This window comes from Panicum virgatum, chromosome 7N (genome assembly GCF_016808335.1).
Source record: "Panicum virgatum strain AP13 chromosome 7N, P.virgatum_v5, whole genome shotgun sequence".
NCBI lineage: Eukaryota > Viridiplantae > Streptophyta > Magnoliopsida > Poales > Poaceae > Panicum > Panicum virgatum.
Window position 1 is genome coordinate 28,054,825 of NC_053151.1, and position 141,622 is coordinate 28,196,446.

Genomic DNA, 141,622 nt, shown 5'->3' on the forward strand with positions numbered 1-141,622 from the left:
TTGATCTGACCGATTATGATTTGATCAGTTGCACTAAGGATGGTTTTGTTTCTGCTGTACTAAAGCCGATAGATAATCGGCTAAATCATTTAATATAAATCAGATGAGTACAATAGAAGCTCCAGAAGCGACCGATCAGAACGCTTGTGCCGACCGGTCAGACCGAACCAGTCCCGTTCGGCGCACAGGGCTGACCAGTCAGACCGGAACCCCTGATCGGTCAGACCGGTCCAATGCAGAGTGGCTGCAGCAAAGGCTATATCAGTATCGGACGCGTACGAACGATATGTGTGAAGCCATTGAAGATTCTGGTGATCTAGACAAGTTGGGTCAGGGGTTTACATTGGCCGATCCAATAGAAAAAGTAGACATTGGTGAGGGAACTATTGCTAGGCCAACTTTTGTAAACAAAAATTTATCGGTTGAATATAAAGCCGATTTGATTAATTTATTGAAAGAATATGTTGATTGCTTTGCTTGGAACTATCATGAAATGCCTGGTTTGAGTCGTGATCTTGTTGAGCATCGTTTACCGATTAAAGCCGGTTTTAAACCTTATAAGCAACCGGTTAGGCATTTCAATCTCATTATTTATAATCGAATTAAAGCTGAAATTAATTGTTTACTTGATGTTGTATTTATTCGGTCTTGTCGTTATGCTGATTGGATCTCTAATATTATGCCCGTTGAGAAGAAGGATTCGGGGAAAATTAGAGTATGCATTGATTTTAGAGATCTCAATAAAGCTACTCCCAATGATAAATATCCTAAACCTATAGCCGATATGTTAATCAATGAGGCTTTCGGACATCGAGTCATTAGTTTTCTTGATGATAACGCCGATTACAATCAAATATTTATGACCGAAGAAGATATATCTAAAATGGCCTTTAGATGTCCGGGATTTGTCGGATTGTTTGAGTGGGTTGTTATGACTTTTGGTTTGAAAAATGCGGGTGCTACTTAGTAAAGAGTTATGAATTTAATCTTCCATGATTTGCTTGGTGTCATCTTGAAAGTGTACATTGATGATATTGTCATTAAATCAGCCGGTTTGGATCATCATTTAGCCGATTTGAGACTTGCTCTTGAGGGGATGCGCCGGTATGGTTTGAAGATGAATCCACTCAAATGTGCTTTTGGTGTATCGGCTGGAAAGTTTTTTAGCTTCGTTATTCATGAGAAGGGAATAGAGATTGATCCTAAGCGAATTGAAGCCATGAAGAAGGTTGAAGCTCCTACATGCAAGAAGGATTTGCAGAAATTCTTGGGCAAAGTAAATTTCTTAAGAAGATTTATATCTAATTTGTCTGGGAAGATCGATGTTTTTACTCCTATTCTTCGGTTAAAAGATGAATCCGAATTTACTTGGGGGCAAGACAGCTGGAAGCATTTGAGAAGATCAAGATTTATTTGTCTTCACCACCCGTGCTCAACGCGCCTAAGAGAGGAGTACCTTTCAGACTTTATGTGGCTGCTGAAGACAAGATTATTGGAGCTGTTTTGACTCAAGAAACTGAAGGGAAGGAGTACATCATTACATAATTAAGCCGACGACTTATTGATGTAGAGACAAGGTATACATTTATTGAGAAGTTATGTTTGTTTCTTTATTATGTTTGTACCAAATTGAGACATTACCTACTATTTAGTAATTGCATAGTAGTATGTCAAACCGATGTGATCAAACATATGTTACAGAAGCCGATTTTGAGTGGTCGAATCGACAAGTGGGCTTTTGCTTTGGTTGAATATGATTTGGCTTGCGAACTTTTAAAATCTATGAGAAGCTAAATTGTAGCAGATTTTATTATTGAGCATCGGATTAATGACAAGGGTAATCTAGAAGTCGAATATATTATTTGCACACCATGGAAGTTGTATTTTGATGGATCGGTTTGTGATGACGGTCAAGGTATTGGTGCTGTTCTTATTTCTCCGAGTTGTGCCATATTTGAATTTTCAAACCGATTGGAAGAAGAGTGCACAAATAACCAAATTGAGTATGAAGCGCTTCTATTTGGCTTGAAATTCTTGCAATCCATGGGCGTGAAACATGTTGAAGCCTTTGGAGATTCTCTTCTAGTGGTGCAGCAAGTATCCAAGATATGCCAATGCTATAATGGTTCTCTAAATACATATTTTGATAAATACCTTGATATTATTTATTTCTTTGATGAATTTATTATTAAACATATTCCGATCGAGGAGAATGGAAAGGCAAATACTCTGGCTCAGCAAGCATGTGACTATAATGTTACGAAAAAATATTTCAGCATTCGCAAGCCGATGCAAACGAAAGCCGAGTTTCTGGTTTTGGACGCACCGGTCCGACCGGTCAGCGAGGCCGGTCTGACCGGTCCAGAGACCGGTGTGACCGGTGATGCTGCTGTTGATATTGATTCGACCAAAAAAGATGATTCAATTATCTCGGCCGAAGCCCAGGATTGGAGGGTCCCTCTTATATCATATTTGAGAGATTCTGGTCGAGGTGCGGAGAGAAATATTCGGCGTTTGGCTTTCAAGTATGTTTTAATTGAGGATTAATTATATCGTCGAACTGCCGAAGATTTGCTTCTCAAGTGTTTAGATTCGGATCAGACCCGAGTTGCTATGGGTGAGATTCATGAAGGTATTTGTGGTACTCATCAATCGGCTCCTAAGATGAAGTGGTTACTTAGAAGAGTTGGTTTCTATTAGCCCACCATATTGTCCGATTGTTTCAAGTACTATGAAGGGTGTGAAGAATGTCAGCAATTTGGTGATTTGCAATTGGTGTCTGCTGCATTGATGCATTTTATTATTAAATCATAGCCGTTCCGAGATTGGGGGTTGGATTTCATTGGATAAATTAATCCTCTATCTTCAAAGGGGCATCGCTTCGTGTTGGTTGCGACGGATTATTTCACTAAATGGACCGAAACGGTTCCTTTGATGAACATGACACATAAGGAGGTAATTGAGTTTATTATCGGGTATATTATTCATAGATTCGGCATTCCACAAACTTTGACAACGGATCAAAGTTCTTCATTTATATCAAAAGAGGTGCGTGCCTTTGCCGAATCTTACAAGATTAAGTTGCCCAATTCATCTTCATACTATACTCAGGCCAATGTACAGGCCGAGTCTAGTAATAAGATTTTGATCAAATTTGTCAAGAAGAAGATAGAAGAAAATCCTAGGAGGTGGCATGAAGTGTTATCCGAAGCATTGTGGGTTCATCGTATATCTAGACATGGTGCTACTAAGGTTACTCCTTTTGATCTTGTATATGGTTAAGAGGCTGTTTTACCCGTTGAGGTAAATCTGGACGCTTATAGACTAGCAAAATAAAATGACATTTCCGCCGTTGATTACCATGATTTGATGATGGATAATATTGATGAGGTGACCGACAAGCGTTTGAAGGTCTTGAAGGAAATTAAGAAAGATAAGCTTCGGGTAGCCAGAGCTTACAACAAAAAGATAAAACTTAAATCTTTTCAGGTTGGAGATATGGTTTAGAAGACAATTTTGCCTCTTAGGATGAAAAGCAACAAATTTGGTAAATGGTCGCCAAGTTGGGAGGGTCCATACAAGATTATCAAGGTTATCTCCGGTAATTCATATATGGTGGAGACGGTGCAAGGTGAGCGTCTATCTAGAGTTATCAATGGGAGATACTTGAAGAAATTTTACCCCAGCGTGTGGCAAAGTGCGTGAAGACGAAGATGGCCGGTATTAGATATCGCCCTTAGTTTTATTTTAGACTTGTATGCTATGTGTAAAACATGTACATCATATTAGTTCTTGTTTTTTTGGCTTGTGAAACTCACCAAAAAGCAGGGGTCATATGTTGACAGCCATTTCTGGCATATCAGAGGCCGACCAGTTTGACTGGTCGGGCCGACCGGTCAGACCGGTCTGTCCAGTTGTAATCCGAGTGGGCTTCGTTTTATTTGGTAAATTCTTATACAAACCGACTTGGAGAGGGGTACGACTTTCCCGGCCTATAAATATAAAGGCTAAGGCCGTTTGAGATATTCCCAATCGAATCAATACAAAATACATCTATTTTTTTTGTTCCTCTCAAACCCTAACTTTTCCAAACTCTAACTTTGTTCTTCCTGCGTCTCGACGGCGTTTGAAGGTGCTCTGAGTGGCCTGCCGACCTCAGAGCAACTCTAGCTGCACAAGCTCCGACGGAGTCCCTCCCGAACTCGTATTTCTAGGCTCGACGTGGTTCTCTGCACTCGACCGGTCAAACCGGTCGGCGCAACCGGTCAAACCGGTTCGCCCAGAGTACTGCTGGTGTTGATTGTTTTGACGATCGTTCGCTGTTCTAGCGCATTTGAGTGTGTTGGCGCGATTCTATATCAACACAAAGTTGTTTAGGAAGTACAACGCATAAGCGATCCCATTGACATGTAGTGTTTTTTTTTTCTTTTTTGCAAAAACACCGCTGCGGCGAGCAATTACAGAGCGCGGCCGTCATCTCGTTCATCGTTGGCTTCCGCGAGTGTCTAAGGCGAAGCAACCAGCAGCGCGAGCGTTGTACCAAGCCCTGCGCCTCAGCCAGAGGATTAAAAACTCTCTTACGCAAGGAGTAAATACCTGTTAGGACAAGAAGTAAAAACCATGATTTGTGTGTCAAGACAGCCAAACCAACGATCCATTCTACCAGCTGTATGTTTGTGATAAACAAACAGGAGCTATATGTACACTATTGTACTTGCCTTTATGTTCTTACTTAACCAGACAAGATCTTATTTGCAGCTCACGGTGGCATGCATCAAGATGAACAGACCGGAGATCGCAGAAAGAGCCGTGGAGGTATCCGAGAGGCGTATTCAGACAAGTGTCCTGAATACTAAGACACCAAGCGAGCGCGGCTCATCGGGAAACAGCCTTGCTCTTCCAGACGTGGTCCATCACCGGGTTCCTCGTGGCAAAGCTGCTGCTAGAAACACCTGATAAATCCAGAATACTCTCCAACAACGAGGACGAGGAGATTCTTAACGCACTGGGTCCGGCATAGGAAGCAAGCACCGAATACCCTGTGTTCGTTTGGCTTATCAGCCAAGCAGCCAGCAGTACTGTTCTCTCATACTAAATCAGCACCAATCACCAGCTACCAGCTAGTCAGCAGTACTGTTTTTTCATAACAAATCAGCACCGGCCATTAGCCACAGTCACGCGAACACAGTTAAGGTTCAGCAGCAATCTTCAGCCTGGGGTCATAACATGGGGTGGACGTCCCACAAGTTAAATTTTTTGTAGATAAAGGCGTGTTACTGTTATCTCATTAAACAATCTAGAGGTTTACTGCAGTAATAAAAAGATCACAGTGCATTTTTTTTATCGGAACGCACCTGTATTATACTGAAAGATACGGCACAAAGACCAGTACACAGACTAGTACGGGTACGAGTACACTGTACAAGAATACGAAGTACAGCTGTTCCACCAAGTCTACACAAAGGGCCACAAGAAAAAAGCAAGTTCGAACCAAGCCCCTGGACCCCTTGTTGGCCAGCTCAGTCAGGAATCCCCACCGGCCGCCGGCGAGGAACACGAGAAGCAGCCACCGCCGCACCGTAGGCCAAAGGGAGCACCGTCGCTGAGAAGCTTTGGAAAAAGCCGCAAAAGACCCTCTGACCCGGAGATCGAGGAGAAGCCGTCGCTGAACGCCCGTTGGCTAGGGACACACCCCAAGCACTCTTGACCCTGGATCTGCCCTCGCCGATGACAACGACTGCCGCCGTGGGAGAGTCGAGGGAGATCCAACCACCTCGCATCCGCGAATCCCACAGCTTCCTCCGCATCCTTGAAGCAAAAGACCGGCGACCGCGCTCCACCAAGACGACGAGCCACCGCGAGCGAACTCCTGTATAGGGGCTCCACAGCCGAAACCCCACCTCCATGGACTCGCCGCCGGTGCCGGAGTAGAGCGCCGACGGGCGATGAAGAGTTTAGAAAGACTTATTTCGCCACGACACCGGCGCCGCCGCCTCACCGTCGCCGCCAGGAAACCAAACATAGATTCACTAAAACCTAAACTACGAACCGCACCCCCCAGCCGGCAGGAGGCCAACGGTCTCCACCACCTCGCGACGCTCCAGGGGCGTCGAAGGCGGAAGAGACCGTCGGCTCCTCGCCCTCCCTTTCGCCTCTTGCAACTGTAGCAGACGAGAGGGTTCGAGAAGAGAGAAGTTGCCTTAAGATCACAGTGCATTGAGTAGTCAACAACGGGTGAATGGTCATCAATAAAGGTACATTGCCACCATCGAGAGGCATTAGATGCACACAAAGGTACATTGCCACCATGGCCGGCCCACGTCTGTTCATCAATAAAGAAAGCCCGTACTTGTACAAACGGCGACAGAAAATGCACATAACTGCCCAATCCGTGCTTCTAAGTTTGTACACCCTTTGATCCAAATTATAGACCGTTTTAATTTTTTCCAAGTACATAGATTTTATTATGAATCTAGATATTCATAGATATAGAGTACATCTAAATACATAGTAAATATACTGATAAGGTCAAAATGACTTATAATTTAGAAAAGCTAAAACAACATATAATTTGGAACACGAGTGCTACGTCATCAACATAAACATGGAACGAAGTTACAAGCCTGACTGTTACATCCCCAGCATTAGCCAGGAACAGCTCAATCCAGAATACGGGCACAGACTGTTACATCCACAACGCATTCTACATTTCTGCCAGTTGGATCTTGCACATGCCCAGTAATTTCCAAATCATGTCTTCTAATATTTGATGGTATTAACAAGGAATAAAGTTACAGGTTTACATCAATCTCACCGTACTTCCCAACGTCCCAAATGGCGATGGATGACTCATTTTCAACAGAAAACTGCAGGGAAGAGAGACTACAGACTACTTCTAGCTAGCTTATCTTGATACTTTTTTTATAAGTACTCATCTGCATTAAACAGTAAGGAAAGCCTACAACGACGAGTACATATACTAGAACATACGTGAAGGACACATTTAGGGCAACTTCCCATGCCAACTGTCACAGAGAACCCTAGAGAAAACATGAATTACGAGCAAGTCTGTTTCTCTCTGTGAACACCAGGCACACCAGCCATCTAACACCTCCATCGTCGCCAAATCTAAAAGAGCTCAAACTCGATGTCATCGCCGTTCAACCGAAACTCCAGACACTTGCCTTCCTTTTTCTTGCGTGTTGTTGCGAGGGTTGCTGCAGCAGCATCAAAGCCTTTCAGAGTCTCTGGCGGTGCAGTCCAACGGATCAAGGCCCAGTTCAGGCCTTCAAAGAACGGGTGCCGCTTGATCTCAGCAGCTCCTCTCGATGAGCCAAGCCGATGCTCTGGCTCCTTTATAAGCAGGCCTCTTATAAGATCTCGGGCGTGGAAACTGACAGCTGGGTTATCAGGGAACTTCAGGCCCTGCGATATCACATTGGAGAGTGTCTCCTCGTTGCCAGTTCCCCTAAATGGTGTTTTGCCGTAGAATAATTCATAAAGGAAGATGCCAAGAGTCCACCAATCAACCGAGCTGCCATGGCCATCTCCTCGAATGATCTCTGGGGCCAGGTATTCATGGGTCCCCACAAACGAATTTGATCTTGCATCGGTGGGCTCAACAACAAGCTGTGGAAGTGATGGTTTCTTCAGGGGTTCAGCTCTGGGCTTCCATGTCCTTGATGGGGTAGATGAAACCAGTCGGGGCGTGAAGCAAGATGAATTGTTCCAGGATGGCTGGATACATAATGGATCGATGCAGCTTTGTGCACAGGGACCAGAAGGCCTACTAGGCTCATCTCTGCCTACTGATGATGTTCTCACGAGCATTGGACTCACTGAGCACCTTAGAGACAGATCAAAGTCTGAAAGCATGATGTGCCCATCTTCACGAACAAGTATGTTCTCTGGCTTCAGATCACGATATATGACCCCCAACATATGGAGATACTCCAAGGCTAAGAGGACTTCAGCGACATAGAACCTACAAAATGTAGAACTCTTTGAGTTACAGTAGTTCAGTACCAAAATGAAAATGTAAGAAGTGTAAACTCTCTTGAGTTACAATAGTACATACAGTAGTATAAAGTAACCTATAGAAAAAATAATAAACTCTTGGCTCATGATAGCGCAATATCTCACTAGACAAAACAACATCTATCAGGTAGCAAGTGCAGCAAGATTATATAAGCGCCATTTTCAGTTCTGGGTTAAGCAGCTCAAACATGGCAATAATGCATAAATACAGCACAGATAACATACTAGCATTAATAAAGATGTCCATACCTTGCAGCTGCTTCTGAAAAGGTTCTGGTAGGTTGTTTCTGCCTAAGAACATGCAGGTCACCACCTGGGCAAAACTCCATTACCAGGCAAGATAGGTTGTCTGTCGTGAAATGAGAATACAGAGTTGGAAGGAATGGGTGGTCGAGCATTTGCAGTATCTCCCTCTCAGTTTGTGCTCTGAGCATCTTCTTTCTGCTTATCAGGTACTCAATGTCCATAACCTTCAATGCAAACATGCAGTCAGAGCCCACCAACTCAGCCAAATAAACAGTGCCAATATCCCCACAACCAAGTTGTTTGAGAAGCTTGAAGTTCTCCAATCCCAAGCTCCCTTGTTGAATAGCCATACGCCTGATGGCTCCCCATCTCACATCCTTTGACATGTGTGGCCTGCTTCCAATGGCACTGAAACTGCCATAGCTATCCTCACTGATGCTCGTGCTGGTGCTATAATCACCAATGCTACTCTTTGAGCTTTGGGAGCATTCACCCTTTTCCTTCGATCTTGACAACTCACCGACCTTTGAGCCATGGATTGCACCAACACCACAACCTTTGGTGCCAAAACCAGCTCCTTCAACGCATGTAGAGCTGACAGCAGCCTTCTTGTTAGTTGGTGCAGGGGTTCTAGGTTCATCCTGAAGAGCCTCCTGTTTACCAGTGTGAGAATTAGAACCTTTGGCCTCATAATGCTTGTGTGCTGCGGCCACAGCAGCTGGCTCGGGTTTAACTTTCTTTTTCGTTGAGGTTTTATTCCGAAACAATGGCTTCACCAGCCGTGAACCACCTACCGGAACAGCACGGGGGCTAGATGCTTTTGCAGATTTTCCCTTTCTCTGCTTTGCCAGTGTTGTTGTTGCAGGAGGATCATCAACTGCCTCTGATGATTTATTACTGATCACATCTTGGATCCTAGTTTTATGGATCTTGGCTGTGGTTGGCGATGCTGGTCGCGAACTCTTCTTGGTCGAGCTCTTGCTCTGTCCCTTACTGGTTTCAACTGGCTTACCCGACAGACTCCCCGCAGCCTTCTCAGGCAGCACAGAAACTTTCACAACATTACTCTTTTCATCTTTCTCCTCTTTGGACTGAACCGCAACCGATCCATATAGCTTCTTGATCGCCCCAGAATCTGGGGGCGTCGACACCCCCGACGGCTTGGATAGCCTCTTCATGGCAGCCATCTCCGACGCCTGGGAGATGCACATCTTCCGCAGGGCCTGCTTGAGGCTGACGGACTCCACAATCTCCGAGCTCGACACCGGCGACTTCCCGAGCGCGATGAGCCTCCTATCCGTGCTCGTCTGCCCAGAAGCCCTCGCCGAGGTGCGCACGTTGATCGATCTGATGAGCCGGTCGAGATCATCCTCCACCGCGCACGACCGCGCCCCATGCTCCTGCCCCACCGGCTTGACCCTGACCCTCAGGTGGGTGACCCCGCCCGGGCACGCACCTTTGGGCTCGTCCACCAGCTCGACTATCTCCGAGCATCCCGTAGAAGCCATCCCCTCGGCGCTCTCCTGCTCCGAGAGCCGCACCTTCATCTGGGCAGGAGGCCGTACACCGGCTGCTGCATTTCAAGTCAGGGCCGGTGGGTGCCTGGCGTCCGGTGACCGGAGACGCGGCTTTCCCGGGTGAAGAACCGGCATCACGGAGTCCTGCACGAGAACAAGCACGAACTGAATCAGGCAATGGGGGGAAACAGGCCAAGATTACGACTAACATGGTGGAGAAAAAAAAAACTTCGAGAAAATCCTAAGAAATTGTAGATTCCGCAGATCTTGGTGCCCTACACCCGGCCGAAAAAACTAAAAGCAAGCAGATCCCGGTTTTCCGCAGATCCTGGTGAACAGGACGCAAGCAGCTGAAGCAGGCACCCCCAAAAACCTGGGGGGATAAGCTGACGACTTGCGGAGACTTGGCCAAAGACAGCAACCGAAAGAAAAAAAAACAGCAGAAAACCAGGATGACGGTCTGCAGCGGACGGCGGAGGAACTTACCGGACGGCGGCGGCCGGAGCCGCGAGGACGCTGCTGCTACGGCACGCGACCCGGCGGTGCTCCCGCCTTGACGAGCGCGGCGGGGCGAGGGCGAGGATTCGCTAGGGTTTTGGCTGAAGCGGCGGCGAGGAGCGGAGGGAGTGCCGAGTGGGGAGCGGCCGAGTGGGGAGCAGGAGGCGCAAGAGTTCGAGCCCGTGTTTAGATGCAAAATTCAAAATTCCAAATCAATCGTATTAAAAAAATATTATATATAATATTAAATTTGGATAAAATAAAAAATAAATTACATATTTTATTTGTAAAATTACGAGACAAATTTAATTAGTCTAATTAAAATATAATTAGATACTAAATTATTACAGTATACATATTTTATTGATAAATTAATTATTTTTATTAGATTCGTCTTATAATTTATAAACGAGTTTTGTAATTAGTTTTATAATTAATTTATATTTAATATTTTAAATGTGAAAAATTTCTATTTCAAAAACTTTACGTACTCAACTAAACGCTCAAGTGGGAGAAAGCGGCAGGGATACGCGGCGCGCGTCCCGAGGAGCAGATGATGGCTGCCCCTCCCCCTCTGGTCCCACCCCCGCCTCGCACCGGTGCCCTACCCCCTCTCCTCCCTCCTCAAGTTTGCCATTGCCACGCACCCTCTCTCTCTCCCACGGTCCCCGTGCGCCCTCGCAAACCGATAAACCCACACCACCACCCTCGGATTTACGCCTCTTTCTTTATTGCGGGGCATTTATTAATCCCTGTAGAGGCGCCGAGCGTGCCAGGCTGCCGCCTCCCGCCCTTTTCCTCGTGTCTTCTCACTCTCGGTGTCCGGTCAGGCCGTGTTAGATTTGTGTAACGCAACTACTGTAGTAAACTTTGTCTAATAATTAGAGGTACTAAATAAAAATATTTTATAAAATTAATTTTATAATCTCTGCGCTATTTCGCGAGACGGATCTAATAAGACCTTTAACCGCACAATTAAAAAATAGTTATTGTAGCCTCTCTGTGGTCAATCATCGATTAATTACCATTATTAGATTCATCGCGAGAAATTACACCCATCTGTGGAAAAAATTTATAAATAAACTTCATTTAGTGCTTCATGCGGATAAGATTTTCTCGTAGCGCAATTTGCAACCAAACAGGGCCTCAACCTCGCCCTGAAGCAAAGAGAAAGGGCGAGAGCGGGCGGCGGAATACTACCCGGACCGGACGTGACACTGTCAATCGTGAAAAAAACTGGAGGCGGCATCATCTGCACCTAGGGGTGGTAAAGGGTCCAACATTTTGAACTAAAAAATCTAAGGATCGGGCCCTAAAAGGGCCGGGCTCTAAACATATGTATTTTTAAACTAAAAATTTTAAGGGCTTTATTGGACTGTGAAGAGGCCATTAGGGCCATGGCCCATTACCACCCCTATCTGCAACCGCTTTCTCTTTTCCTTTTCCTAAGAAATTGCTGGGTGAGGAGCTGCTTTTTCCTTTTGGTTTCGTTGTCGTGCTCCTGTTGGGAATTCAAACCTACAGCGCCGTAGATGCTGCTACTGGCCTACTTCCCACTGCTAGTCAGCTACTGGGAGTGGTAGCGCTTGTCTACCCAGTAGTGGCTGTACTAGAATTTTCTCGGTAAAAAAAAAGATGGGCAACCAATTCCCAGACCGCAACGGCGCGGGATTAGAAATGGGCGGCCCGTCGCGTCAGCTCCGGGATTATTCATATAGTATCAAACGGAGCTGTTTCGGGAAAAAAAATGGAGCTATTTCTTTTTTAACGTGGAAAAAATATGCACCCGCTTTGATGCGCGCGGTGACGCTTTGCTAGTGAGTGAGCTCGTGAAGCCCCGTGACGGCAGCGGTGGCCGCTGGCCAGGGTGGGGGTCCTGTGCCGTGCCGGCGGGGCCGCGCGCCGCGCCTGACCTGGCACGGCGCGGGGCGGCCACCTCGTGCACGCGCACAGGCGCCTCGTGCGCGGCTGGCTCCCGCGCCGCGGGCATTCATTTGGGAGCTGATTGGTTAGCTGTACGCCGCCGAACCTGGCTCGTCGAATGCAGCGTGAACATGATTGGTTAGCTGACCTATAGCATTTGAGCCTGGTCCGGGCGATGCAAAAAGGTTCTCTGGGCCTGGCTCACGCCATGCAGCCAAATCGAGCGTTTCTGGGCGGCCAGGCTCGCGCGATGCAAGCTAGGCATACGGGGAAACATGCACTGAGATGAAAAAGGAGCCGGACCGGTGCTAGACAGTGAACCAAACAAAATCTCTAGCCGGCCTGGCTGATTGCAAACGTGAGCCAAACAAAAGGCTGCCGCACCTAACGAGCCAGGCTAGCGGGAGGTAGGATCTGTTGTGCGAGCCAGGCTGCACACATACGCAAACCAATCACAGCCCTTGTTCCCTGCGCGGGTCGCGTCTCCTGGCCTGGACGCATTGCTCGCTCCCGTTCGCAGCAGGTTGACACCACGCGGCGGCGGCGGGGGGGGGGGGGGGGGGGGGGGGGGGGGGGTGACACCGCCGCTGCCGCGACGGCCGACGGCGGCCGCACACCGGTGGCAACGGCCTTGCCTCGCCTCCGCTGGGGCGCTGGGTCTGGGCACGCGCACCCACAGGTGACAGGCCATTGGCATCGCACGGCGCACATGGCGGCTGTTCGCCGCCGGGGCAGCAGGCACGCTGACCCTCCTCGGTCCACGCACCTCCCTCAGTCCCTTTCCCTCCACGAGATTTTTGAAACCCAGAGCCCCGCCTGGCGGCTCGCGCTCGCTGGCTTCCAGCGGCAGGCCAGGGGCTGCTGCTTCGCTTGCCTGGCACTCGGCCTGCAAGGGGATCGGGTCGATCCACTTGCGAAATCAGGCCACAAATCGGAGCGGGGCGATCCTGAACTAAAAAGGATTTTTTGTTCCTCCGCATTACAATTTTGCAATATTTGAAAAACGTCTTTACAATTCACTTTATTGAAAATTTGCCATTACAATTTTGTTTCTCCTGACGCTCACCATGGCAGTCGTATTTCCGTATTCCGACGCGCCGCTGCGAGGCCTGTCTGGAGCTCACCATGGCAGTCGGAGATGAGGGAGGTAGCCGAGGAAGAAGAAGGGTGGGGAGGGAAGCCGCTGGCGCCCGTCGCTAGTCCCCCGCAGCAGGTGCTCCTCTGCTGCTCGCCCGCGCAGTCCTGCCGCACCACGAGTCGCCGCTGCTACTGGACCTGCGAGCCGCCTCTGCTCCTTCTCTGCTCCCGCGCGCACGTTGCTGCAGCACGCCGCTGGCCGCTCCCGCACGCGTCCTGCGCACCGCCGGGAAAGGCCCGCCCGCCACCGGATCCCCGCCACCGGCCTGCTCCGCCTCCTGCAGAGCCGCTGTGCCGCTCCTGCACGGGCTTCTGCTCCGTTCGCCCGCATCCCCGCGCACGCCGCTGGCCCCGGATCCGCGGCGCTCTGCTCCGCCTCCGCGCGTAACCGCCCGCCCGCGCCTAGCCGGCGTCCTGCCGGGCCCGCTGGTGGGCCGCCTGGCGCCTGCGGAGGACCTGCGCGCGCACCGCGGGCTGCTCTGCCCGCGCCATCCGCCCGCTCGCCGCTCGTCCGCGCACCTGGTCCCGACGCCGACTCCCGCGCGCCGCACCGCCTCCGCCTGCCCCCCGCGGCCCCTAGTCTGCGCGCGCAGCCCTGCTGCGCCGCTCCCGCGCGTCCGCGAGCAGCTCTGCCCGCGCCATCCGCCCGCGTGCCGCTGGCCCGCCGGCGGCTCCCTGCGCGCCGCGCCGCCTCCGCCCCTTCCCGTGCAGCCCCTGGTCCACGCGCGCCGTTCTGCTTCTGCCTCCGACCGCGCGCGCCGCGTCGCATCTGGTGCTCCTGCGCGCGCAGAGCACCGTGTGGGGGGAGAGGCACTGCCGGAGGGAGGGGCTGGAGGGGAGGAGGCGGCCAGAATCAGGAGCAGGGGAGAGTCACCGCCGGAGGGAGGGGCTGGAGGGGAGGAGGCGGCCAGAATCAAGAGCAGGGGAGAGTCACCGCCGGAGGGAGGGGTCGCTGCTTCTCAAATACGGTGATATACGGGATACAACGCCTGCAAGTGGGTCCAAGTACGCGCCAGATGTAGAATATGGTATGGATGCGAGGGAAACAGAATTATAATGGCAAATTTCCAATAAAGTGAATTGTTATGGTGTTTTTTAAAAATTACGAAATTGTAATGGCGAGAAAAAAAAAACCCAAGATCAAGAGGGTCGCGATCCTATCTACTTCTGGTGATCCTAGGGTCGGACCTAGTATGCTTCAATTGCAGCATAGCACCTCCCCATCGCCTCGCTTTGTGTCTAGACAGCAAGAGCAGTGCAGCACTGCAACAGCTAGCTGGCATGGGAGGTTCGACCCCTGGCTACCCGCGGGTCATGCACTCATGCGGGGCAAGTGTGCAAACGGGACGGTCTGACCGTTTGGCAATGACGGAGCAGCGGGTACGCATTAGGAGCGCACCGCTCCGCACCATTTGCAGGCTGACCTGGCACCGTGGCACGACCGCAACCCACCCCGTCTCCACGTCTGGTCCATGCTGATGCGATGCGATCGCAAATGCGAGAACGAACTGCCGCGTTTAGATGCATGGGGGTGCTTTGTCCGGCACGCCACTGTTCCGCGCAGGTACATAATCCACTCGGCATCCCCCTTTTGATCATACGCACTGAATGATGAATACGTCGCGCTTATCATGACGTTGTGTGCCCGATCAGAGATTTTTTTTCATTGGACGGTCAGTCGCAATATTAATAAATAATAAGAAACCACTCCTTGCAACATTAGAAAAATATGTATACAAATAATTTTAACATATAATTTGATGATGGAAAATTCCACCGCAATATTGACACCGTGTTTCCGGCAACATCCAATATGAGGAAACAATAATTACAACGTCACAAGGGAAAGAACAAAAGAAAATCATTTTGTCGATGGGGGTAGTTGTAAATGCAAGCGCAGCGCAGAGGACATCATGGCTTAGAACCAAGATCCATTTTGATATGATGATTTGAATCTTTGCATCAGCAGATTACCCGATAGAATATAGTTATTCCATACCCGAGTCAACCCAGCCACACCATTCCCAACCCGCGCTCCGTCCGTCGGCGCCCGCAGCAGCGCGCCAGCGCCCTCCTGTGTCTGATTTTTTTGCGCGTGGGACGCCCACGATGGTGGACGAAGCGGCGAGCGCCTGGTTTTCTTTTTCCACGCCTGCACGTGTCCATCTCATCGTTGCTTCTTGTTCGTAAATGCTGGAAGATGCGTTTTTATGGAGACGTGACAGAGGTTGTCTCTAAGTGGGGAACTCAATACCAGTTTTACATTATTTTTCTAAATGAAAAAGCTAATGGTGTGGGTCGTTTTCTCACACGTGTCCCCATCAATATGTTAGTGTTACTCCATGTTATTTTCCATAATCTCCCTGACAACAAGCTATGGTTAAATATGTTAACCGTTGCCTATCTAGATAGAAATTTTGGTTCACATCTGGTTGCTCGACCCAAGGAGCTAGCATTAATGCTTCAACATCATGGATTTTATGTAAAATTCAGGTGATCAATTCCTATGGTGTTCTTAATAAGTGAAAAAATACATACTAAATTATTAACTATAGCACTGTAGTACTGTACTACATACAGTCATACTATAATCAGAAAAAAATCAATTCACTTGAATCACAAAATCCATGGAATGATTTTGCAACTTGAGTAAAATTCTCAGCATTAGAGACTTTTATTTGCAAATGTCGTTATCTCATTGTAGATACATATCTTAAATCTAGAATCAAGCCAATGATTGCCATACAAATGAAGGAACGGAATAGCATGTGTTCACCAGCCTTCACCTGCATCAGGCACAAGCATATGATGCTAGAAGGCTTAGAAAGGATTACATCACAGGCATGCAAATGGATGTCTACCACACTTCTGTCGAGATCTTTCAGCCTTCAACATCATCTGATAGCTTGTTTGGAAGTCATCCATAATGCAAAAAAAAAAAAGTCAAGCTTTTTGGTTCTGACCAATCTGCTGTAATGCGATCTTGGAGGCTTGGAGCTGCAGGCAGATGTCAATAGTTCATGACAACACATAATTGCTAGCTACCAATTCATCTCAGAGCCTGCAGAGACAACTCATTGTTTGCCATCTGCGTAGCCTCCAGGTTATCAAGCATCAGAGGCAGGATCGATCCTATCATCCCTGCAGAGACAACATCTCACAATCTGAAGACATTACAGGTTCAAGCATCCACATTTTTATGCAACAACATAGCTATTATTAGTACTAGTTGATTAGTTGAGAACAACCATAGTAAAATGGGGCATGCCAACAAAAGAATTATGAATCAAATATTCTTCCCACCTTCAGGCATGCATATCTAATGAAAACAACTATAGTCACTAACAAATAGTTATACATGGTGATATCATATAATGAGAACAGTGAAATGCTTCTATTTGGAGTAAATTTAATCACAAACTACCAAGAACATATCTCTTTTGTTATAAATTCTAGATAACAACTTCCATTATATTGGTTTAAAAAATGGTGTAGCAAAAATTTCTGACAATGAGCTATTCTGCCAAATAAAGCAAATTCAGAAACTGTCAAAGGTTTACCCAAAAATGTAAAAACATTTAATCAACACAGTACATGGTAAAAAATTATACTCATGCAGAAAGGTACACATTTCATGCCTATCAATCACCATCATCTGACATCTGTTGGGATGTCTACCACAAGGCAAACAAAACTGAAGCTAGTTTGTTCTGACCAGTCTGCTCTAGTGTGATCATGGAGCTGCAGGAAGATGGAAATAGTTCAGAACAGTCCATATTTATTTTATAGCTAATGATTCACCAGAATGGTCACGCACTGCATACTACAGGAGGCTCAATCCTGTGGATGCAAAATCTAATAAGCCTTCATCAGTTTATCAGGCTTCTTAACTGATTGGATCAGAAATTAGTACCTTCTTAAGTTGCAGAATGGCAGAGCTAGACTGCAGACTATTGGAACTAGGGAGCACAAAGAAGGCTCATGTACCACTGATGGAGTCTTGCAGCATAGCAGGTAACACAGAATTTGCTAGGCAGTTCTGGCACCCCAATTCCCATAACTCTTGCTTCAATGCTTCTGCAAGCTAAGGATGTTAGATCTAATGCAGGAGCAAAAGTTACAATTGGAAAAAAAGGATTATTATATTGCACCAAAACTACCGACAAGGTCAATAGCATTAGAAGAATTTCTTTTTTTTTTTTGAAAAGTAGAAGAATTTCTTTAGTAATATAGCTCCAACATCAGCGAAAGCGAAGAACTTCCACCTTGCTGCTGTAATCTCAATCAAAATAAATCAACACATGAATGGAAGCTGACATGAGCGTCACACTGACATCATGAGAGCTCACGCCGGCTGCTGGAAGCTGACATGAACTTGAGGCAACAGCTCCTTGTGTCCTCACACTACACAACAAGTAAGGGTAATTACTGAGAACAGACGATCAAAGTATTGAACCAAACAACAATCAAACTCTAGATTGTGAAAAATATATGAAACCTGGATATGGCTCACATAGCAAATGATCTGTTCAAATAGTATAGTTATTAATGCACTCAAATCTGAAAGACATGTGGATATGCCTAATATAATGAAGCGGTTATCATGACACATATTCAATAAAAAATTGTTAAATAGTATAAGGTCATTACCGGTACCCAGTAGCAGGGATACCCACTTCTGCTGCAGCAAGGCAGGACCCGCGTAGTCATCCGTAACTACGCGGTAAATGGCGGAGCAACCGGGGCCCACAGGACAGGCTCTTACCTCACCGGGCCAACGGCCCCGGATCCGCTCCCCGCTCTGGGACGGGTCCGGAGACGCCACATGTCCCCGAGAAAGGGAAGCTCCGAGCTAGCCACCGAGATCCCGGACCTCTCATAGGGGTCCGGGACCTCCTCACGCCCGTCCGGACCTCCCACGCGCGTAGAGCCAACATACCACCGGGGGGGTCCGGAGCCACCACGTGTTCCGTGGGCGCAGGTGCGAGTCTTCCGCTGGAAGGCTCGCCCTCCCACCGCATTCAATGCGGGGGGTTGAGGCGTGCTCTGCCGCCGCGGCTCGCGGGGCAGACCTTGTCAGACCTCACTATAGACCGCGTATTACCGAGGTACACAGTGCAGCCGCCTGCGCCGCACCCACGCAGAGCCGTCTGCCGCATTAATTGGATACGACGGCACGACACTTTTCCATCATACCTCCTACGCCGCAAGCTACACAGCCCGTTCAGCTACGTGGCAGGCGACGCCGCATGTTACACCTGGCGCCGTTTCGACAAGACAGTGCCTGGACACGCTGAACAAGAGATTCCAGGAGCAGGCAAGGAAATCCAGGAGAGAGATCTCCATCGCCTGCGACGCCATAATTTATGAGCAGTACGTTATTTTGTATTACACCGATGGGCCCATCTATCGGAGACCCAATGGCCATGTATGCGCCTCCCTTGAGATATAAAAGGGAGGCGCTCGCTGTACGTTAGAACACACTCACACGAGGACACACACTGGACTCAGCTCCAAGCTCTTCCAGACACAAGCAATACAACTCACAGTGGATGTAGGGTATTACGCTCCGGCGGCCCGAACCACTCTAAACCGGCTGTGTTCATCGTGTTCTTGAGCGAGATCGAACTAAGCGATAGCTAACCCCCGAGTACTCACCCTCTGGGCTTAGGCGGGTGCATTCCGCCACCCGGCTGTGGTTTGCCACACCACGACATTTGGCGCGCCAGGTAGGGGCTGATAGCTGGTTTTCAGTTCATCTCTTGCTCGTCTCCATGGTTCGGATGGACGTCGTGGAGATGATAGAGGGTGTGGTGTCCTCCACGCCACACGCCTCTCGCGTCTCTGCTCCAGGGGCAACTGTGCCCGTGGGGCAGCCACCGTCGGCGGTGGCGCACGCTGCTCGCTGGCAAGAGTTAGGGCGTCCGTCAAGGGCCCCCTCACAAGCTGCGAGTGGCGGAGCGCTGGCGGCGGCTAGGGAGTTGCTTCGCTACCCCCCGGCTGCTGCAGCCTCGCCAGACGCCCTGAGGCAGTGGCGGGATGACGTCGACCGTCTCCTCCATCTGGCTCAGGCCTCCCCCAGTTCAGTAAAGACTGGACAACGACCTCCGCCTGGCAATGCGGTGGTACCCTACCACCGGCGCCAGGGCGGTGCGTCGGCATCCGTGCGCTCCCCCACAGTGAGGGGTGCACGAACAGAGGACCTGCGGGCGGAGCTCAACCGCAGGCGTGCGGGTGAGGATGCCCGCATCTCCGTGGAGAGGGCGCGAGAGCGCCGTCTCAACATTGAGGGCCGCAACCTCAACACCGACTTGGACGTGGTGGCACCCAAGCCTCCGGTGAACGCCCGGATACAGTCGGGCGCCCCGGTGGCCGGTTTGGGCTGTGCTGCGCTGGCGGAGCACCTCCGCGCGGCGGCATGGCCGTCCAAGTTCCGCCCGCACCTGCCGGAAAAGTACGACGGTACCACTAACCCGTCGGAATTCCTGCAGGTGTACGTTACCGCCATCACAGCAGCTGGTGGTAACGACGCCGTCATGGCGAGCTACTTTCATGTAGCCTTGTCTGGACCAGCCCGGACTTGACCATGAACCTCACTCTTGGGATGATCCAGTCTTGGGAGGAGCTCTGTGCGAGGTTCACTGCGAACTTCGCCAGTGCGTACCAGCAGCATGGTGTGGAGGCCCACCTCCACGCTGTGAGGCAGAAACCCGGAGAGACGCTCCGGGCATTCATCTCGTGCTTCACCAAGGTACGGGGTACCATTCCTCGTATCTCCGATGCATCTATTATCACTGCTTTCCGTTAGGGGGTATGTGACGAGAAGATGCTCGAGAAACTGGCGACGCACGAGGTGGAAAGCGTTACCACGCTTTTCTCCCTGGGAGACAAATGTGCCAGGGCCGCTAAGGGCTGCGCATGGCACTCAGCCCCCCAAGACGGAGACGCCAAAGCTGGTGGCTCCGGTGCTACCACTCAGGGCGATGGCAAGAAGAAGAACAACAAGAACCGGAGTCGCGGAGAGCTGCAACCTGGCGGTCCAGCCGTAGCTGCAGCGGCACAGCTGCTGCTGCAGCGGCTGGGGGCCAGAATGCTCATGGCAAATGCCCTCGCCTGCAAGGTGGCGGTGGAGGTTCATGCCTAGTGCATCCCACCGCTCGCCACAACGCCACTGACTGCCGCGAGATCCAGAAGCTCGCCAAGCGGGTCAGTGGGCGGCGTGAGCAGTCCTCCAAGGACAATTCACCCCCTCCTCGCCAGCGGCCTGGTAAGGAGAAAGCCTCCGACAGCGGGGCCGCGGCCGGGGAGAAGGAGCTGGGGTACCAATCCCCCACTTGGGAACTGAAGGGTGTGTACCACGACGACAACTCCGACTCCGACAACGACGACCACCGCAAGAAGCTATACGTAATGTACGGTGGAAACGGGTAGCTTGTCTCCCAGCGGGACGTGAAGACCCTTCGCCGAGAGGTCCTTTCGGTGAAGCCGGGGGTCCCGAAGGCGGTGCCGCACCAAAGGTGGATGAACACTGCCATCTCTTTCGGGCCATCCGACTGCCCGGAGAATATGGCTGGGGCCGGTGTACTACCTCTAGTCACTACCCCTGTCATATCCAACGTGAGGCTCTATCACGTGCTGATCGACGGTGGGGCTGGCCTCAACGTCATCAGCTATGCAGCGTTCAAGCAGCTGCAGATCCCGGAGTCCAAGCTGACTGCCTCTCGCCCATTCTCTGGAGTGGGCCCACATCCGGTGTTCCCTCTGGGGAGCATCACACTGCCGGTTACGTTCGGGACTGAGGAGAACTTCCGCACAGAGAGCGTTCAGTTCGATGTTGCGGAGGTGAACCTCCCGTTCAACGCCATCATTGGCCGGCCGGCTCTCTACCGCTTCATGGCCATTGCCCATTATGGGTATTTGGTCTTGAAGATGCCTTCCCCTGCCGGTGTCCTCACCTTGCGGGGTGACCGCACCGCTGCCGTCGCAGCATTTGAGAGACTGCATGCTCTGGCGGCAGAGGCTGCTCGATCCGAGGAGGACCTGTCCACCTCACAACCCAGGGCGCCTGCAAAGGCACCTAAGGTTCAGCCGTCTGATCCGGGCAATGTTCCCGTGAAGACGGTGCAAATCGGAGCGGACTCCTCCAGGACCACCCGCATCGCGGGGAACCTGGAGGAGAAATAGGAAGACGCGCTCATCGCTTTCCTCCGGGCAAATGTGGACGTGTTCGCCTGGGAACCGTCACAGATGCCCGGGATCCCCTGGGAAGTGATCGAGCACAATCTGAGGATCTACCCTGACGCCACGCCGGTGCGCCAGAAGCCTCGAAAGCAGTCTGTCGAGCGGCAGAACTTCATCCGCGAAGAAGTCCGCAAGCTCCTACACGCTGGCTTCATCGAGGAGGTCCACCACCCCGAGTGGTTGGCCAATCCGGTCGTCGTCCCTAAGGCCAACGGGAAGCTTCGAATGTGCATCGACTACACCAGCCTCAACAAGGCATGTCCTTGAGATCCCTATCCTCTTCCACGTATCAATCAGATCGTGGACTCCACCTCCGGGTGCGACCTTTTGTCTTTCCTAGATGCATACTCTGGTTTCCACCAGATTCAGATGTCTAGAGAGGATAGTAAGCACACTGCTTTTGTAACAGTAGATGGGCTTTATTGCTATATTGTCATGCCATATGGTCTGAGGAATGCCTTACCCATGTTTTACGAGCTATGAACAAAACCTTCTGTAATCTAATTAGAGATATCGTTGAGGTGTATGTTGATGACATTGTGGTCAAGACTAAGGTAGGGTCAACGCTAGTTGAGGACCTGTCCCTCGTCTTCGACCGGCTGCGCGCCACGCGCACGAAGCTGAATCCCGAGAAGTGCATCTTCGGCGTCTCGGCAGGAAAGCTGCTGGGTTTCCTGGTCTCACATCGAGGCATTGAGGCAAACCCAGCCAAGATCAAGGCGATCGAGGCGATGAGGCCTCCTGGCCGCATCAAGGACGTCCAGAAGCTTACTGGATCTCTCGCCGCTCTCAGCCGCTTCATATCGAGGCTGGCTGAGAGGGCCCTCCCCTTCTTCAAGCTATTGAGGAGGTCCGGTCCATTCTCTTGGACCGAAGAGGCTGAACAAGCCTTCCAGGAACTGAAGCAGCATCTCACATCACTGCCAGTATTGGTGGCTCTAGAGCCAGGTGAGACATTGTTTCTGTATCTTGCTGCGTCTTCGGAGGCGGTCAGTATGGTGCTGGTCGCCGAGAGGACGGAGCAAGCTCGCTAGGGGGACGCCAGGGTCTCCCCGGCCAAGGATGATGAGCCGGACCCCGGACACGGGGGCCCGTCAGCCTCACCTCTACCTGAAGGTCCGGACCCCGGACAAGGGGGTCCGGAGGAGCCTCGTTCCAGTGGGAACCCATAACCGCTGGGGGCCCAAGGACCTGACATGGTGGATAAGGGCGAGCCGGACCCGATCACCAGGGCCCGGACCACCCAGAAGCCAGTCTACTACGTCAGCGAAGTCCTCCACGAGGCAAAGGCCAGGTATCTTGAGACGCATAAGCTTATCTATACAATAATTATTGCGTCCAGGAAACTGCGCCACTACTTTCAGGCTCACCGAGTTGTCGTAGTGACCTCTTACCCGCTAAGAGCGATCCTGCACAACTCCAACACCACGGGTAATATCGCCAAGTGGGCAGCAGAATTGGCTGAGTTCCAACTGGACTTCCAGCCTCGCCATACAGTCAAGAGCCAGATCCTAGCTGATTTTATAGCGGAGTGGACTCCTTCCCCAAGCAATTCCGGGGGTCCGGACTTCAACGCCGGACCCCCGGAGGCGGAAATCAGGACACCAGTCTTCACCGAGCCCTACTGGACACTCTTCTTTGACGGGTCCGTCCGCAAGAAGTGGGCTGGAGCTGGTGTGGTCCTCATCGACTCAAACAGAGATCGGCTGAAGTACATGGTGCACCTTGAGTGCAAGGCCACCAACAACATGGCAGAGTACGAAGCTCTGATCTTTGGCCTGACACAAGCCTTGTCCCTGGGGGTCCGGCAGCTTCTGGTGAAGAAGGACTCTCAGCTAATCATCAAGCAGGTCCGAGGAGATTGCAGCTGCAACAATCCCCAGCTTGCGGCATACCTCATCCACATGAGGAAGCTCGAGAAGGATTTCGACGCCTTGGAACTGCAACATGTTCCCCGCGAACTCAACTCAGCAGCAGATGATCTCTCCGCGAGAGCATCTACCTGGGCATCTGTGCCCGAGGGCGTCTTCGAAAGACGATTGCTGAGACCTAACGCCCAGCCTGCCGAACTGGGTGAAGGGGATCAAGTTAGCACCTCGAAGCTAGCGGTCCCGGCGGCATACCACCTGTGGTGCCCGCTCTGGGTTGTGAGCTCTGTCGAGGATCCTGGAGACCTCGTGGAGTCACTCCCACCTGCTCAGGGAAGCCCCGATGCATGGATCTCCGAGATTCGGGGCTACCTGAAAGACAACATCCTCCTTGATGACGATGTGTCCGCTGAGCGCATAGTCCGATTGGCTAAACGCTACGCGGTGGTAGAAGGGGATCTCTACCGCCGTGGCGCCAATGGTATCCTCATGCGGTGCATTTCCCAGAGAGAGGGCCGCGAGTTGCTCGCGGAGATCCATGGAGGCGAGTGCGGAAGTCATTCCTCATCTCGCACGCTTATTGGCAAAGCCTTTCGGCATGGCTTCTACTGGCCGACAACACTCCAGGATGCGGCTGAGCTGGTAAAGTCCTGCAAAGCATGCCAGTTCCATGCAAAGCAAATACACACACCGGCTCAAGCTTTGCAAATGATCCCGCCCTCATGGCCGTTTGCCGTATGGGGCGTGGATATCCTGGGGCCATTCCCCCGGGCCGTCGGCGGGTACCGGTTCCGCTACGTCGCCATCGACAAGTTCACAAAGTGGCCGAAGGTTACCCCTATGGTGAATATCATTAAAAAGTCAGCAGTCGCATTCCTCAAGTCCATTGTGTGCAGATTTGACGTCCCAAACCGCATCATTGCGGACAACGGGATCCAATTCAAAAGCAGACTCTTCCAAGAGTACTGCGAGGACATCGGCATCCTGCTATGCTTTGCGTCCATGGCACATCCCCACAGCAATGGACAGGTTGAGAGAGCGAATGCAGAGATCCTCAGGGGACTCAAGACCCGCACCTACAACTGCTTGAAGAAGCATTGTGCCAAATGGGTTGATGAGCTTCCGTGCGTACTATGGGGCAACCGGACCACACCCAACCGAGCCACCGGGGAGACTCTATTCTTCCTGGTCTACGGGGCTGAAGCATGCCTTCCCCCAGAAATTCACCTGGGCTCACCACGGGTCCAAGCTTTTGATGAGTCCATGCAGGAACAGCTACGGCGCGACGATGTGGACTTCGTTGACGAACGAAAGTGGCGAGCTGCAATCTGAAATGCACGCTACAACCAGGCACTCAGGCGCTATCATCAATGTTTCGTGCACAGTAGGGAGCTCCGGGCAGGCGACCTCGTCCTAAGGCGGATTCTAAACCGAGCAGGGCTCCACAAACTCTCCCCCAGCTGGGAGGGGCCCTTCAAGGTTACAGAAGTATGCCGGCCCGGATGCATTCGCCTTGCCACAGAAGATGGAGTGCCGCTGCCCAACCCATGGAACATAGAGCATCTGCGTAAGTTTTACACTTAGGCAGAGTGGGAAATGAAATTTTCTTTTGTAATAAGATAGAATCAGCGTGCGGCCCAGAGCGGTTGGGGTCCGCCCTCGTTAACCCGGCCTCTGGCATCCATCGCACCATCGGCAAGCATTAACGCGCGCCCAGAGTGGTAGAGGTCTACCCACGTAAACCCGGCCTCTGGCATCCATCGCGCAAGCCATGTACATCAAGTTGCAAAGGAAAACTTTACCCCAGTTCTGTCTCTGTGTCAAAATTTAATTTCGCATTCCAATTCTCGAGATTTTACCTTCCTAACCTCCGCGCGGACTTCCGCTCTGATCGCTACAAATAAGATCTATGTTGAGTTGCTGGACTCCCGTACAGGTACGGACCCTCTTGCTGCTGGAAGAGGGGTCCGGACCCCTAGGTACCTGCTCTGGAGAGGGGGTACTTGTTCCTGGGGTGGTCCGGAGTCCTGTGTAGCCGCTTAGCCGGTTCCGTACCCAAAGCCTACACACTCCACCACCCTGTAACGAGTGCCCTAGTACTTGGAGCTGGGCAATTAGGGGCCCGGACCATGTTCTAAGCTCAAGGGTTGGCTTCCTAAGTCCTACACGGCAGGTCCAGCTCCATATCTCAAAGAATCGAGTGTGACAGAGTGACCTCACCCACTGCTAGGAAGGGTCTGGAGCGTTGGAGCCAGGTCCGAAAAAGTCGTGTTGTTTCCTGGAGTGGTCCGGAGCCCTGTGTAGCGCCTTAGCCTGGTTCCGCACCCTAAGCCTACACACTCCACCACTCTGTAAAAAACACTGAATTGCATGGACGTGTGCATCTAGAGCTCCAGACCTCGTACTAGCTTGGGGGCCGGTCCAGAATAGGTCCCGCGGGCCTGCTACTAAGCTGTAACTTTTGTAGTGGTACACAGGTTAAACCTTGACTGGTGATACCTAGTCTCAAATCATTGAGTCTATCTACCAGGGGGTCCCGGCATCCGCTTTAAAGGCTTCATGCAGAAAGAGATTCAGTCTCTATGGTAGACAGACTCAAAGCAACTGAGCCTGTCTCCCAGGGGGCCGGGGCGTTCGCTTTCAGACCGACATCATGGATCGATTCTGCATGCGTCAAGCAGGTAAGTTGCAGTATCATTACTACCATACGAACGAGTTGATTCTCCTCCCTGTAGTTCTCTCTGCTACACAGGGAATAAGACGCTCATTCGAATTGCAATCTATGCTACACCTATGCCTAAGGACGCTTGTTCCACCGCATCCGGGGGTCCGGAGTGTCTTCTGCGGCTCGGATGGCAGATAGGTCCTAGCAACTGAACCTATCTGCCAGGGGGCCAGGGCGCCGGGGTGCTGCATACCGCAACCAGTGCAATTGACATGCAGCTAAGTTGAAATTTTCCTCTATTTAAAATTTCAACCATTACGGTACAATATTTTGTTACATAACTCAAAAAACAAAGCAAAGGTACAATGTGTAGCTTAGGAGTCTGCAGGCTCCCGCTTGAAGTAGGCGGCTATGAAGTCGACGACCTCCCGTACGCTGTACCGAGTGGCGGCCTCCGTCTCTGCCACAGGACCATCGAGCACGGGGGCTAGCGAGATGGCCGGGTCGTGGCTCCGGAGGCACGTCAGAATGTGCTCCGCCACCATCCGGATCAGCTCGCGTCCCTCGACTTCAAGCTGGCCAGCAAGGACCGGCTCCAGACGCCTGAGCCTATCCGAAGCAGAGTTCAGCACTAACGAAGCTAGCGCCTCTGCCACTTGGATTGGGCTCATTCCAAGTGGCACCAGTGCTAAGCTCGCTTCGTTCGCCCAGTCGGCGATTCACTGGGCCCCCAGGCGCTGATCCTCCTGCAGCTTCCGGACTGCCTCCTGGACCGCCTCCTGCACCCGGGTGTCCAGAGCTGCCTTGGCCGCTTCCACCTCGCGGGACCTCTCCTCGAGCTCAGCCTTCCTCTTCTCTGCCGACTCCTTCAGCTTCTTGAGGGAGTCGCGCTGGCACCCAAGCTGCTTCTCCATGTTGGCGGCATGGGACTCTCGCTTATCGAGGGACTTCCGGTCCTCCTCCAGCTCCGCCTCGGCAACAGGCAGCTTGCTGGCCCTCTCCTGCAGCTGCTCGCGCCATCCCTGCAGAGTTGCAGAGAGATTGTCGAGCTCCTGCTTCCGGACCTCGAGACCCTGGCTGCGAGTCTCAAGCTCGGACTGTTGGGCCGCGAGGCCAGTCTCAAGTTCGGACCGCTGAGCCGCGAAGCTGACAACCTCTAGGGCAAAAGCCTCCTCCCGCTGCGCAAGGGATTTTTCCCAGCTCGATACTATGAACTCCCGGTCAAACACCTTCCGAAGGTTGACTCGGTAGGCCTCTTGGTCGGCCTTGAGTTTGGACCAAGCTTCCGCAGCATGGGAGGCTTCAGCCTTCGTGTGCGCCTCCAGGCGGGTGTGCCAGTCGGAGAGGCGCTGGCGTCCGCTCTCCAGAGCAGCCCACAACCGCCGGAAGGCCGCCTCGGCAGAAGAGGTTGCCTCCTCTATCGACCGCCGGACCTGGACCAGCCCCCGGGGGAGGGGAGTCGCTTCCTCTTCCAAGGGACCCTGCAGGAGCTGCCTGCCTAAGACCACCTCCAACTCCTCCTCCGCTACAGGATCGGAGCTGGAGCTGGGAGCTTCCAGAGCAAGCATCAGGGCCTCGGTAGCCATTGAGTTCATCGCTGCAGCACTTGTCGCCGTCGCGCTCGCCGCCGCCGCTGCGTTGAGTGCGGCTGCGCCCAGCGCTGGCGCCTCCCCCGCCGCTGCATCGGGGGCGGCTACGCCCAGCCCTGGCGCCTCCGCCGCCGCTGCGTCAGGAGCGGATGCGCCCAGCTCTGGTGCCTCCGCCGTCGCTGCGTCGGGTGCGGCTGCGCCCAGCACTGGCGCCTCCGCCGCTACTGCATTGGGCGTTGCTGAGCCTAATGATGGCGCGCCTGCCACCGCCGCATCGAGCACCACCGGGATAGCAGAGGTCGCTGCACCCGAGGTTCCCGCACCCGCCGTCGCTCCCACTGTCGCCGCCGAGGCCCCGGTCACCTGGGCACCAGCCGATGAGCCGGCATTGGTGGAAGAACTGCTTAGGCGAGAGGCCCTGGCAACAAAGAGAAGAAGCCTTCAGCAAAAAACAGAGCACCTAGAACAAGGGGAGTGAGCAGAATAACACTAACCCAGAAGCGCTGGGTATCCAGCGACCACGGAGGCCCGACGACTGCTTCTGCTGCTGCCGCAGCTCCCGTGGCGGCGACGGAGGCGCAACCCGGGACTGTTCCTGCTGCTGCTGTTGCTCCCGTGGCTGCCGTTGCTGCTGCTTCTGCCGGAGGGAACTATCTCTCGGCGGTGATGGTGGCGGCGCGGTCACCCCGGAGGACCCGCGAGGGCCGGAGGCCCGGAAGCTACCCTGGCCAGCGCCCTCAGCGGTCCTCTGGCGCTTCGCGGCAGGCTCCGTGACTGGGGTCCCGTCGCCCCTGTGTAACCTGCGCCGGCCTGCATCTCCCGACGATGCACTGGAGCTGCTCCGGACCTGGCTGGGACCGCTTGAGGCGGCGCTGCCGGCCACGGCCTGCTTGCCCTTCGAAGTGGGGCCGGACCCCGCGGCGCTCGGCATAGCTTGATCCCCAGATGCACCAGGGATCCGGAGCCCACGGTTCGGGTCGCCACCGGTCTGGCGTGCGGCCAGCCCACCGTCATCGAGAGTCGGCAGGGTAGCCAGCACCGCCGTCCTCAGGCGCGAGTCCTCACAGAGGGGGACGACGTCCTGGGGAAGGATCAGGTGCTCTGGCACGAAGACTTCCCCCATCACCGCTCGCACCAGGACCTCCAAGGCTTCCTGAGTCAGGTCGCTCCCCTCTCCGCGGTGGGTCCTGCTGCAGTTGTTGAGGCCGGTGAAGGTCCAAGCAGGACGCGGCTGCTACTTCAGGGGGGCGATCCGGCGCTTCAGGAAATCTCCAAGCACATGCAGAGAGGTGAGGCCGCTCTCCGCCAGCGAGATGATCTTGCCCAGCACGGAGTCGAAATCTGGCGGTAGGGACGGCTTGGCCCTCCAGGATCCCCGGTCGGGGGCGGGTCCCTCGGTCGGCATGACCAGGCGCTCGTTGGCTGCAATGGTGGCGATGACCCACTCCTTGCGCCACTCCTCCCACTTTCTGCCATTGAGCCCGGGGATGTACGGCGACCGCGGGTCGCTCCTCGTCTGGAAATAGTATGCCCCCACTTCGTCTTTGCTCTTCCCGGACTTTACCAACTGGAAGAAGTGGCGGAAGAGGATGACGCAGGGCCGCACCCCCACAAACATCACGCACAGGTGCACGAAGATGGCCGCCAGGAGGATGGAGTGCGGCGTGAGGTGTTGAAGCTGGAGGCCGAAATCTTCCAGCAGCAGCAGGAAGAAGGAGGAGATCGGCAGCCCCAAGCCGGTGGAGATGTGCGAGATGAACAGCACAAACTCCCCGGCGCGCAGGTTGCCGAGGGGAACCGAGCCTGCTCGAATCCCCCAAGCAGTCTCCTGTGCACTCCACCCAAGCAGGCGGCGCACTGTGCTCAGCTCTTCTTCAGTCTGGAAACGGCGGGGATGAACAAGGGATACCATTTCTCCAAGGAGGTGAAATCTACGCGGGGGAGCAAGGGGCGAGGAAGCTCGAAGGCAAAGGGGCGCAAAGGTTGGAAGGAAGAAGGCAAATGCGGGAAAGAAACTGCGGTATGCGGTTCACCCCTTTATGAAGTCTGACCCAACCAGCGCACCCCGGAACCATCGCTGGAACCCAAGCGACGCCCGCACCTGATGTTAACCGCTCAGTCTATGACAAGGGGGCCCAGACCCGCCTGTCAGGGAGAACGGGTAACAAACAAAGGTGTGAAAAGGCGGGATCTGAACCGTCGCCCGCGCGTGAAGCGAGGCGGAAGCTGAGCTGACATGCGCGTATTAAGCGCTGGCATGACCAAGCTTTTCGGGAACTGCGCCGGTAATAAATATCCCGTTTACTCCGGCCACAACAATGCCGAGCATCACGCGCGTGACTAGGTGAACCACTGTGCGTGGGGGCCACAAGTCAGTAAGCCATTGCGATGTGACAAGGTAGCAACCAACCCGATGGATACTCAAGGCCGGTCAAGACCTTTGCAGAGAGAGGCTTTAAGCTATGCAGGGCCAAATCGCAGTAGTGGCCCCACCTGCGGGTTCGAACCTCCCCCGAGGTGGGCCCGGAGGCCACTGTCGATACCCTGTAGCAGGGATACCCACTTCTGCTGCAGCAAGGCAGGACCCACGTAGTCATCCGTAACTACGCGGTAAAGGGCGGAGCAACCGGGGCCCACAGGACAGGCTCTTACCTCACCGGGCCAACGGCCCCGGATCCGCTCCCCGCTCTGGGATGGGTCCGGAGACGCCACGTGTCCCCGAGGAAGGGAAGCTCCGTGCCAGCCACCGAGATCCCGGACCTCTCATAGGGGTCCGGGACCTCCTCACGCCCGTCCGGACCTCCCACGCGTGTAGAGCCAACATACCACCGGGGGGGTCCGGAGCCACCACGTGTTCCGTGGGTGCAGGCGCGAGTCTTCCGCTGGAAGGCTCGCCCACCCACCGCATTCAATGCGGGGAGTTGAGGCGTGCTCTGCCGTCGCGGGGCAGACCTTGTCAGACCTCACTGTAGACCGCGTATTTCCGAGGTACACAGTGCAGCCGCTTGCGCCGCACCCACGCAGAGCCGTCTGCCGCATTAATTGGATACGACGGCATGGCACTTTTCCATTATGCCTCCTATGCCGTAAGCTACACATCCCGTTCAGCTACGTGGCAGGCGACGTCGCATGCTACGCCTGGCGCCGTTTCGACAAGACAGCGCCTGGACACGCTGAACAAGAGATTCCAGGAGTAGGAAAGGAAATCCAGGAGAGAGATCTCCATCGCCTACGACGCCATAATTTATGAGCAGTACGTTATTTTGTATTACACCGATGGGCCCATCTGTCGGGGACCCAATGGCCATGTATGCGCCTCCCTTGAGATATAAAAGGGAGGCGCTCGCTGTACGTTAGAACACACTCACACGGGGACACACACTGGACTCAGATCCAAGCTCTTCCAGACACAAGCAATACAACTCACAGTGGATGTAGGGTATTACGCTCCGGCGGCCCGAACCACTCTAAACCAGCTGTGTTCATCGTGTTCTTGAGCGAGATCGAACTAGGTGCTAGCTAACCCCCGAGTACTCACCCTCTGGGCTTAGGCGGGTGCATTCCGCCACCCGGCTGTGATTTGCCACACCACGACAGTCATTCACCTTAAATTACTTCCAGCTAACAGCATTTTTACTGTCAGAGTCTAATCCACCTTATCTTTCAAAGATCAAACAAGAGGCCACATCAGAAGGATTTGATACACTCCACAGAAATAATGCAGGCCAAATTCTTGTGGGGATTGCCTATATTAACAACTTGTGGGGACAAAAATGCAAACTGTTGAAGTGCAAAAAGTAAAAGGGAAGGCGTGAATCACGAACTCGAGACCCAATCTATCAAACAAAACTCATAGATCAAAACAGCGAAGGCATGCGTGAATCAGGCTGGGGAAGATTGAGGCGGTCGAAGGGGAGAGAACTCACGTCGTGTCCGGCGCCGGCGGAACGTTGGCGAGCCACGACGGGGGCGCGGGGATGGTTAAGAACAACAAATCCGTCTCGGCATGAATCCAGAATAGCCGCCGCCTGCAAGAACAAAACAAACTAAAAAGAAATAGGGGTGAAGGAGTTGGATTCCAATCGGGCAACAAAAAGAAAAGAACCAATTGAAAACAAGCAGCGCAGGAGAGGAGCACCAATCGTGTGCCACGAGCGCACGGCTGGACCTTCACAACTTCTCACTGGTTCTTGGAGACTGCAAGTAGCGGGTGGGGGTACCTCAGGAGAGCGGGCGACGCGCTGACGTCCAGAGGCTGCAGGTAGCCGGCGGCGTAGGACCTCGCTGGAGGGCGAGAGGGGGGGGGGGGCACAGGACCGCGCCTCACCAGAGGGTCGCCGGGGAGGGCCCGAATCGTGAGATTGGGGACCAAGAGAGGGTGCCTCGCCGGGTCGGGAGGGGGGCCGGCCGCGCAGCCCTTCGCGGGGGTAGCCCGAAGGTCACCGACGGAAAGCCCACCGATGGCGGCCGGCGGCGCGAGGTGTCGCAGGGTCCGGCAGAGCAGGGTGTTGCAGGTGCGGGACAAGAGCCGGCGAGGCAGGAAGGCACGGGGGAGGGCGGCGCCCGGCGCATCACTGGAGGAACGCCGGCAGGAGGACGGATGGAGCGAGGATCTGTTTCGCCGGCGGGAGGAACGGAACGGAGGATCGTGGGTGGGGCACGATCTATTGCGAGCTGGGGATGGGAGGTGGGGAAAAACCGGCGGGGAGTAAAAAACCAAATGAAAAAAACAGACTCAGTGTCGAGTCCGGTCGGGTCGGACGGGGGCTCGGGTATGCAATACCTTATTCCATACCAGGGTACCCAATAGACCTACTATATATATATAGGGCAGCACTATTTAGTCCCCGGGTTCCAAATAGGCATTTGGTCCCCAGCGTCCAATCTCCACCGAGGAGAACGAGCCCCGGAGCAGTCCGAGTCATGTCGCACCCCCGGTTTTCTTCCCCTCGTGGTTTTCCTGTCGCTGCAGTTTCCGTTTTCTTTTTCTTTTTCCCGACCTGGGGTCGTGGGAGTCGCTACTGTTTCCGTTTTTTTTCTTTTTTCCGACCTGGGTCGTGGCTGGTTGCCTTTTACAACCGGATCCAAAGGCTTGCAAACTTGTTTGATTTGGTACCTTTATCTGCTCGTTGAAAGGAATTTTTAATACCGTACTACATAATCACTGATTTATTTGAATTGAGTTGTGACAAGTCTTTTTTACTATCATTCATTGCAGTTGAGCTCGGAAAAGCTAGCAATTTACATTCTCACCTTGTTGTCGTAACAACCAGTATCTGTTTCATTCATCAATGGCTGGTTTGTCTCTACCATGTATAAAAAGCTAAAATTTCCAACTTGAGTACAATTAGGGCGAAACCAGATCATTTCAGTGGTCATCAAAGCTAGCATTTTGCAGTTTGAACACACAGATTTTGTCAACACAATTCACATGTTAGGATCACAAAGATCGAATCTTCACACACTAGAGCGACGCGGCACAAGGCTAGCTCCACATGCAACATGACGGTCGCTCGGCAGCTTGAACTTGCCATCCCAGAGCTCCAAAATCTCATGCAGCCAGCATGGTCACAGGTGATGCCAGTGTCGTTGCAGAGGAACACCATGGTCAGCATCACCAAGTTCAGCAGTCAAAAATTCATACACAAAAATTGAAGACGTGATATAGAAAGCCATGAACTTGGTGGAGAGAAGTATCATTGAAAACGAGTATGCAACCATTTATTATGATTTCATCATATGTATACTGAGATGACTTTGGAATTGACTATATAATTATTCTTCCCCCTGCAGTTAGCAGATTAAAATCAAGCACACCTAGAATTCTGATTGTAATCTGACCATGAACATGCTACAATTTCGTTCCATATAAACCAAAAAAAACTAACCAGTGAACTCAGCTAGAACTGATACTGCATATTCTGAAAAATTAATGCACATAAAGGCTGGTAAATACATATTGTGCTTAGCAGGCTTTTGTTGTTTAGAAAGTACATAGCATAAAGAGTTGCGAAAAGGTGCTGGGGTGCTTTGTAGAAATCAGTAATTGTAGAAGAAACTACCTATGTGAGCAATCATGAAGAGCAGATGGATGAGGATGCTTTGATGGCAAGCGCTTGTGATCTGCAAAAAAAAAAATACAAAAAAAGTGAGAAGAGGATAAATAACATTGATGAAACTATTAGCTCGAACCAGGAAGCATAACTAATAAATATTCAGATCAGAGTAAAGTGGAAATTTTGAGAATAGGATGGAAATCTCTGGGATTTGTCAAAGATCACAGGCAAATAGAATTTATAGATGTGACTACACAAAAAAGAAATTGATTTTATACTACAATCTCTAACGGAACTAAAATAGGAATCAACGCCATGTCCAGACAGGTGAAGCAAAGATAACAAACGGGAAGACAACCTGGGGAACTGGATGCCATCTTTGGTTGTGGGAGAAAGCATCGATACAGCCAGACAGTGGGGATCAGCTGCTCCCTAGGCCTACTACGCCTGATCCATCATTAGGCCTACTACGCCTGATCCAGGAGGAGTCAGTGCCGGTGAGGCGGTGAGAATAGGTGCAAAATCAGCCAGCAACTGCAAGATCCACGTCCAAGGAAAGCAAGAATGGTTATCAACATAAATTAAGCAGTCACAACGTCTGCACACAAGGAGTTCACCGAGAAGGTAATAAAAAAAGAACGAAAAAGGAGATGGAAAAACCTCCAGCCTCCGTGGATCCCAGCTCGACAGCCAGGGGCACTCCACCATGGCCCGCCGCTTCCATGGACTAAGGAGGGAGCAGGACGCTGGTAGCATGGATGACGACGAGGTGCCAACGAATCGGTCCCGTGGTGCGCCGATGGACGGGATCCGCAACCGGAACGACACCATCCGTGTGGACCGTGCTGCGCTACTTCCGCAGTTACGGCCCTTGGCTGCGTGGGATCCTGCTCCGGCGAGGCTGGTGAGGCCGCTGGCGCCTGGTTGAGGAGCGGCGCCGACGAAGGTGGTGGGTCGAGGAGTAGCGCCGGCGGCGGGTGGTACGGAGCAGGCGAGCGGACGAGTTTGGGGTAACCGAAAAGAACGTGCTATCGTGGGTGGAGTGGGGGAGCTGACGAGATGTGATTGTGCTCGGGCCTCGGCACTGGAAACTGGGCCGGGCATCGGCGTGGAAAAAACTGGGCCTGGCCTGGGAGCCTGAGCGTGAGCGGACAGGGGCCTGGAGCCTGCGGACGCGGACGCGGTGCTGCTGGGTACTGAATTAGTATTCGGTACCCGGGTACCATATAGCAATACTATATATATATATATATATATATATATATATATATATATATATATATATATATATATATATATATATATATATATAATAGTAGGGCATGAATAGTATGGTGTATCAGTTGAGCGGTGCACGACCTTGATCGCCACAATTCCGTGGATCTTCTTTAATCCGGTGCAACCAACAAATCACCTAAGTTTGCATATCTCATCAAGCTAGGAACTAAAAAAACCGCCTGATGAATTGTTACAACCACGGGTCCCTCGCGCGTCATATATAGTTCGAACGGCACACTCGTGTTAAAAAAAACTACGATTGAAAATTGAAATGATGGTTCATCGAGAGGTGCAAGCTGATGTGGCCGGGGTTGAAAACTTGAAATCCATCTTTTCAAAAAAAAACTTGAAATCCTAGTTAGCCATCGAGATGCCACGCCCCGGCACTCCAGCATTATCGGGAACTCGTCGAGAACCACCGACCGGTGCCCACCGCTAGACAAAACTGCAACTGGGTCACATCTCACACGGTCACACGGGATGCCCCCTGAACCCGGAAGCCGCGCCATTCTAGCGCGCGCGCGGCACGAACCCGGCAAGTGGCGTCCAGGGCCAGTGATTGGTCTACTCTGCGCCTTTTGGTTTTGTCCCGTGTTACTTTGACCGCTAATTACGGTATCAAACAAACCTAGTTTACAAAACTAACTTCAGAACCCCAACACTAGTGACTCTGAATAATCTAATGAGCCCTTTGACCGCTATTACTCACCCAGCGGCAGAGCTGCTGATAAAATGTTGAAACATGGCCTATTCACGAATCGCCTGATCCGTTTTCCCTGTTCCCAATCCCAGAAGGAGGCGTCGAGAGATCGTAGATTGGATCTCGTCTTCTATCCCAAACCACAACAGAAACAACACAAGAGACAGACATGTAGGTGGAGGGTGTTCTCATTAGTCATCAATAGAGTACAATAGGGTATTATTTATAGACTTGGACCTTCCAGGGGCACCTTCGGTATTAAGCCCATTAACCCTAATCAGGATTTTTTAACACTCCCCCTTGGGCGTATACCGCGACCAACACATGCCTCATCAAAAACTCCTTCCAAAAACCCAGTGGGAAAAAAAGGAATGGAGAAAAGAGTACATTGTTGCCGCAAGTCGTATTGCACTTGTTGCCTCGTTAAAACCTTGCATGAGAAACTCCAGGAAAACTCACCAAGGGAAAAAAGAGTACAACACTGTCCTCAAGACATTTGCAATCTTTCATATTGTCTCATGTGATTCTTCAAGAACCTGAGCAATGACTCACTATTAAGGACATGCTCCCTCTGAATATTGCAAAACTGTCCCATTAAAACAACACTTTCTGCTAGAAGTGCATAGAGACTTAGTGAATGAACTTCACATTATTGCGAAGAACGTACCAAAGTTCTTTACCTCAATCTACTTCTGGAATTGGTATGGTAAGAATATAGGGGTACCAAAACGAGTAAGTCCAATCTTTTAGTGGTGTCAATCTACTGGATCTATATGTTTAGTGGTAGAACATGTAGTATACACTCCCCCTGATGACGACATCTGTAGTTTTGTTCAGAGACAAACATCCTTCTGAGATGCATACAGATAGTATAACAGTACTAAATCCTGAACAACCAGTCTTCGAGACATTTATCTCATCATTCTTCTGGAATAATGAGAGTAAATAATATGGGAGCTAGATATTTTACCACTATCACACACCACAATATATATAATTATGCAATACAAACTATTTATCCTTATAGGATTTCGAGGGGTAATATAGTTGCAATATCACGCATCTTCTGGGTGTGATTCATCAAGCACCAAACTTTTATGCCATTGCAACAATTTGACGATTTAACAGCAACCAAGTGTCCTTCAAGGACCAATCAAGAATCCTTCAAGGATCTCTAATAATTAGTTGTGTGCTACTTAGTAGCATAATTTAGTCCGACATTCTAGCAAATTGGGATATAACTGCCAGTAACAACGAATATACCTTCAAGGTATTAGAGAATACCGTCATTCCAAATCTTCTGGTGGAAGATGGACTATAGAAATAACATGAGTGTCTATATATACTTCCAGTATAACTCGTGAAATACATAAGTGCTCATATGGCACACTTCTGGTTTTTAGGTTCCTCATTTCATTCTATCGGGTTCTAGATGGGTCATATATCTCTTCACAGAAATTATTCAACTATTGGTATATTTGGACTATAATAAATATTCAATTCTTTCGGAAACATTCCTTCTAGGAAATTCTCTCTTCGGGGAGATAGTCTTTCTTCAAGAAAAACAACTTTCTTCAAGTCAAGAAAGTAATATTGGTATGAGATTTACATATTGTATTTTTCTTATTTATAATTTCAGATCTTTCTGTGATCTCTTTATGGATTTTCTGAATCCTATATCTGCATATTTCAATACATGCCATTTGCCAGATACACTATACAATGGAACATCATATATTCAGCACACGTGGGATTGGTCTCATTCCAGACCTTTTTGAACCATCGCATTTCACCACCTTGTTAGTAATGACCCATAAGTATCCGGACTCCAGGTTCATGACTTTCATTTAGCGATTTTGGTTCAACCTCAATTGCATATTCCAATTTTGACCCGATATGAGAGCTTCAAGCACTCTGCCAAGGACTTTGTTCTGGATCCGGGTTCTCTCTCAGAGAATCACTAGCAATTATAGAGGCATAGTGTGTCGACATATTTATTTCCCACTTGAATATTTAGATCTTCATCATTTCCCAAAATGATAGATCCGCCATTGTTCCATAGTCTTGGCACCATAATTTGTGCGCACTTAGTGCCAGGACGAACCTCTTCGTGAGGTACCTTCAGGGTGAAGTCTCTTCAGGAGTACAAGAGGAGGATTTTTCATAAACATATGCTTAGACCATGGCTGATGGATCTTTTATTCGCAGGCGTCCCCGCAGAATTAGATCAAACCAAGTCATATATGGATATGATATTAAATTCCGGGTATATCCACATCTACTTCAGGTAGAAGCATTTACTTATACAAATAAACCAATATAATTTCTCCTCAAGAATAACAAATTCCTGGCAAGACTCCACTTATACCAAGTAGGAGTATTAATGAAACTACAGGTTCAGTTTGGCTTTGTGCATTTCAATTCTTATTTAGGAATATCAAGGCATTCCACAAGAGATAGGCATTTCTCTCCCCCTAATGCCGAGATAATTTCTTTATAGCATACTAAAAGTAATCCCCTTATTACGAGCACAAGATTGAACGAACTTCAGGTCCATCACATACCCCCAGCTTCGAGTGGTGGCCCACAAATGTATGCTATGATGGTGATATATTTTTGAGAAATTTATGCACTTTAATACGAGGGAGGTTTCAAATATATGCAGTGAGCTTAGACTTTAACAATGCAGTGGCATGAATACCGCATGTCTTCCTTCTACCGAAGGGTATCCTCAACATCTGGTTGGGATCCACAACTGCTGTGGGTTATTCATTGCAAGTCTGCAATTTAATATACTACCAAATATGCATATTTCTAGAAAACTGCATATATGTATAAAATGTACTACAACACACGCTTTTAGTCAAGACATTCGTGAGGGGCTAATATCACAAATTGTCATTGAAGCCAGTAGTCAATTTCAGATTGACATGCATGTAGATCTTCAAGTCATATGCTTATGAAGGCAATCAATAGTGGCATTACGCATTCTGGCATGTTAACTAGTGTGTGCACAAGTATGGTAGCAAGATACACAGCATCAAGCCATGGCTGCCAAGCAGAAATATTAAATGCAGAGTTAGTTTATAGTCTAGCTCATTTCTATTATTGCCCAATATGGACCCAATTGCTCATACCATATTGAAAATTGGGTCATGAATCTTTATGATTATCGCAACATATTTGTGTATAATTTTTATGACAAGAGAGTATTAAAACCACACATACTACTAGTGTCCATTAGGCATAGCCAAAGAGAGATACATAGTACATCAATAGGTAATCTTCAGGAGTAAACCATAATGTATGGACATATGTGTGTGGCAATAGTACAGCTAGGCTTGAAGCCAACTGTCAACATGGCAATACCGGGCAAGCATCTCCAAGTGCAAGTCTCAATGTATCAGTTGCATGGGGCCAACATGTATAAATCCCTTGATAACATTAGTGGCGATGCACCAATCAACAGGGTAGGGTTCCCCTTAGATCATACACTAATTATTCTATACAAAACACTATGTTAATCAATTCATTGTTCTGCATGAAGAGAAGCTTGGGAATAGAGCAGGAAAGACCAATTTTTATTATTATCTGGGAAATATAGTCTAATGCAAAGTTTCAGAGTAAGCAAAAGAAGACAATTGCTTGGCAAGAGTGTAAATGACCAATATCCTTCTGGGATAAACTCTAAAGAGGTAGTGCAACTCTCATATGGTATTTGACATCTAAGACTGGGAGTAATCGAGGAGATTTCAATAGCTCTCCAGAGGATCCTCAGGTCCCTTTCTTAACTACAAACCCAATCATTAATTGGTTTCATCACTAGCAACATTTTGGTCGAGATCCATAAATGGCCATTCAGAGGCTAGATCAACTACTATGACCAAGAATTGGGTCAACCATTGAAAAAGCTTCTAGCTCTGCTGTGATGTGGGATTCATATTCATCTTCCTGCTTTCAACTTCTGGTATAGGCAGGTAGTTCTCAGTTAGGAGATAAGGGTGTAAAAAAATGCAGGTCTACTGGCCAGGATATCCACACCTTAACCCCTACACCCATGTCCTTCATGGACTTAACCTTTACCACATGACTTATTCTTATATTCGACAACACATTCAGTAAATTTCCCTCTATTATGCCTTGTCGTTTCAGCGACCACAGGAGCAATAATGGTCAAAAAAGGACAGGCAGCGTGATGCTTCATGAGGAAGGCGCGCTGCCGTTTGCACCAACAGGGTAACAAATATCTCAGAAAAATATTTTATTAAGCTTGTTGCATGCAACTTCATGTTGCCAAGAGGGATGCATTGTCTCTTAGAAAAAGAGGAAACCTCGGTTAGTGTTATACCCATGCTTGTTCAGCAGAAAAAAGGGGAATATGCTGACTTCGGGTCGTGCAGTAATGCCCTAGGTAAGGCAGTATAGTATTTGCCACTCAGGGCGGTTGCAAAGAATCCCGATATGTGATGTCTGATGGGCCAAGGAAATTTCATGCATTAGTCTTACTTCTGGTTACTTCGGGTAAATAAGCCTAAAAGCATGCATGAAGGAGAGCGCAAAAAGCAAATAAGAGACGGTCTATTTATGGGTATTTATTAATTTCTGAGAGTTTTCCGAGCATTTGTATGATTTTCAAATGTTTCTATGGTCATTGAGAAATACTTCGGGATTATTAAACCCTTAGAAAATCATACCACACACAAGCATGCAAGGAAAATAAATAACCCTATAAAAAGAAGCTTCCAAGGGAACCTAAGACTAGGTTTTAACAATTTATGGAAGCACATACATCTAGAAATTCTGTTCCTAGATTATATCATGAAAGTTGCATTAATTATGCTAAAAGCATAAAACCATTAAAAAAAAGGAGGTGTTATGTGGTGCTACAGGATCCATTCACAAAAACCTTCAGGGTAACATGTGAAAGACATAACAGAATAATAAAAGGATGCATAAAACCTTGGTCTTTTGGGGTTAGAATGGATAAATAGCTAATGGGCTGCACAATTTGAAGCCTGCCTCGGCGCGACGACATCGTGTAGGCCCTAACAACGCATGTAGTTGTTTGAGTACTTGCGGTAGCGCGCAAGGTAGCCGACGGGACCGTGGCGGGCGTCTTTTTTATTTTTATATTTTTCAAAAATATTTTTTACAGAAATATATTTTCGATTTCACAATTTATAGTTTTATACCCCTACCGTCCGGGGGGGCGGCAGGAACTTATATGTAAATAAAATTAATTTTTATTTGTGCAGAGGCCCTTGGCGGGAGTCTGCCGCCCCCTGCCGGGCGGCAGGGGGCGGCAGGCTCCCCACACTGTATAAAAGGCTTCTCTCCCCCTCCCCCTCATTTGCTTCCCACGACATCCAGAGAGGGTGAGGGAGAGAGGAGGGGTGAGGGAGGGAGTTGTAACGGCGAAGCCCTGCCAGATTTTGGATCCGAACCGCAGGTAATAAATATTTGTCAACTTTCTCAATCTAAATTTTTTGTATGTGTAATTCTATAATCAGTGTATGCAGCAGTAATGATATTTTAGCGATTTAGGTAATGTTTTTAATATTATTTAGGTAGAATTAAGATTAGTTTTTAGAAAAACTAATTAGGTTTACCAACCAATTTTGTGGTATTGATTACCAACATTCAGATAAATTGTAGAAAATGCAGAAAAATTTAGAAAATGTTAGAAAAATATATTAATAAAAATATATTGTACAAAAATTGTAGGAAATGCTAGAAAATGTTAGAAAAGTTTATGAAAATTTAAGATAAATTGTAGAAAATGCATAAAAATTGTAGAAAATGTTAGAAAAATATATTTATAAAAATGTATTGTACAAAAATTGTAGGAAATGCTAGAAAAGTTTATGAAAATTTCAGATAAATTGTAGAAAATGCAGAAAATTTGTAGAAAATGTTAAAAAAATATTTATAAAAATTAATTATACAAAAATTGTAGGAAATGCATGAAAATGCTAGAAAAATTATATGAAAATTTCAGATAAATTGTAGAAAATACAGAAAACTTGTATTTTTTGTGTTAGGTATGGCCGAAGATACGCCAGCTCTACTTGACGGAGTCATAGACTCATCGCACCGGTCCTTCCTTTCAGTGGTTCAGCGTGTGAAACTTAACGTGCTGCGTCCACGTCCACCAGCGGAGTTTATTCCTGTTGACCCACGATGGGTGCCTAGGTGATATGTCGTCGGATTATGTTTCTAAGAATATGTTTGTTTCGTATACGACATAATGTACTTACCTTTGATCGTTCTATTTTTCAGGTTGAGTGAGGCTGATCTTCTTACTATAGGTCGTCTTGCTGAAAGTGGTTCAGTAAAGCTGGACAGGTCCCTACTGACGGCTCTGGTTAATAGATGGAGGCCTGAGACACACACCTTCCACCTCCCTTGTGGGGAGATGACACCGACCCTACAGGACGTTGCGATGCTGCTGGGTCTTCCTATCAGTGGGGATGCCGTAGGGCCTCGCGTTGTCCCGCCTACGTGGTTGGACGATCTAGAAGAGTGTTTTGCAAATATTGACATCGCGATTGATGTAGAGGAGCACCCAAAAGCAACAGGGCCTGCCAAGTCATGGATCCTGCAGTTCCAGGTACATACCTTGTTTTGTTACGATTAATGTAAGAGTTATGCTTTTGACTAGTGCAGTTATGGTTTTATTTTATAATTGATCTCGTACTCATAAATGTTCATCTTTTCTATACAGCCCGACAATTTGGCACATGATGCTGATGAGGATAGCGTCACTCGATCCCTTGAGGCATACCTGTTGTGGTTGTTTGGATACATAATGTTCAACAACTCACACGGGGCCCATGTGGATAGGGTTCTTGTGCCTTACGCACAGGAGATCGCAGAGGCAGCGGCTTGGAGACGACCCGATAGTTCAGCGGCTTGGAGACGATCAATTAGTTTGCGCATGACATACCACAATAGTTCAGCGGCTTGGAGACGACCCGACGATGACGCCAAGGTCGGCGGCAGCAAGATGATCGTCGATGAGATTTGTGATCTGCGTGGGCCGATCTACATGCAGGAGGCCGGCGGCGACACGCGCCAGGAGCTACCATGCCCTCGCGTTGAGGCGTGCGTGTTCGTACCGATGGCGGCACCGACACATCCACAAAGAAAAAAAATCTGCATTAGTATCAAAAAACTAACACCTAAAAAATCAGTGCATTCTACGCAGACGACTACGTCGTCCTCCTCAGTGCGGCTCGGGCAGACCAAACGCCCACCCCTGCTCCCACCCCTCGCGCCGCTCCCCACCCCTCGCTGTCGCCTAAGCGGACGCTGGAAGTCCACGCGGCTGCAAGGAAGGCGGCGGCGGGGCTCCGCCCCCTCACATCTTCTCCTTCCTCCCCTCGCGCACTCCTTGCTGATGGTCTTGTCCATGGCGGCGGCGGCACCTTCCGGTGGTCTGCGGCTGGATCCACCCCGTGTGGACCTAGATCCGCCCACGCGGCAGCCTGATCTGCTCCCCCGAGGCCTCCGCGTGGCGGGGCTCTACACCTTCGGAGGGGCCCGGCTGCGGCGGCTCGGCGGGGTCCGGCACGGTGTGGGCCCCCGCGCGTCGGGGCGCTGCGGTGGTGCGGCCTGGCGGTGGCCGCTCCGGCGGCCTGCCCTCGGTGGCGCTCGTCTTCGCCGTGCCCTCGGCTGGCGCGGTGGGGCTCCGCTCGGCGGCGTTCGCGGCCTACGGCTGCACTAGCCGCGGTCAAGTCTGCTGCTGCTCCATGGGGATTGGCTGGGGTGCTGGCGAAAGCTTGGAAGGCGACGTCTGCGGACACCGCTCCCTCCTTGTAGGCGTCCTTTTGCACCCCTCGGCCTCCCCATGCCGGATGTTGCGGGTGAAAACCTAAACCATCTTGGGCTGCCGTCGGCGGCGTTTTTCAGCGACGCAACCTTCTTGAAGGCGACGCTACGCTATTCCGGATGGCGACGATGGCCATCGGCAGAGTGTGCTACCTCTTCTCTTTTTTTTCTTCTATAAATAAATTTGTTGCGTGTGCTGGTGCGGCTCGCGTCAAGGACCCAATCCGACCGGGCAGGGTGTGCAGAGGCTCTGGTCGACGGCCCAATCCGACTAGACGTTGCGAGTTGAGGCCTGGGTTGATGTCCCAATCTGACCTGGGTAGAGGGGATGAGCCGTGTCTCTGGAGGCTTCCTGTCTGCGCAAGCGATGCAACGGAGATTCCAGCGGCGGCACGATGAAGGTGAGGTTTTGGAGTGGCTCGGTGGTACTATGTCACCCTCGACGGCGAAGCAAACCCGGATCCTTGGAGAGTCCAGCGGCGGTGGTGGCGAGACCCCGTGCGCTTTAAGGTGGTGTCCGAGGAGTGTTGTGCGGCGGTGGATGCGGCGAGGCCCCCACGCATTGAGTTGAGCCCTGGGTCGATGTCCCAATCCGACCAAGGTGAGGAGTTGTCTCGGAGTTCCAGGATCCGGCACTTTTCAATGTTTGGGGTGCATAGTTGTAGGATCAAGAACACCGACTAGAGGGGGGTGAATATGCGGTTTAAAATCTAAAGCCAACAACACTAGAGAAATTTATTTAGTAACAAAGGAAAGCTCTATGTCATGCTATTACTATCTTTAGATGGGTTTGCAACCTAGGGTGACAAGATACAAATCAAGCTCTAGTAAAGTAAAATGCTCAAAGTAAAACGAGAATTAAAGTGAGCAAGAGAAGTAACCAAGCTTGACACAAAAATTTATCCCGTGGTGTCGATGACATGCCGGTCACCCCTAATCCACGTTGAGGTGGATTCCAAGAATCAACCGCTCCTCTATCAAGAACCTTTTGATCTTGAGCCGGCTTGAATCAAAGAACCGCTCCACACCTCGATTCCACCAGAGTTGCTCTTCATCACTCTGGTGAGGTGAGCACAAGACCTCTCACAACCGAAATCGGGGCTCCTCAACATTCTCCTTGGAGGAGCTACACGAAATCCTCTTCTCCAAGCCGTCTAGTGAGCGGCTACTCCCAAGAGTAACAAGTCGATGACGCTTGCTTGAAGTTTCCCTAGTGCCACAAAGCTCAAACTCTTGATGCAATGCACTAGGATGCCCTCACACTCTCAAGAATGCAATCTCTAAGCAAGTGTGTGTGTGAGAGGGATGCCTTAGCTCTATAGTGTCAAGTATGCAGTCCAAATGGCCAAGAGAGACACCCAATGGCCGGCCATTGGGTATATATAGACATCCCTTCAAAAACTAGCCGTTACACTCTTTTTTGCGAAGTCGTGGACCGTCCGCGTTTCAAAAACCGGACCGTCCGCCGTTATAAACCAGTGAGTCATAGTACATTTAATGCGTGTCAGAACTAGCCGTTAAGCCCTGGCGGACCGTCTGTGCCCCAGGAGAGGACCGTCCGCAGAGAGTGTTCCACACCACCAGAGACGAACATCGTCTCTGGTACAACTTTGAAATTAGACTGCGGACCGTCCGCGCCTTAGGAGCGGACCGTCCGCAGTTCATCCCTGAAACTCACTAGAGACAACAATGTCTCTGGTACAAACTGTCAAATAGTAGGCGGACTGTCCGCGCCCCGTGTGCGGACCGTCCGCAGCACAGACCATAAGCCCAACCAGAGAAAACACCCTCTCTGGTACAATTTGAGTTAGAGCTGCGGACCGTCCGCCCACCTGGGCCGGACTGTCCGCCAGTCACTTCTAAAAACCACCAGAGCCAAACATGCTCTCTGGAACGATTGCGGACCGTCCGCGCACCAGGGGGCGGACTGTCCGCGTTTGTGCAGTCAGCTCTCAAACTTGTTCTTTTTCAAATCTAGTCAAAGCGTCGTTAGCCCTCATGCATACAATTAGACATTTTGAGCAAAATGGCACTAACGACCCGTCAAGCACGAGTACTCGACCCCTCTTGATAGTACGGCTATCTATCCAACAAATCCGGTCACTTTTCATCCACTAAAAATCTTGTGACCGGTAAAATATAAAATCCCTATTTTATACCTTTGCCTTGAGCCCAAGCTTTGCTCATCATCTCCAAAACTCCACATGTTCACAACCAAATCTCTTTCATCCGTGGATCAACCTATACTCATTATCTCAAATGAAATCGTTAATCCACAAACCGTTGTCATTAATTACCAAAACTCGAATTAGGGGCCTAGATGCTTTCAATAGTGCCGCAACGGTACTTCGGCGAGGGGTCCTGCATGGCGGTGGCTCTTTCGGTGTGGTGCGGTGGGCACCTCTGCTGACTTCTGCTAACGTACGGCCGGAGTTGGGAGACCTGCGATCGTGTCTGCGTGATATGAAGATTACAGCGGCATGGTGGAGGAGTGGTGGTGGCCACTTGGCTTGCAGCAGACTGCGGCGGCTAGCTCTGCACGGCAGCGGCTGGTCGGTGCAGGACATCGTCGAGGACGACGGCGCTTGCGAGGTGGGCTGCGTATCGGCTTCTTCTTGGGTAGTAGTGGCGTGGCGTGGGGTTTTTTTTATGGAGTAGAGTTTGAGTTGCACAACCGTGTTGACGTCCCAATCCAATCGGTTGTTTGAGTCGAGTTCAAGAGTTGTGTGGTCGTGTTGACCAGTGTTGTTTGTTATAGTGCCCAATATGGGCATTCTTCTTTTTAATATAATCGGCAGCTCTCCTGCCTGATTTGTTTCAAAAAAAAACTAACACCAGATTGATCTACGAGCAAATCGAAACTACTCACCCAGCGGTAGAGCTGCTGATAACATGTTGAAACATGGTCTATTCACGGATCGTCTGATCTGTTTTCCCTGTTCCCAATCCCACAAGGAGGTGTCGAGATATTATAGATTGGATCTCGTCTCCCATCCCAAACCACAACAGAAACAACACAAGAGACAGACATGTAGGTGGAGGGTGTTCTCATTAGCCATCAATAGAATACAATAGGATATTATTTATAGACTTGGGCCTTCCAGGAGCACTTTCGTTATTAAGCCCATTAGCCTTAATCATGGTTTCTTAACAAGAACCATCTACCGGTGCCCACCGCTAGACAAAACTGCAACTGGGTCACATCTCACACGGTCACACGGTCACACGGGATGCCCCCTGAACCCGGAAGCCGCGCCCTTCTAGCGCGCGCGGCACGAGCCCGGCAAGTGGCGTCCAGGGCCAGTGATTGGCCTACTCTTGCGTGGCGTTTGCCGCTGGTGGCCTGGCGCGACCGCCGCGATCTCATTCTACTCTGCATGCAGCAAAGTCCAGGGCCTGCAGCTTCTCGTGCACGTTCTGCTTCGACGGCACACGGCACGGCGGCCGCCGCCGGGGATACGAGCCAGCGGCGGCCGCGTGCGGACAAGACGCGCGCACCCCCGGTGTCCCCCCTCCCCCGATGCGGACGGCGCGTGTGCGTCCACCTCGTCTCCACACCGTCACGTGCCGGCGCAGGGGTATCCTAGGCTCGGCCGAGCTGACGGACGAGGAGGTGAGCTCGCGTCGCCACCCACGAGCCCTCGCCACGCCACGCCACGGGCCAGTAGGGTCCTCGACACGGGAGCAGGAATCCATGATCGGCTCCGCGAGCGATTGGTGATTAGCAGCTGACACAGAGATGGGGATAAGAAGCGTGTGCGAGTCTGCGGGACGTGGAGCCCATGGCGTCCGATTCGATCTCTCTCCCTCGCCCTATCAGTTCGCGGCTTGGCCTGGACGCGTTCGTCCGCTCCGGCGCACTGCTCCGGCGGGGACGACAGCCCACGAACGCGAACAGGCCGGAGGGCGTGCTGCGTACGTCTGTCTGCCCAGTAACCCGCCTTTCCTGCCGGAGGTGTTGATGGAACATAAGAGCGCGCGTTCGGCGCCGCCGCCGTGCGTTTCCGTCACAATTCACGACCGGCCAGGCCATTCACCGCGACGTCGACGGCACTGGCACCGGCGGGGATTGGATCCTCCACGATTACGGGTGCGTACGGAGAAGACACCGCACCGATCGAGCTGGAGAGCTCGTGCTCGTCCTGGGCACGCGTCGCCATCAACAGCAGTTGCGACCGGGCCGCCGATCGATTCGATTGGGGGAAGCGCCCATGTTCCTTTTGCTCGTCACGGCATGGAAGGACCAAAGGGGCCGTCTGTCCTTGCGCCGCTTCCAATCCATGACCAGCTAGTCCTAGCTAGACCCGAGTTCTTCGGCGACGCCTACGTCAGCATGCACGGAGAGGGCAGAGCAGCGGTTGGCGCGGCCACCGGCTCCTCGCCGTGCACAGTGCCGGGCCACGCAGGTCAACACTGGCACGGCACGTCGTTACCTACCTTACCTTACCTTCCCTGCAGGGAGGAGGTGTCCAGTGCAGTTGTTGTTGTACGGCTGCGTGTCATCGTCAAATCTACCGCTCTCGTCAAACGGCCGGGGTTTTACGCAGAGGGCTACGGGCGCACGACCGGGCCGCATTGATCTCGCCGAACCGGGACGCTGGGAAGACGAAGACGAGTCTATGGCTCATCAAGGTGGAGCGCCGCAGCCGCGACCGCGACCGCGACCTGCCGCTGCCGGTGTCGATTGGCAGCGGCCGTAGCCCGTAGGTCGTGCGACTTCGCCAGCAACCGCTGTGAAGGACTACGCGTGTTCTGAACAGTGGGATCCCAGGAGATGAGACGTGTAACTAGCTAGGGCTCAAGGCTCATCAGTCGCTCCGAGTCAAGATAAGAGGTTGGGTCATCAAGATGGGGAAAAAGGATGTAGCAGAGGAAAAATCAGCCGAGCAGGTACTGGGCGTGGGCGGAGTTGGATCTTCGTATCCCAGAATCCGAGGAGGGCATAGGATGACACCTGGCCTACATATCGACTCTTATGATGGACAATGAACTCTCATTTCAGCGAGCCTCCGTAGAGCCAGACTAATTATTTAGTTTACCGCTGGCTGCAACAATATTTATAGCTCATCTTTCAGTTTACTCGTATTATAGTTTAGCTCTCCAATATTACCACATGGTCTACTTGTCTATCTCACAAAAATTCTTGGTTCTTGTGTTCAAGTTGACTGTAAGCTAACAATCTGCTTCTTCTCTCTTTTCTCTTTTTTCTTCTTCATCTCAGCATTCAGCCTATTTATAGCCCACCATAATACTTGCTCGTAGGATGCAGTAGCTGAAAGCAGATAAACGCCACGTCAGACCTGACTCACCACCTTCCAGAACCACTGTAAGCTTGTTCTACTCCCTCCGTTCCAAATTATAAGTCATTCAAAGAATCTTGAAGAGTCAAACCATTTTAAAGTTTGACCAAAATTATAGAGAGAAACATAAAAATTTATTACATCAAATAGGTATACTATGAAAATATAGCTAACAAAAAATCTAATGATACTTAATTGGTATCATAAATGTTATTACCTTGTTATATTAATTTGGTCAAACTCGAAAAATATTGACTCTCCAAGATTCTTGGAATGACTTATAATTTGGAACAGAGGGAATACATTGTATTATATTGGGCTGTTCAATTTAGCCCAACTATTTGGACTTCTGGGCTTACTGATCTGATTGTTAGAAATTGGACACCATTCGGAAGGCCCCATAAACCCTCGCTGTCGGCTTCATCTCGCCCTTACCGTCAGCCATCCCCAATCCCTTCCAGGGCTGGCGGCGGTGAGCTCGCCAAGCTGGTAGGTGCAGTGTAGCCAGGAGCGGGCTCCATTAAATTCAAGGATATTCAATTGAACTTTTATTATTTTTAGCAATTTTTATATAGCATACCTTATGTATATAATAAAGATGAAAATGGTACAATAAAATAAGTTTTTAAGAGTATCTCGAGCGGATCCCCATTCCAAATTAAACTACTATATTGGAAAGAATTTTGAAAAAACTAGTGGATGTGCACGTGCAACATGCACGTATTTAAAGAACAATTATATTTAAAAATATCACATATTTAATAAATAATTATATTTAAAAATACTATTATGCAGTAGCTATTATATTATAGAGTACAAAATAAAAGGTAGAAATAACAATACAGAGTAATTGTAAACTGAGGCACAAATATTATTTTAGAATAATGAAACTTAATCAAAATATATATAATCTTATTCACACTCAAAAAATTCTAACAATAATATATATAAGAAATAAAAGATTAAGAAATAAACGATATATGATGTAATATATATAAACATAAATGATTAAGAAATAAACCATATATGTTGTAATACAAAAAATGATTCTTCAAGAAATGTGCAAACTTTTCTGGCTATAATATCAGAATAATTGATAGTCCTAGTTGATTGCTTGTTGGCATTTTTTCTTAGCCTTCTGATCATCTGTCATATTAAGGTACCTTTTGCTCCACCTTTCTCTGTCTTTCGCCCTCCGCCACTCGACCAGAGACAATTCCGGAAGAACTATCACATGGTTCAAAAAATGTAAGAACGTTAGTGAATTGATACTATGCATATGATCCAACTATAATACGAATAATTAACAATACCATGTGCTTTGTATAGAGTGCTCGTACATTCCATTGGAATTGTTTGGAAAGTATCATTGTGATGCAACCATGAATCATCAAAATCATTTGTAGTTCTCTTGTTTAACCTAGAAGTTAGATGCTCACAACGCCATTGGACGTATTTGTTTCATTAATCACATGGGCAACACCTACATAAGGTGAATGCATTTGAGTTAGCAGACTCACACACTGATGGGTGCAATTTTTTTTAAATATACCTGTTGTGGTTCTCCCGTCTGACTCAGAATTCGGTTGCTCAACAACGCCATTGGACGTATTTGCTTCATTAATCAAAGGAGCAACACCTACATATGGTCAATACATTTTGAGTTAGAAGACTCACATACTGATGTGTCGGGTTGTAAAAATTATACCGATATTCTGTATATCATTCTGAGCAGCTTCTGTTTCGGCCTTTTTTCAATGATAACTTTCTCGTCTCTTAGCATTCAACTCGGCTTTTTTTTATCAGCTTGCATACTTGCATATTTCTCCCTAGCCTTTTGCCGCTTAACTTCCCTTTGCTTGGTGCAATCAACTGGAATTTCAAATGTTATGGTTTATGAATTATGTGCAAAACTAAAATTAAACACTTATAACAAGATCATACAAACATACCATTTTGCACAGCTTGGTTATCATGTTGATCATGTGAATGTCGCTTATGACGATTCAAGGTATTTGTGATATCTCCAAATGGTCGACTACCATCCATTTGCTTCAACCCATCAAAATATGTCACAACAAAAAATAAATAACGAGTCATCTCGGTGCTGATTAATCAAACGAAGAATCACCTCTGTGAGCAAACATGCAGGGGGGAGACGTTTAGAGAACAATTATGAATCAAACCTCGAACCTCTATCCTCCCTTCTCGGCGAACAGGGCTGTCGGATGGGGATGACCAGAGCCGCCTATGGCGCCAACCAGTGGAGTCTCGCACCTCAATGGCACCCTTCTCGACTGACAGGGGCACCGGTGGCGACGATCAACCAAATGTGCAGGAGGGCGCCGGTGCCTGCAGCTGAATCTGAACCCCATGCGCCGAGCAGGCGGGCAGTCAGGAACGCGGCAGAGCGCGGCAACGTGGAGCGGATGGAGCACTCCGAGTAGGCGAGGCCACGGCTGCAACGAAGCAGCTGAACAATCAGGCGTGCAATCAAGAATACGGGAGCGTGCAGCAACGTGGGGCGAAGGGAGAGCGCTGAGGAGGCGAGGCCGCGGCCGGGCAGGTAGCACGCGGTGACGTGTGAGCACGCCAAGCAGACGGGCAGGCAGCGCACGGTGACGTGCGACAAGAGCGGCGGAGGAACAGGAGGGCACCCAGCGTGTGGTGCTGTGCGATGAAAGCGGCGGCCAGAACGAGAAGAACGGGACAATCAGCAGAGAAACGTGACCGTGATCTCCCTTGCTTCCATAAATTCAGTGATCCTCTCTTTTTTACTACAAAAAATCAGTGATCCTCTCTTTACTTCCAAAAAAAACTTCCCAAAAAATCAACAATCCTCTCTTTTTTACTTCCAAAAAATCAGCGATCCTCTCAATTTTTATACTTAAAAAAAACAGCATCCTCCAAAAATCAGCGATCCTCTCTTTTTTTACTTCCAAAAATACAACATCCTCTCTTTTTATTTCTAATAAAAAAACAGCATCCCAAAAATCAGCGATCCTTTCTCTTTTTACTTCAAAAAAAAGCATCCTCTCTCTTTTTACTTCCAAAAAACAGTGGTGGGTACGATAATCAGCGATCCTCTCTCTTTTACTTCCAAAAAATCAGAATCCCCCAAAATCAGCGATCCTCTCTATTTTTACTTCCAAAAAATAGCATCATCTCTCTTTTCACTTCGAAAAAAATAACGGTGGGTATGGTAAAACTTTTGGTGAACAAAAACAAGACTTTTGGGTGAAAACATTTTCTATCTATCAAAAAATGAGACTCCACCCCTTTTCGTCAAAACTTTTGGCATGACAAGTGGGACCTCCGTGAGGGGTACGGTGGGTCTAACTTTGATGAGAAAATGTTTCAAATGTTTCAACTTTTATAGTATAGATAGATTATGCTCTACACCTCTATCAGATCCTCTTTATCTTTCTTTTTTTCTTAATAATTATTGAGACAAACTAATAATTCACCCCAACTCTCCCAAAATAGAGGGAAGTTGTTGGGATGAAATTATTGGGAAATTGCAAAAGTAACTCTCCCAATATCATGAAAGAATATCAAAAGATTCCTATTAGATGGTTATTGGAAAAAAAATTAAAACTGCTGGAGATACGACTAGCCAAATTTACCAATTTAGCTACGCTCTAAAATAGATTTTACAAAAAAAATATTAGAGTACTTCAACAAATTCTGTAAAACTAAAAACTAAGAGGCTGAAAGGCTAATATGGTAGGCTATCCAAAAGTAGAGAGCCAACGAGACGGGATGAGTCATTTACAATTCTGCTGGAGACTTTTTCTTTAATAACAGCTAAATTTATTTATTTTTAAAATACTTTAGCTAATTTTTTGAAAATGCTATAAAGCTCCGATCTACCTAAAAGCCCCCAGCGGCCCACCTCCCATCCCCACTGCTGGCCCACCCACGGCCCAAACTCATTCGCTCGGCCATCGTGGATCCTATATATCTTCCGGAAGATTTTTTCTTCCTCATATTCCACTGTTTGAGATTCGTGCAACCAATCACATCCATCCATATCTTCCCTCAACCCTAACCAAGCACCCGCACGCCCTTCTCCTGCCCCTGTGCGCCGCCGCCGCCGTCACCCGAGGCCCTCGCCGCTGGCCCGGCGCTGCTTGCCCCACCCCACGCCACCGCCGCCGCCCGTGCCCACACGCACCGCCGCCACCCGCACGCGTCCACCCGGCCCTTGTGCGCCGCCGCCGCCGTCACCCACGGGCCGCCGCCGGTGGCCAAGCGCTGCTCGCCCCGCCCCATGCCGCCGCCGCCTGTGCCCAGACGCTCCGCCGCCACCCGCGCGTCCTGCTGCTCTTCGTGGCGCTGCCTGCGTTGCCCTGCTGCTGTGCCGCCGCCGACCGCCGTCGGCCGCCGGCGCCGGTGAAGACGAGGAGAAAATGTTGATTCAACATTTCCAAAATATTGATTCAACATTTTAAAAATGCCGGTTCAACATTTTCTAAATGTTGGTTCAGCATTTTAGAAATATTTGGTTTAATATTTCTTTTATTAAATGTGTTTTAGTGGGCTTTATAGATGACTTCCTTAATCATCTTCCACCAGATGTATAGGAGCCCCCTCGGCCATCCCGACGGCCGACGCCCCCAGCCAGGCAGCAGCCACCCGCCCTCCCGCCAGCCTCCCTACTGCCCCAAACCCCCAACCCTAGGCCGCGCAAGCAGCGCTGCAGCGGCCGAGCGCTAGCGCCCCGAGGCCGAGGCCCGGACCGCCCGCGCCCGGCGCCAGACCTCCGCGCGGCCGCACCCCCGCCGCCCTGCGCCGGTCAGGGCCAGGCTCCGGAGTCCGGACGCGCGCCCACGCCGCGCAGGACGAAGTGGCACCGCCGCCGCGCCGCCCCGCGCTGAGCAGCCAGCCAGCCAAAGGCGACGCCGCGACGGCCGACGGCCCGAGCGCAGGTAGAATCCTCTAACCAAGGCGAACAAGCCACTGAAGTGAACCAAGGTGAGGATTGACGAATTTGTCCGAATTTTGTGAGAATGTGTCAATGCAATTTGTGGTTATTTATGAATTTGCGAAAAATTAGCATCAATGCAGTGAGGAATTTTTTAGCTATGAATCTATACGTTAGGAAATTAGGCTATAAAAAAAATAGCCTTTGAAAATTGTGAATACCCGTACCCCAAATTCTAGGCCCGCCCCCGGGTAGCGAGCCTAATTTTTCTATATTACCATTTCAACTGATTGGCTGCAGGGTTGGTCGGCGTTAACTGAGTCAGGTTGTTTGTTCGCTGGGCAGTGCAAGCTTAATCGGCCACCATGGATGGTAAGCGCGCTTCGTCTCTTTCATATCCCCAACCCCCCCCCCCCCCCTGGTTACCTACATGCGCTGTCATGTGTCAGTCATAGTCACAGGATTCGGGGTCGATGCCTCGTCCCTCGACCCGGGAACGCCGTTCCGATTCGAGGGTCGGGGTCGAAGAGGGTCAGTGTCCCATTCAAGGTTGGATCGTGTCCCAGTTTGAAAGGGGTCACAGCCCCATTGCTAGCAGATTTAATTGGGCTAAGGAGGTTAAGGACTGTGGATTGGTATGGTTTTTGTTAGACAATGGGCTAAGTACGTGTAGCATGGTCTAAATGTACTTTTTTATACGTTTCTTATATGCTTGTGCAGATTAGTTTCTTCATTAGTAGCACATATATAATTTTTGTCTTTATAAAGACACATCGATCCGAAGATATCGACCCCGATGAATCAGAGTCGCGTTCCACATAATAATTTATCGTTCCATAGATATATACCCTCTTCGTACCACAATTTTATAAAGTGACGACCCTCGACCCTCGACCCCGTTCCTCGACCCGGTCGACCCAAGGACTTTGTGACTATGGTCAGTATTTGGGAGTAGGCTGTGTTTCAGATAAAATGGGTTTTTGGTGATTTTGAGTAAGATTATCATAAATGCTCGGCGAGCTAGGGTGTCAAACTCTTGTGCTAACTTAGCATCGGCCACGTTAGATTTGGGACAGAAATTACAGCTCTAGCACTAGCATATAATCTGGAATTATGGTTGCACTTGCACAGTGGTGATGTTTCATTACAGGAGCACAGAAGGGGAACGATGTGCAACTTTGCTGCAGAAAATTGTTCAAAATAGCTTTCCTATTTACAAATGAATTTAGCAGTACATGATAAAAGGCTCCCCTTTTTACTTATTATGCAATAAGTAGATTAATGCTAGCAAGAGAAGCAGGGAAACGATTAGAATAATCATAATGCCACACAGCTTTGCTGAATGGTATCATATCACAGTTCGCACCTTTCAATTGTGCTCCTTGAGTATAGCTTCTGCTTCATGTTGTCAATTTCTCATGACTATTTCTCAAACAGTCGATAAGCAAGAAACAATGGAGGAGACCATCCTTGTTGGTGACGATCTCATGCGAGGGCCACCATCACCTGTCATACCAAAAGAGATTGCATCACATGTCCTTGAAGGCGTTGAGCTTTGTGATGGTATACTAAGGAATCTTTTCTTATGTGAGTAATTGCCTTTTTCTTACATCGATATTATGTTTCTCTTATTCCTTGTGCATTTATGTGGAAAAAAGATATGAGAAAAACATCATTTCTGTTCTCCAGGCCTACAGATAAATGATATTGAGCCATTCTGCCAAGATGAAATTGTGCTATACCGACAATGTGCTGAGAAAAGGGTTAGTTATATTAAAACCATTTGCCTGTTATCTGATTTCGTTTGGTGTTTATTCAACCGTATAGCATTACATCTTATTATAACAGGACAAGGAAATAAGAGAACGGATGCAAGATAGTGAATATAAACTGGGCTTTTCAATGCCTCTGGAGGAAGCAAAGGACAGAGCTACCCAACTCCAATCAGAAGTCACGCTGCTAGAAAGGTAGTTTAGTAACTGATGATTTTGCCTGTTATACTACCATAGCATCATCATGTCACGAGTCCTGTCTCCTAGATGAACATTCAAGTTTTTTCTTTCTCATAAGAGATTTAGGAGCTGTAGTAGCATGATCTACTTAACAACAAATGTCTTTATGCTGAATGCTTTATTCAATTATTCCACGGTTATATCCAATTAGAACTAGTAAACTAGACAGAAAGCAGGAGAAAAGTCGCAGGAGCATGGTAGTATAGTCTCTGACTTCATCCCTTGATCCGTTAATCCATTTGATGGTTACAAGCTCTTTGCTTTAATCATGCTTTGACGGTTACCATACCTATTAGACTTAACTGACATTATGAATTATGATATTATTAACAAGCTTTATGTAGGAAATGAGCCCTGCATGAGCAAAAGCTTATAGACACTACTGGGGGTGTATTGGGTAGTTTGTGGAGAGATAGAGATAGTAACCATGCTGAGAAGGCAGACAAAAAGTTATACTGAGTAACTCTCCAATTTAGTAGGAGGCTAGTGTGTTTTTCCCATCCGAAACATTCAAGCTCTTAATTAGTAATAATGGATCACAGCACACAATGCATGTTAGTTTTATTCTGCCAAATACATAGTTGCTTATTTTCTTATACTTAAAACTTTCAGACTAAATTGCTACCCTACCTCATAAAGCTTGGCGGCTGATGCCAACAGAATCATAAAAAAAGAATACTCATATAAAAGGTGCTGTTTCAGTACACTTATGTACCTTTAGATTGATGAGCTGCACAGTTCCTGCTTGGTGTACTATAGGAAGGAGCTTTTTAGACCTTCATATGCACACCAATTATTCATTCCGATGGGTAGTTTTTATTCTGGTGTTCCACAGGCTTAGACCTTCCTAATGAATCATCAGTTAAACTACCTGCTGATGATGTTTTAGCGCAGTACTTGTCGTTTCTCTTCTATAATTCATATTTTGCTAAGCACAGGAATTAGGAAGTCACAAACAAAAAGAATTTAGATTGACATGCCCAGGATATCCTTGGTTTTAAATCTCTTGGGCCTAAGAGAAAATAGTTAGTGTGGATGTTACTCATGAATGCTGAGAGGTCAAAATAAATATCTAAATGGAAGAGGGCAAAACAGAGAGAAATTTACCAAATCTGCATTTGAATCTGGTATTTTTAAAACAATATCAGGAAACTTACAGGCATTACATTTTAAAATGGAGGCCTTGTGTTGGTAAGGTACAATTTTTTTGATTTACTGTTAGGCACAATACAGTAAAACAGCAGGAATTGTGAATCGTAGTGAATATCCTATTAATTCATTCACAAGCCTTTAAATTCTGCTTGTGTCGGGTCTTATACTTCTCTGTAGGCGCATGATTCTTGCAAGTGGACTTGAGGGTATGGAAGGATTTCGTCAAAGATGGAGCTTGCACGGACAGCTTGAAGATACAAGGTAGTTATTTTGACTCTGTGTGAGTGATATAATAACTTGTGCTCATTATGGTCTTTATAATGGAAAAAGTTTGCCTTGTAAAAATGAACCATGAGAATGTAGTGGACTTCAAACTTCAGATTCATGGAATGGCAATAACTCGAAGTTGACAGCTTCTTAATTTACACACAAATAATGGATCTGAGTTACCAAATCACATATGTGAAAAAGATCTTATCAAATTATTCTGTTGGGTCTGGTTAGCCTCTTAGTTAAGTAGTATGAGCAGAATTGCTCTGTGATCATTTACTGCAAAACTTAATTAAGCGTTTTTGCCTTGCTCTTTTATCTTCTTAATAAATATTCGTTATTTCAGTTCCACTGTGTTTTTTGCCACATATTATAATCATGCCATTTTCTCTGGCGCAGCTTGCTCTAGAGTGTAGACTACTATGGTTATTTAAAGCAGGTTACTGAAGTGCTTCAGTGCTTGCTTCAATGAAATTGTCCATTGCTTGAGGTTGAGGGGACAAATCAAACTTCTTAAACATGATCAGCTTGTGTTTTCTGTCTACTTTACAATCTCGTCTTTGCAGGAAAAGACTTGAGGCACTGAACCGTGGCATTGGAAAAAGAGAGAACCAAAGCTCTAAGGGGGAAGGGACAAAATCAGCTCCAGCTGGGAAGAGGTGGTTCTTTTGGTAGGTTAGTATTGTTTTTCCCAAGGTGAGGAAACTCTAGCTTAAGATATAGGAGTATTAATTGCAACATCACTCACTTATTAATTTCTGCAATATTGTACCCCCGCACCAGCCATTGTATCTGCTAGTGAATGGATTTGCTTATGCGCAGATCTAATTTTTGAATTTGAAAATATGGAAATCAATTAAAAGTGTAGACCATGAAACCATTTGTGGTGATGTGCATGTATTCTCTGCTCATTCACCCATACATCTGTGCCAGCGCCTCTTCATGAGTTAACGACAATCTTCGATTGTTTCTTTATCAGTGGAGTAGGTTGTCTAATATATACTCTACCCTGTGCTTGCCGCGGATTTACAGTATGCGCTGCAAAGTGCAAACCCCAAAGGCAGCCCCATCCAGCTGTACAACTATTTTGATCCAGATGCTGCGGATAGCTTATTATTAGCTTCCTTTGAGCAACTTCCTGAAGCAAGATTGCAACTGGTAGAGCTATAATATGTTGACACTCTATGCACCTCTATGGTCGTGCCCTATACACCCCTCTAAAGAGTGTGCCGTACTAATGTCTTCTGCCTCTCAACTCTCAAGATGAAACCTTACTCCGAAGATTCCATTGTTTTTGTCATGAGATATGTCTGGATTGCTCACTCTGATCTCAATGTTCGTTCCATCGCCTTTTGGTGTTGAGGAATTTGAATTCAGATCATGACAGACAACCTGGGGCACTCGTATGCTGAACTAGTTTGTTGCCTGCTTTTGATTTTCTGAACTTGAGTTATTGGATCGTTTTCGTTTTTCTCTCTTTTCTTGGTCTCCTTTTATCTTGGACGTGATGTTTTTTTTCTGGCGTTGACGATCATGGTCCATGGAACACAGCTACGCAGATGCTGGCCATGTAGATTCTGTTGCAGTAACGTAGAGAAGATGGCACTCAACACTGGGACCTAGAAGGCGAGAACAAAAGAACAGGCACCCAGATTTCATCATCAGCTGTTCTGTTCATCTCCTGACCATCGATCTCTCTCGCCATCTCCGGCGTTGCCCGGCTTGACAAGCATGGAATCGTTTCATGTGGAGCGGCGAGCGAGGAGCAGTTGACTTGCCGAGACTTGATCCGCGAAAAGCCATGCTTGGTTCCAACGACACTCGTTTTGGTCAGAGCCACAGAGACCGCGCACGCACCCGTCGTCCTCCCGGCTACAAGAAGGCCTGTCTGCCATCGCCTCCTTCCTCCGTATCACCCAGCAACCAGATTGATCGAGATGGCGTCCGTTCGGCTGTTCCCGGCGGCCGCGGCGCTGCTCGCCTTCCTCGTCGTGGCGGTGGGCGCCCAGCCGATGGACCCTGGCCAGCCGGACGACCCCCTCCTGTCGGACCCGAACGTGATCCCCCTCTACATGAGCCCCGGCTCGCCGCCCACCTACGTGAGCTGCTACAACAACACCCATGGCCAGCAAGGGTCGGAGCCCATGTGCGGCGTCCTCGTGCGCCAGTGCCCCCGCGGCTGCCGCGACACCTGCTACGTTCACTGCCCCTCCTGCAAGCTCGTCTGCCGTAAGCTTCCGACCGCGCCCATTCTCTCGACCTCGAGCACACCACCACGTATATATCTTGCGCAGCGATTTTGAATTTTTGATCGATCGGTTTTGTGCTGATCGATCGGGCAGTGTGCGAGCTGCCCGGCACGGAGTGCTACGACCCGCGCTTCGTCGGCGGCGACGGCAACAAGTTCCTGTTCCACGGCCGCCGGGACGCCGACTTCTGCCTGCTCTCCGACGCCAAACTGCACATCAACGCGCACTTCATCGGCAAGCGCGGCGCCCACCAGGGCGCGCGGGACTTCACGTGGGTGCAGGCGCTGGGCATCCGCTTCGGCGGCCACCGCCTGTACCTCGGCGTCCGGCGGACGGCAGCCTGGGACGCCGCCGTGGACCGCCTCGCAGTCACCTTCGACGGCGCGCCCGTGCCGCTGGGCGCCAGCTGGAGCCCCGCCGCGGCGCCGGCGCTGTCCATCTTCCGCACGGGCGCCGCCAACGGCGTGGTGGTGCGCCTGGACGGGCGGTTCCGGATCGTGGCCGACGCGGTGCCCGTCACCGAGGAGGACTCGAGGGTGCACGGCTACGGCCTGGCCCCCGAGGACGGCAGCCTCGCGCACCTCAACGTGGCGTTCAAGTTTTACGCCATCGGCGCCGACGTGCACGGCGTGCTGGGCCAGACCTACCGCCCGGGCTACGTGAGCGCCGCCGGGGTGGACGTCGGCGCCAGGGTCCCCGTCATGGGCGGCGCCCGCAGGTACCAGGTGTCCGACATCTTCGCCACGGACTGCGAGGTGGGGCGCTTCGCCGGCGACGACGGCGGGCTCGCCGGCGGGCCCATGGACATCATCGAGGAGCCGGCCGCCGCGCTCTGCGGCAGCGGGAAGGGCGGCGCCGGCCTGGTCTGCAAGAAGTGATCCTGGCAGCGAGCTACTAGTTCCCAGTGACAAGAGGGCGCCTGCTTGCATAGTGTTTTTTTTTTCTTGCGTGCGTGCTGACATGGCTGCTGCAGGCTGCAGCTACCAAGAGGTAGTAGTTGTACGTGCGGCGACCGAATAAAAGAGAGGGCGTGGTGTGACGTGTCTTGTGTTGGTCAGTCGTGACCGTGGGCAACGCTGGAGAAGTGGCATGTTGCTCAGGTGTCGGAAGTGTTGTAGTGTTGCCAGGATAGGATCCGCATGGTGAAATTTCCTGCAGGTCGTGAATCCTGGCTACTTTTGTTCTTTAATTCAAATAAACTCATCCAAACAATTTTTTTTCATAGGAAGCAAGAAAAATTCTCAACAAATTACGGTTGCTGACAATTACTGTGATTTTGTAGCATGCATGTCATGTGCTTGGCATCCCTATTGAAACCAGACGTTCATGATTTTTGGTAGATAAGCACTTGGTATTGAGTACTCTATCCTGCTTGTGATGAGTGAATTGTCAACCGTGCGATGTGATCGTGCGCTTGGTCTTTGGATTGCAGGTACACGGGCGTCGAGTGTCGACGGGGAGCTGCCGTGGAGGTGCTGTGGCCGATGGACCGTGCGGTGGACGGCGGTGAAGGGCAGCCGGGACCGGAGCTCGGATCGGGCGGCAGCTGTGGCGTCCACTCCTGGATCGAGGGCGCAAGCGGCGACGGAAGGCGGGTTTCTTGGTTTGCGCCACAAAACCAAGGAGGCGGACGGCGGTTGAAGACGCCAAGTCGTGGAGGCACATGCGTCGGTCTCGGGACTGACGGAGGCGACGGGCGTCGACGGCGTCTAGGGCCTCGCTGCGGGCGAGGAGGTGACGGGCGTCGGGCGGCGTCTAGGGCCGTCAGAAGGCCGAGGCGGGAACGGCGTCTAGGGCCACGGCGTGGAGGCGGGAATCTTCCCGCGCGTGAGGTTTTGGCGGTTTTCTCAAAACCGGCCACCTACCCGGGTTTCGTGGACCCTCCAAAACCGCGGACTGGATCTTCATCAAGACGGCGGCATCGCGGAGAAGACTTCGTTTCGAAGAAAGAACCTCGGCCGTCGGATGAGATCGTTGTACAGGGGGTGCTGCAGGCCTACCGGTCTGACCGGTCCCTGGCACCGGTCTGACCGGTCCAGCGCACCGGTCTGACCGGTCCCGCGGGTATAAATACCCCTTCACCTATGTTAGGTTAATTGCGGCTTTTGTAATCTGTTCGTGGACTCTCTGTTTCCCCAGGCCGCTAAGGCCAAGCATGAACTAGAACTGGTTAAGGATGCTCCTATTGTTAGCGATGTGCTTGAATGCGAGGAGTGTCCTATCTTCAAGTCTGATCTAGCTTCTTTGCAGTCCAAGTTTGCTACTGTTGTGTGCGAGCTAGAGGAGATGAAGTCTAGGCTAATTTTGCTTGGTGCTTGTAAGCTTTGTCCCACGCTTAGGTTGGAGCTAGAGGAGAAGAACGCTTTGATCAAGTCTTTTGGAAAGACTAAGGTCATAGAGTCTAGCCCACCTATTGACTGCTCTGTTTGCCCTGGTTTGATCTCTGATTTGGATAATCTTGTGGTAGAGAAAGCCAACCTGGAGAATGAAAATACCTATCTTAGGGCAATTCTTAGTTGGGTTTCTGCTAGTGAGCCGCAGTTGGGCATGATGATCAAGCAGTTCAAGCGTGGTGATGGGTTTGGGGTCGGTTACACATACACGAAGTCAGACTTTGACAGGTTGTATGGTAAGATCGGCAAGGCTGCTGGAAACACTGCTAGCACGAGCACACAGCCTTCGCTTGTTGACCCCGCAGATCGTGTGCTTAAAGAACCACCGAAAGCACTTCCGCAGAAACAGGTTTGGGTTCCAAAGCCCAATGCGCTGAGGAACCCCCTCAACACGCTCCCTGCTGCCACAGCCCAGGTTGCCCAGAAGAAGAGGGCTGCTCCTCCCCGTCCGCAGGCTAGGCCTCCACCTCCCAAGCGTGAGGTGAGGTACCACTGCGACTTCTGTGACAGGGAAGGTCACCTGGAGGAGTTTTTGCTTCAGGAGGAAGCGGGCTGTGAGGAGAGAGCAGGAGAGACGGAACGCGGATATGTACTCTGCTCGGGTGCATGGTCTTTCTCGGCGTGGTGATAGGCGAGATGCTAGGGCGCGCCGTGTAGGTGGAGGTCAGGGAGACGGTGGTGGTCACCGTGCTCCAGTAGGTGGTCGCTTTGCCGGCAGTGCTCCTGGTCGTTTTCAGTACGGCTATGGACCACGAGACCGAGGCTTTGGAGGAGGTTTTGAGGCTCCACGCTTTCCTCGCGGTGGTGATCGTTAGCCTCGCAGTAGACGGGACAGGGGATACGCTTTGCCTGACTTTGGTTACCCTTCTGTAGAGCAAATGGCTCGCCACTGGTTTGCTTCTCACTTTGCTAACCCCAGTGTCGAGACGTTTGCTCCTCCTTTGTCTCGATGGTGATGCAGGATGGAAGCCTGGAGAACAAGTGCTCCATGGATCTTGGTCTTATACAGGTTTGATCAAGACTTGATGGTTCTCCAAGGCTGATGGATAGCCCGTGGTGGTTTGTGTATCATATGTACATTTGAGTTTGCTCTTTGAGTTCTTTGTACACTTTCTGCTTTTGACTTGTTGTAGACTCTTTATCTCATACTTGCTCTGCTTGCTAGGTCTGTACTTGTGCTATGGTGGACTAGACACTCTGTATGCTAGTTTTTTTTTGTTTTCATATTGTTATGACTCTTGCTAGCTCAGGGTGTGTGCTTTGTTCAGTTCCCCTCATGCTTGTGTAGCTTGTACTCCTTAGGTCTGGTTGCTAGCTCAAGTATCTTTTTCATATAGTCTTGCTGCCTTGGTTCATGTTGTTGAGTGCCTTTAGACTTTTCTAGGAATATCTTTCGTCTTGATATGTTCTAGAGTGTCTTTTGGTATACTTTTGCATGTAGCTTGACTAACACCTAACCGTTTGCTTGAGTCTTGCTCTGGATCTTTGGTGTTTGCTATCTTCTTGTGTCCTAGCTTCTTTTGTGCTAGGTATCACTTGTTGAGGGGGAGCTCTACCTCAGGTGCCGATGATGATCCGGAGTTACTGCGCCGGCTGCAGGCTCCGGCCCCTTCTGCTTCGACTACCTCAGCTCAGGAGGACGATCCAGTACCACTACTTCCACTTCGATCGTTCACCTCTACAAGAACCTGTTCGAGCAGAAGGTGGACCCGCTGAGGACGCAGGGGAGGTGACCTCGAGCTTGCTATGCTCTAGGTCCAGCGGGATCTTCATCGAGGTATGTGAGCGTTCGGCTTGTACGTTTTCCTCTCAGGATGGACTTGTGGTTTTCTGATTGTTGCCTTTTTCATGGTACTCAGTTGGATCCATTTGGTCTAGTCCTGTGTGTCTTTGAGCCGTTGTATTTGCTGAATTCTTCAGTTGCTTAGCTTTTGGCTTTTCTTTGTCTTTCTCTTAAGTTTTAGCTTGGTTAGTTGCATTGTGCATATGCATTGTATATGTTTGCTTGTTGCATTGTCTCACTTGCACTAGCATTCTTGTATACATTGCTATGATCTTCTAGTGCCTGCTAGTGTGAGTTGATAAACTTGATCATGTATAGCTTGCTCCATTGTGTATATGACATCATCTGAGTTAATCTATTTTGATTTGAAAATCTGAAAATATGATCGCCCTGTCTTGGCTACTAGCATGTTAGGGCGTGTTGATATGCTTTGCTATCTTATTCATGCTAGTGTGGCCTTTCGTTCAGCAATTCATACTTGAAATTATCTAAATCTGATAAAATTGCTTGAACTGTTCTTGAAATGGATGGAAAAGATCCAGGTGGGATTGCTTGTCGCACTGATCGAGCTTTCGGGACGGCTCACTTTGCACTTGTGAGGACCCGGGCAAGGCTGTGCATGACTGAAACGAGTGCTTTAAGCTTCTGATTGTCTTTTGGCATAGGCTTGGCCTCGTTGCTAAGTAAAGCATGACAAGCTTTCAACCCCTGGCACTTAGAATTGCTTGATATAAAAAAATTGATTGAAAAGTGAATGTTGGCAACTTGTTTTGGCTGTTTTGGCTCACCTGTATGAGTATGAGTAGCACTGTTTTTCATTCCCTACTTGTTAGTGCTAGATCATGGGTGATGCTTTTATTTCTCATAAACTGAACTTGCCTAGCTCTAGACTGATATGATATACCCTGTTGAGCTAGATGCAGGTCTTGTTTTTGGATGCACACGTGCTTGTGACTAGATATTGTTCATATCCTTGTATCCCTGAATGCTTTCACTTACACCTCCTGCATTGCATTCATTGCATAGCATCTGTTCAGGGGGAGTCTCAGCTTCAGGGGGAGCTTTAGGTATTTTTAGACTTGATGTGTGCATGTGCCAACAAGGGGGAGAATTTTTGAGAGAAGTGATCGAACAAGGGGGATACTTGTTTGATTTTTGAAAAATTTATTGTGCACAGGGCTTTGAGAGTGCATCATTTTGGGAGAGTTGCACATGTGAGAGGGAAAAACTTTGCTTGTGGAGTTTCTGCTTTGGTTTTGGCTCCTGGTTTTCTCGTTTTCCCTCTGCTGCTTGCATGACTGCGTCGAGCGTTACCTCTGTCTTTGAGGAGTCATGTTTTGGCTTTTGATCGATTGCATCGAGCCGTTGCCCTTGTCTTAGGGGATCGATCTGTGCTTGAGTAAGTGACTGTTCTTGCCTTTCTGAGCTTTTTGTCACTTGCTTGGGTTCTTCGCTTTCTTGCTTTTCTTCTTTGGTTTCACTTCTCTTGGTTCGTTTGTGGTGTGTTGACAATGCACTCATCAAGGGGGAGATTGAGGAATATTGAGTACTCTATCCTGCTTGTGATGAGTGAATTGTCAACCGTGCGGTGTGATCGTGCGCTTGGTCTTTGGATTGCAGGTACACGGGCGTCGAGTGTCGACGGGGAGCTGCCGTGGAGGTGCTGTGGCCGATGGACCGTGCGGTGGACGGCGGTGAAGGGCAGCCGGGACCGGAGCTCGGACCGGGCGGCAGCTGTGGCGTCCACTCCTGGATCGAGGGCGCAAGCGGCGACGGAAGGCGGGTTTCTTGGTTTGCGCCACAAAACCAAGGAGGCGGACGGCGGTTGAAGACGCCAAGTCGTGGAGGCACGGGCGTCGGTCTCGGGACTGACGGAGGCGACGGGCGTCGACGGCGTCTAGGGCCTCGCTGCGGGCGAGGAGGTGACGGGCGTCGGGCGGCGTCTAGGGCCGTCAGAAGGCCGAGGCGGGAACGGCGTCTAGGGCCACGGCGTGGAGGCGGGAATCTTCCCGCGCGTGAGGTTTTGGCGGTTTTCTCAAAAACCGGCCACCTACCCGGGTTTCGCGGACCCTCCAAAACCGCGGACTGGATCTTCATCAAGACGGCGGCATCGCGGAGAAGACTTCGTTTCGAAGAAAGAACCTCGGCCGTCGGATGAGATCGTTGTACAGGGGGTGCTGCAGGCCTACCGGTCTGACCGGTCCCTGGCACCGGTCTGACCGGTCTAACACACCGGTCTGACCGGTCCAGCGCACCGGTCTGACCGGTCCCGCGGGTATAAATACCCTTTCACTTGTGTTATGTTAATTGCGGCTTTTGTAATCTGTTCGTGGACTCTCTGCTTCCCCAGGCCGCCGCCCCTGTGTTCCTCTTCCTCAGTTCATCTCTTTAGGGTAGATTTGAATATTGTTTGTGTGAGAACTCTTGTGGATTAGATTGGGAAAGGAGGCCCTAACCTCCTCGTGCCCTCTGGGCGATTTGAATCAATCCATCTCCTCGTTTTGTGCCTTGTTTGATAAAATTTCTATTTCGTTTTTGGTGCACTTGATTGCGAGGAGTCCATGAGTTCTTTGCTGTGATTCCCATGCTCCCAACTCTGACCTAAACCCTCTGGAATCTCTGGCGTGTTCGAATTCGAGTTCTTAAGTATTTGAGAAAACCCAAATCCCTTTTGATCTCCCCCATAATTCTCACGATTCGTTGATCTTTGGGACGAGATCTTTTGGGGATATGTTCACGGGGTAGGGGCGAAGCAATCCCCCAAGTTTCATAGGTTTTCGTGGTCATTTGTTTGGGATTCAACGTTTGAATCCAATTTCTCGGGGGTTTTCTGGGTGCTACCGGTCAGACCGGTAGGCACGACCGGTTAGACCGGTAGAGCGCACCGGTCAGACTGGTCCAGGCAGATCAGTTCTGCAGTTTTCCCGACTCGCTTCCGTTTTGCTTCGTGGGTTCGCTCGCTCGTTCGAGGCCTGTTGTGTTTGGTTAGCTTTTCAATAGCTATTCCAAACTTTGGCCAGAACGCTTGAGGGCTCGGGTGATTTTCGAGATATAGGCCGACGGTTTGAATTTCGGAAGAAATTTTGATCGGCTCCGATTCACCTCCTCTGGTTGGTTTAGCCTATCTGATCCGTGTGAGTAAACGCAGCAGTAGACTGGTGCCTGCCAGTCCGGGCTCTGCGATTCCTTCCTGTGCTTGCAAGGCAGAACGCAATGCACCTGATCATCACCTTCGGGTCCCTAAGATGTAGCCCAACAAATTCCTTGCGTGGCCTGGTACCAAGCGACACCTCGCGGCTAGCAGCATAACTCCGCGGAGGAACAGGCGGCCGATCGAGCAGCTCTGCGATGGCGGGAGAGGCACCGGTGCCCGACGCGCGACGGCGATCGTCGGGGCCGGTTCGGTCTCCAGTTCCACAACGCGAGACAAGAAAAAGACGGAGCCGCCGCCGCCGCCTCGTCCGCAGCCTCGTCCTGCTGCTCGGCCTCCTCGCCTTCCTCCTCTACCTGCGGCGTCGCCGGCGGCGCGCCGTACGGCGCCGGGGGAGCAGCCAACGGCGCCGGCGGGACGTCGTGGTGGTCGTCCAAGAGTAGGCGGGCGCGCGCCACAGACATCGGGCCAAGACGCCGCGTTCAGTTTAGCTCCTGAATTCTGACCTCCTGATCGGCGCGCTTCATCAATTCATAGTGTACTCTGTACTGTGTGGTTGTAGCATACGAGTAGCATCGTCGTCGTCGTCTGCTGACTTGACAGGCTAAGGCATTGCTGAACCGGTTGCCTCCTTGTTTACTAGGCATTTTAAAGTGTTCTTAGAATTTTGAAGCATTCGTGCACAAGTTTCTACGATTGCTTTGGTCTGCCTGCTGTGTCCGTGTGTCGTCCGTGTTAAATCGCCATACTATGCTCCGAGTTCCAATCTATTTGATCAAAATTTATAGGAAGGAGTGATAATATTTTGAATGTCAAATGAGAATAATTAGATTAAGTATGAAATATATTTTATTTGATGTGACAACATTCTTCTCTATAAATTCAGTCAAACTTAGTCTATTTCAACTTAGGACAAAGCGAAATGTCATACATTTCAGAACGGAGGGAGTATAATTTAACAAACTTGGTGACACCCAAATCCATTTGTATCTGGTGCGTCTAAATAGATTGATTATTCACACGCATAACCTGTGATTTTCACAAATATTCATTCTCAGATCCCCTCCTCTTATGTGCACCATCTCTCAATGCAATTTATCAAGCTCTCAAATGTCTCCTTAGGCATCAAAATTAGGTGCTGTTTTGTGGGGGAAAGAATGTAGATGGAAATATTATAAAGTTAATACCATCATTTTTTTGCATAGTAAGAAAGTGAAGACACCATTTTAGGTTGTAAAAACTAAGAAGTCTATATTTTTTAATAAAAATAAAATAATATATTTTATAATATAAAATTGACTGGGGACACATGCCCCCTCAACTATACCTACCATGTTATCATGGTCTCTTTGCAGTTTGATTTTAATTGTATTGTGTTCTTATACTCAAACTTGTGTTGAACTCTAACTATGATTTTATCCTTATTTTTTCAATTTTATTGATCCTGCTATCAATTATGCTCACGTATCACAGCTATGTTTTGCAGATTTCTTAGGTCACCACAGGGATTACCAGGATTACTGATTATGAATTAATGAAGATTTGTTCGTTTAAAAAGAAGAATTAATGAAGATTTTTCTCAGGTCATCGCAGTGATTACTATAACTGTTGTCTTATCTAATGGTTATCTACTATAGCATCCAGGGTAACTTTTTTGTTTGTTACTGGAGAGCCCCACAGTACACATCTTGTGTTTCATGCGGCCGTGCCAATTTATGCAATTAATAGAAAGAATAGAAGATTTTATATGTGCCAATTTCTCCTTTTAAGAACCATAATTTAACTGGTAGCCTGGAAGTATTTTGCACATAAATTAAGATGATGCTACTTTTCCTGCTAGTAATAATATTACTAAGAGTACTTTAATACTCAAGGATTATGACTAAGAGCAATTTGCAATTAAATAACTTGATTTTGCAGTAGACTGTGCATTTATCTGTGTTGATTCAAATAGTTCATTGTCCTTGTCATTGCTTATCTGTTCTAAAGATGGCAACGGGTAGGAAAAATCCGCGAATCCGCGGATACTCGACCCGCTGGGCGTGGATTCGGGTTTGGGTTTGTACCCGCGGGCGCGGGTACGACTATAAACCCAACGAGTATTCTATAACGGGTTTGAAAATGTAATACCTATAAACTCAAAAACCCGCTGACATGTGAGCTCTAATACCTATATATATATATATATATATATATATATATATATATATATATATATATATATATATATATATATATATATATATATATATTTCTCTCATTTCCTCCCCACTCCTCAATCCCAGCAGCCGCCACCCACCCCGTGCGGCCCTGTCCCCCCACCCCACCCCACCCCCTGGCGCAGCACCCGGCGGTGCCTCCAGGCCTCAGCGCCGTCTGCCGCGCCCCTCGGTCTCGGACTCCTCGCGTTGGCTCCCGGAGGGGGCCATGGTCGGCGGCCCCCAACTCTCCTCGGCGTCGGAGAGTGCTCTCCTCTGTGCTGGAGAGCGCCAGGCGTCCCCCAGGCCCCAGTGGCCGACGCCCTCGCCCCTCCGCGCCGCGCGCCCAGAGGCGACGAACCCAGGCGAGCGCAGCGGCCCCGACGCCCTCCCTAATCCCTCCGTGCCTAGAGGCGAGGCGACGAGCCCAGGCGCGTGCATGCCCCGACCCCAAGCACATCGACGTCCTCCCTCGTCCGTCCTCGCGGGTACACGGGCGTGCCCGCGGTTACGCGGGTATCCGCGGACAGCGGGTACTGGTTTGGGTTTCTACCCGTCGCGGGTTGCGGGCGCGGGTGCGAATTTAGGTTCGCGGGTGCGGGTTTCTGAAATTAGTATCCACGCGGATTTTACCCGTTGCCATCCCTAATCTGTTCACCTAGATGACAGTGTAGTTTTCTTGATTGGTCCAACAACTCAATATAATTTTTTATTTGACATTATGAACAAAAGTATGATACTGGTGACGTTCGATGGAGGAGTAGGTGGTGAGGGCGTCGATGTGAACCCCATGGTGATGTGGTGGCTGTAGCATGCCAATTGCCTAATAAGATTGAGAAACAGACTCGTGGTCCAGCACTAGCTACAGGAGCGCCACGATGCGGAGAGAAGATGAAGCTTTTTATATTTCTACCAGCGTTATTTGTTCGAGGGCTGGAATATCGAATATAAATGAATGATATACTTTAATGAATTATAGTATGATATAAATGTTTTTTCTTCCATTTGCATAAAAAATATGAGGAAACACTAAAAGGTAATTGGTTGAGATTTTTTAGTACTGCGTACCTTTTTTTAATAAAAAAGCACTTGATTTCTTTAAAACATGTGTATGGACATGTCCACCCTAATTGAATACTTATACCAACTTTATACATAACAACACATATATATTTGGCTATCCTTCCTCCTTCCTAATTCTAAAGCATGGTGTAAATCCTTCATGAGTTCTGTCTTAGCTTCGTCCGTCGTCACTTGACACCGTCCATCCCTCCATTGTGCCGAGCAAAGGAACATAGCAAATCCTGACCGTGTCCGTATCAAGTTTACGTTTCGTAAGTCTCCTCTACTCCGGCCATAAATCCTATTGGCATGATTATACACGATATCCTCTTGGCATCAAATGGTATCGCACGATCTATGGCCTGGTATGAAAACTTGGCTATAAGTATTTTACTATTAAGTTAGGGACCGCACAATAGCTGGTCGTCGAAACTTTCATAACGAGTGTGTTCATGAAAAAAAATAAATGATGTGTTCAAGGTATGTATAATATTTGCAGCAACAATAAAGCAAATGATCATGTACTCGTATAATGTTAATGTTGGTCCGTAGCAACGTACGGGTGTATTTTAGCTAGTCTCTCTCTCTCTCTCTCTATATATATATATATATATATATATATATATATATATATATATATATATAGGGCGCGCTCCACCGTGCTGTCTAGTGTTATCGTCACGTGCAAAGGACACAAGGCAGTATCCCGTTGCAAAATTTACAAGTTCTTTTTTTTTCGCACATAATGAGGAAAAAAAAAATGAAGGGCCCAATCGAGACGCTACAACTCATCGTTCCATGAACCGGCGGCGGCGCGGTCGCCCTCCTGCCGGCACGCGCTGTTGGCGGCCAGGCTCTCCAGCCAGACCTCGTCGCGGACGACGGAGTCCGCGTCGTCGTTGCGGTGCCACGCCCAGTGCGCCGTGGTCGCGTTCACCACCCTCAGCCGCCCGTGCCCGAAGCTCGCCTCCCTCGTCACCGACAACGGCGCCAGCTTGTGGTTCTTCTCAAAGCTACATTCAGACCAACCAGCATGGCAAAATGAAGCAACCAAAGCGAAAAAAAAAGCCGCTTATGTACGCCAAAATGGTGACAGGGTCATCATCTCGAATTGCTAGCTCACTCGAATGCAAGGCCTTCTCTATTGCCGCCGTCACCAATGGTGATGTACACGGGTCCGCACGGGTTTGCCTCGTTGTTGTACACCCTCGTCTGCAACAACAATGCCGATCGATCGGGAGGTGTCACCGGCCAAGAAAGAAGAAACTCTGCATGAACTGATGACCGATCGACCGACGGGTCAATGGAGGGAGACTCACGAAGCGCTCATAGGCATGGACGTGGCCGGCGAAGACGACGTCGACGCGGGCCTCGAAGAGCAGCCGCTCCATGGCCTCCCGCATGGCCTCGCCCTCCCCCTGGTGCGCGGCGTTGGTGTTGTACCAGGGCGCGTGCAGCAGCGCCACGAGCCAGGGCGTGGCGCGCCGGTCCACGCCGGCGAGGTCCCGAGCCAGCCACCGGTACTGGTCCGAGCCGGCGCCGAAGGGGGCGTACGAGCCCAGCATCACGACGTGCACGGCGCCGCCGGCGGCGTCGAAGGAGTAGTAGAGGTTGGACGGCGACCCGCTCTCCTCGTGCGGCGCCGGCCACCGCGCGCCGTACGCGGCGAACGGCGGCGGCACGCCCGGGGCCGGCGGCAGCGGCGCCGCCTCCACCTCGTGGTTGCCCTGCGTGACCATCCACGGCCGCCGGCTCGCGTGCCGCTGCACGAACCGCCCGAACGAGTCCCACAGCGGCTGCTGCGCGTCGGCGTACGCCAGGTCGCCCGGCACCAGCAGCATGTCGTAGTCCTTCTCGCCGGCGTGCGCCAGCGTCGACGCCGTCCACTCGGTCTGGCCCAGGTCCCCTGCAGCGTTTTCCATCCAGCAGCCGTCAGATCAAGAGTCAGCGCTCCGGCCGGTCAAGGCTGCGCGCTGGTCTTCCGTTCCGTACCGACGAGGGCGAGCTCGATGGGCAGCGCGGCCGGCGGCGTCCTGAGGCTGAACTCTTTCCCGGCCATGCCGCACCGGTAGTAGTACACCGTGCCGGGCTCCAGGGGCCCGATCTTGACGTGGTGGATCTTGCCGGAGGAGTAGAGGAAGTAGCGGTACGAGGTGTGCTCGCCGGTCGCCGTCGCGGTGTAGTTCCGGGAGGCCCGGCCGTACTCCACCACGGACTGGGTGCGCTTGTCGTCGGTGACCCACGACACCCTCATGTGCTTCGCCCCGACGGCCGATACGTGGACCTACTAGCACGGACACCGGCCATGCATGCATTCCGATCATCAGGTGCTCAAAAGTCAAAACTTGCATTGGCGTTTGCTTGCGTGCATGTCTAATCTTGTGTACCTGCTGGGGATGGGCGGCGGGCTCCGCGTGCTCCGTGAGGATGATCCGCCCGGGCGGAGGCCGGACATACTCTGCCGCCGCCGCCGCCGCCATGGCCAACACCGCGGTGACGACGAGAGCTCGGGCAGCCAAGAGAACGCCGCGCGGCGTGCCCATCTTCTCCTGCAACGGGCCAGCGGCGGCGCAACCTGAGACGTCGATGGCTGAGCGTGTCGTTGTGCGTGCGTGGACCATATAGGAATGTGGAGTAGGGGGGCGGCGATGGAACTGGGCGCTTCTCGGCTCGATGGTGGCGTCAAGGGATGGGAATGGCGTGACGCGACGCGCGGTCGGCCTGTGCTGTCGTGCGTGCAGGCTTTGGCTTGAAGCGTCGGGGGCGCAGCGCAGGCCGCCCGGCCGGCAGGATGCTCTCCTCCACCGCACCCTTCGCTTGGGGTGGACGTCTTCTGCGACGGGTCGTCCACTCGTCCGTCTCGCAGCCCGCACGCGGACACATTCCTCGCTTGAAGCATTTCCAGGCCGTGTTTGGATGAAGGGTGGAAAAGTTTCGATGAGAGAGAAACGATGCTTTGACTACTAATTAGTGGTATTAAATAAAGTCTAATTATAAAATTACCTCCACAACTGTGGTACTGTAGCAGTTGCTCTAGCTAATGAGGTCTTTGACCGCATGATTAGAGGATGATTGAGCGCGGTTACTGTAGCATCACTGTAGCCAATAATGATGAAACTTGGCTCATTAGATTCGTCTCGAAAAATTACACCCATTCCTAAAAGGGTTTTGCAAATAAACTTCGTTTAGTACTTCATGCATGTATTCGTCTTTTTGTGCAAAAGTTTTGATGGTTTTATCCAAACATGGCCCCACTGCGCCAATGCGGTGTTGGAGCAGAGCAGGGCACGGATCGGATGCAGCCGGTGGGGAAGATTCTGTGTTGCTGCGACACTGGCCTTTACCCTTTGGACAGAGAAATGATATTTGTACTAAGGATATCTGTACTCGTGCTACTCTAAACTTAATCCTCTAAAAGGTATATTCCGTCCTAGTTATTAATATTATCTACTCTACATTCAGTTTCTCTGCACTCATTCATATTCTATATCTCTAATCTATCCCAACTACCTCATATTTTATTCAATCATCCAATTACCATCTCAGGCCCCGTTCAATTCGCGATTTTTGGATGAAAAGTTACTGTAGCACAGTTCGTTGTTACTTGACAAATAATGTGCAATCATGAACTAATTAGACTTAAAAGATTCATCTCGTGCTAATAAGTTAGACTGTGTAATTAATTATTTTTTTCAACTACATTTAATGCTCCATGCATGTGTCCGAAAATTTGATGCGACGGTTACTGTAGCAAACTTTTTGGGAAGTGAACGGAGCCTCATTTTTTTTCTCCTTTCTTTTTTTCTCTCTCTTACCTTCCCCCTCCACTTCTCCGGCGGGTGTCCAGACGTGGACGCCCCCTCCTGGAGGTGAGCTCCCAGCGCAGGGCCGTGCGGCGGCGAGGCCCCAGTGCAGGGCCGCTCGACGGCGAGCTCCTGACTCTCTCTCTCCCCTGACGTCTCTCTCCACTACCCCTCTCTCTCTCTCGTCGGCGCCATTGCCTCTCTCCTCGGCGCCCCCACCTCCCACCCTTTTCCTCCATCTCCCCTGTCCACTCCCACTACGGCAGTGCTCTTTGCGGGGCAGAGGGAATCCGGGCCATGGCTCCCGCCGGCAGTTGATGTGATCCGGGCCGGCGAGCAGCGCTATGGCCGGGCGGACTGGACGCGCCACCGTGGACATGGATCTCCTCTGCTCCATCTCCCATGGCGGCGGCGGCTCGCCTCCCAGCCGCGAGCTCGCCCTCCTCCCCGCCGGCTCGCCTCTCCGGTGGGCGCGCGCAGGGCGGAACCCGCGAGGCTCGCCGCGCCGGCCTTCTCCCACTCTCCGCCCTCCTGCTCCCACGGCGCGCGGGTACGGCCTCGAGCTCGGGCGTCGCGGGGCGGAGCGGCGTCCGTGGCGGGGCCGAGCACCGGCGGCGGCGGGGGCGCGGGAAGAGAAGGGGCCGACGCGCGGCGGCGAGGCCTGTGCGGCGTTGCGGAGTGGGCTCGCGGCGGAGCTCCCGCTCGAGCTCGCCGGCCGCGGCCGCGGCGGGCGGCTGGCGGCGGGCCTCCTCGCGGCGTCCGTGACCTCCGCGTGGCCGCGTTCGCCGGAGCATGCGGCGGGACGGCGCACCGGCTCGGCCACGCGCGGATCTCCGCAGCCGGCGAGCGCGCGGCGGGAGCGGAGGCGGCTGGCGACGGGCGGGCGCACGCGCGTGGCCGCGGCGGCAGCTGGCGCGCGTGACAGCGGCAGCAGCGGGCGGCGTGGTGGCGGCTGTGCGGTGGTGCGGCGGTGGTTGCGAGACGACGGCGCGGCGGTGGTGGCGCGACGGCGGTGCGGTTGTGCGGCGGCGCGACGGCGGCGTGTCTGGGCGGGGGGAGCTTGCCGAGGTTGGAGGCGCGTCTGGGCGGAGGCGGGGCGGAGCTCGCTGAGGTGGGCTGGAGGCGCGGCTGGGCGAAGGGGGCGGAGCTCGCCAGAGCATGCAGGGACGTGGGGCGCACAGGAGGAAGGGCCCGCGCCCTGCCGCGTGGAGAAGATAGAGGGAGTCCGGTATTGCGCTAGATTTGGAGAAACAGAGCCGAGCGGAAAGATTGCGTATGCGATAGAGTAGACCGTTGCAGTAGATTTTACATTAAAATGTTACTGCAATGCCCAGTAGCGGACCGCAGTGCGGATAGTCTAACCGCAGCCTGCATAGGCTGAACTGAACTATGCGAACGGGCCTGCGACCGGTCGGCAGCGCCTCAGTAGTGCCCTCTCCTCCAGAACCGGATCCGCTGACTTTAAGTCAGCGGGACACTGTGGTTGACGTGTGGGCCACGCTCACATGGAGCCCACACGTCAGTGGCCCGAGTCCCGCTGACTTAAGTCAGCGGAGACTCATCCCTCTCCTCCTCCTCCGGAGGAGGTCCCCAGTTCGATCCGTTGTGGGGACGAATTTCGGTTGGATTTTCCAAGATTTCCTGGTGGCCTTCAATACATGCTGGGAACTGGTGTCCGAGTCCATCTCTTCAAGACAGATGTGTGGGTGTGAGTATATGGTGTAGGTCTTGACTTGCGCATAGGTGGTGTGTGTGGAGTGTGTGAGTGTGGTGTGTGGGTCTATGTGTAAGTTCAGAAACTACAATTTGTACTTGGAGTAAGGCCAGTCAAAAAAAAAAGCTGAACTGAACTACTGAATTGAATACTCTGCAAACATGGGCTTGGTAAAAGGGGCGTAGTGGAGCAAGGACCACCTGATTGCTGCCTCTTCCTCGTGTTACAAAAGCTACACGTTCCTGCCATCACTGTAAGCGTAGTTCTAGTAATTTTTAGATCCAAAATTTTTACAACAAAAAACACCACATCAAATATTTGGACATGTGTATGGGGTACTAAATGAAGTCTATTTACAACACTTTTTACACGAATGGGCTGTAAATCGCGAGACGAATCTAATGAGCCTATTTAATTCATGATTTGCAACAGTGATACCATATTAACTATCTGCTAATTATAGATTAATCATGAATTAATTACCATCATTAGATTTGTCTCGTGATTTGAAAAAAGTTTAGTAAATAGATTTTGTTTAGTAGTTCTAAATGGCAAGATTCTCTTCCCAAAAAATTTTGGGCGGGGATCTAAACACGGCATACTGTACAGGAAAAAGGCCATATCTAGTTCAAACGAGTCCGCATCCGCAAACCATTTTCCGATATCTCTTCCTAGTTCAAACGAGTCCGCATCCGCAAACCATTGCTATCTGCTTCTTGACAAAGTCTTGTGGTAAATTCAAGTGCTTGCCGGAGGGGGCGCGTCTGTTTAAACCATTGCTAGAGCTTTTCCGAAAGCGTAATATTCTTGCTAAAAATGACTCGAAGCTAGATGCTGATAAACTGTTGCCAAATGAGCATATCTGGCGGTCTGGCCTGATTGATCCATCTGATCCCAGCCCAGCAGAATCCGTGTCGACGGGATAAAATACCTGATCGTTTCGCTGCCCGGCCCGGAAGTGAACACTGGCTGGCTGGCTGGTGGTGACCGATAAAAAACCGTCATCCCATAGTGGGCCGGTTTGCAGCTGGTTTACACGGTTCGGGCTTCAAAAAGGCTGGGCTTTTAGCTTGATGGGAATGGGCCGGCACTGAGGCTGGCCACATCTATCTTTAATAATGCATCTGGGTAATTCCGTGGTTTTGGTCTGCTCTCCATCATCATTCCGCCCCACTATTCTCCGCGAAAAGGCACGCAGCCTTTTGCACGCCTTTTTGTTTTCCTCGCGACGCGTTCCGAGAGATCCTTCCATGCAGCCCAACGTGCCGGCAGAAGCGAAGCCAGTGTTAAACTGATCCTAGTGCACAGACCTGTTGTGTTTTCCCAGGATTATATGGTGAATGGTTAGTAGGAAAAAGGAAGTTTATACGGGTGCGCCGGCACGGGCAGAGTGCCTGGCAGAGCCGAGGCCTGAGGGCCCCGACGCCTGGCCGCTTCTCTGGCGAGCTACGTGTCCCCGTGCGTTCGTCGCCGCCTCCATATGCCCCCAACGGCGTTCAAACCCCGCCATCGCCATCACGCGCGGCTTGGCTCAACTCAGCTCAACCTTTTTCAATTTCTTCTTCCGGCCGTGCGAGCCAGTCGGTCGCTTTTGCTGTGTTTTTCGTCGGGCGCCATCATGCGTGCCCGTGTCAAGGCCAGGTGCAGCCCATCACCAGGTCGGGGTCGGGCTCGAGCCCGTGCGTCATCATCAGAATTCAGATCGGATGGCGGTCCGGTGGCGGGATGCGATGCATGCTCGAAGACGGCACCTGTACGCGGCGTCAGCACCAGACCAGGGTGCACGCCCAAAGGGAAAAGAAGGAGATTCCCCGGCGCGCTCGTCTTGGCTCGTTCGCACGCACCCGTGCGTGCGTGCTGGCCCGCTACTCAGGATTATGCCACGCACGCGACGCATGGGCGTGAGCTAGCTACTCTACGACCTGCGGCGATGCGATTCCCTCGTCCTAGGCCACTGTTGCAGGCGCCGCGCACGACCGGAGGAGCCCCCCATGCGTGTCAGGTCATGATGGGTTCAGTTCAGCGGCCGCCCGAGCGACGCGCACGAGCTGAGCAGTGCGGCGCGACGCAACCCATGCTTTCCGGCCGGCAGCGCGTCGGCGCGCGCAAGCCACGGCGGGTCGGCGGCAGGGTCCGGCGACCGGCCGCCGCTGCTGCCGTTCAAACGGCGAGCAGGGTGGGCGCTCCTCGCAGCCTTTTCCAGGCAGGTCTGCCGCCGGTCAACGCGGCAGGCAGGTCGATCGAGGATCAACATCTCTTGCAGTGCGCGTCGCTTGGAGCGTCGCTCAGCCAGCTCCAGCTCCAGCTGCGTCGCGCAGGCGGACTTATCCCTGGCCGCGCTCTCGAGTAGCCTGCGCCACGATAATTCTCCATGCCTGAGCCTGACACGCCCAACGGGACGACCGGTTCCGCTCGCCCCCTGGCCCCTGAGGCCCTGACCTGAGCTCCGGCCTGGCTCGCTCGCCCGGCCAGCGGCCAGCCCCAGCTCTCGGCCGGAAAAAAAGTTTTCCGCGGGGCGAATCGATGCGCCGCACTGACCCTGCGCTGCGCTGCTGTTCCTGCGCGCGCGGCACTTTTCGCCGAACCCAATTGATTGTGCCCATGCAACATCAAACTTTCTTCTGTCCCTGCCCGTGTGCTTGCTCTGTCTGCTCCTCCCCCCTTCATTGCGATGCTGCTTGCTGCATCCACCCGGTCTGCCTGCCTGCCTCCTTCCATCATGCGTTTCTAGAAACCGTGCAGCTCATTATTCGCCCCCCGTCTGATCCGCCAGACCCAGGCAGCAGCTTCTTCTTGGCACAGCCTTTACTCGAACGATGGGCCTGTTTGCTCCGCTTGCCAAAATACACGGTAGGAGGTGGCCTCTCTGGAGAGTGAAGATGCAAGTGCTAATTGCTGACACCATCACGAGCCTGTGCACGAAGCATCCTGAGTTGGTTTCGCAGCGTCGGCAAACAGCATCTACCGGTTCGCATTGCACTACACATGCTGCTGCCATGCGTCCTCCTCGACAGGTTCCTTCCTTTCCTGTGAAACTTTGGTTTTCCTGTCACAGTTTTTCTCTAACAAAAAGGACAAAAAAACAGACGGTCTCTCCTTAGTCCTTACTAGCTAGCCAGCTCGGCCTCTATGGAAAGAGACACCCACCCGATGACCCAACCTTAGCCCGTTAGCCGGGTCGAGAAAGCTAGCGTGCGCCTGTGCTCTTTATCTTCCTCCCATCATGCGATCGATCGAGTGCGCTACAGTGCAGCTAGCACATGTATGAACACATGTTGGATGGAGTAGCTAGCTGATGAGGAGGCATCATCGTCGAGGCTTTCGAGTGGTGCAATTAGTTGATGGGCCGAAACGGAGCCCGATCGAAGACGAAGAGCACACGGGCTGTGTTTAGATTTAAAATTTCTCTCTCCAAACTTCACTATTCACCTATCATATCAAATCTTTTGCCTCATACATGGAGCATTAAATGTAGGTAAGTAAAAAAACTAATTGTATAGTTTTGATGTACACGACGAGACGAATCTTTTGAGCCTAGTTAGGTCACGATAGGACAACAATTACCATAAACAAACGAAAAGTGCTACAGTGTGCTACAGTATCCAGTGTAATTTTTTTTACCACCATTTTACGAATATAAACACAGCCACGACAGGGAAACCCAACCCCCGAATGATGGCTTCGCTTTGAATTGGCTATCATGGCCGTGCACTTGCACTGCCCCCCGGCCTCCCCTCGCATCTTGAATTGCCTGTCTCCATGGCCAGCCGAAGCAGATGCAGTGCAACTTCATGGAAGGTTATGGCAGGGGTAAGGATTGGATTGAGACTACTCTCTGTCACAGGGATCATAACTTTTTTTTATGAAGAGTCAGGGGAGTCATTATTGCTCCTCTGTCTTGGGATTAATTATTTTAGGATTGCCGCAATGGAGTTCAATCAGTATGACAATAATTCTCCTACTAGAAACCATGTACTACAAGATTTGCTTAAGATGCCTTTTCCACATGGATGCCTGGTCTGGTAGTACTCCGGTACGTCTACCCATTGCAAATAAAAGTGCACTCACCCTGTTTGGCATGTTTGCTTTCAACTTGGAACAATTTATTTCGGCTTAGTCTCTTTTACAGAACACTATTGAATCAGTCAAAATTAGCCGGGTTTTCCACCAGCTGTACATGGTAGGTCTAGGAGGATTTGAAGTTAACTGAAAGTTTTTAACATGGACTGGACAAAATTATCTTGTGCCAAAATGGTTGCCCAGCCCACGGAGATATATTGCACAATCTAAAGGAAAAAAGTCTTCAAAATTTTAAGAAAGTTGACGTTTATAGGCTATCGTTTGTAGAATAGTTTTCAGCCTCTTAATAATTGGTTGATCGGCACAATTGTGGCATATATATACTTATGCTACGATGTTGTCGTCTGTACTTTGCTCATCAGTCATCAGTCATGGCAAAGTTACTATGACTAACTTAACCCTTATCGCTCCCATATATATGCAGCCTAGGGAGCCCAGGCTGTCAAACATCATTAGTTCATTACCCCCTCCCTTTTTTTCCCCAATCTTCTTCTTTACATATCCGTGCACCACTTTCTGCCGCCACATGGATTTCCTTCGAGGACTTTGGCCAGATCCGATCCTGTAAACCTCGTAAACGCAAAAAATACGTTACATTGAATGTTTCGACACATGCATGGAGTACTAAATGAAGTCTATTTACAAAACTTTTTGCATGGATGGGCTGTAAATCGCGAGACGAATCTAATGAGTCTACTTAAGCCATGATTTGCAACAGTAATGCTACCGTAACCATCCGCTAATTATTAATTAATCATGGATTAATTAGCATCATTAGATTCGTCTCGTGATTTACAACCTATCTGTGAAAAAGTTTTGTAAATAGATTTCATTTAGTACTTCAAATTAGTAAGATTCCTTTAAAAAAATTTTTTTGCAACGAAACTAAACACGGCCTTTGTTTCATGCAACAATCACATCTCAAGAGCACCAGTCCACATTCGAGCACCACTAACAGCACACATCACCACCGTCCGAAGGCGAAGTGTGCGAATGAGGATGGGGACGTTGGAGCCTTCCTCGCTCCCCTCCGCCTCCCATCCGTCGCCTCCTTCAATTCCACAAAAATCACCTGAAATCTCCTTTAATCCCTCGGCTACGAGTATAGATCCCAGTTGCCCTCCTCTAGATCTACAGTTTGGTGGGTCGCTTGGCTTCAATGCGGGGTGCTGCGGCGGTGCGTCGGCCACCACCTCGTTCATCGACGGGTGTGCAGCTGCCGGAAGAGAGAAGGCAAGAAGACATTGAAGCGCTCCAGCCTGAAGAAGTACGCGTGCCTAAGGCAGTTGGCGCGGATGGAGAGGAGGTCCTGCTTCCGGGTCTGGCGAATCAGCTGCAGTCCTTATTGATACCTAGCCCTTTGATGGCGGCCCCTAGCAAGGAAGTTCCGAGCCTAGCTCATTCAGATCTGCTCGTTCAAGATTTCCCACATGGAGAAGCTTCATCGTGCAACGTGCTGCATCAAATTGAAGATTTTCGTGTGGATCCACTCCTCCTCGACATTGAAGTCAATTCAACAAGCCGGCAAGCAAGATTCAGCTACGCAGAGAAAGGAAAGTGGAAGGAGGGGGAGAAGCATTCAAACTTTGCTGCAGCTCACGCTCTCGACCGGTCAAATTCAGGCACCTTCAGCCCGGTGAGCAATCACTACTCCTCGACACCAATAGTCAAGCAACTGTCTACCTCCTCAGTTCCGGTGGCAGACCATCAATTCAAGCCTTCGCCTAGTAGGCTGAAAATTGGTACTGGTGCATGCACGCCCCAAGATGCAGCTTCTGAACATACTGAAGATGGCATTGGAGATGGTTTTGAACCGGTCCGCCCTCGATACTGGTGGAGAAAGCAAGCAGAAACTTCAAATCCTCCAATCCGCCACCAAACGACTCTGGATGCAGAGAGAAGGAGGAAATTCATCAGTCATGCCAGGGGCAAATGCCTTAACTGCTTCTCACCTAACCACAGAGTGGCATCATGCACAAACCGCACCAAATGTTGGCGTTGCCTCAATCAGGGACACAGAGCGACAGACTGCCCACGGTTTAAGAAGCTCTCCACTCCCACCACAAGGCAGCACTACCAGCCTCCTCAATTCCAGCCTCATCCGCCTAGAAACCAAGACCAAGCTTCCGACAAGCGTACCAGCAAGAGGAGCTACCTCGAGGTGGTCAAGGGTGTGGGGGCGCCCATGGCGTACCCTGGTGACCCGCTTGCGAGGCCGGGGCGTGTACTTCGCGCCGTGGCGGCGATCGGGGTGATCAGGCGCGAGAGAGATGATCTGGTGAGTCGGGCAGCAGTGTGCTTGCTCCCAGGCAATAGTCACAACACAGAGCCACACCATGTCTCCGACGCCCTTGCGATGCAGATGGGCTTTAGCCGCGGTAGCATTCATGTGATGAAGCACTTCCCGGAGCAGTACTGGTGCTGTTCTCCAACCACCACGACAGGCAGCGTGTGCTGGACCGAACCACCATCAACAATAGAGGTCGCTGCTTCAGCTTTGCGCCATGGTCTGAGCAGAGGCATGGCTCAGCGGTGCGCTGGGAGTTCCGTGTGCGGCTGCGGATCGAGGGGATTCCTGTCCATGCCTGGAATGAGGGGGTGGCGGCGCTGGTCATTTGCAGCCAGTGCGCCATCCACTATGTCGAGGGGAAGACTCGTCGCTGGGAGCGTATGAGAACGTACGACCTCTGGGCGTGGTGTGTCAACCCATCCAACATCGCCAAAGAGGTATGGCTTATGGTGACTGATCCTGACAGGGAGATGGACGGCAGGCGACAGGAGGTGGAGGTGCACTACGAGGAACCAAGTGGTTTCAAGTTCGGCATCACCTACAAGTTGTTCATCCATCTGGATGTGGTGGAGGACCTCTCCTTCATCCAGGGCCCGGGAGGGGACCCAAACAGGAAGAGACGTCGCGTCTTCGACTGGCAATATGGCGTTCCAGATTCCCTTAGCGAGCGTAGGGAGCGACCCAGAGGCCGTCAGGAAGATAGAGGCACCACCCCTAGAAGAAGGGACGACGACGATGACTACTACCGCGGCACTCGCTGCCACCGTAGCAGTCATGCTTGGGAGAGGGTGTCGCGGTGCCGGGGAGCGGTGGAGGATTGCTACTCAACCTCTCGTTACCTGGGACACCGTAGCGGTGGTGTCTACCCACATCGTAGCAGGCCCTCCCTTTCTGGCTGGGGGAGTGATGCCTGGGACAGCGGTCTGCATCGCCTCACCAACACAAGGAAGTACATCTACAAGCCCAAGAAGTGCTCCTCCAGCAAGAAGGTCTCCTTTGCATGCCCTCTAGTTCAGACAATGGGTGAGAAAACACCTTCAGTTGTCAGTTTAATAGATTTTAGTTGTCAGCTTCTTTAGACATGTCAACTGTTTTCAGTGGTCAGATCAGACCCAATGCGGGATGAATTGTTCACCCTCCCTTCTCTTGTAGGACATCCCACCAAGGAGGCCAGGATCCTGGAGATGCTCAGCGAGGCAGAGGGACTGCAAGGTGGCTGGCAGGCTTCACCTGTTGCTGCTCAAGAAGAGCCAATGGAAGCTGAGGCAGACGTGCTGGAAGAGGGTGAGATACTGAGGGGAGAAGTGGCATTGGAGACAGTGGAAGAAGTTCCGTTTGCAGCCAGCAACCCCCTCCTAAGCAATACTCAGGTTGTGCAGCAGGTTAGTGAAATAGAAAATGAATTAGTTAATGGTGCTATTGTTACAACAAGTCCTGAAGATAATGAGATTAATGACCTGTCTTCTTTTATCAACTACATTTTGTGTGCCCTCCCGTTCCTGTACTGCACACACCACCACGTGTTAATAATTTGCAACTGGATGATGATCACTCAAGTAGGGTGCAACATATCAGCACAGAAACACCAACAACACAGAGGAAAAGCACCAGGCTAGCTGACAAAGCTAAGCTTAACCCAGTCAAGGGCAGCTTGAATCTTGCTCAGAGAGTTTTAATTAATAAACTTGGAGAGCTGTCACCTAATTTGAAACAAAAAGCTAATGTGAATTTCAATTCTGTGGTGCAGCATTTCCAGCAGCCTGTCACCAAGAAGACGATGGATGCCCTCACAGTCCTTGTTGAACAAGGAAATAAGGCAGTGAGCAAGAAGAAGAGTAAGGTGGCCCCGTTGCCTACAGGGGAGGTTGGGATACAGATGGCCTAATTGCCAGGAGGAACTTGTGGTCTTTGTCAGTTAACTTTCAAGTAGTGTGTTTGCGTTTAGATATGTTAAGCAAGAGACCTCAGAACTTGTTGTTTGTAACCACTATTGGGCCGGCAATTTGGCCCTGCGGCTTCATGGGTGCTTTGTATGGGGCCTGGCGCCTAGCACCATCGTTCATGAAACACGCCAAGTTATCATCATCGTCACTAATCGCCCTACAGGGTTGGTTCGGCTTTGTGTCGGGTCCTGGTGCGAAGCTGCATAGACCCTTCCTGTTAGAAGTGAACAAGATTTCGTCAAGTTGCTTGGTGTTTCTCTATGTCATAGAAAAATATTAATTTGTTGTGCTGGAACGTCCGTGGACTTAATGCGGCGGCAAGACGAGCGAGTGTTCGCAACACCGTTACCTCGTCAGGTGCAACTATCATATGCCTTCAGGAAACAAAAATTGCACATTGGACAACTCACCTGGTAGTGGATACGCTAGGCCAACGTTTTGCTAGGAATTACGTGGCCCTCCCTGCTAGTGGTACTCGAGGGGGCTTCCTCATTGCTGTGGACGATAAGTTTTTCAACCTACACAACTGCAGCACAACTGAGTACACAATGTCAGCAGATATTACTTTGAGGGCCGACAATACGTCTTTGACCCTCACAGGCGTTTATGGTCCACAGGAGGATCGCGATAAATTAGCTTTCTTAGAAGAGATTAAGGGCTTGCGACAAATCGTGAAAGTTGAATGGCTAGTAGTAGGTGATTTTAATCTGATATATAAAGCGGAAGATAAAAGCAATGACAGATTAAACAGGCTTATGATGAGCAATTTCAGACAAACCATTGATGAGGCCCAGCTCATGGAGATCGATCTCCGAGGCAGAAAGTTTACTTGGAGTAATGAACAAAACAACCCTACTTTCACGAGAATTGATCGCATGTTTGGGACACCTGAGTGGCATCTCTTGTTTCCGAACATTGATTTGCAGCCACTACCGACAATGGGATCCGACCATTGCCCTTTATTTCTTACCGGTGATATCGCTAAACAAAATTACAAGGGGTTCCGATTTGAGTCCTTTTGGGTTAACATGCCTGGGTTTAAAGAGGTAATTGAGGATACATGGGCGCAGCCAGTCAACACGCAAGATGCCATCCTACGCATGCATGTCAAATTATTACGGACAGCTAAGGCCCTCAAGATTTGGAGAAGACAGAACCTAGGCAATTTGTCACTTAGGTTGGAGATTGTTAAGGAGATCCTGAAGCTTTTGGATGCGGCACAAGAACAAAGAATTCTCACACCAGAAGAGTTGGAATTCCGTAGATTCCTGAAAGCCAAATCAGTTAACCTCGCTGCCATTCAGAGATCACGTGCTAGACAACATTCTAGGCTAATATGGATACGAAAGGGAGATGCCTGCACTAGGCTTTTGATGCTGCATGCTAATAACAGAAGAAAGAAACATTTTATCCCTTCCCTAGCCACTGCCTCTGGAGTTGTCTCAAATCACCAACGGAAAGAAGAAATTATTTTTGATCACTTTGTCAATCTACTAGGAAAGACACAAGAGAGATATCTAAGTTTTAATTGGGCTAATTTAGGCTACCAGCCTCATAACCTGAGTGAGCTTGAAGACCCCTTTGAGGATGAGGAAATAAAAAACACGGTTCTGCACTTGCCGGCCGAGAAGTCCCCGGGGCCGGATGGTTTTATTGGATTGTTTTATAAGAAATGTTGGTCGATCATTGGTAGCGATCTAACTGCAGCCCTACAAGCTTTCCATTCACTCAAAACGAGGAGACTAGAGCTAGTCAATGAAGCCAATATCATTTTGCTGCCCAAAAAGGCGGATGCAACTGGTGTGAGCGATTACAAACCGATCAGCCTCATCAACAGCCTGGCCAAGTTAATCACAAAAAATTTTAGCTGATAGATTAGCGCCAAAACTAAATGATCTGGTGTCAGGTAGCCAAAATGCCTTCATCAAAAAGCGATGCATACATGACAACTTTATTTACATGCAAAATGTGATAAATGCTCTACATAAAGCAAAGAGGCCAGCGTTGTTTATTACTCCCTCCTTCCCTATTTATAAGGCATACACGTATATCAAGATTCAAAACTTGTCATCTTTGACCAATAATTTGACTATTAAATTTTTATTTTTATAATGCAAATTTCATATGATTGGATTCATAATCAAATATATTTTACAATGATTATAAGTTTATAATCAAAAGTGATATAATATATGATAAATAAATGGTCAAAGTGTTGTTTAGAAGACCGTGTCATGTTCCACCATGCCTTATAAACGGGGAAGGAGGGAGTAAGTTGGATATTTCCAAGGCTTTTGACTCGATTAGCTGGGTCTATCTGTTAGAAACTTTACAAGCATTGGGTTTTGGCCAAAAGTGGCGTGATTGGATAGCAACTCTATTAGCCACATCTTCATCTAGAGTTTTGCTTAATGGAACGCCCAGGAAAAAAATTCAAGCATGCAAGAGGTCTGCGTAAGGGGATCCTTTGTCTCCCATGTTGTTCATCCTAAGCAATTGATCCACTACACAAATTGATGGAGTTGGCAGCCCATAAGGGCCTCATAAACCAGATCCTCCCCAAAGCAGCTAAGCTTCGCTGCTCACTTTACGCAGATGATGCGGCCATTTTCGCAAACCCGAACCGATCTGAATTATATAGTATTTCCCAGCTCCTACACGTCTTCAATAAATGCTCAGGTCTCAAAGTAAACTTAAGCAAAACTGAAATCTACCCCATCAGATGCAGCGACGATATAATTTCTGAAGCACTAATCAACTTCCCTGGAAAGGTCTGCAGCTTCCCTGGAAAGTACCTAGGGCTCCCTCTTCACACACGCAAACTCAGAAGGGTGGATGTACAGCCTTTGCTAGATAAAATCGGCGAGCGATTGGCGGGATGGAAAAGGAAGATGTTGTCATCGTCAGGTCGGGAGACCTTGGTCAAATGTGTTTTAACCTTGCAGCCTATATACCACCTCACAGTCTTTCCAACTCAGAAGTGGCTCATCAAGCAAATTGACTGCATGAGGAGAAGTTTCCTTTGGAAGGGAGAGGAACCTGAGAAGTTGTGTGGTGGACATTGTTTGATAAATTGGCCAACTGTATGCACTCCAAAGGAGATGGGAGGCCTGGGGATTCTCGATCTTGAGCGGCTAGCAAGAGCTCTTAGACTTCGATGGTGCTGGTTCCGATGGAAGCACGATAGTAGACCGTGGGTTGGTCTTGACATCCCTTGTGATAAGAGGGATAGAGACATGTTCAATGCATCAACAATAGTCAAAGTGGGCAAATGAAATAAGGCTAGTTTTTGGCATTCAAGTTGGTTAACGGAGCAGTGCCAAAAAATTTGGCACCAAGTCTTTTTAGAAAATCATGGAGGAAAATTTTTACTGTTCAACAAGCTTTGAACAATAATTTTTGGATTGATCAGGTATGCCCCTTACATACGGGTGCCGAGTTTAGGGAGTATGCAAATCTGTGGGAGCAAATCAGTTTACTTGAACGCAATCTAGATATTGATGATGACATTATTTGGAGATGGACGTCAGATGGGAATTATACAACTAAGAGTGCATATCGCATCCAGTTTGTTGGGCATGCAAGAAGACAATCCATTACCCCAATTTGGAAGGCAAAGGCGGAACCAAAATGTAAATTCTTTGCATGGATTCTGCTGCACAGAAAGATATTAACAGCAAACAACTTGGAAAAAAGAGGATGGCCCCATGACCCTTTGTGCAAACTTTGCAACACAACACCAGAGACACCAAAACATCTTTGTAAAGACTGCCCTTTCACTTGTGCAGTTTGGGTTGAGCTGGTTAATTGGCTAAATTTGCACCAACTACCGACCAGCGGTTCGGTGAGTTCTATCTACAGATGGTGGAAGAAATGTCGAGCGATGATCGTGAAAGAGAGTAAATCCTTTTTTGATGGACTCATTATTTATTTTTGGTGGAACATTTGGAAGGAGCGCAACAGACGAACGTTCAGCCAGGAACAAAAGACCGTGACAGAGATTACTTATCTAATCAAGGAAGACGTCCAACAGTTTCAACAGGCGGTAGGAGTAGTCAACGGATTCATCCCAACCTCCTAGTGGTTTTCTTTTTCTTTAGTTTTTGCTGTTTTCTCCGAGTGGTGTGTGGTGTGTCTGTTTCGAGTGGGGTGCGATAATGGTGAGTTGTGTGTCTTTGTATTGTAAAGTCTTTTTCTCCTTCTAATAAAAATTCGGTAAAACTCTTGCCGTCCTTTCGAAAAAAAATCACATCTCAGCAAAGAGCCTCGCAAGAAGCAAGATGGTGAACCGGGCCAAAAAGGAAAAAGGGTAAAGAAGCAAGAACGAAAAAGATAGCACGAGATGAGAATCGGGCCGGGTTTCTTCTTCAATCGTGAGGCATTCAATTGGTGGGAGAGGAGATCATGATCACCGGATGGTGGTGGTGTTAAAGGACCCAAGCGGAGGGTGGCGCAGTAAATAAAGCAATGATAATCCACCCGGTATACTGTAAAAAAGAAGAGAAGAATATGTGAGGAGCGAGAGGGGTAAATAAAGGGAGAAAAAGGAGAAGGAGCGGTGTGGCGCGTGATGATGAGCGAGGACCCGGAGGCGAGCCATCATTACGAATCTTGGGCCGGCCGAGGCCCATCATCATCATCATTTGAAGCCCCCGTCGTCCCCCTCTTGACCTCTTTCTCACTAACCATTCTGCTTGGCCACCGGTTTCAAGCTAGTACTCCTGCATTGACTATTAACACCGAGGTTACTGCGCTCCCCCCGCTGTAAAAGTAGTACAAGGGTGAGTGTGCGTTGGACGGAAGCAGATGCACGTTGGGGCTCTTGAGATCTTGCTGACTTGACGCCGGTGGACGCACGCATGATCACCTGTGTTGACAAACCAGGGCTGGCTCGGCTTAGCTATGATGGTCCAGGCAACCGTACCCTGTTACGCGAAATGTGGCATGCCGGTGGTTGAGCTGCAAGGAGCCCTTTCCAGCACCTGCAACTGCAGCCGTAGCCACTGATTAAGAATATCTATATAAATTCACACGGAACAGTACGATTCCTTCACACGCTTTCATCAACTAAAAAAAAACTACTTTGTGCCAAAACGAACTCGGAAAAAAATTAAGCTACCGACAGTACTCCGACCATCATTTCTCTTTGCGTTCGGATTTCTCCCCGGCCGGCGACGGCGAGGCACGGCCGGCCGTGCGGTCGGCGTGGCCGTCACGTGAGGCGCCCCGGCCTCATGATTAGCCACCATTTACGCCGCCCTGCCGCCGGCCGGCCGGCCCGTTCCGTCCGTCCCCGGGCCGCACCCCCACCCCCTCCTTTACGACCACGCATCATACCATCCCCCTCTGTCCCCTCCGCTTCCAGTTCAAAGGGCTCATGAGTGGCAGACCCCGCGTCAGCGAGGCCGGCGAGGTCGCGGCCGCGCCTATAAATAAGCCCCACCACCTGCCCGGATGACCCAGCACGATCTCACCTCGCAGCGAAAAGAGGCGGGCTTCGCCGTTGATCGCAGCTGCCTCCCGCCGCCGCCGCCTCAGCTGCCCCACCACCAATCTCCACTGCTACTCGAGTGAGCGAGCTGCTTTAGGCCTCCACCTCCCACCCCGGCAGGCAGTGAGAGCGGCGGCTTCCGACGAGGTGGTGCTCACCGTCTCGTCACTTTTCCCCTTGGTGATGTGCTTGCTCGTCGCATTTTTGCATGCATGCATGCACAATCATGGACCTCTCTCTTGGAGCTTCTGCTGCTTCCAACCCTTTTTGTTCGTTTCTGCTTTATGCAATCTGCTGCCCCCAATGCCTTTGATTTGTTTATGTGTTGCAAGTTGCGTATTCTAGTAGGAGCTGTACTGGCATGTGTTTAACAATGGTATAACTGTAATCATGCGCTAAGTTAGTAGAATCAGGAAGACTTTGTGTCCTGATTTTTTTATATAAAAAAATAGACAGTGTCTGCTGCTGCACCCTGTTTCGTTTTGCAGTCTGCATGGCTTCATTTAGAGTCTGAAACTCTGGACTCTGGAGCATGGCCCCCCCACAAGGACCCAAGTGTGCAACCACGTCTGCTGCTAACTTTGTTCTCCCTGTTGTGCGGCAGCGGCCAGGCGGGGATGGACAGGCTGAACGCCAAGCTGTACCTGCAGAACTGCTACATTATGAAGGAGAACGAGCGGCTGCGCAAGAAGGCGCTGCTGCTCAACCAGGAGAACCAGGCCCTGCTCACCGAGCTCAAGCAGCGGCTCGCCAAGACGGCGGCCAACACCAACAGCGCCAAGGCCAACGGGAACGCGGCGGCGGCGGCAGGCAACCGCGCGTCCATCCCTGACCTCAACGCTGCCGCTCCAGGGGCGCACGGCGGCCACGAGAAGAAGGCGGCGCCCAAGCCCAAGTAGGCGGTCGCCAACTGATGCGCGGCCGGTTACTGTCGTAGTGTCATGAGCTAGCTAGAGTTTGCGGTTCCTATTTGTGGTTTACTTCCTGGATGTTAGGGCTGTGTGTTTAGTTTCAGCTGATGGAGATCGCATGCCTACTGATGTGCAGCAGAGTCCCCATGGATAGGATGGGTAGCTAGATCAGCTAGGGGTATATAGACATAGTTGGGTCAGTGCGTGCTGCATGGCCGTGGTGTTTCCTGGGGTCTTTAGCACAACTTGAGCCAGAGCATGACAAATGCTATCTCCTGCTTGTTTGATGATAATGTGCCAATCTAATGCATGATGTTACCATATTTTTTCATGAAAAGCTCAGTACAGTAGGTTACTAGGTTGGCTAAGGGCAGTGCGAGAATACAAGTAACATATAATGACAAAGCAATGAGCACCGGCCATCGGGCTTGAGAATTCAGAAGGCAAATGTTCATTTGAGATATCCTCTCTTAAACTGGAGAAATTATATGATTCTCATGCTGTTTTAGCAGCACGACAGTGTACAAATTACATTCAAGCTCCATGAGAGTATACGAGAAGTGCAGTAATTTAAAGAGATACAAAACTAACCTCCAACATAAGCAGACCACTCCGCTGGTTTATCCACCATGAGTCAAAAGCAAGTTCGAAGCCAACAGTCACCACTCACCACCATCGTTCTCTGTGAAGCAAAAGGAAAGATCCAGTTTGTCAGTGCACTACAATCGGGCTGTGTTTAGATCCGTAAAATGATGGTAAAAAGGGTCATATCGAATACTGTAGCACACTGTAACATTTTCCGTCTGTTTGTGGTAATTGTTGTCCTACCATGATCTAACTAGGCTCAAAAGATTCGTCTCGTCGTGTACATCAAAACTATGCAATTAGTTTTTTTATTTATCTACATTTAATAATCCATGCATGAGGTAAAAGATTTGATGTGATAGGTGATTAGTGAAATTTGGAGAGAGAAATTTTGGAACTAAACTAAACACAGCCTCGGTGAATTTGTATTGGTAGAGGATTGTACCTTTTACTATTCGATTGGCTATATTATGACATGCAGTCATCAGTACCAGAACCGAGAAAAAAGATATTATGACATGCAGTCATCAGTACCTCTTCTTTCCTGTGCTGCACATGCAAGGAGCATCATGCCTGTCATGGCCGTGCTTTGCCCCACATATCCAAGAATACAGGAGCTATTTGACAAATCCACTCTTCCTCGATCACACCACCCCGATCAACTGCTCCCTTTCACAGTTGCAACCAAACATACGCCTGACAAACCGAACCATCCATCCAGCATTCACCGTGACACTAGCATAGCAGAAGATATGAACATAGAACTTTGTTAGCTAACCAAACACGGCCATGATCTGCATACCTGTAGCTAGCTGTGCAAGATAATCGAATAAGCTAAGTGTGCCTAAGGAGGGATTTATATGACACAATGACACTCATGCAAGATGTCAAGATGCATGTTGATGTCAGTCTCAGCAAGTGGTTTGGATTTTCAGCCCTTCTCATAGGACTCAAAAACTCTCAACGAGACAAGATGACATATTACTTGACTCATATTTGAGCCATATTGCTATCATGAGGAATTGTTTGAGCCTGCGTTTCCCACAAAATACCACATAACAACATTTAAGAGTTCAGTTAGGGACCATCCGGATAGCCTAAAGAATCAGGAAAAAAATAGAAAAAGAAGTATACAGGCTGGCACCTGATCTCTTTCTTTTGTTCAATCAGAAAATGGTTGTATTTGTCAACACTACAACAGATGCACAGCATGAACAAGGACAAGTGGAAATGAGTACAGTTCTGCAAGATGATTGACACACAGCAATGCACCCCATCACCTAACTTTTTGGACTGTGGATACTAAAACTAACTCTCCTGCAGTTATCTCACAGTAAAAAAAAAGATGAGTTGGAAACAACAGAGAGTAACATATTGTAAATAAACAACAGAGAGTAACATATTTTCAAATATTCTGTCTGTAATGACCAGAGTTCCGTTTTTTCCGGCAGATTATATCTGAACCTTGCTCCTATTGGCATATACTAATATTGAGCACGATCAATCCCTTGACTGTATTGTAAAATAGGTATCAGTGTGTAATTGTTATCTACTGTACTAATATAATCACCTAATCCATGGTGAGATGTAGACCAACCATGGGAACCACGCATAACGTATTCACTTCCATGTAGACAATCTTGTGTTAAACTGTCAACAACTGTATGCTACCACTTGGGCCCTGATCAATGAGATCCACGGCAGAGTATGAGGCAGAATAATAGTCACTACAAAGATATAGCCGTTCCGTCAAACCACATTTTACAAGTAGTTAGTTTTCATTATTCAAGAATCAAAATATGAAGCCAATTTAGCCAGAGAAAAGGCTATTACAAGCACATCTCGGTGAAAGATCACACTATATCAGACTTAGTATTTTGAAACAACAAGAAGTTTCCACAATGTGAGCACAGACCGACATAGCGATCTTGTTAGTCCTAAATCGGCACCTAACAAAAGATCCCCAGTGCAGCAGGCCCAAGCGCCATCCATGTGCCCACTGGCCAGAACTCCAACTCGCCACAAGCCGACCTCAGCACATGAAAGGCTCGCCGCGGGACCAGGGGAGCCTCTGGGGGCGCCCGCAAGCAGCCAGGTAGAAGCAGCAATCCGCATCGGCTGCGAAACCACCTGATTGCCTGTTTGAACGATCCCGGCCACCGCCCGCCCCCACACCGCAAACACAATCATCACCGTCCCCGGTCGCGGGCGCGGCGGGGCGGTGCGCGCACAACTTGAGCAACGGAACAAAAATGGCGGGAGGAGGGAGCGTCATTTATTTTCCTTTTCTGATGAATCCCTTGCTCCTCCACGGACTCGGAGTCGTCCGGCGCGGCGCAGCATCCGAGAAGCGATTCTCCTACTTCGTATCGCCGAGAGGATCGCGTATGGTAATCGGGGTTGGGGGGCAAGACGAGCGTACGGAGTAGGCAGGAGGTCCTGCTCGTCGCAGGGGATGGGGCGGCGGCGGAAAACGGCGAGGAGGGATCCGCGATCTCGATCGTCATCTCCGAGCGCCTCCGACTCTGATTGAGATTGGCTTCGTTCTCTTGCCCGGTCGCGTATAGATGGGCCATTTAATCGCAAGGCTTAGAAGAATGGGCCGCACTAGTAGGCCGGGCTAAATACTGTGGATGTATAAAAAAAAATCGATGGGATGGGCCGATGGACTCTTAAGCGATGGGCTGCTAACTATTTTCGTCCAATGTGCGATTTTCGTCGGATTGCTTCAGACTAATTTTCGTGCAATGTGCGATTTTCGTCGGATTGCTTCAGAAGCTCCAACTTTTTGAAGCATATCGCTAAATACAATTCTTGCAGCGCGCGTGGCCACATCGCGGTCAAATCCAGCCGTCGGATCAGCTGGACGAACAGCTAACTTCGTGCGAATTTCAGGTATTTTGCATAAAGACCCTAAACTTCTTACAAAATAAACCCACAGTCCGGCCTTCTCTCTTAGATATTTGTGAAAAAATTCATAATTTTTATCAAAATCAACCCACGGTCCAACATTTCTGATTTATGAAAATTTACAAAAATACCCTTAAATTCATATAAAATCAACCTACCGTCCTGATCCTCCCTTACAATTTTTTTTACCAAAACCCTCAAATTCTAATTAAATCAAACAAAAACTAACCTCCATGAGAGTATACGAGAATTGCAGTAATTTAAAGAGAGAGAAAACTTACCTCCAACATAAGCGGACCACTCCGCTGGCTTATCCACCATGAGTCAAAAGCAAGTTCGAAGCCAACAGTCACCACTCACCACCATCGTTCTCTGTGAAGCAAAAGGAAAGATCAGTTTGTCAGGGCACTACAATCGGTGAATTTGTAATGGTAGAGGATTGTACCTTTTACCATTCGATTGGCTAAGTAGGTACCAACAAGATCAATCAGAACCAGAACCAGAACCCAGAAAAAAGATATTATGACATGCAGTCATCAGTAGCTCTTCTTTTCTGTCCTGCACATGCAAGGAGCATCATGCCTGTCATGGCCGTGCTTTGCCCCACATACCCAAGAATCCAGGAGCTATTTGACAAATCCACTCTTCCTCGATCACACCACCCCTATTGCTAAAGATAATAGTACAAATTTTTGCTAAAATGGTCACGATAGTATTCCATATGTTCCAAAATATATGTTGTTTTAGCTTCTAATTTTGTTGAAATTTATTGATAAGTACACCAACATAATGAAGTAAAAAAATGGCTTTTTGGATGAAAATGTTAATGAAGATCAAGGGCTCAAAATTCAGGTTTGGGTGGTAGAAACCATCCAAGTACGTATTTAGGGGCGAAAGGGCATGTAGCCTAGTGGTTACAAGAGTCTCGGTAGCACCTGAGGTCCTGGGTTCGACTCCCCTTGGAAGCGAATATTCTGGAATTTAACGGCGTTGTACATTCAGTGGTAGGCAAGGTTTCCGTCGACAATGAGGCGCCTGTGGTGACTTCGTCAATCTCGAGGATTTGCCGGCTCAGTCTTCGAAGATGCTCATAGGGGTAGGGTTTGCGTACGTGCGTTTATAGAGATGTGCGTATGCGTGCGTTGTGAGTGTCTGAGTTGTATTATGTAATCTCAAAAAAATTACGTACTTAGGGCTTATTTGGATCACCAACTGATTGGTAGGTATTTAATTTTTGCGTTATTATCATAGAAAACACATGGCTCGTGCAGGTAGTACATATCTTGACGTGCCCTTTTCAGAAACTTGAGAAAAATTAATAACCACGAGCTGAACTTCCACTAGCTGAGTGGTCACAGTCATCAGTTCTGCTGATGAGTGAGGAGACCCCCTGCGCGGGACGCACATACGGGGACGGCTCTTGCCTAAAGTTGGAACTCATATCGGTGGCCCGGCCAGCTGTTTCTTTGCTAAATGTTTGATCCAGAGCTTGGCACCAGGGCCAAAGAGCTGAAAGAAGACGACACGCCCTAAATTTGACAAAGCAGGCAAACAGGTTGCCAGGTTGGCCTGTCGTCGATATGCATGATCACCGCACGATCGAGACCTGTCGACGATACAGATCTACGAGCAATGATTCTTTTGCATTGTTAGCTACTAGGTGCAATGGACTGGGATCCCTGCATGGGGCAGCATGCCTTAGAAATACTCATTGCATGCAATGCACACACCTCGCTGCACCGTCTCTCGTCCAGGGTTCACAATTTTGGCGGGATTTCACCGAATTTCGGTGAATTTTTTCGTTTTCAGACTACACCAGGAAGTGAATTTCGGTCAGGAAAGTGCGTGATTTCGGTTTCAAATTCAAAAATATGAAAGTCAAACTTTGGTCAAAAAAACGAAATTCGGAACAGTAAAAACGAAATTGTGAACCTTGCTCTCGTCGCAGCGACCAATCATCTATCGCCTGAGCCCACAGTTCGATCTGCCGGGCTGCAGGCTGTGCTAGATGCATAGATGCAAAGGCAACGCCATGGATAATTGCTGCGAGCTCCAGTGTGCTGGTACTGGTAGTGCTCCTCGCATGTAACCATGTCCAAGTGAGATGACAATGCAAGGAACAGGGGAAAGGGCCTCGGACCGTCGGACGGATAGAATTCCGATGGGCTGCGAGGGAGTGGGGTTAAAACCACCGAGGTCAAGGCGGCCGCCGGGGTCCGACACGTCGGCGAGGCTAGCTAAGGGGAATATGATACTGTGTTGTGTATGTGATGGGCTGCGGCCTTACCTCCCACATCTTTGTTCCATGTCAAGTCTGTCTGTTGTCTTGCATGCATGTTTGTTAAAGACTGGCCCCAACGAATGCTGCTGCCATGCATGTTCAAGTCTGACGGTCTTTCAAAGAAACAAGTTCCAAGTTCCAAGTTCCAAGTTCCAAGTCCCAAGTCTGACATTCACATTGTTCTTTTTCGTGTTTTTTCTCTATAGAAAACTCTATGTACATTTGGACATTATACTCGAAACTTACACTACAAGAAAAATGAGCATTCGTTCAACATATTAGTACCGGACGCATTTTCGTCTGTACTAACATGAGAAATTAGTACCGGGTAGAAATTTTCGGTCTCCGAAGACCATTTAGTACCGGTCCGTAACACCGATTGGTACTAAATGTCATATTTTAGTACCGGTTGGTGTTCTGGCCAGGTACTAAAATGGCATGGCCATTTAGTACCGGTCAGTGACACCGACCGGTACTAAAGGATGATATTTAATACCGGTCGGCGTCTTAGCCCGGTACTAAATAGGTGTTCACGGGTTACTTCAAAAGGAAAGCATCTCCTATGCACTCACATGTGCTGTGGGGGTGGGATGGTAGAGGAGACTATGCGCGAGGCTGCAGATCACGAGTTCGAATCCAACGAGTGCACACGCATTTATTCTAGCGCATTTTTTTCTAGGTGGTGGTGCATTTAATATCGGGAGCGGTACTAACAGCGGTTGCGGCCTAGTACTAGAGCTGCATTTTCTAGCTGTGTTAATTAACAATCATCTCCAATCGTGCGGCATAAACAACTCAAAACGTGCAATTTATATTAGTAAATTCAATTTTGAAGACTACAAGTTTTAATCAGTTCTTCTGTTGGTTGTGTTGTAAACTATTTTGTCGGGAACTTGCATAGGCAAACATTTCGAGAACTTGTGGTGTAAACAAGATAAGTCGTGCTGCTTAAGGCGGATAATGTCTATCTTGATTGTTTATATGAATATTGACCATAACCTTTTGTTGGTTCAGACTTGTTCATATATATATATATATATATATATATATATATATATATATATATATATATATATATATATATATATATATATATATATATATATATCTAATTAGCTAGCTTACATACACCGCGCGCATAATCAGGGGAGTATATTTGCAGGCACATATGTTGATGATCTAATATTACCAAATCAACCAAAAGGGATATCCGACATCCGAATGAGATGGGCAAAAGGGAGGTCAAGAATTGATGCCACTTCTCACCAGCAGCCATGTTAATATTATCTTATACAAAACACATATAGCTAGCAGATACGCCCATACTTAAATAAACATACAGTCCCGTGAGATCATCGATCGTTCAAAAGCACACAAATATATATATGGCCGTGTTTAGTTGTTTACATGTAAAAATTTTGCGATGAAATTTTACTAATTTGAAGTACTAAATGAAGTATATTTATAAATTTTTTTGCACAGATGGGTTGTAAATCGCGAGACGAATCTAATGATGCTAATTAATCCATGATTAATCCATAATTAGCGGATGGTTACTGTAGCATTACTATTGCAAATCATGGATTAAGTAGGCTCATTAGATTCGTCTCGCGATTTACAGCCCATCCATGTAAAAAGTTTTATAAATAGACTTCATTTAGTACTCCATGCATGTGTCAAAACATTCGATGTGACGTTTTTTTTTTTCGTTTACGGGTTTACGGGGAAAGATCTAAACAGCCCATACTGTCTTGTCACAGCAAAGATATACAGCAATCACAACGTAGAGGTTAAAGCAAGCAAGAGAACTAAGGATCAGGAGCAAGTACACTGGCTGCTGCAAGTTGAGCTGCAGCTATAGCTAGCTAGCATCCCACACACACGCGTAACCGGTGGAGAGCATCAGAGCAGAGGCTAGCTACTAGAGCCATGGCCACGGCCCCTTTTTCCTCGCTCAACAGTCAACACTCGACACGTCTTCGGCAGCCTTCAGCTCTCAAACAGCTCGATCGGATGGCTGATCCCTTGACCTCTCCTGTAGGAGCTGAGCTGAACTGATCACACCAGTGCCACAAGTACGTACATACACATCACACGACGCACACAGATCAGATCGATCCGCGCTACTGAACTTAACTGAAGAGCCGAGCAGTCTCTACAAGGAGCGAGCTCATAGACTCCAGTGCGAGGCGAGCTATGTTATTTGATGGCCAGAGATAGGCTAATAATAATTAGTAGTAGTAGTAGCAGCTAGTTTGACGATAGAGTTGATCGATAAGCCTTGCATACGCCACCAGGCATGCAAGAGGATGGTATCTCAGTACGTAGCATTGCGTGGTACGGTGGTGCGCGGGGCCGATCAATCAGCGGCGGCGCGCGGCGGTCTCCCGCTGCGCGTTGAAGTAGACGGCGGCGACGGGGAGGCCGAGGTCGTTGTCGGCGGCGAAGCGGCGGGTGCTGAAGTAGTCCCTGGAGGAGGGCGCGCGCACCCCCTGCTGGCGGCTCTTCTGCTTGAACAGCACGAAGGCAAACCTGTGGATGCCGATGTAGGGCTTGGGGCTCTCGTACGTCACCAACTCCCTTCCTGCACGTAATCGCGTACTCTTCAAAAAGACCTCTCCTAAGTTGATCAATATTGCAGAGTTATTACCCGTCGTGTAAGAAGATTAAGTCCATGCTGAATGGCTTACCGAAAGAAGCATCAGTTGTTCCAGGAATATCAGTGACGATCCTGTGAGAGGTGTCCACCAAAGATTACGCTTGTCAGCTATATTTTATGCGCAACCATACTTATATTTGTGCCCCTGAGTTCCTTCTTTTAGTAGAATTATTTGTGCATCAGCGAAGTACTAGCAAGTCGTACATGCTCGATATATTTAGTCAACAAGTCATGCTTATGCATGCTTGAATCACCATTATTTATACTTTGTTCTTCCTTAATTACTCTCAAACGAAAAACAAAGTGGCTTTGCTTTTTTTTTTTTGAACCGACATGCTTACCAGTGGAGATGCTCTCTCAGGTATGGATCACTAGGCCCTGGCACATCCGGGTCAGTCATGACCTGAAGAACACAGAAACAACCACCACCACCTTTTAGCTGGAAAACTACAGTACTTCGCACACCACCTCATCACAAGCTGACACCAACTGAATCACATCTTAGAATGAATAGATCAGCAGGGCACAGACCAGTGTGAAGAAGGACCTCATGTCGTCGCCGACCTCGACACGAGGCTTGGACACGACCGCCGAGGGGAAGAACTCATGCCCGTTGAACACCTGCTTGTTGGAGCTGTACGTCACCGTCATCTTCACCGTGGGGTTGAAGTTGTCGATGACCTCCCCGATCACCTTGCCCATGACGAGAGGCTCCAGCACCCTAGACATGGCTAAGCTTAACTAGGACTCCTGAAGAGGGCTCCTGTGATGGCCAGAGATGTCTGGAAGTAGCTAGAAGCCTAGAACTGGAAGTAATCACGAGGTGGACAGTAGTGTTGAGGGTTGTGGCTGACGAAGGGGAGATGCAGCCCTCTATTTATAGCCGTCTGGAGCTAGCAAGCTAGCTGGGCTGCTGGGGAAAAAATGGAGTATGTGTGAGGCCGTGTTTAGTTCTTTACATATAAAAATTTTAAGTTAGAATCTTACTAATTTGAAGTATTAAATGAAGTTTATTTACAAAACTTTTTGCACAGATGAATTGTAAATCGCGAGACGAATTTAATAATGCTAATTAATACATGATTAATCTATAATTAGCGGATGATACTGTAGCATCATTGTTGCAAATTATGGATTAAGTAGGCTCGTTAGATTCGTCTCGCGATTTACAGCCCATCCATGCAAAAAGTTTTGTAAATAGAATTCATTTAGTACTCCATGCATGTGTCAAAACATTCGATGTGACTTTTTTTTTGTGTTTACGGGATTTACGGATAAAGATCTAAACACGGCATAATAACTAATAGCATTTTGTCCTGTCGTCGTTTTGGCCTGAATCATTGGCTTATTATTGTAAACTCAGGCACAAAGCAAAAGGCTCGGAATCTGATTAATTCCTAAAAGTTCGATAAGGACATACTCCCTCCGTATTGGTAAAGGAAGTCGTTTTAGACAAAGTTTGGGTCAAACATTAGGAATATAAATCATCAATAACTTTTAAGTTGTTGAGTTTACAAATATGAAAATTATATGAATAAATTTGTTTTGAAAAATACTTTCATAAAAGTTTACGTATATCACTTTTCTATACTTTTTTTTAAAAAATAAGAGGTCAAAGTTGTGTTTTGGAGACCATGTCGCTGTCCTAAACGACTTCTTTTACCAATACGGAGGGAGTACATGTGCTCTTTTTGTTTCCCTTTTCCCTTTCTTTTTGTATATCTCCAACATATATACAGAGACCTTCAACCACATATAGCGGCTGGACAATAATAATAATTCTAACGAAAAATCTAATAGATCACTTTTTATGTGAAAAATGATAATGTTGATATTTTATATAGTAGCAGTAAAAATGTGGGGTCTTATTTGTTGCACCAGTTCTGAAATGGCATATATTTCAGAATATGGAAAGGGTATGGAATATAAGTTTGAAGTGTGTGTCATTTATTTGGGTGAGAGGATCGGAGCTTGCTGAACTTATGCGTAGAATCCACATTTATCAAAAAAAGAAAAGCCTATTGCCATACGCGCGCCTACAAGGTCCCAAGTTGGGGTATCTATCGTAGATCAAAGCGCGCGTCTTCAAGTGTCTGTCGTATATATCATTGCAGAAGCCGCTTTGCCCTTTGGAGATTTGATTTATTTGTGATGACGACAAGAGCAACGCCACACCAACTGAACTGTGTATGCTTGTGATTGTAATGCGAGTACTTTAGGCAACTGCATGGATTTTATTTTTTTTCTAAAGGAAAAATATGAACGCTAATTGCATATGCATTCATATAGGAATGTAGTAATTGATAATTAGCTAATTATCCTATTTAATCTTACTATTACTAATTGGAGGCTCTGTTACAAGTCTCCACTACTACAAAAATAATTTACTGCGACCTTTTTTAAATACCTCCGAGGTGGGCATGAATTCCAACCGCCTCGGTTAGTGGCAGGTATTAATTGAGACGGTCTTTTCTTACTAACCGAGATGGTTAAAAAAACATCTCGCAAAATATATTAATCGAGGCGGTCACCATTAAAATATCTGCCTCGATTAATACTCCTATTTTCGGAGATGAGTACCTTATAAAGAAACCGCCTCGGTTACTGGATCGAGCCCCAATAAAAACCCATATGGACCAAACCTAACCCACACCTCCCCCTCTCCCTCCACTCTCTCCCTCCCTCCCCTCATGCGGGCGCTGGCGTGGTGGGGCCGGATCCGGCGGGATGCGGCAGCGGCGGGAGCGGGACACGGCGGGCGGCAGGACCTGGTGGCGGCGGGCGTGAGCGTGCGGGATGCGGCGGTGGCGAGCGCAAGAGTGCGGGAGCGCAGGGTGTCCTGAGGAGCGACGGCGGTGTAGGCGGGCTCAAGGCGCAGTGATGACAGCGGCGTACGAGTGCGGTCAGTGGAAACGTGAGGCGGCACATGCGGTCTAGCGGCCCCTAATCGGCGGCGCCTCGAGCTCGCGCATGCAAGGCTCCCTCCCTGGTATGCCCTCACCTCTCTCCTCTCTCATATCCTTCGTTCACCCTCTCTCCCTCGCAGATTCGGCATTAATGGCGGCGGTGGAGGCCGGATCCGGCATCATGGGCATGAACTCCGGCGGTGCTCCTCCCCACACCCCTTTGGTCGCAGATCTGGTGGCTGGACACCGAATCCGAGCTACCGGATTTCGATGGTGAGCGGCCGGATCCTGAGTAGGGGTGGCCGGATCCAAAGCAGGGTGACACTGAATCTGACAGTGGGCTGCCAGATTTCGACGATGAGCAGCTGAGGCGGTGGCCCCCATGGATGGGCTCGCCATCTCATTTACCGAGGCGGATTTCTGTCAGATTTCCTTTTTGTTTTTTGTTTTTTATTCCATTTACCAAGGCGGCCAGGGAACCGTCTCGGTTAAGACCTTGATTAATCATGACATTTGTTCCGAGGCGGTTGCAAAACCATCTCAGTTAATGGTTTTTGCCCGCCTCCATAAAGATTTCTGTAGTAGTGCTCCACGTGAAGCAACCTAGAATCCGACTAGGTGGCCCTCAAAAAAAAGAATCATACTAGTTGGATGCCCTAGAAAAAGAGAGAAATTCTCTCTAAAAAAGAAAAATTTCTAGCAATGATCATCATTGATAATAGTAGCCATTGAATTTACATTGTTCCTAGAAAATTACCCACCTATGCCATTACGAGAAATAATAACCACCTATACCTATATCTTAATTACCCAAATCTGTTACTATAGAAAAATTAGATCTAACCTAGTTTGGATCCGATATCTATATCTTAACTATCCACATCTGCCATTACATCCATTATCGAAAAAATTAGATCCAACCTAATTTGGATCTTTTGAAAATTTAAGTCCATGCATAAATTAGTACCGGTCACATTTACCCTAACTATCTATTTTAATCTCTTCTTCTTATTTAAAAAAGAGAGTCTATTCTAAGGGCTAATCAAATATATGCGTATATATGTCTACGTATAAAGAGAGCTATATATGTCTACGTATAAAGAGAGCTGCCGTCCTTTCCTAAAATCCGATATTTTTGTGATGATCAACATGTCGTGGTGTTTGACCTAGATGACCGGTACTAAGATGAGCTAGGCTTACCAGCGCATTAGCCATGATTGTGATGTATACAAGTTAAAGTATATTTACTCGAAACATAGTTAAATATATTCAAATTCTATGTGTTTTGGTGTATAAATAAACAAAAACTCTATTTGCCTAATCCCTTCATTACAAACTATAAGTTATTTTAGTTTTGTTCTAAGTTAAACTTCTCTATGTTTGATCAAATTTATAGAGAAATTCATAAATATCTATAACATTAAACTGGGTTGACTAGATAGACTAAATGATGTCTCGGTCTATATTTTTCATAAACTTAATCAAAATCAGATTAATATTTATTAGAATAAAGATAAAATGAACTATAATTTAAAATAGAGGGGGTGTTAACTAGAAACATATAACTATAAATTACTTAGCTGTGCAGTCGCACAGGTTGATAGATTAGTTAAAGCTAGTTGCAGTGTTGTCTCTGAGCAGCATTTGGAGATAGACGACTAGCTGCAACAGCTTGCAAATGTGTGTGTATTTTCTTCAAGAATATATTTTGCCAGAATTGGGTGGCGGATTTCCACGCGTTACTCAACCATTTGTCACTTTATTCTTAACTATTCCGATTCTACCAAATGGAGGCCGTTAGTTAGGTCCTGGTCGCCCTGTGTAATGGCACTTCCGATCCAAAGGTGGAGCTATTTCGCCTTTGACTACAATAGAAAACGGAGGGCTAGTTTTGAAGCAGAGCACGAAAGCCGCCGTCGCCCCAAAGTTTCACATGCATATGATTTATGTCTCTCATATGTAAAACATAGTTTCATCACACAATTAGTTTATCAGACCTCGCTGGCGCATATTATGGTATAATTTGGTGATGATGTAACAGTTTAGACCTGGCAGACAATGAGTGATCGACAAGAGCAAGCCTTTTTTTATCACCCCTGTAATAATGGTACCAAGAGGCCAGTACCGGTCATTATAATGTGATAATTTACCCTACTTTCTAAATGTTTATATCAACTTCTTTAAAAAAGTATATCAATTGTCGACCTTAGTTAAATCTTTGGTGCCTGTTACGTACACCAACCTTTCTAAATTTTTTTAGATAATAGAATTTTTCGGCCTCTAAGGTTTAGTGTACACAGCCTTCAAATATTACATTTTTCTAGCTTCAATAGCTGGATTAGCAGGAGAGTCAAAAAGCAAAATTAAGCCCAATAAAGTCTATTATTATGCTTCCATCTATGACTCGCAAACATTTCTAAGGATATCATCTCCAAAGAAGTGCTGACCTTCATGAATAGATCCTTTGTCGTCTCCATATGCTACAATATTGACCAAAATCATAGCCAGTAGCTCCCCCTAAAAATAACCTGCATAAATGATGAATGTTTAACATTATCAAAGATAATATCATTTCAACAACGCCATATTGCCCAACACAGAGCCGTTGTCCCTGTTAGAATAGTAAAGGCCTCTTGTGTATTAAAATTTTGAAGCTATTTCACAAGCATGTGGGTTACCGATCTAGGTGGGGTTAAACTAGTAGCAACTTGGACAGTCCTCATGCTAAAAAAAAAAAACTTGAACAGTCCTCCAGATTACCTTTGCATATTGGAATCGAAAAAGAGGTGTTTGATTGTTTTCGTTACAATTGCAATAACTACACTTTTGACTGCTCTTCCAGTTTTTTCCTTTGAAGATTAACTTTGGTTAAAAGAACCCCTTTTGCTGGTACCAAATAAATTTTAAGTTTCCCTATAGTGGAATTTGCAGGTACACCAACACATATGCTCTGTTAGTATGTGGTGATCGAACAATGTATAACTAAATTCAAGTTATTCCACACTATATGCATGGAATTATTTTGGGAGTGAGTTTAACTGTGGTGATGAGATGTTGGTGAATCTGCAGGATAAGTCAAAGATGGCTGCCTGCAGGCCCAGCTTAATTATGCCAATTGGCACACCCTTTGTCATTCATCCAATTTATTTAATCATATATGGGTACTCCTATCTGCTGTACCATTTTGCTTTCGAATAATACCACTAAGCATAAACAAATGAAGTCAACCTAGGAACGATAACTATAAGAAGGTTCCATCTAGAAATGATATATAAGCGAACGGACCAAAGGTCCGCTGGCTAGCAGTGGCCGCGCTGCCCGCCCGGGTTCGAGCCCGTCGGGGCCGAATTTCCGGGTGCGCACCGGGGTTTATCCCTAGAGGGGTACCGGGGTGCGTGTGTGTACAGGTGTGTGGTGTGTGTGCATGTGTAAACCCCGGTAGGCGCGTCCTCGGATTTCCCGGCAGTCCATCTGCGTTGAGCGCGCGGTCAACGTGGGGCCTCAGATTTCCCGGCAGCCCATCTGCGTTGAGCGCGCGGTCAACGTGGGTGCCTAATTGAGTTCTTAAATGATTTCCTAGTGCTCCTGGGTGTTTTCAAAAAAAAAGAAATGATATATAAATAATGTGGCATGCCTATTGGATGGTTGGGAAGATAGGCAACTCAGCAGGGGATCAAATGATAGGGTTGCTCTTTTGTCAGGTGGTTCTTTTTTCCTTAGGCTGTCCGCACTGCTATATGCTACGCCATCCTGCAGGGCCGATTTACAGGAAAATCTCCTGCACCGGCGTCCTAGCAGGCGTACGCAACTCAAGCGGACGGGCGGCCTTTCGCTATTCCTAGCGCGCTCCCAGGACTCCGCCATCGGCAGACGTGGCGCGGGGCCCGTGCGCTGGCACCAACAACCTCGTCTGCGCGCCTAGAGAGGGAAAAGGGAAAGGAGCAGAGGAGGGGTGGCGGGCCGGCGGCCGGTGGCTGGTGGCGCACGCCGGGGCTGGAAGAGAGGGCCGGAGGGCGACGACCGGCGGCAGCGAGCAAAGAGGAGCTAGGGTTCATCCAGGGACGAGCCACCGCCGGGATCCAGGGACGAGCCTCCGCCGAGCCACCACCAAGCTGCCGCCGGGCAATCACCGAGCCGCTGTAGATCCGCGGCCGAGCCGCCGCAGATCCGCGGCCGAGCCGCCGCCGAGCCACCGCAGATCCGCGGCCGCTGCTCCGCCGTGGCCGCCGGGGGAGGAGGCACAGCGAGGGAGGAGGGCCACAAGCCACCGCGGCCGGATGAGGCATGGAGCATGGAGGAGGGACACCGCGGCCGCCATGGCCGCCGAGGCAGGGAGGAGGGAGGGGGATCTGCCGGCGAGGGAAGCTCGAGTGCTCCATGGCCACCGCCACGCAGACCCCGACCGCCGCGGCGCAGGGCCCCGCCGCGCCGCCCGCTGGCCCCGGCCGCCGCCGCGCAGGCCCTGGTCCGGCGCTGGGAGGGAGGAGCGCTCGCCGGTGAGGGAGCAGTCGAGAGGAGGAAGGAGGCACCCGTAGCCGCGCTGCCCGCGCCGAGGCCGCCCTGCCGCACGCGGCTCACTCCGCCGCGGCCGCTGTGCCTCGCCGCAGCCACTCTGCCGCGGCCGCTGTGCCTCACCGCCGATGGAGAGGGCCCGCTCATCGGCGGCGAGAGTTGGGAGGAGCGCCACCGGGGTCGGAGCGCCCCGTCGTGCCTGCTCCACTGCGTCGCGCAGCCGCGCGCGGACCGCCCCGCCGTGGCTGCCCGCCGATGGAGAAAGCAGGAGGAGGCACGCGGGCCGCCCCGACGTCTACTCCGCCGGCCCCGACGAGCTCACACGCACAGGCCAACGACACCGCACAGGCTGCGCCGCCGCGCGCCGACCACGCTCCGCCGCCCGGTCGTGCCGCTCCGCCCTACCCGCGGCCGCGCGCGTCGCTCTGCCAGCGAGGGAGGGGGCGGAGGGCCGGCGGCGCTGGATCCGGTCGCCGGCGAGGGAGGGGGAGGAGGGGGCGCCGGTGAGAGAGAGAGTGGAAGGGAGGAAGATGATGGGGACTGTGCGCGAGGGAGAGGGAGAAGGGAAAAAGAAAAAAATGATGATGTGTGGGCCCCGTAACCTGGTAGTTGGTATATAGTATAGGTATAGAGGATGAATGAGTGCCGGAAACTGGATATAGAGAAGAGAATCTCGATGACCAGCCATGAATATTTTTTTTAGAGGATGAAAATAGAGGACGACGAGTGCAAATAGCCTATGGCTCTCTCTCAGTTTGTCCACTAGTCCACCACCTAGGCAGCTCAACTTTTTATCTAACCCCGAGAAATAAAGACCTAGCAAGTAGTAAAATTGAGCAAGGGCCAATTCAATAGAGCACACACATAGTTAGGATGTTAGCAAGCGCGGAGACCACCATGTAGTATTTGGTAGGAATTTAAATTTTGAACAAATACTTTTTGTAAATATTGGCCCCCCAAATAGCCCCCCCCCCCCAAAGGAATAAGAAAAAAATACATGGATAATGGATATGTAAGATCCATAACAAATCCATTTGGAAGCTGGAACGCCGTCTGGGTCAGGTCCATCTCATGTGACATGTGAGTATGTGACAGGAGTTTAAACCCTACGAGAGCAATATTATACTATAGGAAACATTTGGAGTCGCTTGGTCCTTCTTGGCTTGCGGCAAAGGAAATAAAACATCAAACGCAAACAATAATAAATCTAAGAGGTGCTAGGTAGATTTTAGGTTACTTTATGGGAACATCTGGCCTTATCCATTATCTAAAAAAACATGAGAACATTTTTCCAAAATAGTTTTGGCAGCCTTTGGTATATGTTGTAGAGTGAATGGATGTGTATTTCCATTGATTGATTGTTGCTTATATACAGAACCAAAAGACAAGAGCGCAAGGGACATGTTCCTTTGGAATGACTCCTTCATGAATGGTAACTTCCTAGTAACATCATAATGATGTCATTAATCTAATTACTTAATTACATAATTGATAACTAATTTCTAATTCCTTTATAACACTCTCCCTTGATCAATTTGTCCTTCTTGTAGTCTTGTAATCAATTTGATCTTCTTGTGGTCTTGTAATCAATCGAATAACTCCTTGAAAACCCTATGAGAAAAATCAGGAGATGCAATACAATATATCTCCCCCAAAAACCTTTCAGAAAAAATGTGAGGAGAATCTTTGAAAAACCCTGTGGGAAAAACCAAAGTATTTCCAGTATACTAGTCAAAACTTCTTAAAACCCAGTGGGAAAAATAAGGAGAAGCACCATACTATACAATTACCAATGTTAGTAGACCCTTGAGATAAATTCAAAGTCTTAGTCTGATAACACCTTGACCCTATGGTCAATATGCTTAAAATATCATCTTCTAAAAATCCCTGTGGGGAAAACTAGATGACATAGCATATAACTTTATGTTGACATTGCTTCATCAAAAACTTTATATGAGAAACCTCAAAAAGAAAAAAAACTCACATAATGAAAAGAGTACAGTGTATCATATGTCTCAATATCATCCACCAAAAACCTCTTTGGGAAAAATAGATGATATGACATAGTCTTGTGTCGATATTGGCTCATTAAAAATTTTATATGAGAAACTCAAAGGGAAAACTCATACAAAGAAAAGAGTGCAATATGATGTTTTCAACAAGTTATTAATCAGAGAGACGAGAGAGTCTCCCCCTGAAACTTGCAAACCTTTCATACCAATATATTCTACACATATGAAATGTGGAGTATAGTAGACCTTGTGAATATCTCTTTGAGATTATCACAAGTACTTAGTTTGCAAATGTTCATATGCCCATATGACCTATGAAACAGAACCATCTTAATGCAAAATATTGCAATAAGTTTAACGTGTCTCCATCTAAACAACACAAGCTGCATTAACTTTATAAATAATGACCTTTGATTTAATAGAATCAGAACCACATAACTTCAGTATGTGACATATCATTCTGTCAAGCTATACACATTCATGTGTAGCCTTGTACAATGCAATATCAGAATGATTAGTGGAATTAACAATTAAATGCCTGCTTAAAGACTATTACAGAATGGTCTTTCCATATTCCTGTAAAGCTTATTTTAATTATTTGAAATTTGGGGATCTTATACATAACCAGAATCATGATATCCACGTAATCGGATCATGGATTATACAGTCCGTATGTGCCATTTTAAGGTATTAAAGATATTCTTAACTTCAATCTACCAACCTGAGGTAGAATAGCGCTGCTATTAGATAGCAAATTATTGCAAAGACAATACCCGGCCAGGAACTTTTGCAATATATGTATTAGCGCATAAATAGCATAGGAATAATGGACCGCATGTGTAACACCCCTGTGTTAATTGTGCTCGCTAAACCCGTGTTTAATCGCTAATCATGGCTTAAGAGCATCATTAGCGTTAACCGAGTTCGCGTGTTAAACATCGTTTAGCTGTGTTCGACTACGTTTTTCTCCTTGATCCGAGTCTCAAATCAATTTTCGCCCAAAACGAAAGTTGTAGGTTTTCTCTTCGTCTTCAACTTTTATTTTGGCCAAATTTCAAGTTCCTTTATCAAATTTTGAGTTTCAGACGGTCAAACGTGAGTCAATTTCAGTCAAACGAGATCACTGTTCCTCCCTAGCCTCACCCCGAAGATCCACCACCCCTCCTCGAGCTCGATTGAGCCGCTCCCCGGTCGGAATCGGGCCTCGCCACCGCGGCCACCATTGAAGCTCCACCAAAGCTCCGCCCTCGCCGTCGAACTTCCCTTTCCGGCCTCCCTCCGCCCAAATCAAGCCCACGGTGAGCTTCCCTGCAGCCTACTTGTGCTACCTGACCTGCTCCCCTTCGATTTCCGGCACAGCCCTCGCCAGGGCGCAGCCTCGCCGCCGCGGCTGCCATGCCGCCGATGCGCACCCGTCGCGGACAGCCACTGCGCGCGTTCGCGCAGCGCCGCCGCGCGCCCCGAGGTCGCCGAGCCTCCTTGCACGTCGCGCCGCCCAGCCCCGCGGCCTCCCTGTTTCCTCGTTGCCGGAACGTCGAGCGCGCGCCGCCCTGTTCTTGCGCGCACCGCCACGCGCCCCCGCCTCTGCGCCGCCCCCATGCGCGCGCCCCTGCTCCCTGGCCGCCCTGGCCGCGGTCCGGCCGGGCCGTGCCGCCGGCCGGCCAGCGCCGGCAGGGGCCAGCGCCGCGCTGCCACAAGCCTGCCTGGCCTCGCGCCGGCCATGGCCACGGCGGGCCGCGCAGGCAAAGCAAGGGAGGCGGGGGGGGACTGGGAGTTGGGCTCCCACTTACATGTGGGGCCCGGCTGTCAGCCCCCCTTAATGTTTTTCTTTATTGTTTATTTCGGCTTAAATCTTCCAAAATTCGTAGAAAATCCGAGAAAAATGCTAAAAAGGCAAAACCAGTTGCATTAGCTGCGTAATTTCATGCTCTATCTGATAGAACCATGAAATGGAGAGTTTCGTTACTTTTGCTAGGTGGTTTTGCTTAGGCTTGTTTAATCGCCGCTGAGGTTTAGAACACTTATTATCTACCTCAGAGTTGAGCTTGATTTGAGCAAGGGCAACTCCAGTCTTCTTTGAGGGAGGCACTTCAGGCTAAAAGGAATTAGCAACCGAAACCCCATCTCAGCACTACACCATACCTTGGACCGTAGTTTTGAGGGTGTTGTTTATCGGTCATGCCTATGCTTCCAGTTGCGTGTGGTGCATTTCATTGCATCATTTCATGAGTCTCATGCATGGCATATTCTTATTCGTATAGACGCTAAAACCGAAGTCGCCTACGAGCTGATTGCCGAGCCGGTCCAGGAGCCTTTCGCAGGAGAACCGCAGCCTAGAGAAGTCGTTGATCAAGCTCCCGAAGAAGTCACTAACCCTGCTGACCTGCAAGGCAAGCCCCGGAGCATAACCCCTACTTTCAGTATTCAATGTTATTATTTAAGTTTTGTGCATTAAGTTTTCTAGGAGTTGAATGAAACCCTAGTATGCATGTCTCTCCTTAGATACCTATGAGTCTCTACTAGTGTACAGGTCGTTAGTACTGCAATGCTTAATCAGGATTCAGTAGAAGTCGAGTGATTCCTGTCACTCGCGAGATATATGTCCTTGTTACTTACGAAAGGGTTGCTAGAGAATGAATCTTTGGGAAAGAAAGGAAAAATGGAGACCGGGTGGAGATGAATTTGCTTTTGGATATGGAAGGTATGGAAAGTGAGTCTCCGCCTGTGTCGATTGAGGACCGTACCGTTGTTGGCACTACTAATCGAGGATTGAACAGTACTAACCACATGCCGGAAGTAGGAGATAGTCGAAACCAGTAAGCTGTGTACCGCTTTACAACGATACTTTGAATCCCTACCTGCTACGCTGGGCGTGGGAGTTGGCGGGTGTTGGATGGATGCCACATTCGGGTTCTTTGGGAGTTCGCCGTGAGGGGCCCAACACCTGGGTTTTAGCAGGCGCGATTCAGATGTCGTGGTAATGATGGAAACAGTTGATGCGTGTGGCCCGACGGGGTTTACATGTGTCGTGTTGGTTAGGTCTACCTTGCAAGGTTAAATCGAATCGATTCTCCGTGACTCGCGGATATGAGAACCTTGATCTCTCTATCACATCATAGTAAATGATGGAATTGGAAATGGAAAGTTGAGAATATGAGGTATGGTTGTGGTACTCTGAAAGGATAATGTGATCAACCATGCGTGCTCTAGATGTTCGGGCAAATCTAATCGGCATTGGTATAATAAACTTGAGCTAAAATACTGAAAGTAAGGATCCACTATTAGTAGCTTTTCAGCAAAACAACTCCAGAGCCAAACAGCTTTGCATGTCTAGGAGTCGGCTAAGTATATACCATAGTCGGGTAAGACTTGCTGACTATTAGTATACTCAGGGTTGTTGTTGTAACCCCTTTGAGCAGATTGTGTCTCCGCTGACTTCGAGGAGGTCTGTGCGTCCTGGATTGGACAACCACTTCCTCCTGGGTGGACTGTCGAGTGGGTCCCGTCTTCTCCGTGAAGGTCGGGCAGATCGGCGTCACATCGGTGGGCAGGATGTGGAGTTCACCTTGCATCGTCGTTTGGCTCTACCGTATTGTTTTTGAAACTCCGTTTTAAACTTCCGCTGTACGTTTAAAAACTCTGTATTTTTTTATCTATCTAACTTATCCGTAAAACCCATTGTTGTAATTTAATTTGGGTTTTGTTGTATGCTTGTGTCATATGTGCTCATCTTCGTACGAGTCTACTAGTGCAATTGTGATCCTGGAGTACAGTAGTTTAATCGGGATTTACCCGACAGCCTGTTAGATTACACCGTTTTAAGTGCACAGTAACTTAATTAAGTATTAAGATGATGATTAGTGCACTTAAGCCGGTTTAATTTAGGCGTTGCTACTACAGCATGTCCCATTATCTTAATTCAATCACTATGACATAAAACAATCTCCCTCATGTCTTTCTCTATCACGAGGTAGAACCACCATAGGATTTCCTTTCATATTGAATCACTCAATATGATGTGGATATAGATAGCTTTACTACAAAAACCTGGGAGAAGATACTTGGATCCTAAACGCAAAATAAAATTTTGGTTTAGACTGTTATCTTCTATCTCTAAACTCCATCTTTAGATTACAACGTGCTCTTGACAAGTGTTTATTACCAATGATGTCAAGATTACTGACAATCATATAATACTAGGAAATCCAATTTAAGGATTCTGAAATGAACACCACGTGTAATCAATCTTGTATCCTTCAATATAAGGAATACATACAAAGTCAATTGTACCAAAATCAACTTAACTGCCTTAAGTCATATATTGACTTAAGCAATACACAGTATTTGTTGTGATTTTATATATAAGTAAGTATTAGATATATGTAAACTACTTACCGGAAGTTTCACAATATACCAAATCAAGTGATCATATGTAAATCACTACATCTATCAACTATCAACTGCAAAGATAGATGCTTTTGTACTGCCAGTCAAAAGGTAGTATCGGAAATTTATAACTTACTATGGAGAATAACTGCATTGAAATCAATGCTCTGAGCTTTGTGTAAACCCCTTGTGCTACTAGTATTGCTTTAATCTCACCACCTCATTGTTCTCAATCCATTCTAGGATGAAAATACTTTTGTACCCACAGTAAAGGTACGTCTAGGTGTTGGCTTTACTACCAAAAACACCTCTCTTCTAGTGAGCAAGACTATTTATGTATGTGTAATTTTACTCAACAAGTTCCAGTAAGAGTGACAAAACACTCTGCCATGGTCTTATTAACTAGATAACTTTGAATAATGTATATAATTTATTCAGAGAAGTATGAGTCGACTCATGTAGCTTTTATATGATATAATTCTCCGGTTATCAAAACTCAAAAATGAACCCTGAATGACTCACCGTGACTTCCTTAAACGAGAGTCAGGGCTTTCCGATATCCCAGCATCAGTATTTTGGTGCACCTCTGAGGTGGGTTGTGGATTATAAATATCCACATGACATAAAATGTCCTCTAGGTATCTTTCAACCAAAGTCTTCTATTGCTAGCATGAATAATCCTGCTTTATGGCCATACTGCTCCCCCTCTTATTTACAATTGGGAGTTGAGTGGTTTTACTTAGTACCACTACTCTTTCTGGCACATACTTGCATTAGATTAATGATTAGTAAATGCATGTGGCAGTTTATTTGCAATACTATGCAAATCTTTGAACTCAAAGTTCAGTTAATTTAGTACGTGATCCTGAGCATGAAATGCTTTATGCATTCAAATGTTTTCCGAGCATTATATATGGTACTTCTAATTTCCCCCTAATGCCTGGAAAAGCTCATTTATACTAAAATCCAGCATACAGGTTGTAAATAGATCCTCTCTAAGAGATCTAGATACTGAACAATCGATGGAGATTTGAAATCTCAGATGATCCCCTATTTCCTGTGTGAACCCATCAATGTATGTTGCGGTGGTGAGAGTGGTACGTATACAACGTAACTCAATCTTACGCAAATAGGAAATCTTCATGTATTTCCACGTACTATATGCATATGAGAGATATGCAATTAATCATAAGTCAGGAGTGTGTAAATCTACCTGACTTCAATACGAAGTTGATGATAGCAATCCAATAATGATGATCCTGTTATGATTTTAATGTTATACTTATAGATTCCAAGCAATCGTCATTGAAGGTATAAAGATTTAGTAATGTTCAGGATAATACTCATAACTAGAACCATTATCTACCAAATGCATGGTTGAGTGTGTAAATTTTACACACTCTTGATCATCTCATAGATGTATCTATACAACCATGAAATGCCTGAACTGTCCATACACTCTTTGTATCGGACCCATACATTTTTTTAATATGATCAAGGAATCTAATAAAATCAACCTGATTTTAAGATAAGAGGGTCTTAAAATCTGTTTCCTTATGGTACTTATCATATCCACACTTTAGGAATGTCAAGACCAAATGAATTGCCATTAATTTCTCACACATCCCTTTGGATGCCCAAGTTGATCATTTCAAATTGAATAGATCAACCATGTGAAAAATTTGGATACACAACATGGTGTGCGGGATAGTTGTATTCATAATACAACAAAAATGAGATCCATCTCATTGCTTATATGCCATATCCAAAGTTGTCTTTTTGTGTTTTCCTAAAAACACATGTGGATATCTCTATATTTTAGTAAAATATGAGTTGAATTAGGACATAATTAAATATCATCAATTGTTTACTCATATCCTTAGGAAGAATGATAGTGGAGAAGAGTCAACCAAACTATCATTGTATCGCATCAGCAATAGCCAAAAATATTCTCTTCTTGTCATAAGAACCAGGAATATTTTGCTTCCATAATTATAAAGTTTGTGGTACAAATTATCCACTAGACACATATCATTCCAAATTGGATTGATTCCTGTACAATCTATATATGGCAAGAATTCAATGGAATTTTTATCTAATATATAGAAAAATCCATAAGTATTGTCGAGTATCAAATTCATCAATATGATACTCACAGTAGTTATGCATTGACAACAAATGTTCCAACATATTTTGATGGACTAAATAATATCAATGGACCATAAGATTATTCTCAAATCTCAAAACAAGTCATTCAAATTATGTTCGATGATCTTGTTGTCCATGAATTTATGTTCTCTTATGATAGAAATGGGAGTCTTTGTTATGCGATCTTAGAAGATATGGCAAAAACAATCAAATTCCTAGAGAGCTTAAAATTTAAGATTGAAAACCTTTCAAATCTTATGTCCTAACTCCTATTTTATCCTTTATTGATGTTTAATATAGATAAATTGTTCCTTCCATAAGATATTCTTATCGATAATCTTTATGGATGTAGTGCCTTAACAATAGCAAGTCACATTTTTTGTTATCTATAATAAACAATCCCAATCAAGGGTTATTAAACTCTTTTATTAGTTTATGGGATAAAACTAATATTAATGTCCATTGTTTATGTGGGATATTGATGCCATCAAGAGCGAGTTCAATAGACTCCTCGGAAGTCAATATCCAAAACATGTGACAAACCATTGATTTAATGAATTTACACCTAAAGTAAACTCAAATCACTATGATGATGTTGTAATATCAAATGTAATATTTTATAATTGTATATCTTATTGTAGTTTTGGATCACTGTAGGTAACCATATAAATGTGTATACCATACAACGAATCATCATAGATTTTATTCATACACAAGACAAATAATCTATATGTCAGAAACATAGAATAGATTTTTATAGTAGGCAATGTAAATTGCTGCCTAAGCATGGTCTCTGGGCAAAATAATTCACAAAGAATTAAACGCAGCCTTTACTTAAGACTCTACTACCTTGTGTAAAATAAAACAATATGATGACAAAGAACAATCCAAAATCTTTATTTTGATTAAATACACATCGTAGGTAATCATCAAGTTTCAGAGAAACAAGATGTAGACCTCTCAGTAACAGGTGATTAGATCACTGCTATGGCACGGTCTCAAGGCATGATAATTCAGAAGAAATTAAACGCAGCCTAGGCCATAGTCTCCATTACCTTGTGTTAATTAATCAAAATAATCAAGATATGTATATTGCAAATTTTTAATCCATTAAATATGAATAATCTTTAATGATATTCATGTCTTAGTTAAATTGCAACTAAATTACTAGAAGTTTAACTTGTATGTGGTGCAAAAATGTGTTTTACGTGCACCAAAATACCCCGATTCTATTATAAAATAATGTAACATATATGTTGGTGCAAAATAGGGGGTTTGGGTGCACCAACATAGCCAAAAATAGTTATTGGAGTCACAAATGTAATATGTATGTGGTGCAAAGGAGAATTGGGTGCACCACATATTCTAAAATTATAATAGAATCAAGATGGCATTGTAATATAATATAATCAAACCACAAAATATATTACAATGACAATATCCAAGCAACAACAAAGCACGAAGCGTTATTGTCGGTGTCCCGACCCGGGGGCCCAGATCCCAACTAGTAAATGCTGCGTGTTTTCTCGTCCCAGATGATGATACAAGAGGCAACACAGTAACGCACGGTTTATCCTGGTTCCGGCCGCGGGGCCGTACGTCCAGCGAAGGGGGTGTGCGAGGGCACTGTATTATCTTGCACCCGGAGTGCTTGCAGTAGGGGATACAAGCGAGGCGAGAGAGGGAGGGAAGCTCCCAAGTCTCTGCTAGAAAAGGGATTGAACGTGGCGAATAGGAATGCCGGAGCGTAAGTGATGACGGATCACGTCGGGAGGCGTCTGAGCGTTCTCAGAGTGAGAGAAAAACCAGGGCCCGGTAAAGGAAGCCCGCCTCCTCCTTTTATAGTTACAAGGAGGGGCGGTGCACATGAGTGGGGGCGTGGAAGTCGTCGTTTTCCCCTGAATAGCGGGGATACAGTGGTCGGACACCGTAGGAAATACACTGTGGGAAGGCGGCGTGCGTCGCAATCGTCCTAGATATCGTCCTTGGTCCTGTGAAGATCGCGCTGGTCGTCCTGCAGTGTCTCTGCAGGCGGCGTGGTCGTCGCTGATGTATGGTCTTCTATATACGGCGTGGTGGCGTTTGGTGGGCCCTGCGGACTAGGGTCCTGCGTGCACCAGCGGTAGTGGGGCGCGTGGCGGCCCCGGACCCCCTGGTCGGAGTGCGGGCGTGCACACTAAGAGGTCCGGGGGACGCGTGGAGGTCCCGGACTCCTCAAGGGGGGAGGTCCAGGGCTCCGTCCGTGCGTGCTGAGTGCCCCTCTCGAAAGGACACGTGACATCGCCGGACCCCTTCCCCAGTGGGAGGCGAGTTCGGATGGTCGGTGTCTGCAGAACAGTAACGGGAGCAGTGCCGAGCCTGTCTTGTCCCGCGTCGCATGTCCCACAGTGCTGCTACAGCCTCCGGGATGGCGGAGCGGTGACCGAAGTCAGCGGATGGGACCCCGGTCACATCCACTGTGGGAGTGGCGGCCTGACGCCGTCTGTCCTGGGCGCCGTGGCGGAGTGGCTGGCCTTTAATGCCTTCGTATGGCGAGTGGTTGAGCGGCGGGGCTGTTTGTCCCTTGTGCCGAGGGGTGGCCTCGAGCGAGGCGGAGATGGCTTACCCGCTCGAGGGTAGATTCGCTACCCTCGAGCGAGGCGGAGATTGTCCGGCCCGAGAGGAACCCTCGAGCGAGGCGGAGATTGTTCCGCGGGTTCGAGGGGGATGTGAATGGGCCGCACGCTGGACTCCTTTGAGTCCTTTCCTTTCTTTCAGATTGGAAGGAGGTCGTGGGCCTTTGTGGGCCCAGTTGTCTTAATATGTGTTTGCGTTTTAAAGCGATCTTAGTACCTCGATTAGGGTGTCCCTAATCGTGGTACCCGACATTTATAGTTGGGTAGTGGCATAATTTCTGCAAAATCAGGCAGGATCAAAGCAAAAACCACTTCTTGTGTTAGCCCTCCTAACAAAAATAGTTTGATTGCCATTTTGCCCTTTTCGGATTTAGACTCACATGAGTCTCAATTTATCCAACCTTAATTAACTATCAATTAATTAAGAGGCTTCGATTTTGTTGCAACTATAAATATTTGCGAGTCAAAATCGACAAATTATGTATATTTAGACAAACAATTTTTTGGTCTTTAGAACAAAATAATATAGAGCAGTAAAACTCTATCATAAACAATTGTTTAAGTCAATGACTAGAACAGAAAAATATAGACACAGAAAACTTTTCTAAATATTACAATACTAAATTCATCTACAATAGTAGTAAATATGATGAAAATTTTTGATGAACCATAGCTATCGAAATATCTAATTATTTAGATTTTAAAAAAATGCATCATAATTTACTTAGCCATGAGGTCTAAAACAAGCATTTATGAGGTATAAATGCAATATATTACAGTTGATGTACGAGGGGCCTTGTACACGATGAAATACATTAGTAATATAGTTATTATGAATCATTATTTAATTAACATAAAAGTAAAGGGCCTTTGTGCAAAAGGCACAACCCTATCCTTTCCCAGGACCATCGCACGGACGGTTTCCACGCTCGTCCGGCTCGCACGGACGGTTTCCGTGTCGCTCGTCCGGCGCAGAGCAACCGCCGCGGCTTTTCCTGCCGCCCGCCGCCGCTGCCTGCCCTTGGGGGTGCTGCCGCCGCTCTCTAGCCATGGGCGGAGCTAGGTAATGCCCTGTATTCCTTGGCATATCCAAGATTTAGGAGAAAATACTAATAAATATATATAGAATTAAATTATCTCTAAGAGTCTTTTAAATTACACTCTCTAAATTATTATTTGGATAGTCTTCTGCACAAAAATCGTATTCTATATGTTTTCACTCTCTAAAAGTTTTTCTATACCTTGTGTACACTCTAGAAAGTTATTTCAATTATCTATCTTTGACTAGCGAGAAACGCAAAATGGAGGATGGCTACATTTGGATAACCACTTAGAGAATCTGTTGGAGGATATTTTTCCATCAAAATCTCTATTCCTAGCTACAAAGAAAGATATAGAGAGTCTTGCTCTGCGTGTCGCGTCCGCCCCTGATGGCCTGACCTCTGTATCCCGTCCATTTAGCGTTCAGTGAGACGGTGGCTCCCCGCTCAGGGGCTCCTCCCCCCACTCCGGCAACCTGACAGCCTCGTGACCTCGGGTCCTTACCCCCATCGGCTATCACTCATGACTCATGTCCTCTCCTCCTAACGCGAGTTGCGAAGGACGGAAGGTGCCGACCACCGGCCCGTTGGGGCACTGGGCACTGTCGGCCTTGCAGTGGCGCCCAAGATGCCAGCAAGCGGCGCACCTTCTGCGACCCTTCTGCGACCGGTGGCCCTACTCGGACCACTATTTTATAATATTATTTAATTATTCATGTTTACAATTTATACTTGGATCACTATTGTGAATTTGTTATTATTATTATAACTTTTTGTCCATTATATTTCGTATTTGATTTTGAATTTTTTTTACATATGGCATACCCGGTCATAAATTTCTAGCTCTGCCACTGTCTCTAGCACCCCGCCGCCGCCTTCGCCGTCTCCAGCGTGGGGCGCCGGAGGGCGCCGCGCCGAGCGCGCCACAGGCGCCACAGCGGCCGGCGTGCGCCGCCGACGCTCCGGTGCCCCGCCGCGCGGCGCCCTGCGGGTGCGCCGCGGCCGCGCAGCCCCTGCGGCCACCGCGAAACGCCACCTCGGGCCGCCCCCTGCACCGGCCAAGGGCCGGCCGCCGATGGCGAGGGTGCGTGCGCCGGCAAAGCCGTCGCTGATGCCGCCTTTGATGCGGCCATGGAGGATTCGCCGTTGGTGTGGGCGCCTCCGGCGATGGTAGCCAAGATGGTGGGATTCCTCGTCGACGGCGAGGAGCAGATGGCGATGCATCCATTTCCGGCGACCACCAAACGTAAGGATGAAAAAATCCATCTTCCAGTGTAAAGAAATGTAAGTCCGTTGGATTCATGCTTATTTGCCGAAGTTCTAGGCCTTGTAGCCATGTTCGATTTTGCTCCAACCATGGTGGCCATGGCGTCCCATAGTCTCGAGTCCTCATGGCCTCCTCTCCTCCTTTTCTTCTTATCCAACGGCAAGAACAACGACAAGAACAATACATTAAGATGAACCTGTCATTTGCTGTGATGCAGAAATTCCTCGATCTTGCCGTCGTCTCCACAAACGGCAGCTACAGCCAACTCAACAGTATTTTCCTCTCACATCGCTCCAGCACCAGTTTCCAGCCACCAGCCAGCCAACATTATTTTCCTTTCACACCATTCCAGCCACCAACTCCAGCTCCAGCCTCCTATTTGCTTGTGATGATGTCCTATTTGCTTGTGATGATGTCGTTCTTCTCTGGTTTTTCTCATTAGGCAAGAACAATCATCAGGATGTGAGGCCTACATGCCTCGTCTTGTTTGTTTGCTAGAGGTCTCGTCGAGATCCGCAGGAAGCTAACTCGGCGAGTTCTGTGCGTGCCCAGTAGAGAGCAAACCGCAGGAAGCGAACTCGGCGAGTTCTGTGCGTGTCCAGTATTGAGCAAAGTGCGTGATAACGTGTTGTAGAGTGAATGGATGTGTATTTCCATTAATTGATTGTTGCTTATATACAAAACCAAAAGACAAAGGCACAAGGGACATATCCTTTTGGGATGACTTCTTCATAAATGATAACTTCCTAGTGACATCATAATAATGTCATTAATCTAATTACTTAATTACAAAATTAATCACTAATTCCTAATTTCTTCATAACAGTATATATCTTGGTAGCTTAATTCACTGTCCAGCCACGTCATATATATTTTTAATATCTTTAGTCAAAATGATGGCAGAAAAGGCAATGCAGACCCTATAGCGCTATATCTAGACTATTATGCTAGTTCAACCGTCATGAACCCTATGAGAGGCAATGGTTCATACAAATAAATGATAAAAAATTAGTATGCAAACACTTATGGAACTGGAAGACAGGTCTTCCCACAAGTGGAAAAAAAGCAATACATATATACTCAGTCTTGAACCACAACATTGTCCATACATACAGTGCTATGAGGCATCCCGAAGTGTTCTAATCAAAGAACACTTTATATTATGAATAAACAGAACATAAAAACTCGATCGGGGGTTGAAACGGTCCCCACCCGTGTTTCATTAAGAGGAAGCGACTGCCTCGGCTCTTAACCTGACCGAGAAACCCCCCGAACCCTGGACCACCAGCGAGGGGGATTTTTTACCCCGCGGCATCGGAAATTCGCGTCCACCAGGACTCGAACCCGCGCCGCGGGGGTGCCGCCAGCCCCAGCCGGCCAACTGGTCGTAGGGGCCTTAGGCGAATAAACAGAACATATAGGCTCCAAAATGGGCTACTTGCTGGTCCACTCTACTAACAATTGTGAGGTTCCCAAAAGATCCAAGAAGGACTAGCTAGGTCTTTTTCCACAACTTCACAAAGTAGCCCCTTTTGCTTGCAAGTGTGCTATGTTCATAACTTAATGACCTCTAGAGAAACCTAACAGAACCCTAATGAGAGTAAAGCTAAGTGCTCTTTAATTTCCATAAATGCTGGAGACACCTTGATCTTATTCCTGCAGTGCAGCATCAGCTGGTGGCTTGCTTTTGAATCAGCTGTCTAAATATAGCTGCTGATATTAAAGGTGTCTGACTCCATCCAATTGAGTACTAGAGAGATTGTCATTTTTCCATGCCTAGATTTATTTTATAAATTTAGAGAGAAAAAGAAGATCAACATCTCTCAGTTTGCACTAGTACAGAAAGTGGATTTTGTCCCAATTGGAAAACCTCCTTTAGTCCCGGTTTAGTTCAGGACAAAAGGTCCTAGCCTTTAGTCCTGGTTGTTGCAACCGGGACTTAAAAGACCCACTAGGCAAAAAATGGTCGGTAAGCACCACTAACTCCTGCAGTCCGCGGAACCCAGGACCTTTTATCGCATATGCAAGTTCCTTACCACCCCATCTAGGGGTGTTAATTGGTGGCCCTTAGGTGCACTCCAACACTTTTTAGCTTAAAATTTTGTACTAATTTTTCAAATTGAGATCTCAATTTGAAAAAATAGTACAAAACTTTGAACTAAAGAGGGTTGAAGGTGCACCTAAGGGTCACCAATTTGCACCTCTAACCCCATCTACACAACACATGTAACTTTACACTACTACAAAAATAATTTTTAGGGACGGATGTGATACCCGCTCTAGTTTTCGCAGCTAAAAATCGGATTTGTAGGGATGGGTAATATGACCGCCCTTACAAATGATTCGTATGGACGGGTCATGGGCTCACCCGCTCCTACAAATTGATTTGTAAGGGCGGGTCATGGCCTCACCCGCCCCTACAAATTATTTTCCAAAAATATAGAAAAATAGGAGAAAAAAATCAAAAACAGCAAAATGAAAAGAAAAAAATATTCCTACTAACCGGCCACCACCACAAGCCCCTCCCCTATCAAGTGACAATTTTTTTAACGAGATATGCACACTTGCGTAAATTGGGATTCGAACCGCCTACCTCAAGCCTCACGTGTACCTTCCTTACCACCACACTACACAGTCACTTATGACTCCTTTGGGTACGCTATTGTTTTATATTAATTCTAAAATTGATTTGTAGGACCATCACCCGTCCCTACAAATCATTTGTAGGGGAGGGTGATGCAACCACCCGCCCCTAAAAATATTTTTTTATTTTATTTGAAAATTTATTTAATTGTTTACATATAGAAAAAGAAATTTAAAAATGTGAAACTTCTACACTATGATTATTGTGAACTATAAAAACATAAAAAATATGCTAAAGATATTTTAGTGTATATAAAGGTTAAGATTGTGGATATGTTAAAGTATGACTTGAGTTATATGAGAAAATATGCGAACGAGCGCTAGCTCGGCTGGTGGGAGTGCGGCAGCGAAAACCACCAGGTCGGGGGTTCGATCCCCGGCTCGCACAGGAAAAAAACTCCCTCGCTTGTCCCATGTCCAAAGCACTGTGGAGCCCGGCCTAACTCACAAGGCGACGGGCCCCCGTGTACGGGTGGGGCAGGGGTTCGGGGGTTTTCTTGGCCTACTGTGAGAAGGTCATTCTACCTCTCAAACAATGCCATGGGGGCGGTCTTACCTCCCGCAGGTCAAGTTTTTTATATGAGATACCATATAGTTATAGGTATAGGGAACTTTTAATAATTTTTTGGATTATTAGATGACCTTAAATGAAAAAGTTGTCAACTACAAAGTTTTAGACCTTATAATTCTCTACAATTCTGGTATAAAGTTTGGCTTCATCCGAGATCATATGAAAAAGTTATGATTTTTTTTGCGTGAAACCATTTGTAGGAGCGGGCCATGCCATCACCCGCCCCTTAAAAATGGATTTGTAGGAACGGGTGAGGCCATGAACCGCCCCTACAAATGCCACCATTTCTTGAGGCGGTTCATGGCGTCACCCGCCCTTTAAAATGCTCTTTGTAGGGGGCGGGTGAAGCCATGAACAGCCCCTAACAATGGCGCTCGTTTTTAGGAGCGGGTGAGGGGGTGACCTGCCCCTAAAAATATTTTTCTAGGGGCGGATCGGATGCTACAGTAACCCCACTCTATTTGTAGCAACGGGTGGAATTTTGGTCCGCCCTTTAAAAAAATCGGGGCATTCCTACAAATCGTTGTTGTAGTAGTGTTAAATGGATGCATTTTTTCAATTAACACATGAAGAAGACTTTAGTCCGATGTTACCAACCGGGACTAAAAGTCCAGAACTTGTGACTGAAAGGTAATTTTTAGTCCTAGTTGGTGGTTCCAACCGGGACTAAAGGTCCCTAATACCCCTTAGCTATTGGACCCGGGACTAATACCTAGATTACTCCCCAGTCCAAATGTGACCGAGACAAATATCAAGAATCAAAGATCATTTCTGTACTCAGGGTTGATAGAGCAAAATTATAGCAAGGTCAAAATTTCCTTGCAAAAAATGTCAAATTCAATTGTTTATAATTAAGTAACAGATATAATTATAAACCAAAAAACACACCCTTCGTTGCCACTTGCAAGGTCTTGAACTAGGAATTCCCATAGAGATAACATTTCCAACCATGCGCTCAGTTAAGCAACCAGTTCTGTTAATTCTCATTTACTCTTATAAATTAAGCAGTCTGCATGCCGCAAAGTCTATTCAAATACTTCTTGTAATAAATAAAATATTTTAAAAACGGCGAGCGTCAATAATGTCTGTTCCTAATGATTGCAGAAAAAACTTTATACTGCTTCCTGTGAAAAAAAGTTATATTAATTAATAATAGTGCGTTAGGGGAGCTTCCAGCATATAATGTCACGGTGTTCTAAGAGAAAGGAATATGTCTTCCTGACACGTTGAACACGGCAGCAACGCATCTATTTGGAGGCTGTGCGCTACTGCCAAAGCATGCTCTGTCATTTCCGGACCGGGGCACAACCAACTTCGCAGAATGTTCCCTTTGTTCCTAGAATGAAAAAGCCCACGCTTTTACTAGAATGAGAGGAAATCCTTTTGCCTAAAAGGAATGAAAAAAAACACAAAAAAGCTTGGGCCATGCGAATAGTCAAATCAAATAGATTTATCTTGGTTAAAGTGCATGCCATGCGAATAATCTAATATTCACTTCTGGCAATTTTTGTCAGCACATGTGTGTAATGTCCGGCTCTATCTAATATTCTTGACTCATTCATAAATAATAAAGTAAAATAACATTTCTTATTATGGTATTTAAGGTTGTCTGCACTCGTTATACTCTAAATTCATCCTCTAAAAAAATATTTCGTTCTGATCATCAAAATTCCCTTCTCTATACACTGTTTCTCCACATTCGCCATACTCTATATTTCATCCTCTATCCCAACCACTCACTTGCGGGCCCCATATGTCAGCCTCACATTCTCCCTCCTTCCCCATCCCCTCCCCTCTCTCCCGGAATCACTCTCTCCCTCCCCATCCCTCCTCTGCTCCCTCCCTCCTTGGCGCCCCCCCCCCTACCGTGCGCCCTCCCGGCGGCGGAGCCGAGGATGGCCGGCGGCGTGCGAGCCCAGCGGCGGAGGGTGCGGCGGCAGGGCTCCTGCGCGAGGCCTGGTCCTCGCAGCGCGCGGCGGCGGCCGGCCCTCTCCCATGGCGGCCTCGAGCTCCGCCGCCTTGATCTCCCTCCACGGCCGTGGCGGACTCGACGGCGCCCCCTCCTCCGGCAGCGGCTCCATACCGGCGGCCTCGAGCACGCCTCCCCGGCGGCCTCGAACGTGTTGGAATTGACTCTTGGCCCGATCCAACAATCGGGCCAAACCATTGATGCGCCCTGATCGGGGGCGCCCAGCCCGTTATGGCTGGTGGCCCACCATCGCACAGTGCTATAAAAGGGAGGTGGGGTCACTGGTGACGACGGGAAGTTCCACCGGCATTTTTCTTCTCCATCGGGTCGTCCTCTCCAAGTGCCGTCAATGGCAACCCGCCATCAACGATCCGGCGTCGACGAGCAGCAGCGCCTCCACTCCGCCTGTATCGGTCTACTCCTTCACCCCTCTCTCGTTCATGTATTAGAACTAGGGAAGAACCTCTGTTTCACTTGTATTCACAACAAGAATCTGTTTTCCCCATGTCCGATCTAGTGCATAGAGCACGATCTTGTGTAAACTCAAGAACTCAAAATCTAACAATGGTATTAGAGCCATTCTCGTGCATTGACCCGGTTGGGGAAAGATCCAGAGAAGAAAGAAAGAAACAAAATCGGTGCGAATCAATGCGAATCGAAACCAGAAACCCTAACCCTAGAGAGAAGAAAGGGCGGCGTACCAGAAACCCCATCCCCGCCGGCCTTGCCGACGCGTGGGTGAAGAACACCTCGCGCTGGCCTGCCGGCGCGAGCCTGCTGCCATGCGGGCAAGACCTCCGAGGCGTTCCTCACCCTCGATGTGAGACCTCGGGCGCGGCCACAAGAACGCTCGACGGTGACGTGCACGCCCCCAGACGTGCGCGCGCGTCGGCGAACAGCCTCGAGGCGGCGCCCTCCTCCGGCGAGCTGCTCCGGCTGCCCCGGTCAAGAACTCAAGAAGAAAGAAGAGATGAAGAAGCAGTGAAGCCCTCGAGCCTTGCGCGTGACCATGGCGCGGCCGTCGCCGGCACGACGGCGGCGCGGCGGGGCGCGCGTGCGCCGGCGACGCCGCCGCCCGATCCCCCAAGAAAGAAGGGAGGAGAAGAATGCGGTAGGGTTTCCAGGGATCCCGGCGACCGCCGCCAGTTTTGTTCGGCCGGATCGGACGGTGGACCGTCAGATCAGATCCGACGGCCACGATCGGCCGGACGGCGCCGGGCCGAATCCGACCTAGGAGGGAGCCAGGCGGTGGAAAGATTCCCGGCCCAGGCCCAGGATGCGACCTGGGCACGGGGCGCGCCTGTCGGCCACAGGCCAAAAGTCATTTTTGGGCCGCCCGAAAGAAATAGAATTTTTTTTCTTTTAATTTCATAAGCTTTTTTGAGTAATGGGCCACGGGCCGATTTTGCTCTTGGGCCACATGAACAGTGAAGAAATGGGAATTTTATTTTATTTCCATAAACCATTATGAATGTGATTTTGAATGAATTTGATTAGAATTCAAACTCTAAAAATAAATGCACCAATGTGTATTATTTGAAGAGCAAAAAATTACAGAAATATATTCATGAATATTTATAATTTTATGTTTTTCTGCTGCGAAGAATTGTGAATTTTCCTTTGTGTTAATTTGAACCAACGGGATAATTAATACAAGGAATATAGAACTTTGACTTGAATACAAGATTTTGTGAATTATGATATTGTAATCTCTGACCAAAGTTGATATTACGCTATCATAATTTTGACCAGAAAATTTTATGCATTTTTTCTATCTCTGCCCAAAGGTGATTTAGACTTAATGCACAGAATATTTTATATTTGAATTTTGAATATAGAATTTTACTTGAATACAGAATTTTGTGAATTATGATATTGTAATTTTTACCAAAGTTGATGTTACAATATTATAATCTTGTTCAGAAATTTTATATATTTTTTCTATCTCTGCCCAAAGGTGATTTAGACTTAATGCACAGAATATTGTATGTTTGAATTTTGACCAAAGATAAATTTAAACATGCCATTATTGTTATCTTGAATTTGTACTCGAATTTTCGAATTTTGTGATCCAATGCTATGTCATATGTGAATGTCATTCCAGAATTAAGTGGCCAGAACTATGGGAAATGGTTTTCAGAAGTTATAAATTGCTCTGGCGATGACTAATATAGATTTGGCCATCATAATGGCAGCTCCAGAAGAACCAGAAAATCAAGTAAGGGCTTAAAATGAAGCAGACGATGCATGGGCTATTCGACAGAAAGCCCATGACATTGCTTGGACCAAATGGGAAATTCAGCAGGCACGTTGGAATATTTCTAACCGCAAGTGCCTGATGATCATCAGAGGTTCTATTTAAGATGGTATAAGAATGGCAATTCCAGAATGAGCCACCACTACTGAGTATCTAGCAATGGTGGAGAGTCAGTTCACTGATTCTTCCAAGCTTATGCTGCCACTTTGGCTGAGCAGCATATAACCATGAAATATGCTGGCGGTGGAATAAGATAATAGATTCTAGAAATGAGCCACATGGCAAGCAAGCTTAAGACAATGAACATGCCTATTCCAGATCCTTTTCGTTGTTCAGCTAGTGTTCAAGTCTATTCCCAAGGGCTTTTCGACCTTTCATGTCAATTAGAACACTCAGCCAGAAAATAGAAACATTGAGAAACTATTTACCATGTGCAGTCAAAAATAGGATAGACTCAAGCCGCCAATGGAGGTGAGCTTGTCTTCCATGTTCAACAAAAAAACAAGAACTGTCAGAACAATAAGAAAATTTTCCCACCTAGTACAAATTAGAAGGAATATGATAAGTGTGTCACAATCAGATGATGACTCTATCGATTGTCGTTTTGGTGCTGGCAAGTGTGCAATACAGTTTAATAAAGAATGTGTTGGTCTTGCCATTCGACAAGACAAGTCATATTTGCTATCACTGCCTGAGAATAAGAATACCTCCTCATATGAGAATGTTACTAAGAAACGCAAATGAATTGATGCAATCTCATCGAAATTATGGCACGATCGTTTAGCCCATATTTCGAGGGGGACAATAGAGCCCTTAGTGAAAGCATCAATTCTTCCTCCATTAGAATTTTCAAAATTAGAACAATATATTGATTGCATTAAAAGAAAACTTGCTAAGAAAATAAAGAACAATCAGAAGCATTGGATAAATTCGAGATAGTTAAAGCAGAAGTAGAAAATCAACATGATTTAAAGATCAAGATAGTAAGATCCGACCCTGGGAGGAGTACTACGGTCGGCACACCCCTTATGACCAAGTTCCTAGACCTTTTGCGAGGTTCCTTATGGAAATGGCAATGTTGCCCAGTATTCGACACCGGGCGAGCCTCAGCAGAATGAAGTAGTATAAAGAAGAAACTGTATCTTGATGGATATGGTCAGAAGTATGAATTATGGACAGGAAGAGAACCCTCGCTTAATCACTTTTGTGTGTGGGCTGTCCAGCTGAGGCTAAGGTATTTAATTCAAACACTGAGAAATTAGATCCCAAGACAGTCAGTTGCCATTTTATTGGCTATCCAGAAAAGTCTAAGGGATATCGCTTCTACTGTCCCGACAGACACGAAATTTAAAGAAACAAGACATGCTGCCTTCTTAGAAGATCAGATGATAAGGGGGAGCATGGCAGCCAGAAAAATTGACCTTGAAGAGAAGCGGGTATTCGTTCCCACTCCGATGACTCAAGAGCCTTATTTCTCGTTGCATGTGGTTGCGGCACCTATATAGTAGGAAACTACAGTGCCAACACCTGTTGTCGGTTCTCCTGACGTGGCAGCAAATGGAAATGAGGACCATGTTCCTCAGGACCAAACAGAACCCGTTGCCATGGATGAGGGGGAGCAGCAGCAGCCTCCTGTGCAAGAAATATCAGTTGCAGTGGCCCCGAATAGGCCATAAAGAATTAGAACAAATGAAGGGCGACAGTTTCGGGAAATATCAGTGTTCCAAGAACAAGTACGAGCTCGAACAAATGAAGGCAGTGCCTTATGCTTCAGCTGTCGGAAGCTTACAGTATGCACAAGTGTGCACACGCCCTGATTTGAGTTTTGTTACCGGGGTACTTGGTAGATACCGGAGTAATCCAGGCATAGAGCACTGAAGAAAGCATTATGCTATGTGAGGGGTACAACAGGCCTCATGCTGACATACAGAAAATTAGAACCTTTATAAATAGGATATTCATATTCAGACTTTGCAGGAGATGCGGATGATAGAAAATCCACGTCTAGATGTATCTTCACTCTTGAAAAGGGAGCGATATCGTGGAAAAGCTCCAAGCAGCGAGTCACCGCATCATCCATGATGTATGCTGAGTTTGTAGCAAGAAGCCTCAAGGCAGGTCACATGGCTTAAGAAATTAGTACACGGATAGAAAATGGTCGACAGCGTAGAAAAACCACTGAGATTATACTACGACAATGAGCCATCAGTATTTTATGCTCATAACAACAAGTCGAGTGGTGCTGCCAAACACATCGACATAAAGTTTTATGTTGTTAAGGAGCAAGTCCAGGATCAAACGATTTGTCTAGAACATGTCAGAACAAACAAGATGTTACCGGATCCGCTTACAAAAGGCCTACCACCCAATGTGTTTAGAGAACACTTAGCCGGAATGGGTTTAAGGGAAAGCCTATGATTCCTAGACAAAAAGGGCCTAAGAATAAGACTCTGTTTCAGAACGGAAAGGTGATTGTGGCTGTTAATCTGATGGTAATAACTATCATGACAAGGCACGCCCTATATACTGATCTGTGATGGGATGGATCATACTTAGAAAAAGAACAAGAATAAGAAACAAGAAGGGATTGAGGGGGCAAATGTTGGAATTGATCTCTTGGCCCGATCCAACGATCGGGCCAAACCCTTGATGCGCCCTGATCGGGGGCGCCCAGACCGTTATGGCTAGTGGGCCCCCATCGCACAGTGCTATAAAAGGGAGGTGGGGTCCTGTGATTCGGGGTCAGAAGATTGCAGTCACCACAGAAACCCCACCTACAGCCCTAACCCTATCCGATCGCAAGGGGGCACTAGTGCCGACGGGAAGTTCCACCGGCATTTTTCTTCGCCATCGGGTCGTCCTCTCTAGGTGCCATCAATGGCAACACGCCATCAACGATCCGGCGTCGACGAGCAGCATCGCCTCCACTCCGCCTGTATTGGTCTACTCCTTCACCCCTTTCTCGGTCATGTATTAGAACTAGGGAAAAACCTCTGATTCACTTGTATTCATAACAAGAACCTGTTTTCCCCATGCCCGATCTAGTGCACGGAGCACGATCTTGTGTAAACTCAAGAACTCAGAACCTAACAGAGCGCGCCTCCCAGGCGGGCGGCCTCCATCCCCCTCTCTCCGCCCATCCCCTGTGCGGGTCCATGGCCTCCCTCCCTCCTCCCCCCTCCGTCCACCTCCCACGTCGGCGTGCCCTCCTCCGGCCACGTGCGGCCGCGAGCTCGCCTCGCCGCGGCACGGCACCGAGCGCGCACGGCCGCCAGCTCGCCTCGCCATGGCGCGCGCGGCGGAGGCCTGTGGGCGGCAGCCTGCTCCGCGGAGCACGCATGCCTTGCCGTGACGTGGAGCGCGCGTGGCCGCCCGCTCGGCTCGCCGCAGTGCAGAGCCGCGACGGCGAAGGCCCGTGGGCGGTGTCCTGCTCAGCGGTGTGCGCAACGCGCGCGGCGATCTGCGCGACGGCAGGCGGAGCACGCGGCGGCAGGCCTCCTCCCTCGTCCTTCCTCCTCCTCCCTCGCTTGGGCGCGCTCCCCTCCTCGTCGCCATCGGCCACGGGCAGAGGCGTGCAGGGACGCGGGTCGGCGGGAGCAGGACGGCGTGGGGCTCCCTCGAGCAAGGCGACGCGGGAGCAAGGCACACCGCAGAGGAGGAGCAGGGGCGGCGACGGCGAGCTGGTGGTGGTTGGGGATGCGCGTGTCGGCGATGCCGGACGTCCTGGAAGCACCCTATTCCTAGCGAACGCGGAGCCATACTCTTTTTTACCGTGAGCTATGCAGTACCCCGCTGTGGGCTTTTTTAGGGCAAAGCGGTACTTCAGTACGCGATACAGGTGGGGATGGCGTACCCACTGCGGACAGTCTAATTCACTGGTTGCCACATGTCACCAAGAAAGTTTTCCATGGAAAGCTACAACATGAATGAATTGCTTTATGGATTTATCCTTAAAAAAAATTGCCATATAGATCCATCCTTTTGCTAATACCTATTCTAGGTGGATTTTTTTCTTCCTACATATTTGCCTTGATTAGATGAGCCAGAGCCCTCCGTGTGAAGCAAATATACACTGATTAAATCAACTAGTCCAATTAATCATGGTACATTAGAGTGTAGAGTATAACTAGCTAGTCATACTTATAGTTCTATTTTAAAAATTATGAGGCTTTCCATTGCCCTAAATGGCAGGAGGGAAGTGGTGGAGCATATCCTCCAAATTGGTCATCCTCAAATCAGCCATTTCTAGTGCATTCTCAACTTTAGGTTAGTCTCACCACTACACAGACAAGGGCTTCATTCCAGGTTCATAATCCCATTCATTTCACAAACGGAAAATGAACCAATGCTACGTGCATGATGAGCATCACTTCGAGAGGAAGTGCACTTGACCCTCGGTTGTTCCTGCAAATTGTAAGCCCGGAGCACCACCACCGGTTGGAGCTATGAACCGAGAGTAATCAGCAGTTGTCCACCGCTCCTCTCTGATCAACAAATTGTACTAGTTTTCGATAATTGATGACCAATGCAATTTGTTGAACAAGCACTACTGGGGACGGGGTCGTCATTTTTTTTTTTTTGAGGGAAAAGGACGGGGGCGTCATGGTCACGGGCTCACGGCTGCCACCAGCCAGGCCCCAGCCCAGGCCCAGGAAGTGGCAAGGGAACCGCTGGTGACAGCCCCAGCCCAGGCCCAGGCACGCTGTGAAGGCCGTCAGCCCACTTTGTGATCGGCCCAGAACGTGAGCACAAGAATGTTTGCGTTGTGTTATCGACATGTTTTCCGTTTCCTTTTTTAAAGAGAGCTTCCCTTTCCCAACTCATCTAAACTGGCAGCATTTTCGATTTACTTTGTGCTGATTCGGTTGTTTACCCTGTTGCACTCAGCCGCATCGTAATTACACACACTGATTCTGACCATAAACTCTAGCGATCAGGGAAGAGTGATGTGACATGACTGTCTCCGTTGCTTTGTTTCTTTTATTGGCAGACAAGAAACCAGCGGATAGCAGAAGCTAAAAACGACTTGAAAGTTACCCGTGCTGCTGTGTCACACTGTCTTTGTCTTTTTAAGAAGGCTCTGGATAATTTTTGTCTTTTAAGTAGCAATTTTTTGTAAGACAAATTTCAAACTCTAGATATACAATCATTTTGTGACCGAGCGAGTACTCGCATAGCATGCGGAGAGAAAAAAGGCCGAGATCGACGGAAAGCAGAGTGCTACATTTTTTTTATGCAGATTGTCAGCTTCATTATTGTTGTTTAGTCCATATAGGATCCCATTTTGCTGGGAAGTTTCAGTTTAGCAAGGTAGTGTTTGGTTGAAGAGCGAGATAGGATGGAACGATTCCATTCCAGATTCGAGGATTGGAGTGGCTTCATTTTTTTGTTTGGTTGGAGAGAAGGAATGGCTCCATTTTCTATTGGGTTAATTGGATTTGTGCTATTACAATTTTTCAAGTTCACCGATATGCCATTACAATTCACCTATTTGGAGATATGCCATTACAATTCATTATTTGCTTGAGACATGCCATTTTATACATATTTGATTCTCATAGACCCACGTGCAGGTTCTAGTATTTTTGTATAGACCAAAATGCCCCTGCTACCTCTCCACCCTCCACTCACTTACTTATGGGCCCCGCATGTCAGCTTCTTCTTTCCTTTCTTCCCTAGCCGTTGTCGCCGCCCTCCACCACCGGCCCTGTGCGCGCGCCCCGGCCATGTCGTTGGAGGTGGAGAAGACGACAGCCGTTGGAGCAGGCGCCGCGCGAGTCTCCACCAACGCCGGCGAGCCCCGGGGCGGCCTGGAGGAGCTGCGCCATCGCCAGCGCCGCGTGCTCCTGCACCGCGCTCCCGGGTAGCACAGCGGTAAGCAGCACAGCCATACCACAGAGGCACCAGCGCCGTCGAGCTTCACATCTGGCATGCCGCCTTCGCGGTCGCGAACAGCCCGGCATCAAAGTCGTCGTTGTCCCAAACATCGCAGCACGTCGGAGCTCGCTGGAGCTCGATTCGCGGCAGCCGGAGCTCAGCTCGCCGGCCGCATGTCCCCACGTGCTTGCTCAGCTGCCGCCCGCACGCACGCTCGCCCGCCCGCCCCGCGTACCCGCCGGAGCCGGCTGGCCACACGCCCCCGCCCTTTGCTTGCCCGCCGGCCATGCGACCCCGCCTGTCCGCTCGGCCGCCGGTCGGCTGTGCGACACCGTCCACCCGCTCGCCTGCCAGAGCTCGGCCGGAGGTCAATTTGCGGTAGCTAGACCTCATCCGGAGGTGGATTCAAGTTAGGTGGAGCTGGATTAGACATCTAATACTAGCAAGCATTGAACTGCAGGTTGGAGCGGATGCTGTGCTTGGATCCTTTTGCCATTAGATGGGCCTCGTCAGTATCGCGTGGAAGGGTTCGCGCTCTCAGCTCCCCGTGGCCTGGCACAGGATGCAAGGTAGGAGCCCGCCAGTCGCCAGAGGAGGCGGAAGCCGTGCGTTCCCAAAGTAGGAGCCCGCGCATGAGGATTTTGGCACTGGGGAGTCGACGGAGGGCGGCGCAAGAGAATCTGGGCAGAGGGTAGTCGGCGGAGGGCAAGCGCGACGGTGAGGTTGCGGATGCCGGATGGGGCCAAAGGAACAGCAGGTGAGGTTGGGGATGGGCAGGCCGATTGGAGAGGAAGGAGGAAGAAGATGGTGTGGGCCTTGCATGGCATCGCGCCGGCGAGGGCTCCCCTGGCCGCGGTGGCCTTGGCGTGGTAGTACCGGTAGGCGGCGGGGGAGAGCGGCGCGGGCACAGGCGCGAGGGCGGTGGCGCCCGGGCCGCCGGCGTCGGCGACGGAGGTGGCGAGGGAGAACGGGACGAACTCCTCGGCCATGGGTTGAGCTTGGAGAGGAGCTCCTCCAGATCTCGCATCTCGCGCTCCTCGGCATCGGAGCCGGAGCCCGGTGCGTCCTCCGGGCGCAGTGCGGCGTGGTCGGCGGTGGCGGCCATCGGAGCCAGGAGGGGAGGGCGCGGGGGAGGAGCTCAGGAGGATGCCAGGGCAGGAGTTCTGGAAGGTTTAGGGGCGGGGTCGGAGGCGTCCGGGCGGCCGCGGCCACCGAGGTGGAAGAAGAACCGGGCTGCTGCTCGCCGGCGTCGGGATGAAGAAGAGTAGAGGAAGGAGAAGAATGGACGGAGGAAGGGGATGACATGTGGGGTCTCGATGTCAGTGAGTGGAGAGAGAGGATTACAACAGGAGCATTTTGGTCTATACGATAATACGGACGTCTGCTCGTGGGTCCAAGGTCATTGAAAATGTGGAAAATAATATGTTTGAGGGTACAAACGAATTGTAATGGCATCGTTCGGAATAGGTGAATTGTAATGGTATAACTCAAAAATTAGAAAATTGTAATGGTATGGATCCAATTAATCCTTTTCTATTTGGTTGGAACCATAAGAGTCAACCGGCTCTTATGCGGTTAGCGCTCGTTTTATGGGACCCACCTGTCATGCACACCACCCTTCTTCTTCCCCTCTCCTCCCCTTCTATTCCCTTCCTGACTGCAGCTGCCTGCTGCAATCGCAGCATGCTCGGTGAGCGCTTCTCCCCGCAGCAGGGGCTGCTTCCTTGCGGGCCACTCCAATCCAAATTGAACTACCGCTAGCCAAATCGATCTGCTGCAAGCTCTGCCACCCAAATCGGCTAACCAAATCGATCTGCTGCCACCTAAATCGGCCAGCCCCATTCGATTCGGTGCGCTCTTGACCAAATCAACCAGCCGGCGGCCAAATTGATTTGTCACCACCGATTCTTCACGCGTGCCGCCTGATTCTTCGCGGCACCACCCAAATCGAAGCAGTGCTGCTCGATCCACCACCGTTGGCTGCTTTTGCCAGTGCCGCATGTGGGAGCTGGAGCTTGGGCTCGTCGCCGCCGGCGAGTCTGGCCATCGGGGTCGGGCTCCGAGCTCTGCCGACAGCCGCACTCTGCCCGAGCTCCGCCGGTGGGCGCGCTCCGCCTGGCCCGAGCTCTGGCGGCGGCTGTGCTCCGTCCGGCGCAAGCTCCTCCCGCGGCCCCGCTCCGCCCGAGCTCCACCGGCGGGCGCGCTCCGTCCGAGCTCGCGGGGGGCAGAGGATCACGGGGAGAAGGAAGTGCGTCGATGATTTTGGTGGAGCGACCTCATCCCGCATATCGAGCGAATATTCGCTCATGGGTTGGCTCCGTTCACCTCTCCGCAAACCAAACAAACCATGGAGAAGCTCCATCTTATTTGGCTCTCCAACCAAACACAACCTAAATAACTCGCGAATACGCGGCGTCTCCATGACCGTACATGCTAAATTTACAAACATTCTTAGTTATCCTAAGAGCGAAATCAAGAAACAAACACTCTAGGAGTACGACAGAATGGCTAGAGGTCTTATTGTAATATTCTTGATTTTTCTCTCCCTCCTTTTTTTTGTCACGTGAACTTTTGCACTCTCTTCTATACTTGTAAACTTTTAATTTAATTTATATATAATCACTAGGGGTCTCCCCCTCCTATTTCATCAAAAAATAGAAAGTTTCCAAACTTTGTGCAGATCGAATGATTGTGGCAGATATCTGAACCTTTCTGGGGCAGAGCTTCTGTGACTTGAACCCAACTACTTGCCTAAATTATTCCACCCGGCCATCCGCTTCTCTATTGAAGGAGAAGCACATTGCCGAACTTTAGTTATCAGTTGATCTGGCAGTCGCTCCTGTCTTTTATTAAAAAAAACTTTAGTTGTCACTATATATTTTGATAACTTGACTAGTAACTATTGCTAAGTACTCTGTCCTGAAATATAGTTAGTTTTAAAGTTCAAAATTTGTCTCCGAATATAAGCTATTCGAGTTCTCCTAACTCCTAAGGGTGCTTTGAGCCATGAAAGATCAAAACTAGTCCTCCCGTAAGTTCAAAATATTGGTATGCAGGTTTAATTTTATTGCACACAGATACATTTAGCAAGGTGCTTGCATGCATGCAAACAAATTCAGACCTTTAATCGTGTCTAAAACTAGCTATATTCTGAGATTGCCGGAGTAGCATACTACTCCGTCCGTCCCAAAAAAATAAATTACCTTAGAATTCAAAATTTATTTCAAAAAACAAATCATCTTACTCTATTTAGAAAGTGCATGTGCATGCAAGAATCAATTAGTGCCAAATATGAATAATAAATAGGAGTAAATATTGTCATTTTACCTTCTTGTTAATTTGTTCTAGAAATCCTAGGATGGCTTATTTTTTAGAACGGAGCGAGTACATAAATAGAAGCAAAATCTTAGACTGATTGGGTTTTCGTCTTGTTTAGATGCAACATTTAAAATTTCAAAATTATATTGCGGCACATGCATGGAGTATTAAATCTAAATAAAATAAAATAAAAACTAATTGCATAGTTTACTTGTAAATTACGAGACGAATCTAATGAGCCTAATTAGGTCATGATTAGACCATAAATTGCTATAGTAAAGATACAGTAAGCGTGTGCTAATGATGGATTAATTAGTCTTGATAAATTCATCTCGTAGTTTACAGACGAGTTCGTCTGTAATTAGTTTTGTGATTAGCCGATGTTTAATACTTCAAATGTGTAAAAATTTCATTTCAAAAATTTTACACGGGCATCTAAACAAAGCCAATTATCTAGTCTGGCCCTAGCGAAATATCAAGCGGTCAGTACTCAATAAAGCCGACAAGGACAGTGACTCCAAAGGAGCCTTTTATCAATATTGCCAAGAAAGATTCCACATTTGTTTGCCCCTTCTTTCCTATCAACCAGTAATGACTTTGATTGATAGCTATATATGCGGATGTCGGATGCACTAGAGGGATGGACAGAGATAGATGTGAATATGTGATCAACAATCAGGGCATTCAATCAAACAAACTTGGATACAAGGATGGACAGAGTGACTAATAGTATTGTATGTACTACAGCAGAAGTTTCCTGACGAATAAAAAAGGTCTTTTTGAAATATGAACCTTTTATCTAACCCCAGTAAAGACCCTGATGAACATCCTGCATTTCTTTAGGAACTATTTCGTACGTGCGTAATTAGAAACATTTAGTCGTGATGTCTACACGTAATTGTTAATAAAATTCCCAAAGATGATCCTCTTGTATCAAGCTAATAATGATGTGATGTGCAGCCTTGATCCCCTCTTGTTGTAGCCTAGGCCTAGGTACAATTTTGCTACCCCATGATCCAGTTTGTGCAGGTTGCGAAACCTCACGCATTCTCATGGTGCTCCAACCAAGTATGCAACCTCTTGCCATCCTCTCCCATCCCTTAAGTGGCAAGCCCCAACAGAGTTGCAGCTATCATTGTACCTTTCAGTTGCCGCATCACCCACTAGCTTGGAGGTCAACATCTCCCCTCTCCGGTATCTCCTTTTATGATTCTTCAACACCGTACCATACACACCTACTTGACTAAGGCCCTGTTTAATTCCGAAAAATTTCCTACAGTATCTGTCACATCGAAATTTTGGACACATGTATGAAGCATTAAATGTAATTAAAAAATAATTAATTATATAGTCTGACTGATTAGCACGAGATGAATTTTTTAAACCGAATCATTCCATAATTGAACATTATTTGTTAAGTAACAACGAAATGTGCTACAATACCAAAACCCAAACTTTTTCACCAACTAAACACACCCTAACTTGTTTGTCGAGCACCGTTTCTGGCCTTTTACCACTGAGAAAATCTAGGAAAGGGGAACCAGTGTTTGCTTTCTTGACATTGAGAGTGATTTATGTTCAGTGCCACCTCTGGACACGGCCTTCAACAATCCAAGTATTCAAGTTAGGTTTAGCAAAACACAGTACCCTATATATCGGTCTCCTGAAACTGAATGAGATTTCAGGTGATGCTACGGTGAAAACAAGTGTGAACAGGCTAGGTTAGTTACCTAGAATCAGCTATCCGGGATTCTAGCAATATTTATTACTCATCCGTTCCAAAATAATTACAACTGTAGAGTTCAAAATTTGTCCTAAAAAAATTGCTAACTTTGACCTATCTACCACAAAAGACAAGACAAATTCAGAAGACTCCCATAAAAAACTACTAACAACTAATCCACTCATTACAAAAGATAAAAAGTATTCTTGTAATTTTACATTTAGTATTGGTCTACGTGTTTAGTTCTAGGATTGCATTTATCTCAGAATGGATAGAGCAGTTGATTTTTCAGGCTTAGGCGTTCTCCAAGGGGGCACCGTAAACCGCCCCCCACCCTACGTAGGGGGGCTTTGGGGGGAGCGAGCGCTCCAACGGCTCCCCCCACAGCTCCCTCTATGTAAGGGGAAAGATGAATCTCCACCCATGTATGGAGGGAAATCACATCTCTCCCTATACTTTAATCACGCTATTTATTTATGATAAAAAATTTATTTGGGATCCGTAACATGATAATAATATATATTATGGTACTACAAATACAATATGATTTTTTTAAAATTTAAAAATAATAAATAAATAATTAATGAATGTGGTATAGTGTATAAGGGGAATGGATATGAGGGAAATGGTTGGAGAGAAATAAATATAGGGGGGAATCTTTTAGAGGGAGATAGTAAAATATAGTAGAAAGTACATATAGAGGGAGTTGGATGGGGGAACTGTTGGAGAAAGCCTTAGACTATCTCCAACCGCGGAAACCCAAAAACAATACCCATTCTTTTTGTTTTGGGTGAGGCCCAAAAACTCAGCTTCTCCAACAGCAAACCGAGTCTTGCGCTTGCCTCCCCACCGCCGCCGACAGCACAGCACCGCCGCCCTTCGCCTCCCCACCGCCGACGCAGCAGGTCGCGTGCACCTCCTCCCCCACGCAGCAAGTCGGCGCGCCTCCACTCCCCTCCCTCGTCACACATCAGGATGAGCCTCCGCCTATTCAATTTCTTCCCCTTCCTCCATTATTGCCTCCTCCTCCACCTTCTTCTTCACCACCGGCGGCCGAAATTCGTCGTCTCCGGCAAGCGGTTCTCCAATTCCTCGCACATACAGCACCCCATCATCCTTCTTGACCCATTCCGATCCTCATCCTCTGCTCTCCCCTCTTCCCACAGGACCCCCCTTCGGAGCTCCGCCTGTTCGTCATTGTCGTCGCGAGGAGCGCCCACGCTGCCGCCCGTCTCGCCTCCTCGCTGCCATGGGGACCACCACAGCCCCAAGCAGCCCAGGCAGGCCCGGCCAGGGGGAGCTCGACCCCACCGGCCAGGGCGAGCTCGGTCCCGGCTCCTCCTCACCACCGCTGCTCGCCGCTAGCTCCTCCGCGCCCCGCTCTCCACCGCTGCCGCCCTGCCAGCGCTCCCCGCCTCGGCAGCGGCTCCCTGTCGCGGCTGCGATTTGGGTCGAGGAGAGAGAGCGAACCATTTGTGGGTCTCCGGTGGGATGGCACCTAAAATGGGTCTCCTGTTTGGGTCATCTGTTGGAGGTGTGTTTTTTAGGTTTTGCTACTTATTTTGGGTTTGGGTCGTCATATAGGTCTCTTATTGGAGATAGTCTTAGAAGCCGAGCATGCAGAGGCGGGGTAGCTAGTGCGCCGCCCAGGCTGGACGCTGGCTGTGACGATTAGCCGGTGGGGCGATGAAAGCTCAAGGGACCGCACCGACAGCCATGAACCCTTGGTGAGGATCCTGCAGCGCTAGCGTCCTCATGCCGGAGACACTTGAGGACGAGGGAGGGGGAGCAGAGCAAACTACAAACGAACCAAGAAGACGACAAAAAGATGATGTCCATTTTGAATCGGCAATGACCCCTACCTGAGTTCTGGCGTCACCCTTAACAAAAATAGTAGAATACAAAAATCAATTTCCGTTTGGAGAACTCAGGCTGCATTTAGTTCCAAAACAATTTATGCAGTACCCGTCACATCGAATTTTCGAACACATATATGAAGCATTAAATGCAGTTAAAAAATAACTAATTACATAGTCTAACTAGGACTGGACGAAAAACTCGTAACTCGCTAGCTCGCTCAACTTGCTCGTTAATGGCTCGGCTCGAGCTCGACTCGTTTTCTAATGAGCCAACTCGTTTTATAACGAGACAGCTCGGTTTATATCAAGCTAGCTCGAGTTGATTCGCGAGCTGCTCACAAGACATAACCAGCCAAATTAAATCTTAAAGCCAACGATTAAAGTTGGATTGACCCAGCCCATATAGCCACAAAGCCCAGCCCAATTGTAAACCCTTAACACCTACAATACTCCATACCACCACCATCCACGGAAGGTCCACCAGCAGTCTGAGGAGCAAGTCACGGCTTTTGACCCTCTGGCCTCTGTCGCTCTTTCCACTCCTCCTCGATCCAAGCCACCGCCCACCGCCTTGCCTGCGAGGCTGCGCCACGCACGCCGCCCTGCGCCCTGCCTCCGCCACGCATGCCGTGCCGTCCTGCGCGTGCGGCACGCCGGCTTCGCCCGCATCATTGCGCCGCTACCCGCCGCCGCCGCCCACGTCAGTCGGTGGAGGATGCGGAAGAAGTCCAAGAGAGGTCGAGGATCAGCAGACACAGACATGGGGTGTTTTCATTTTGTAAAATTGTGTAAAGATGTAAAGAAGGCATTTGAAGTACTAAATGAAGTCTATTTGCAAAACTTTTTATATAGATGGGTTGTAAATCGCGAGACGAATCTAATGATGCTAATTAATCCATATTTAATCAATAATTAGCGGATGGTTACTGTAGCATCACTGTTGCAAATCATGGATTAAGTAGGCTCATTAAATTCGTCTCGCGATTTACAGCCCAACCATGCGAAAAGTTTTGTAAATAAACTTCATTTAATACTTCAAATTAGCAAAATTCCATTTCACTTTAATGCGTTTACGACTTTTTTGTGTTTACATGTAAATATCTAAACAAGGCCATGGTATATATTTTTGTGGAGCCAAACGAGCTAGCTCGAGGTTTTTAACGAGCCGAACCGAGTTGGTCTACTGGTTCGTTTATATAATGAGTCGAGCCGAGCCAGCTCATTAGTGAGGAGAGCTATAATAAACCACTCGATATTCAGTCCTAAGTTTAACTGATTCCTACAAGATGAATTTAATAATACTAATTAATTTATGATTGAATATTAATTATCAAATAACAATAAAATATGTTATATTAGTTAAACCCAAATTTTTCCACCAACTAAACACCCCTTCACCTTCGATTCAACTATTTGTGTTCGGTGGTGCCAGTCCAGCTTAGCGCTTGGGGTTTGCGCTCTGACAGCAGCCCGGGACGCGGCGTGTCACGACTCACGACGCCACAGTGTCACGTCCCATGTGCCGGCGTAGCCTGTGGCCTGGCCTCATTCTGGCCTCGGAGGCTGGTGCAGTGGTGCGCTCGTGCCGTCGCGGCATCCTGGCCTGGCCTCATCCCGCGCGCAAGAGCGCCGCGCCTCCCCGTGGTCGGCTCCAGGGTTTACGTTTTCGTTTTTGAAAAAAAATTCGGTAACCACAGGAAACGGTATACCGGTCGAAATTTCGTGATTTTCCGGTAATTTCAATCGGAAAGAGTTTTCAAATTCAAAATT

General features: G+C 48.6%; 7 protein-coding genes, 4 long non-coding RNA genes and 1 pseudogene across 18 annotated transcripts; 6 read left to right on the plus strand and 6 right to left on the minus strand.

Moving 5' to 3' along the window:
• Positions 1 to 6,741: 6,741 nt before the first annotated feature.
• On the minus strand, positions 6,742 to 10,451 carry LOC120680782 (serine/threonine-protein kinase D6PK-like). Of its 2 annotated transcripts, XM_039962308.1 has the most exons (3): positions 10,287 to 10,451; positions 8,287 to 9,944; positions 6,742 to 7,984 (listed from the first exon to the last, which is right to left on the minus strand). In XM_039962308.1, the coding sequence occupies exons 2-3, from the start codon at positions 9,828 to 9,830 to the stop codon at positions 7,129 to 7,131; spliced, it is 2,400 nt and encodes a 799-aa protein (XP_039818242.1). In that variant the 5' UTR covers positions 9,831 to 9,944; positions 10,287 to 10,451; the 3' UTR covers positions 6,742 to 7,128. The 2 variants fall into 2 exon arrangements, with proteins under 2 accessions (XP_039818242.1, XP_039818243.1); XM_039962309.1 differs by lacking the exon at positions 10,287 to 10,451 and having other exon boundaries at positions 8,287 to 10,158.
• Positions 10,452 to 13,359: 2,908 nt separating this feature from the next.
• Positions 13,360 to 14,330, plus strand: LOC120681096 (skin secretory protein xP2-like). The gene is made up of 2 exons (XM_039962638.1): positions 13,360 to 13,460; positions 13,547 to 14,330. The coding sequence occupies exons 1-2, from the start codon at positions 13,360 to 13,362 to the stop codon at positions 14,328 to 14,330; spliced, it is 885 nt and encodes a 294-aa protein (XP_039818572.1).
• Positions 14,331 to 15,994: 1,664 nt separating this feature from the next.
• On the minus strand, positions 15,995 to 32,024 carry LOC120683326. Of its 4 annotated transcripts, none has more exons than XR_005678770.1 (4): positions 31,942 to 32,024; positions 31,648 to 31,767; positions 17,624 to 17,762; positions 15,995 to 17,435 (listed from the first exon to the last, which is right to left on the minus strand). It is a non-coding gene; the product is annotated as an uncharacterized LOC120683326 (long non-coding RNA). The 4 variants fall into 4 exon arrangements; XR_005678771.1 differs by lacking the exon at positions 31,942 to 32,024 and adding an exon at positions 31,860 to 31,922 and having other exon boundaries at positions 31,648 to 31,749; XR_005678769.1 differs by lacking the exon at positions 31,942 to 32,024 and having other exon boundaries at positions 17,693 to 17,762; positions 31,648 to 31,935.
• A 931-nt stretch (positions 32,025 to 32,955) lies between these two features.
• LOC120683761 lies at positions 32,956 to 34,860 on the minus strand. Its single transcript, XR_005678917.1, has 3 exons — positions 34,438 to 34,860; positions 34,136 to 34,311; positions 32,956 to 33,844 (listed from the first exon to the last, which is right to left on the minus strand). It is a non-coding gene; the product is annotated as an uncharacterized LOC120683761 (long non-coding RNA).
• Positions 34,861 to 53,505: 18,645 nt separating this feature from the next.
• On the plus strand, positions 53,506 to 58,171 carry LOC120682684. Of its 3 annotated transcripts, none has more exons than XM_039964663.1 (7): positions 53,506 to 53,862; positions 54,113 to 54,184; positions 55,250 to 55,399; positions 55,502 to 55,575; positions 55,661 to 55,779; positions 57,154 to 57,237; positions 57,813 to 58,171. In XM_039964663.1, the coding sequence occupies exons 2-7, from the start codon at positions 54,178 to 54,180 to the stop codon at positions 57,919 to 57,921; spliced, it is 543 nt and encodes a 180-aa protein (XP_039820597.1). In that variant the 5' UTR covers positions 53,506 to 53,862; positions 54,113 to 54,177; the 3' UTR covers positions 57,922 to 58,171. The 3 variants fall into 3 exon arrangements, with proteins under 3 accessions (XP_039820597.1, XP_039820599.1, XP_039820598.1); XM_039964665.1 differs by lacking the exon at positions 57,813 to 58,171 and adding an exon at positions 57,646 to 57,798 and having other exon boundaries at positions 53,534 to 53,862; XM_039964664.1 differs by having other exon boundaries at positions 53,542 to 53,816.
• A 151-nt stretch (positions 58,172 to 58,322) lies between these two features.
• Positions 58,323 to 60,714, plus strand: LOC120682683. Its single transcript, XM_039964662.1, has 2 exons — positions 58,323 to 59,475; positions 59,589 to 60,714. The coding sequence occupies exons 1-2, from the start codon at positions 59,184 to 59,186 to the stop codon at positions 60,371 to 60,373; spliced, it is 1,077 nt and encodes a 358-aa protein (XP_039820596.1). The 5' UTR covers positions 58,323 to 59,183; the 3' UTR covers positions 60,374 to 60,714.
• A 10,077-nt stretch (positions 60,715 to 70,791) lies between these two features.
• Positions 70,792 to 72,729, minus strand: LOC120682584 (purple acid phosphatase 22-like). The gene is made up of 5 exons (XM_039964546.1): positions 72,470 to 72,729; positions 72,075 to 72,366; positions 71,402 to 71,988; positions 71,206 to 71,294; positions 70,792 to 71,095 (listed from the first exon to the last, which is right to left on the minus strand). The coding sequence occupies exons 1-5, from the start codon at positions 72,701 to 72,703 to the stop codon at positions 70,864 to 70,866; spliced, it is 1,434 nt and encodes a 477-aa protein (XP_039820480.1). The 5' UTR covers positions 72,704 to 72,729; the 3' UTR covers positions 70,792 to 70,863.
• A 16,591-nt stretch (positions 72,730 to 89,320) lies between these two features.
• On the plus strand, positions 89,321 to 90,645 carry LOC120684006 (protein LITTLE ZIPPER 3-like). Of its 2 annotated transcripts, none has more exons than XM_039966089.1 (2): positions 89,321 to 89,583; positions 90,008 to 90,645. In XM_039966089.1, the coding sequence occupies exon 2, from the start codon at positions 90,021 to 90,023 to the stop codon at positions 90,300 to 90,302; it is 282 nt and encodes a 93-aa protein (XP_039822023.1). In that variant the 5' UTR covers positions 89,321 to 89,583; positions 90,008 to 90,020; the 3' UTR covers positions 90,303 to 90,645. The 2 variants fall into 2 exon arrangements, with proteins under 2 accessions (XP_039822023.1, XP_039822022.1); XM_039966088.1 differs by having other exon boundaries at positions 89,348 to 89,550.
• A 110-nt stretch (positions 90,646 to 90,755) lies between these two features.
• On the minus strand, positions 90,756 to 91,758 carry LOC120684007. The gene is made up of 2 exons (XR_005679025.1): positions 91,434 to 91,758; positions 90,756 to 90,996 (listed from the first exon to the last, which is right to left on the minus strand). It is a non-coding gene; the product is annotated as an uncharacterized LOC120684007 (long non-coding RNA).
• A 6,122-nt stretch (positions 91,759 to 97,880) lies between these two features.
• On the minus strand, positions 97,881 to 99,584 carry LOC120680616 (protein SELF-PRUNING-like). Its single transcript, XM_039962115.1, has 4 exons — positions 99,281 to 99,584; positions 99,091 to 99,152; positions 98,781 to 98,821; positions 97,881 to 98,674 (listed from the first exon to the last, which is right to left on the minus strand). The coding sequence occupies exons 1-4, from the start codon at positions 99,476 to 99,478 to the stop codon at positions 98,454 to 98,456; spliced, it is 522 nt and encodes a 173-aa protein (XP_039818049.1). The 5' UTR covers positions 99,479 to 99,584; the 3' UTR covers positions 97,881 to 98,453.
• Positions 99,585 to 119,295: 19,711 nt separating this feature from the next.
• Positions 119,296 to 119,855, plus strand: LOC120682742. The gene is made up of 2 exons (XR_005678593.1): positions 119,296 to 119,614; positions 119,693 to 119,855. It is a non-coding gene; the product is annotated as an uncharacterized LOC120682742 (long non-coding RNA).
• A 19,387-nt stretch (positions 119,856 to 139,242) lies between these two features.
• The window catches only part of LOC120681097, a 10,497-nt pseudogene continuing 8,117 nt past the window's right edge, over positions 139,243 to 141,622 (plus strand).

Excerpts from the sequence above, each read along its gene's own strand:
- LOC120680782 (XM_039962308.1), bottom strand. The coding sequence starts at position 9,830 with ATGAAGGTGCGGCTCTCGGAGCAGGAGAGCGCCGAGGGGATGGCTTCT. Across the intron at positions 7,985-8,286 it reads TTTTCAGAAGCAGCTGCAAG|GTTCTATGTCGCTGAAGTCC; the intron begins GTATGGACATCT and ends TACATTTTGTAG.
- LOC120681096 (XM_039962638.1), top strand. The coding sequence starts at position 13,360 with ATGAGGGAGGTAGCCGAGGAAGAAGAAGGGTGGGGAGGGAAGCCGCTG. Across the intron at positions 13,461-13,546 it reads CTCTGCTGCTCGCCCGCGCA|CACGCCGCTGGCCGCTCCCG; the intron begins GTCCTGCCGCAC and ends ACGTTGCTGCAG.
- LOC120682684 (XM_039964663.1), top strand. Across the intron at positions 55,576-55,660 it reads GACAATGTGCTGAGAAAAGG|GACAAGGAAATAAGAGAACG; the intron begins GTTAGTTATATT and ends TTATTATAACAG. Across the intron at positions 57,238-57,812 it reads GGACAGCTTGAAGATACAAG|GAAAAGACTTGAGGCACTGA; the intron begins GTAGTTATTTTG and ends TCGTCTTTGCAG.
- LOC120682683 (XM_039964662.1), top strand. The coding sequence starts at position 59,184 with ATGGCGTCCGTTCGGCTGTTCCCGGCGGCCGCGGCGCTGCTCGCCTTC. Across the intron at positions 59,476-59,588 it reads CTCCTGCAAGCTCGTCTGCC|TGTGCGAGCTGCCCGGCACG; the intron begins GTAAGCTTCCGA and ends TCGATCGGGCAG.
- LOC120682584 (XM_039964546.1), bottom strand. The coding sequence starts at position 72,703 with ATGGTCCACGCACGCACAACGACACGCTCAGCCATCGACGTCTCAGGT. Across the intron at positions 71,989-72,074 it reads CATCGAGCTCGCCCTCGTCG|GGGACCTGGGCCAGACCGAG; the intron begins GTACGGAACGGA and ends AAAACGCTGCAG. Across the intron at positions 71,295-71,401 it reads TCCATGCCTATGAGCGCTTC|ACGAGGGTGTACAACAACGA; the intron begins GTGAGTCTCCCT and ends TTGTTGTTGCAG.
- LOC120684006 (XM_039966089.1), top strand. The coding sequence starts at position 90,021 with ATGGACAGGCTGAACGCCAAGCTGTACCTGCAGAACTGCTACATTATG.
- LOC120680616 (XM_039962115.1), bottom strand. The coding sequence starts at position 99,478 with ATGTCTAGGGTGCTGGAGCCTCTCGTCATGGGCAAGGTGATCGGGGAG. Across the intron at positions 99,153-99,280 it reads TGAGGTCCTTCTTCACACTG|GTCATGACTGACCCGGATGT; the intron begins GTCTGTGCCCTG and ends TGTGTTCTTCAG. Across the intron at positions 98,675-98,780 it reads AACAACTGATGCTTCTTTCG|GAAGGGAGTTGGTGACGTAC; the intron begins GTAAGCCATTCA and ends GATTACGTGCAG.